This window comes from Sorex araneus, chromosome 6 (genome assembly GCF_027595985.1).
Source record: "Sorex araneus isolate mSorAra2 chromosome 6, mSorAra2.pri, whole genome shotgun sequence".
NCBI classification, from domain to species: domain Eukaryota; kingdom Metazoa; phylum Chordata; class Mammalia; order Eulipotyphla; family Soricidae; genus Sorex; species Sorex araneus.
Window position 1 is genome coordinate 96,973,340 of NC_073307.1, and position 126,484 is coordinate 97,099,823.

General features: G+C 59.5%; 6 protein-coding genes and 1 long non-coding RNA gene across 11 annotated transcripts in view; 4 read left to right on the plus strand and 3 right to left on the minus strand.

Moving 5' to 3' along the window:
• ZC3H7B (zinc finger CCCH-type containing 7B) overlaps nt 1-16,344 on the plus strand; it is a 43,170-nt gene extending 26,826 nt beyond the window's left edge. The window contains exons 11-24 of one of the 2 annotated variants that reach the window (XM_055141485.1): nt 191-249; nt 562-661; nt 1,516-1,677; nt 4,472-4,677; nt 5,274-5,374; nt 6,146-6,327; nt 7,637-7,722; nt 8,967-9,056; nt 12,124-12,257; nt 12,357-12,462; nt 12,579-12,687; nt 12,872-13,005; nt 13,127-13,290; nt 13,859-16,344. In XM_055141485.1, the coding sequence (XP_054997460.1) occupies nt 191-249; nt 562-661; nt 1,516-1,677; nt 4,472-4,677; nt 5,274-5,374; nt 6,146-6,327; nt 7,637-7,722; nt 8,967-9,056; nt 12,124-12,257; nt 12,357-12,462; nt 12,579-12,687; nt 12,872-13,005; nt 13,127-13,290; nt 13,859-14,111 (1,886 nt within the window). In that variant the 3' untranslated portion in view covers nt 14,112-16,344. The remainder of the gene's footprint in view (nt 1-190; nt 250-561; nt 662-1,515; nt 1,678-4,471; nt 4,678-5,273; nt 5,375-6,145; nt 6,328-7,636; nt 7,723-8,966; nt 9,057-12,123; nt 12,258-12,356; nt 12,463-12,578; nt 12,688-12,871; nt 13,006-13,126; nt 13,291-13,858) is intronic. The other variant, XM_055141486.1, reaches the window with a different exon arrangement.
• Nucleotides 16,345-20,211: 3,867 nt separating this feature from the next.
• On the plus strand, nt 20,212-42,564 carry TEF (TEF transcription factor, PAR bZIP family member). Of its 2 annotated transcripts, none has more exons than XM_004610538.3 (4): nt 20,212-20,477; nt 31,520-31,837; nt 39,095-39,315; nt 40,140-42,564. In XM_004610538.3, the coding sequence occupies exons 1-4, from the start codon at nt 20,375-20,377 to the stop codon at nt 40,353-40,355; spliced, it is 858 nt and encodes a 285-aa protein (XP_004610595.1). In that variant the 5' UTR covers nt 20,212-20,374; the 3' UTR covers nt 40,356-42,564. The 2 variants fall into 2 exon arrangements, with proteins under 2 accessions (XP_004610595.1, XP_004610594.1); XM_004610537.2 differs by lacking the exon at nt 20,212-20,477 and adding an exon at nt 27,851-28,114.
• Nucleotides 42,565-59,281: 16,717 nt separating this feature from the next.
• TOB2 (transducer of ERBB2, 2) lies at nt 59,282-67,288 on the minus strand. Its single transcript, XM_055143191.1, has 2 exons — nt 66,914-67,288; nt 59,282-62,399 (listed from the first exon to the last, which is right to left on the minus strand). The coding sequence occupies exon 2, from the start codon at nt 62,308-62,310 to the stop codon at nt 61,270-61,272; it is 1,041 nt and encodes a 346-aa protein (XP_054999166.1). The 5' UTR covers nt 62,311-62,399; nt 66,914-67,288; the 3' UTR covers nt 59,282-61,269.
• Nucleotides 66,679-116,078, plus strand: ACO2 (aconitase 2). Of its 2 annotated transcripts, none has more exons than XM_055143190.1 (18): nt 66,679-66,723; nt 105,053-105,189; nt 106,830-107,088; nt 108,371-108,463; nt 110,066-110,224; nt 110,332-110,482; nt 111,326-111,430; nt 112,543-112,634; nt 113,164-113,269; nt 113,480-113,637; nt 113,725-113,798; nt 113,981-114,092; nt 114,343-114,465; nt 114,590-114,745; nt 114,937-115,128; nt 115,211-115,343; nt 115,427-115,548; nt 115,669-116,078. In XM_055143190.1, the coding sequence occupies exons 1-18, from the start codon at nt 66,691-66,693 to the stop codon at nt 115,801-115,803; spliced, it is 2,340 nt and encodes a 779-aa protein (XP_054999165.1). In that variant the 5' UTR covers nt 66,679-66,690; the 3' UTR covers nt 115,804-116,078. The 2 variants fall into 2 exon arrangements, with proteins under 2 accessions (XP_054999165.1, XP_004610598.1); XM_004610541.3 differs by lacking the exon at nt 66,679-66,723 and adding an exon at nt 84,582-84,728.
• Nucleotides 67,993-74,355, plus strand: LOC129405780 (uncharacterized). Its single transcript, XR_008630770.1, has 3 exons — nt 67,993-68,376; nt 69,654-69,798; nt 72,420-74,355. It is a non-coding gene; the product is annotated as an uncharacterized LOC129405780 (long non-coding RNA).
• PHF5A (PHD finger protein 5A) lies at nt 74,496-84,231 on the minus strand. The gene is made up of 4 exons (XM_004610540.2): nt 84,103-84,231; nt 83,472-83,495; nt 82,488-82,654; nt 74,496-75,030 (listed from the first exon to the last, which is right to left on the minus strand). Exons 1-4 carry the CDS (start codon nt 84,152-84,154, stop codon nt 74,941-74,943), a joined length of 333 nt encoding a protein of 110 aa, XP_004610597.1. The 5' UTR covers nt 84,155-84,231; the 3' UTR covers nt 74,496-74,940.
• Nucleotides 116,079-116,371: 293 nt separating the features above from the next.
• POLR3H (RNA polymerase III subunit H) lies at nt 116,372-120,005 on the minus strand. Of its 2 annotated transcripts, XM_004610542.2 has the most exons (6): nt 119,598-119,993; nt 118,785-118,881; nt 118,379-118,465; nt 118,032-118,095; nt 116,879-117,077; nt 116,372-116,518 (listed from the first exon to the last, which is right to left on the minus strand). In XM_004610542.2, exons 1-6 carry the CDS (start codon nt 119,706-119,708, stop codon nt 116,465-116,467), a joined length of 612 nt encoding a protein of 203 aa, XP_004610599.1. In that variant the 5' UTR covers nt 119,709-119,993; the 3' UTR covers nt 116,372-116,464. The 2 variants fall into 2 exon arrangements, with proteins under 2 accessions (XP_004610599.1, XP_004610600.1); XM_004610543.2 differs by lacking the exon at nt 118,379-118,465 and having other exon boundaries at nt 119,598-120,005.
• Between the last annotated feature and the right edge of the window lie 6,479 nt (nt 120,006-126,484).

The following is a 126,484-nucleotide window of genomic DNA, read 5'->3' on the forward strand; positions in this document are numbered from 1 at the left end:
AGCAGGTGCAGCCCTGCAGGATGCAGGGAGACAGTGGGTGTCCCAGGCTGGGACACCTCTGTCCAGGGCAGAGAGGAAGGCACCGTGCCGGGAGGGGCTGGTGCATGTAGGCGGATTGAGTGGCATGAGCACACTGCCCTCGGAGGGTCCCTGTAGAGCAGGGCAGGTGACCCCATGTCTTCTCGTCCAGAGGAAACCAACTCCCAGGACCATCGGCCCCCGAGCACTACTCAGAAACCCGCGGCCTCGGTGAGTGACAGACCCCTGCTGCAGGTTCTGGAGGGTGGGGGGGGGCCCGTCTGGTTGCCTTTGTGTTGGGCTTCCACTCTAACAAAGGTCTTGGCCAAGGTCAGCCACCCACGCACCTACCCCGGGTCCCTGCTGATGTTCTGTGTCCCTGGATCAGGGTACAGGAAGTTCCCCAGATGGGAGGGCAGAGAACGACAGAGGCTTCTGGACCTCAAGTGTGCTTTGGGTCAGGAACCCGGGTGGTCTCCACGCTTAGTGCCCCAGTGGCTCAGCTGTCCCCCACCCCTACATGCCCACCTCTGCCTGTCTCAGCCGGAACCCTCCATGCCCAACACGGCTCTGCTCATCAAGAACCCCTTGGCGGCCACCCACGAGTTCAAGCAGGCCTGCCAGCTCTGCTACCCCAAAACAGGTAAGGGCGGCCCTCTCTGGGCAGGCGCCGAGAAGGAAAGGGTCCCCCGTGGGGGATGGGCTGGACCCCGAATCCCTCCTGTCTTGCCAGCAGCAAGGGCTGGGAGGCGGGAGGCAGGCTGGGAGCCAGACCGCAGGACGAGCAGGAGTTGGTACTCCCTGGGTTCGAGGCTTACTGGAGACGCTGGAGTTGATCCAGAACCAGGGGCAGAGGATTCTGGGAAATGTAGTTCTTGGGCTGCTGCACCCCAAATCCCAGGAGGTGGGGGAAGCAGTTGGGCACAGGAGCCTGTGTCTGGAGACAGTGCCCGGCACACCGGCATCCTTGCTGGACTCTAGGTCTTTCCACCACCAGAGGCCACAGTTTAGAGTTTTTAGGCAGGACTCGGGATGCGGGTGGTCCCTGGATTTCAGGCTCAGCCACCGAAGCCCTTTCTTTGTCCATGGGAGCACTACCAGGAGTGAGCCCTGCTGTCCAGGCCCGCGCTGGGCGGCGTCCCCCAAAGCCCTCTGGGAATGTGGGGGCGGTGTGGAGATGCTTCCCTGCGTGGCCCTCATGCTGCCCAGAGCTCCTGGCACTGCCCATGGGTGACAAGGGGCCTCCTAAAGACTCTGTCCTCCTGTCCTCTTTGAGGAGCTGTCCCTGCTGGGTCAGCGCATCTGAGAGGACCAGGGCACGGTGTCCATCTGTGGCCACTGGGGCCCATTGTCCTCCGGGCAGCCCAGAAAGGGCCTCAGGGAGGTGGGGGCCACGTCTCTGGGCAGTGGCAGGAGCTTTGCTGCCTGGGGGAGCAGGTCACCATCCTGTGCGCGTTCCAGTTCTGCCTCCGGGTCAGCTCCTGCCCCTTCCCGCAGGCCCCAGGGCAGGTGACTACACGTACCGAGAGGGCCTGGAGCACAAGTGTAAGCGGGACACCTTGCTGGGCCGGCTCCGCTCCGCCGCCGACCAGACCTGGAAGCGCATCCGGCCGCGGCCCACCAAGACCAGTTTCGTGGGCTCCTACTACCTGTGCAAAGGTGGGTGCGGCCCGGACCCCACTCCTGTGGCAGCCCTGAGCGGAGCTGCGCGGGGATTCCGGGGGGGCCCCCCTGTCCAGGAGGCCCTGCCCAGACTGGCTCCACGGTCCGTGGGTCATTCCCGCATTGCCTTTGGCCTTTGACCCCTGACAGGCCTGTGTCCTGGCGCTGGAGGGGGGTTTCCACTGGCACTACAGGGTCCCTGAGTTTGTGTGAGAGGACGTGGGGAGACCCCACAAAGGTGGTTAGAGCAGCACCAGTGAGGACCCGCTTGACACTGGCCCGTAACTCTCGTCATCCCGGAGCATGAGGGGGGCGTTGGGACGGGGCCTCTTTCGCTTTTGGGGCCACAGTGTTGGTGCCCAGGGGCTCCGCCAGCCACTGCCTGGAGGTCGCTTCCCCTGGTGCTCAGGGGACCAGGCGGTACCGGGGATTGAGTCTGGGCCTCCCTCGGACGAGGCACGTGCTCAGCCCGTCCAGCCATCTCTCAGGATGACCTTCTGGCTTTCGGGGTGCTTTCTGGGCTTGGGGGTGCTTTCTGGCAGTGCTGTGCATGTGACCCAGGGCCTCACGAGCACGTGGGTGGCACCATCAGCAGCTGTGTCTCCTGCCGGGCCCTGCCCTCTTTGCTGAGGTGTTGAGGTGTTGTCTTCCTGCCGGGGTAGTGCTTATGTTTTGGGGCTCACCCAACAGTGCTCAGAGGCCGTTCCCAGCTCTGTGCTCAGGAGTGGAGTCATTCCCAGTGGTGCTTAGGGGACTCCGCGGTGTTGGAAGTCTAACTAGGGCCTCCTGTGAGCAGTGCTTTTTGGGTCACACCTGACAATGCACAGGGGTCACTCCTGGCTCTGTGCTCAGGAATTACTCCTGGCGGTGCTCGGGGGACCCTATGGGATGCTGGGGATTGAACCTGGGTCAGCCGCATGCAAGGCAAACGCCCTCCCCGCTGTGCTATCACTCCAGCCCCTGTTTTTTTCACTGTCACTGTCATCCTGTCGCTCATTGATTTGCTCGAGCGGGCACCAGTAATGTCTCATTGTGAGATGTGTTGTTACTGTTTTTGGCATATCCCTAATTTTTTAATTTTTAAAAATTTTATTATTTGGATTTTTTCACTGAGTCACCGTGAGATAGAGCATTACAAGCTGTTCATGGTTGGGTTCAGTCATAGTGTTTTATTTATTTATTTATTTATTTTTTGGATTTTTACCAATATATTACTTTTATTTCAATGTTGACATAAAGTTCAGGATTTTTTCTACCATGTTTGTGACACAATGCACTTGATTCTTTTTTTTTTTAACCTTTTTTTTTTTTAATTTATTTATTTTTAATTAGAGAATCACCGTGAGGGTACAAGTCATAGTGTTTTAACACCTGTCCCTCCACAAGTATAATTTCCCAGCACCAATGTCCCCAATTTCCCTCCCACCCACCCCCATTTTTTTATTTTTTGGGGTGTCTGGTCACACCCAGCAGTATACAGGGTTAACTCCTGACTATTTTCAGGCTTTATTCCTGGTGGGGCTCAGGGGCCCTGTGGGGTGCCAGGGGTTGAATCTGGGTCGGCCACGTGCAAGGCAAGTGCCCCCCCACTGGACTCCAGCCCCAGTGCTCAGCCTCGTGGGTATCTCTCCGGCCTGGGCAGTTGGACCCAGCCTTCGGGTTCTCACAGCAAGTCTGCTGAGGACAGTGAGACTCTGGGAGGTGGCCCAGGCCCTGCCTGTGTCCCCTGGTGGCAGTGCCTCTCTGCAGCCTTTGTGGGTCAGAAGCTGGTATTGCCCAAGGCCCGAGGCGCCCCCCAGCCCCAGCCTTCCCCCCAATACTCCCCAGCCCTGAACCCGCGCAGGCTGGCCCGGTCTTGGGAAATCTCTCCTCGGACTCCCCCAGTCCGGGGTCAGCCCCCAGGATGTGGGCCCCTTTGGGGGAGACGAATGGGCCAACTTAGAGCAAGGCTGTGGGGGAGGAAGCCGATCCCCTCCCGGGGTGCAGAGTGAGGGATTTGTCACCTCACTTGATCCCCACCATGGCCCGGCCCGGCCACCAGCTCGTCATGCTCAGTGGCCATCCAGGCTCGAGCCCTGAGCCCTGCCTTGTCCCCACTGCGTGTTCGCAAACCCTCCTGCCACGCTGGCCGCACGCAGTAGGTACCCCCAGGGGTGATGGAACCCGGGAATGCCAGGCTGTGCAGATGAAGGGGTGGGGTCCCCCGCAGAGCCCCCCAACACTCAGAACAGAGCAGAGATGGGGCCCGGCCTGGGGTGAGCAGCTTTCCAGTTCCGCCGCCCATGGGCCGGAGCGAGAGTACAGCGGGTAGGCCTGGCACTCAGCCCAACCAGGTTCAACCTCTGCATCCCACATGGTCCCACGAGCCCACCAGGAGTGATTCCTAAGAGCCAGGACTAAACCCTGAGCACCGTTGGATGTTTCCCCAAAACAAAATCAAAAACCAATTCTGTTGTTCAGCCCCATGCAGGTTCCGAGGGTCTGTGGACCACCTGCCCGCACCCCTGGAGGGAGCTGGGCTGAGCAGGGCAGGGGGGCAGTGGGGCAGAGGACAGCAACGGGTAGCAGGGGGCTGTGGGGGGCAGCAGGGCAGCAGGACAGTGGGAAGCAGGGCAGCAGGAAGGGATGCAGTGAACAGGGGACAGCGGGGCAGGGGGCAGTGGGCTGCGGGCTTGGGGCAGGAGACAGTGGGCAGCAGGCAGGGAGCAGGGGGCAGCGGGCAGCAGGGCAGCGGGCAGCGGGGCCAGGCTGCCCTCCCGCCTGGCGGAACGTCGCTGTTGCCTCTTTGCAGACATGATTAACAAGCAGGACTGTAAGTACGGGGATAACTGCACCTTCGCCTACCATCAGGAGGAGATCGACGTGTGGACGGAGGAGCGCAAGGGCACCCTCAACCGCGACCTGCTCTTCGACCCGCTAGGGGGCGTCCAGCGCGGCAGCCTCACCATCGCCAAGCTCCTCAAGGAGCACCAGGGCATCTTCACCTTCCTCTGCGAGGTACCCGCCCGCCCGCCGGGAGAGTCAGGCTGGGGGGGGTCCTGTCCCCCTGAAGCCCACCCCACCCCCACGCCCCGGGCAGCCCCAGGGAGTAACCGACCGGGCACCCTCCCATCCACTGGGCTGGCTTTCACGCCCCGCTGCACCCCAGCCACCCCCTGCCCCCCTCGGCCCCCTGAGCTGCGGCCCTTCCGTCTGGGGCTCCCCTCGCCCTCCCACGCCCCTAGCTGCACACAGCCGATTGAGGGGCCCGCTCTGGGGGCCGTGAGCTCTGGAGCCCGGCTTCCGGCAGCTGACGCCCCGAGCTGTCCCACCATGGCTCATCTGTCTGACTCAGACCCCTCCAGGGGGCAGCGGCCGGGACTCGGGGTGCTCTTAGGCCCTCCGTGACTTTCTCGGGGAACCCCGAGGACACAGCAAGTGTGGTTACCTCCAGGTTTATAGTTGGGGAGACTGAGGCACAGGGTACACAGGGGTGACAGGGAGGGAGGTGGGAGAGGGAGAGCGGGAACGCGAGTGGGGGTGGGGGGCCAGTGTGAGCCCCCCCCCGGCCCTGCACGGGGTCCCGGCCCACACGTGCCCCCTCCCCCGGGCAGATCTGCTTTGACAGTAAGCCTCGGATCATCAGCAAAGGCACCAAGGACTCCCCGTCTGTGTGCTCCAACCTGGCCGCCAAGCACAGCTTCTACAGCAACAAGTGAGGGGGCAGCTAAGGGACGGGGCGGCACCACCCCCACCCCGGGCCCCACTGCAAGCCCCCTCCATGGGTACTCGATGGCCTCGGCTGCCCCGCGCGTTGGCAGGTCACAGCGGGGCTGGCATTGTCCGTGGCAGTGCTCTGACCGGCTGGGGCCTGGTGGGCCCGGCGTCCCCCGCTCCCTCGCTGCTGGACAGTGCCCCTGGGCTGCCCCTCCCCCTCCCATCTCCGCCTCAGTCCCTTGGGAGTGCATTGAGATTTCAGGCTGCAGAGGGCGCTCTTCGGGTTCCTCCTGCTCCAGAGCTGAGAGCAGTGACCCCCTGCCTCTCGGGGGTGGAGTGGGGGGGAGCAGCCGCAGCTGGGTTCAACCCCAGGCTGCAGGGCTGGAGCGATAGCACAGCCAGGAGGGCATTTGTCTTGCACGCGGCCGACCCGGGTTCGATTCCCAGCATCCCGTTTGGCCCCCTGAGCACCGCCAGGAGTGATTCCTGAGTGCAGAGCCAGGAGGAACCCCTGTGCATCGCCGGGTGTGACCCCCACAAAAAAAACAGTGGGGGATCCCCCCACGTCTGTGATCCAGTTCATGGGGCGGGAGAGGGCGGGAGAGAGCCAGCCGTTAGGGCGCTTGCCTTGCACCCCAGCGACCCCTGAGCATCCCTGGGTACCACCAGATGTGGCCCCCCCAAAAAAAATCAGGGCGGGATCGACCATGGAGAAACCCCTTCCCTCGGCTGACTGCTCCCCCTCCGACGGCCCCGCCCCGCCCCGAAGGTGCCTGGTGCACATCGTCCGCTCCACCTCCCTCAAGTACTCCAAGATCCGCCAGTTCCAGGAGCACTTCCAGTTCGACGTGTGCCGCCACGAGGTGCGCTACGGCTGCCTGCGGGAGGACAGCTGCCACTTCGCCCACAGCTTCATCGAGCTCAAAGTCTGGCTGCTGCAGCAGTATTCGGGTGCGCTGGGCCACCCTCCCCTCCCCCGACCCTCCCGCCCGGGCTGCGGCGTCCCGCACAGGGACCCGGAATCCCGCTCCGAGCCTTCGGGGCTGGTCACCCGCAGGCGGGTCCCGGGCACACACTGTCCCCCTCGGCAGTCATAGTTTAAACATCGATCGGCCTGAGGTTTTGGGGGGATGACGGGGGGAATCCAACCATCCGTGTCTTCTAAGATGACGAAAAGGGGCGACTTAACTGCTGAGGTGCCCCCTGCTGTGAGGATAGTAGAGCAGTACTGGGAGGGACCTAAGGTGGGGCATCCCGGGGGAGGTGACACATGAGCAGGCAAAGGAACGGCAAGGCTGGAAGCCGTGGGGCAGGAGCGGGCACAGTCCAGAGACCCTCAGCAGGGGCCCGGGAGCTCAGCGGAGGGGGCAGGGGACAGGCATGCCGTGCTGGGATCCACCCCGAGGCCCCAACCCACCGGACCTGGCCTTGGTGGTTTGGAAAGTCGCGCTGGTGCCAGAGGTGGGAGTGGCAGACGGCTCTGGGTCATGGGTAGAGGGGACAGGGGCATCAGGTGGACCAGACATGCAGGCTGAGATGAGGGTCCGGGCTGACGGCAAGGCATCTGGACGTGTGGGGTCGCCGTAACCTGAGGAGGTGAAGGTCATAGGATCATAGCAAGAGGGGCTTGGGGGGTGGGGAGTGGGATCCCCCTTAGGAGCTGCCGGCTGGGCCGTGGTGAGGTGCTGAGCAGATAGCCCGGGAGCAGGCAGGCCTGGAGACCCCCATGTGAGATCAGGGATGGGGAGAGGGTTCCGCACAGGGCAGGCAGGAGGAAGCCCCCTGAGGACAGCTGCTGGGGAGCAGGGGCCAGAGACCAAGGCTGGCGGCAGGGCAGGGAGAGGCGCTGGAGGGTGGGCTTTTCTCCTTGGAGACAGTCGGCGTGGGGGTGCTCTGCCTGCTGGGGTGGCAGAGCTGTGGCCCCGGGGGTTAGGCTGGGCGGGTAGAGGGACGAGCAGGCCGGAGGCCCCTCTGCAAGACGCACTTCCTCACCCCACCCTAGGTCGGAGAGCCGGGAGCCGTGCCCCGGGCCGGGGGTCCCTGTGCCCTCCACAGCTTTCTCTTCCTTCGCCTTCCTTTGGCCTGACCAGTGAATAAGCCCCTCAGAGGATGGGGCTTCCCCCACCCCTGCAGAGCCTGGCGGAAGCAGGACTCCCCAGCCTGGGCCTGCGGAGGGGTGCCGGGGGGTGGTGGGGGGCGCCTCCAGGCCCCAGCCTCGCTCCTTCCGGTGACATGCGCCCGTGTTCCCCCCCCCGTTCAGGCATGACCCACGAGGACATCGTTCAGGAGTCCAAGAAGTACTGGCAGCAGATGGAGGCGCACGCCGGGAAGGGCAGCAGCGGCGTGGTAAGCGCCAGGGCGCTGGACCCCCGCCAGGGCCACCCTCCCCTTTACCTGGCCAGGACTCTTAGGAGTATTAGGACAGTGTCGGGAGAGTGCAGATGTGAGGCCAGGAGGTGGCTCAAGGGGGCCCAGAGCTGGATCCCCACACCGCATGGGCCCCTGAGCACCGCCAGTTGTGCCGCTGGTGGTCTCCAAGCGCTGTGGGGGGGCCGCTGTACAAAAGGCTAATGGGACGGGCTGGAGCCACAGTGCAATGGGGGGTGGGGTGGCTTTTTCCTTGCCGCCAACCTGGGTTGGTTGGTTGGTTTTATTTGGGGGCCACACCCGGGGATGCTCAGGGGTTACTCCTGGCTCTGCACTCAGGAATTACTCCTCAAGGTGCTCAGGGGACCATATGGGATTCTGGGAATTGAACCCGGGTTGGCCGAGTGCAAGATAAGTGTCCGATCCGCCATACTATGGCTCCAGCCCCCTAACCGGGGTTTGATCCCTGGTACCACATAGAGTTCCCCAGGCACTGCCAGGAGTGAGCCCTACACACAGCTGGGTGTGGCCCAGAAACAAAACCCCCAAAACCAAAAACTATCATCTCTGTTCCCAGGGAACTTGCTCCCCACCCCCAGTTCTCAGCTGCCGGGCTGGGGCCAGTGTTTACCACCGAAGTGAAAAGGCTCAAAAACCACTAATCACGGGACTGGAGCGATAGCACAACGGGTAGGGCGTTTGCCTTGCACGCGGCCAACCCAGGTTTGAATCCCAGCATCCCATATGGTCCCCTGAGCACTGCCAGGAGTAATTCCTGAGTGCAGAGCCAGGAGTAACCCCTGTGCGTTGCCGGGTGTGACCAAAAATTAAAAAAAAAAACACTAATCAGGGGGCCAGAGAGATAGTACAGTGGGTAGGGCAGCTGGCCCAGGTTTGATGCTACATAGAGCCCCGCCAGGAACAATCCCTGAGCACCACAGGGTGTGGCCCCAAATCAAAAACAACAAAAAGGAAAAATAATAACCCCACTGATCAACTCTTCTGTTCACTGTTAATCAAGTAACCACACAAGTAAGTGGAATTTATCCCCTTGCCCTCCCCAAAGCCATAGGTGGTGCCGGATATTCCAGAGATTCAAACTCTCGAGCCTGGTGCTTTGTTTTGGAACAATATCCTGCTCACCCCCCAAAATTTATTTGAATATTACTGCCAGGAATAACTTAGAACACGTGGTCTCTTTTTTTTTTTTTGGTCACACCCAGCTGTGCACAGGGGTTACTCCTGGCTCTGCACTCATGAATTACTCCTGGCAGTGCTGGAGGACCATACGGGATGCTGGGAATCGAACTCAGGTTGGCCGCATGCAAGGCAAATGCCCTCCCCACTGTGCTATCGCTCCAGCCCCCCGAAGACATGGTTTCTTCATTAAATTTTTTTTTAATTTTGATGCATCACCGTGACAGTTATTTATTTTAATTGATTTCAGGCATTGAATGTTCCAACACCAACCCCTTCCCCCGTGTCTGTCCACTTTTCTCCACCACTGTCCCCCGTTTTCCTCCTGCCGCCAGCCTGCCCCCACGGCAGGCACTTTCCTTCAGCGCTGTGGTTTACCATCCTGTTACTGATGGGAACCACGGGCATCACTTTCCCTCCTTTCAGCGCCCAGTCCCCGTCCAGAGCCACCACTCCCTTCACTTGTCATTGTCATAGTGGCCCCTCCCTGACCCACAGCAGCAAACTTACCAGGAAGGTCCTGTTTTCCTGCCCTTCCTTTCTGCTGCCTTTGGGCATTAGTTAGTCCCCTACGTTGTTTCTTCCTTTCTTTTTTTTTTTTTATAATTTATTTATTTTTAATTAGAGAATCACCGTGAGGGTACAGTTACAGATTTATACACTTTTGTGCTTATACTTCCCTCATACAAAGTTCGGGAACCCATCCCTTCACCAGTGCCCATTCTCCACCACCCGTAAACCCGGCGTCCCTCCCACCCTCCCCACTCCCATCTCCCCCCCACCCCACCCTGCCACTGTGGCAGGGCATTCCCTTCTGTTCTCTCTCTCTAATTAGCTGTTGTGGTTTGCAATAAAGGTGTTGAGTGGCCGCTGTGTTCAGTCTCTAGCCCTCATTCAGCCCGCAACTCCTTTCCCCCACATGGCCTTCAACTACAATGTAGTTGGTGATCGCTTCTCTGAGTTGCCCTTTCCCCGGAACGTGAGGCCAGCCGAGAAGCCATGGGGTCAACCTCCTGGTACTTATTTCTACGGTTCTTGGGTATTAGTCTCCCACTCTGATATTCTATATACCATAGATGAGTGCAGTCTTTCTATGTCTGTCTCTCTCTTTCTGACTCATTTCACTCAGCATGAAACTTTTCATGCCCATCCACTTAACTACAAAATTCTTGACTTCCTTTTTTCTAACAGCTGCATAGTATTCCATTGTATAGATGTACCAAAGTTTCCTCAACCAGTCATCCGTTTTGGGGCATTCGGGTTTTTTCCAGATTCTGGCTATTGTAAACAGTGCTGCGATGAACATACATGTGCAGATGTTGTTTCGATTGTACTTTTTTGCCTCTCTGGGATATATTCCCAGCAGTGGTATTGCTGGGTCAAATGGGAGCTCAACCTCTAGTTTTCTGAGAGTCGTCCATACTGTTTTCCAAAAGGGCTGAACTAGCCGGCATTCCCACCAGCAGTGTAGAAGGGTCCCTTTCTCCCCACATCCTCTCCAACAGCGGTTGCTTTTGTTCTTTTGGATGTGTGCCAGTCTCTGGTGTGAGGTGGTATCTCATGGTTGTTTTGATCTGCATCTCTATGATGATTAGTGATGCAGAGCACTTTTTCATGTGCCTTTTGGCCATTCGTATTTCTTCCTTGGTAAAGTTTCTGTTCATTTCTTCGCCCCATTTTTTGATGGGGTTGGTCCTTTCTTTTTTTATAATAAACTTTTAGTTATTTATTTTAATGAATCACCATGAGCTACAGTTACAGACTTACAAACTTGCATGATTAGTTTCCATCATACAATGTTGCAGTACCCATTCCTCCGCCCTGCCCATTCTCCATCTCCATCACCAATGTTTCTAGTATCCCTCCTGCCACCCTCCCCTCACCTCCCCCCCCCCCTGTGGAAACACATTCTTTCTTTCTCTCTCCTTCTGAGTGTTATGGTTTGCCATATAGATACTAAGTACCCACCACCTACATTGTTTCTTAGGATGTTTCTTATAGGGGCCAGAGCAATCACACAACTGGTAGGGCTTTTGCCTTGCACACAGCCTACCGGAGTTCAATTCCCCGCATCCCATATGGTCCCCTGAGCACCTCCAGGAGTAATTCCTGAGTGCAGAGCCAGGAGTAACCCCTGTGTACAGCCGGGTATAACCCAAGAAGAAAAAAAAAAGATTTTACAATGTTTATATCCTAGATATGAGTGACATCACTCTTTTTTTTTAACCCTTTAAAGCATTCAGTAACATGGAATCTCTTCCCCTTTCTCTCCCCACCCCTAACGCTCTTCTGTAACCTTAGTTCTCAGTAACTACTAGTTTGTCTTTTGTTTGGTCTGTTCATAGATTTTTTTTGGGGGGGTGGGTTTGAGCAGTGCTCAGGAACTACTCCCAGCTCAAGGCACCTAGCAGAGCTTGGGGGACCAGAGGTGACTCTGGGGGTCAAACAGGTGATGGCTGTGTGCAGGGCAAGTTTATTAACTACTGTAAGTACCTCTCCTGCTCCTGTTTGTGGATTTAATATCCTTATCTCGCACACACAGGTAAAATTATCCAGTTCCAGCCTTTTTCTTTCATACCTATTTCATTTTGCACAATCCCTTGAACATTTTGTTGTACGTGGACCATATCGTCCTCTCTCCGTCTGTCCAGGGCACCCTGGGGCCTTCCACAGCTCAGCTTTTGTGGCCTCAGTAAACACTGGGGTGGCTCTGACACCTTAGATTCATGTTTTGGACCTTTTGGGTGGAACTGGGATGAAGTTAAAGATAATAGCTCTATCGTGTTTTGTTTTGGGGCCACACCAGGTGGTGCTCAGGATTTACTCCTGGAACTGTGCTCAGGGATCACTCCCAGCGATGCTCAGGGTTACTCATGGCTCTGCACTCAGGAATTACTCCTGGCGGTGCTCAGGGGACCATATGGGATGCTGGGAATCGAACCTGGATCGGCCACATGCAAGGCAAACGCCCTCCCCACTGTGCTCCAGCCCCAGTAGCTCTATCTTTAACTCCAGGAAGCTCCACAGCAATTTCCAAAAAGTACTTGGACCAATTGACATTTCCCTCATGCAGGTGGGGGTGGAGGGTGGCAAGGAGGGGTTAAGGTCGTGTGGTCAGTGCCAAGCGTCGTGCCACAAAGGCCCCAAAGAGCATGCATACAAGCTCCTCCTGCTTCCCCGCAGGGCACCCCGAGGACCCATGGGCCCAGCACCTTTGATCTGCAGATGAAGTTTGTGTGCGGCCAGTGCTGGCGGAACGGGCAGGTGGTGGAGCCTGACAAAGACCTCAAGTACTGCAGCGCCAAGGCCCGGCACTGGTGAGTGGGTGCCAGGAGGGGCCCAGCCAGCCCCGGGGGCCAGGAAGTGGGGCTGTCCACAGAGGAGCTGCCCTGACACCCACCCTCACTGTCCTGCAGCTGGACCAAGGAGCGGCGGGTCCTGCTGGTGATGTCCAAGGCCAAGAGGAAGTGGGTGTCAGTGAGGCCACTACCATCCATCCGAAACTTTCCACAGCAATACGACGTAAGCCCCAGGGGGGCTGGATGGGTGCACCTCTGGGGTGGGACCCAGGGTGACCCGAGAGGGCAGCCTGCCTGCAGGGCTGTGGGACTCAGCAGGTCCCCCTCACCGGCCCGCAGCTCTGTATCCACGCGCAGAACGGCCGCAAGTGCCAGTACGTGGGGAACTGCTCCTTCGCACACAGCCCGGAGGAGCGGGACATGTGGACGTTCATGAAGGAGAACAAGAGTGAGTGGGCAGGGCCTGGGTCCCTCCTCCATCCCCTGCCCAGGCTCTGCCCGAAGGGTCTTCTGTGGCGTCCAGGCCCTGATGCCCCCAAGGCCCCCAGACCCTCCTCACTCGCCTCCCAAGAGAATGCGATGAGGGCAGATGGCTGGAGACGCCCCTCACCGTGTGCTCCCTTCCCTGCCAGTCCTGGACATGCAGCAGACCTACGACATGTGGCTGAAAAAACACAACCCGGGGAAACCTGGGGAGGGGACCCCCATCAGCTCCCGGGAAGGGGAGAAGCAGATCCAGATGCCCACGGACTACGCTGACATCATGGTAAGGCCCCGCGAGAGAGCCAGAGCCCGGTGCCGGGGCGGTGGGCGGGGCCACGCCTCTCGGTGGTGGGGATGGGGAGGTCCCGCACTGCAGCGGGCACCCATGCCACCTGTGCCCCCAGATGGGCTACCACTGCTGGCTGTGCGGCAAGAACAGCAACAGCAAGAAGCAGTGGCAGCAGCACATCCAGTCGGAGAAGCACAAGGAGAAGGTGTTCACCTCGGACAGCGACACCAGCGGCTGGGCCTACCGCTTCCCCATGGGCGAGTTCCGCCTGTGCGACAGGTGTGGGGGGGCTACGCGGGCCACGCCCCTCCCGGCCTGAGTGGGAGGGACTCAGCCACACTGCCCCAACCCCAGCCTGGGTGGGGATACCTCCAGGCCACGCCCCTTTCAGCCCGCCGTCCTCAGGCCCTATGGGCAGGAGCACATCAAGGCCACGCCCTCCAGGCCTGCGGTGGGTGGGGCCATCCTCGCTCCCCGCCCCCCCAGGCTTGGGTAGGAGGGACTCAGCCCCAGTGCCCCAATCCCAGTCTGGGTGGGCGGGGATACCTTAAGGCCCCGCCCCTTACAGCCTGGCTGGGAGGGGCTCAGCCCTGGGCCCTACGCCCAGGCTATGTGGGCGGGGCATGCCAAGGCCACACCCTTCTGGCCCGCAGTGGGTGGGGCCATACTCGCTCCCGCCCTTCGGGGGCCTGGAGCTGGCCTGGGTGCTTGAAGGCTGGGTGACTGTGGCAAACCTTGGAGGTCAAGGGCGCAGGAATGAGCCCAGGCCCAGAGGGCTGGAGCTGGCCCTGGGAGAGGTGCGGGTGGGGAGGGCACGGGCAGTGAGCCCCGGGCTTCCCACCCGCAGGCTGCAGAAGGGCCGGGCCTGCCCAGACGGGGACAAGTGTCGCTGCGCCCACGGGCAGGAGGAGCTCAACGAGTGGCTGGACCGGCGCGAGGTGCTGAAGCAGAAGCTGGCCAAGGCCCGCAAGGACATGCTGCTGTGTCCGCGCGACGACGACTTCGGCAAATACAACTTCCTGCTGCAGGAGGACCACAGCCCTGTCGGCGCCGGTCTCGAGGCGCCCACGGCCGCCCCGGGCACCGGCTCCGGGGAGTAGGGCCAGGCCTCCACCACGGGTGACGACCTAGGGCCAGCGGGGGCAGTGAGCCTGGGGGCTGCTCTCACCACGCAGCCCCCCGGCTCCAGGGCTCCGTCCACCCTCTGACTGCCCAGCGCGCAGCCGCGGGTGCCCCATGGGCCTCGCCCCACTGCCACCCTGGGCCGCCCCTCCCGCCACCCACCCCACAGCTCTCCCGGCTGGGGGAGGGCCTGCCCCTCCAGCTCCAGCCTACAGCTTTAAATTCTGCCTGCTCCTCAAGGGGGCCCAACGCTCAGGGCGGGGAGCCTGGGGCCCCCATTTGAATCTGCAGCAGGAGGGCCCTTCACCCTGCCCCCATCCGGCCTCCCCGGATGCCGGAGTCCGGATGGGGGCAGACAGGGGGCAGGAGGCCCCAATTAGCTTTAAAATGCAGCCCCAGGAGGGAGCTGGGGACACTGTACCCTGTGGAGGCCTCAGTTTCCCCTCTGGTGGAAGGACGGGAGGGGCTGGGCTGGATGATCTTAGCGTTGCCCCCTCGAGAGCCCCGGGTCCCCTCCTTTGTGAATGTAGACCGAATGTAGAGTAGCTCCTCAGAGCCTTCCCAGACCACCCAGCTCCACCCCATCCCCATTCTGCAGAAGGGGAAACTGAGCCCCAGGAAGGTGGGGGTGCAGCTCACTGCACCAGGTAGCACCGGGCACGTCCATCAGGGCCAGGCCTCAGCTGGAGCCTCAGCAGGGGCGAAAGACTAAAGCAGAGGGCGCGGGGGTCCCAGACAGGCCCCTGCAGCAAGGCTTGTGGTAAGGTCAGCACCGGAGGCGTGGGAAGGGGTCCCTTCCCGCCGTGGTCACCCCTGCAAGGCGGTGAGGGACAGGGCACGTTGGAGTTGGGGTTCTGCTGGGGGGGGGGGGGCCGGGAGAGGCGGTGACGGAGGTGACGGAGAGGAAAGGTTGCATCCCAGCCGGGCTCGGCTCTGCCCCCCTTCCCGCCTAGGCCCAGAACAACTCAGACGCTGTCACAGTCCCTGGCCCCATTAGCTGTCAGGGACCCCAGCTGACCCCCATGAGCCCCAGCCTTGCCCCATCCCTCTCGTCTGCTGTGTCTGCGTGCACCCCCTCCTCTCCCTCCCGCCCCCGGGGTAGGCCCAGCCCCTCTGGTTCGCTAAGACATTCCAGAATGCCTCAACATCGGCCCAAGGTGTGGGGCCCCACCTGGAAGGAACCGGGGAGCAAGGCTAGCGTCTGGGGGTGAGCTGGAAAGGATGGCAGACCCCTTCCTTCCCCCCAGCAGGGATGTGCAGTGAGTGATGGTATGATATGGGCACAGGGCCACAGAGAGCCCCCCCATCTCTCGGGCCGCTGTCGTCCAACCTTTTCCCAATAATTGTGGCATGCATTCCTCCCCTCCCCCCCTGCGGAGTTGGGGTGCCAGTGGCGTGGCTGGAGGGGAGGAGAGACCACGCCAAAGGTGGGGCTCTGGCCATGAATGTGGCTGACACTTGTCTCCCCCGATCCGTGGTGTTGTGTCTCTCGTCAGCAGCCTCGTTCCTAGTGTGTATATATGTCGCCCCGTGATGCATATATACACAGGTATTAAATATATCGCTCTATATAATATTATATATGTGTGTGGTATCCAAGCAATCACTTCTAATGAGGGCTAAATATAAAGAATTGGGCCGGAAGATGCAGCTATCCTGGTGTAATTAAGGCGGGATGGTGGGGGAGGGGGAACTGAGAGGGAAGCAGAGGGGTGCAGTATACGGCAGCCCCTCAGCGTGCCTGGCCGGCGGGCTGCCCAGAGCAAGAGAGTGGTTGGTATTTGTCTGCCACCTGAGGTTCTCGGTGTATCCCCGTGCAGCAGCCTTGGGCCCGGGGCTCCTGCTCTGTGGCAGCCGCTCCCCCAGGCCCGGGCAGTGGGTGTGGTCAGGAAATATTTTGAGTGCTGAGACTGGGACACTGAGCGGAACCAGGCCTGTGCCTGTCCCCCCCGCTTCCGCAGTGAGGAAACAGGATGTCAGCATTGGGGGGCACCCGTGATGCGAGTGTCCCTGGGGGCAGAGTGTGGATGGCTGCATCTCTCCGCTGGGCAGTAATCAATTTCAAATGGTCTTTTTAAAATGTCTGTGGATTAAAAATTTACGAATACCACACTTTAATATTAAATATTCATAAGGTCTAGTATCTTGATAATAATGTAGATGTTTTAATAACAATTTTTGTCCTTCTTAAAATAAAATGAGAGAAACTTGCTTCCTTTAGCCTCTGTTCTAGAGCATGAACGCGTGCACTTTGCCGTCGGTCCACCAGGTGGCGCTCCTGTGCCTCCCTGCGGGCGGCTGGGCAGGCGGAGCAGAGGCCGTGTCACTGTGTAAACAGGGCAGCCAGCTGACCCCGGCTCTGACAGCACCTCGCTGGCAGGGACAAGCTGTGCTCTGCTCAAGTGGCCCAGTGGCACCCTGTGCTGGCCGGCGGCCTGGACCGGGGCCGGACAGCGGGTTCCAGAGTCCCCTGCTTTTGCTTCCAGGGCTGGCTGCGGGCCCTCTGGGGGTGTGGCTTTCCCAGCAAGGTGACAGGTAGTGCTTGGCCAGAGGTTAGGATCCCAAATGCAGTCTGGCCCCCAGAGACCCAGTCACCTGAGTCCAGGGCTCCTGCCCCTTCCCTGAGTCCAATCGCCAGCACCACAGGAAGAATGCCGTACGGGATTAGGAGAGATTTGGCTGGGGCTGGAGCCATAGCACAGCAGGGAGGGCGTTTGCCTTGCACGCAGCCAAGCCAGGTTCGGTTCCCAGCATCCCATAGGGTCCCCAGAGCACCGTCAGGAGTAATTCCTGAGTGCAGAGTCGGGAGTAACCCCTGTGTATCTCCGGTGTGACCCCCCCACACACACACACAAAGGAGAGTGTTGGCTGAGTGCTCAGGTGGGGCCTTGTGTCTGCCAGGCGGGAGGCTCCGTCTCGCTTCTCCGGGATTGCAGTGGTTATAGGTGATGGCGCGTCCCGTGGAAGGGGCCACACGTGGCGAAGACAAGCTCTCACCAGACGGCGTCGACCACAGTGTGGGGCAGGGAGACAGCTCACAGGGCTGGAGCTGGCACTGCATGTGGGTCCCTCACACCACACGGTCCCCTGCAGACCCCAATAGAAGCCCCCTCAAGAAAAAAAATACAGGGGCTGGAGCGATAGCACAGTGGGGAGGGCGTTTGCCTTGCACGCGGCCAACCCGGGTTCGATTCCCAGCATCCCATATGGTCCCCCAGCACTGCCAGGAGTAATTCCTGAGTGCAGAGCCAGGAGTAATCCCTGTGCGCTGCTGGGTGTGACCCAAAAAGAAAAAAAAAAGAAAAAAATACAGCAGCAGGGCACTTGCCTTACAGGCAGCTGAGCCGGGTTCAGTGCCTGGTCTCCCATATGGTCCCCTGAGCACCACCAGGTGTGGCCCACAAACCAAGAACAGACACAAGAACAAAATGAAGGCAAACTTCAGTATGAGGGCCACAGAAATAAAAAGTCCCAGGGTTGGGGAACCCTCTGCGCCAGGGACGCCGGAAGAAGTAATAATACTCGGCAGTGCTACATACTAACTTATGATAAGTAATGGCAGGTAAGGAAGCAGAGGACAGCCCTCAGCGCCGCACCACACCTGCTGTCCGCTTCTTAGCCCAGAGACACTGAGCCAGGGTCTGGGGCTCTGAGAAAGGAGCAGAAGAAAGATCAGATTCCCTGGGATCCGGGTGATGGGCAAACTCCTCCCACCTCTGACCTCCTGAGCACCCCAGCTCCACGGGGGAAAACCAACGTGGTGTGGTAACAGGTCTGTGCCCAAACAGCGGGAGAAAGACATGCCGGGCTTCGCTCTTAAAGCCTCAGGTGGGCATGATTAATCGTACTCAACCCCTGGGCCCCATGTGCCCGAGGAAGCATGACTTCCCTTGAATTCAGTCAGCCAGCTGACAGATCTCCATGGAGGACTGGAGGATGATGTGACAGGCACAATGGTACGAGGTGCTCCAGTGCTGGGGAAGGCGCCTCATCCAGGCTGGGGAGCAACGAAGGGCTCCCTGGAGGAGGTGACCTAGAAATCTGGCTTAAAATTTTTTTTTTTCTTTTTGGGTCATACCCGGCGATGCTCAGGGCTGACTCCTGGCTCTGCACTCAAGAATCACTCCTGGCGGTGCTCGGGGGACCCTATGGGATGCTGGGAATCGAACCCGGGATGGCCGCGTGCAAGGCAAATGCCCTACCCGCTGTGCTATCGCCCCAGCCCCTGGCTTAAAACTTTTTTTGGGGGCTGGGGCAATAGCACAGCGGGTAGGGCGTTTGCCTTGCACGCGGCCGACCCGGGTTCAAATCCCAGCATCCCATAGGGTCCCCCGAGCACCGCCAGGGGTAATTCCTGAGTGAAGAGCCAGGAGTAACCCCTGTGCATTGCCGGGTGTGACCCAAAAACCAAAAAAAAAAACCCTTTTTTGTATCCTTGCAATCTGGTTGTTTTTCCTTGGGGGTATTGCACACATATCTCCACGCCCCAGTATCCCCAAGACACTCATGGTCGGCAATTACCACTTTGTCCAGGGGCCAGAGCTGGCTCAAGCAGCACCCCTGGTTCTTGCACACAGACCCTCTCTGGTGGTGGGGCTGCTCCCTGCCTTCTCTGGGCATAGTTACAGGTCAGGTGGGGTGCCTGTCAGGGATGGGGGCAGCCCCGCCCCCTTCGAGATGACCCTTGAGGAATCGATCAGAGAATGTTTTCTGTGAGGGCCGCAGCTCAGGAGCCCTCCCTGGCGCTGCTGGGACCCTTGCCCTGTGATGTGGAGTTCTCACCCGAATCGACCGCATGTACCTACTCCTGAATTATCTCCCTGGCCCTTTTCATAATCTTTTTATTTTGTTTTTTGTTTTGTTTTTGGGTCACACCTGGCGATGCTCAGGGGTTACTCCTGGCTGTGCTCTCAGGAATCACTCCTGGCGGTGCTCGGGGGACCAAATTGGCAGTCAGGGATTGAACCCCGATCGACCACGTGCATGGCAAGCGCCCTACCTGCTTTACTATCGCTCCGGTCACTTCATATTTTTTTAAGTGGGAATTAATTTTTAACTAACAGGGAAAATAAAAGCACCAATTTCGGACAGATATTAGGGGGGAAGAGAAGGGTAACTCAAGGACACGTGAGCGGTTCTGGGGGAGGGGATGTGGTGCGGGAGGTAGGGGCAGGCCACACCCAGCTCGGCCCGTTTCTGATGGGGCGTCCAGTGCAGTGCTGGGCAGCCAGGAGGGACGGCGGGGATCGGGTCCATGTGCTGGACCCAGCTATCATTGCGTCCAGTGCCGGCTCTAGACTCTGACCTGTTCAGTACTCCAGACATTTGGAACGGAGCCCTGGCGAGCCACGTCACTGGCCCCAGCGCCCACCCGGGACAGGGCTGAAGTGAGGGCCAGATGCCCTGTGACCTGCGTGCCTGTGCTGACCCTGGCCTGCGGTGCCAGGGGACACACTGAGCCTTGGCCTCACACACAGTTAGTGGCTTGGGGACCACAGAGGTTTATGTCCTGGTGATAAAGCCAAGAGGGAACCAACAACAGCCGCGGGCCTGTGCTGTCCGCACCCTCGGGGGACCCAGGCAGCCGAAGTGACCGCCTCAGCTCGGCCCTCTTGTCTGACCGAGGTGCTCCAGCAGGGACTAAGCGGCTCTCCCTCTCCGAGCGTCTGCTGGACACCTGCTCAGCGCCTTCCCTGGGGACAGGCGTGGCCGCTCCCCCAGGCTCCAGGCAGACTCAAGTCCCAAGCGCCATCCCCGGCATGCCACTGGCCTCACGTGCGTGGCACCTGGCCGCTGTCCAGACCTGGCAGCCGGGGGGCCTCCCGGAGGGCCTGGGTGAGAGCTGGCACGGGCAGAGCCGCTGTGGGTGCGGGGCTCTGGGGTCCCCGCCTGGCTGCAGCCGCTCTCCCTGCACTGCCCTCACCTGGCCGCCAGGCTGTGGCTGGGCCCGGCCTGGCGGAGAACTTCCCTTGGCAAAGTTAGATAACAGGCTGGGCTCGGAGGCTGGCAGAGGATTGGCGCGACAGCTCCACGTGCTGGGGCTGGCGCGGGGCCAGGCAGCGGCAAGGGGAGGCCTGGCTGCAGCCAGAGCTGGGGGCGGACAGGCGGGCTGGGGCCAGCGCTGCCCATTGGCTGCCTCTGGCTCCCGCCCCGCCCGCCTCCAGAGCCTGCGGCTCCCGAGCCAGCTCCTGCCGCTCCGGCGGCTTCTCAACTCCCCGTGCAAGCGCCTCCCCACCGGGCCATGGCGAGCTGTGACCGGATTGGAGTGGCCCCCGCCATGGACATGCCTGAGGTCCTCAAGTCCCTGCTGGAGCACTCTCTGCCTTGGTCAGACAAGAGGACAGGTAGGAGCCGAGGCGGTCACTTTGGCTGGCTGCCCGGGTCCCCCGAGGGGTGGGGACAGCACGGGCACCGCATCTCCACACGAGGGAGGTTCCCCCGCGGTCTGCAGCCGGCCCCTTCCTGGGCAGGCGGGAGGGCTGGGGTGCAGCGAGGGGCGCGCAGGGGAGGAGGGGGCTGCTCCCCAGGCCCCCCCCCGCTGGAAAGCATGGCTCGCGTGCGGCCGCAGACAGGTGGGGGCTCACGTGGGGTCAGCTGGGGAGCGCCCTGCAGACGGCTAAGTTCCCGCCCTCCGTGTTGGGCACCCCGCGGGCAGTCCTCCCAGGCGTGCGTGTGCGAGCATGCGGGCGCTGAGTGCTGAGCCCGCACCGTGCAAGCTGTTATGTAACAGGACCACGGCTCCGATCCAGCCCCGTTCCTAGGATACCGCAGGCAAACAGGAAAGGGGGGGTGTGGATGAGGGGCAGAGCCTGCAGCCAGCTCCAGGTGTCCAGGTGTCCCCCCAAGTCCTGTCTGAGAAACCCCAGGACCCACATCATGTTGAGGGACAGTCCACTCTGAGCGCCCCCTCCACCCGGTGGGGGTCCCGTAGGACACACAGATGCCGACTGGGCAGGATTGGTGAGTCCACAGGGTCAGAGCACCCCACAAAGGCCGCACCTCTGTGGCCCCACCGCAGCCACCACTTTCCCATGCTTCGGACCGTTTCCAAAAATCCAAGTGTGTGGGGCCGGGCCGGTTCCTGCGGCGGAGCATGGCTTGCAGGCAGAAGGCCCGGGTTCCAGTACTGTACTGCGTAAGACCGGAGCACTGCCGGGCGCACCCCCCACTGCCAGATAGGGCCCAACACCCCGCCGCGCCCCAGTAAAGGTGACATATCCACCCGAGAAGCAAAACAGCTTGGTGTGGAGAGGGCGCAGACCGCTGAGCCTCGTTCCCGGGGGCTGTGAACAAGCCCTCCCAGAGTTCTGAGCGGCTCCTCGCCTATGCCCCCCGCCCCCCACTTCCCACAGGTGGGAGGAAGCCAGCAGAGCTGCTGGTTGCCCTGGAAACTGACCTGCCTCCCACCCCAGGCCTGCCGCAGAGGGGCTGGTTTCTCCCTGGGGGCTGGGACCCGTTAGGGCCCCTTCACCCCTCCTCCTCAGCCCCAGGCTACCCGGCGGAGTGTGAGACACGCCAGGTGCGGGCTCTCTTCCCTCTGCTTGTTCAGAGGCTCCCTGAGGGCCGACCTTGAGCCTCTCTCGCTCGCTGGCCCTGTACCCCTCTCCAGCCGAGCTGCCAGGCTCCAGCCTCTCTCGGTTCGTGGCACGGCAGTCTCCGAGTGACCCGTCCCTCTGGGCCACCAGCTGAATCAACTTTTCTGAACGCTGAGAAATTCATGTCAGGTGCATCGGCGTGTCCCCCCAGCCCCGCCTGCCTCGGCCCCTCCTCCCGAGGACGATCTTCCTAGAGGTGATTCCAGAGCGGGGAGGGGAGCCCCAGGTTCACTCTCCAGAACCGCAAGGCCCCTGAGCACAGTGTGGGGGACCCTCAAGCACCACTAGGCAGAGCCCCCCAAACTGCAAAGGCCCACCAAGGCGTGATTCTGTTCCAGACCCCCCAGTCGCCATCTCCCCCAGCTGCTGCAGAGACGCACTCTCTTCTCACACGACTGTTACTCCCTGCACGCCAGCCTGCCCTCCCCCCAGGGCCATGGTGTGTTTGGAGGCTGTGATCACTCAGGCCTCCTCAGGGGACATGCGGCGTGGTGGTGCCCAGAGGCTGCACAGGCCCCCTGTGAGATGTGGGCAGGGTGGCTCAGGGCAAATGGCTGCTGTGGACGCCATGGCTGGGTGGAAGGTCAGCAGAGGGAAAGGCTTTGCACACATGGCATGTCCATGCTGCTGGCCTGGTGACAAACAAGCAGCAGTGGCCCTCTGCTCCTGCCAGCGACATCCTGTATGCGACCGGACCCTCCCCTTCTCCTCGCCCTCCTTCCCCGGACAGCTCTGGCAGAGAACTGGGATGTTGCGAGTTCGGGTGAACACACAAGGGTCGCGTTTGGAAACGCATACGAGGCCGTCCCGGCCACGGGCCCATCCTGCTGCAGCCAGGTGGGCCCAAAAGGGGGCAGTGGGAGCAGGGGCCTGGCCATCCTAACGGCACTAGGCCAAGAAGGGGACTCAGGACAGTCCTGCTTTCCTGAACCTGGCCTCAGTGGAGGTCCACGTGGCCACTTCCACGCTGGCCTGGGGACCTAGCGCAAAACCCAAAAGCTGAGGTTGACTTCAGGATGCAAGAAGGTGGGCCTTCTGGCCCTGAGCAGCGGGCCCCTCTGGCTCTCAGGTATCCCCCCCAGGCAAGGAGGGTGTCCTAGAACTGGCTGCCCACCTCCAGTCAGAGAAATAACAGAAACTCCTCACCAGGAGTGTCCCCGGGGGTGCCCTGTCCATGCGGCTTGGCATCTTAGTGGGCCCGCCCGGGGCTGCGGTCTGAGCGGGTGCTGGATCCACTGAGGGACCTTCCGTGACCATCTCTGGAATGGCTTTGCATGGGGACCCCCACCTGCGAGAGACCGCGAAGCTGAGGTGCAGTGGGGAGGCCCATCCCTGCCTGCAGGATTCCCCGTCACCAGCCTCCGCTCAGAGCACGGAGGCCCCGAGTGGGCGTTCCAGTGAGGAGGGAGTGGCCCAGCGGCTGGGAGTCACACAGAGACCTCTCACTCCGGGGGACAGCCTGCAGAGAGGCCCTTTCAGAGCGGAGCAGGAGTTGGGGACAGGGAGCAAGGCTGCAGAGCCTTGGGGGGTCTGAGAGAAGAGGGAGACTGTCACCCCCGGCCTCCCCATTATTCTTAGAGAAGTGGCGAGTGGGAAGGAGGCATTCCCAGAGCACCCTGAGAAGGAGTAAGAGTAAGACCTCACTTCCACCGAGCACCAGGGCCAGGCACGGGAACTGCCGCCCCATCTGACAGTCGAGGCACAGAGAGGTCAGGGACCTGGTGCCATGTCACAGAGGGAGCCCCGCAGGAGTCAGACTCCGGTCCTGATGCCTCCGCCCTCACCCTGCTCCTCCAGCTGGGCTTCGGCAGAGAAAACGTAGCCGGTGGGCAGCGGCTGAGGTGGGCGCTTCTCCCGGGACGGGACCCGCTCCTCGTGCCATCCTGAGCCTGGGAGGGGCAGGTGCAGCCAAACAGGAAACAGGATTCCTGAGGCGCTGGAGAGACAGGCAGGAATTAGTGAAGAGCCTCCGCCCGCCACTTCTCCCCGCAGACACAGACCAGGGGCCCCTGTGAACACACCCAGGGACTGGGGCTCAATGTTAATCACGTCCCAGTGGATTTACTGGACTCGGGGCTGAAAGGTTTTGCGCTTTCTCCAACCAGTACCGCTTACAAATATTTACTGAGCGACTACCACCAGCAAGCGGGCGCGCTCCTGCGTCGGGGGCCGGCAAGGGCTGCAGGGAGCTGGGCTTCCTCGCCAGAGCTCAGCCCTCCCACCTGCCAGACCCGTGCCCGTTTCCCAGGAGGTCGGCAGAAATCACGGCCTGGCGCGGGGCAACGGCCTCCAGAAAAAGAACTGCTCCACGCAGCTCAACTGAGCTCAGTCTGGGAAGGGGTGTGAGGGGCCTTACATGCAGCCCACCCCGCTTTGCTTCCTGGCACCCCGTGGTCCCCCGAGCACTGCCAGGCGTGACCCGAGGGCACGGCTGGGAATAGCCCCTGAGAACCACTTGAGGGTGATCCAGAAACAAAGCCAAGTTTTGGGAGTTGGCTGGCCCGTTTCTGGAACGCCAAAGAAGAGTTTTAATCCAGCCCAGCCCCGGAACATGGGTGTTTCACAACCTGGTCTCTGAGGGGGCACATGCCCTTGAGCCCACCCATGCCCCATCTCCTGCCCCAACACAGCCCAAAGGGCAGGGGACAGGTGGAGGCAGGCGGGCGCTCGCTCCTCGCCGCCACTCCCAGGCAAGCACGTCCACGCCTGCTTCCGAGGAAAGGAACGGGGCTAAGGGAGCCCTTGTGTCAGTGCACCCCACATCTGCCTCCCCAGCCCGCAGGGGCAGCCACCCCAGGCCTCCACTTCCCTCGAGGACCTGCTGCTCTAAACAGCTATTACTAGGCAACATGGGGACCCGTTTCGTACCCCTGAGGACTTAACCACAGAACACAGATCTGGGGTTCAATTCTTCGCGGGTCTCGCAGACACGATGGACACCAGCTCACTCTCCCTCAAGGGCCCACGTCTCCCTTCCTAAAGGAACGGGCAAGGCTGTGCAGGGGTCTCTGCAGAGGGGCAGAGGAGCGCAGTGTGGTGGGTACCGTGGTGCTGGTGGGCAGCCGGGGCATGAAGCGAAGACGGCGCTTTCTGTCTTGCCCTGCCTTGGTGCTGTAGGAAGCTGCCAGCCAGAGCCCGCATGGCGCGAACCTCCCGGCTCCAAGTGGGCATGAGACAAGAACATGTTTGTGACACCCCTTACCCTGCAGCCCACCCGGCATGCCCCCATTGCTGCCGCCTGCCAGTAGCTGCTCCAGGCAACGTGATGAATGCAAATGGCGTTATCCCTTTTGGATTGCTGTCGCTTAAACATCTAAAAAAAAAATCTTTCTTTCTTACTCTATTTCTTCTGGGGGGTAGGGGACCTTCCAAGCAGTGCCCAGAGTTGGGGCCACTCCCAGCAATACTCAGCCAACCTGACCGGGTGGTTCAATGTTGGAGCTCAGTGGCGCTGGAGGGACACCAGACACCCTTGGCAGTGATGCGGGTGCGGGGGGACAGAAATGGGATGGCGCTCAGGTATTTGCATATGCAGAGCAGGTGGCCCCCCAGTCATCTCCGCAACCTCTCTCTTACTACACTTCAACTTTTCTCACCAAATGATAAAATTTCCAGTTATGCTTTTATCAATCCTCTCCTGCCTTGAGAATTCTTTTCCTCCCCACCGTGTCACATTGGCTGTGTGGCCACTGACTGTGACCTGGCCCGTCCCGCTGCTCCCAGCAGCCCCTTTTGAAAGGCTTCCTTCGTGTCCATGTCCCCGGCATGCCCTTCGAAACGTTTCTAAAGACCTCGTCACCTCTAAGGGACATCTTGGTCCAGCCACACACTGAATCGCCGCTGACCACAGCCAGCAGGCCAACGGCCAGCGAGCCACCAGATAGGGCCCCAGGCACGAGCCTGAGGGTGATGGAGCCGCCTAGCAGTGGATGTGTGTCTGACAGCGTGAGGGGGAGCAGGAAAACTGCCACTTGTGTCACCCCTGGCTTAGGGAACCCCCAGCAGCTAGATGCTCCCTTTCCCGACAAGGAGGCCTGGGGATGAGGGGTGGGTGGCTGCAGAAGGCCGAGGGGCACTGGGCCACTAGATGCTTAGCGAGGCCAGCGGACCCACCAGGTTGGAGGCTGGTCAAGGGCGCCCCTGCTCAAATGTCATTTCTCTGGGCGTCAGTCCCCATCGTCCTCCCAACGGGTACCCAGTCTGCGCACTGCAAAGGGGGGATCCGATTCAGGCTCCAGGAGGCTCCCCACCGCCTCCCCAAGCCCCTTCCAGCCCGCTGGGGGAGGGGTGTGTGTGTGTGTGTGTGTGTGTGTGTGTGTGTGTGTGTGTGTGTGTGTGTTCTGAGGGCCCCGGGTCTCCCTGGTGGTGTTAGCTGGACAACTTGAGCTGCTGAGTGTTGCCAGCCCGCACCTTCCGCCTCCCCAAGCCCCTTCCAGCCCGCTGGGGGAGGGTGTGTGTGTGTGTGTGTGTGTGTGCGCGCTGAGGGCTGGGGGAGGGTGTGTGTGTGTGTGTGTGTGTGTGCGCGCGCGCGCTGAGGGCTGGGGGAGGGTGTGTGTGTGTGTGTGCTGAGGGCTGGGGGAGGGTGTGTGTGTGTGTGTGTGTGTGTGCTGAGGGCCCCGGGTCTCCCTGGTGGTGTTAGCTGGACAACTTGAGCTGCTGAGTGTTGCCAGCCCGCACCTTCCATCCCCCAGGGGCACCCAGCGACTGCAGGGACAGAGATCAGCCAGGCAAAGTCCCTGCTGGCCCGGGAGGAGCCTGGGGCCCTGGGGTCCAAAGTACTGGGCACCGCTTAGCAGCTTCCCAAATGTTTCCACACGGGTTGGTGCCCGCCCTGCCCTTCCGCGTTTCCCTGGGGGCCTCCCCGAGTCGTTCCGGTCTTCACTGGTCGCCTGCGTTGTTTCGGGGCCCACCCGGTGGCGCGGGGGGTGGGGAGGAGCGCGGCATGTGCGCCGCCTCTGCCGAGCGGCCCCAGCTCCCAGAGCGGTTATATTTTAAGAAAGGGGGTGGTTCTCCTACAGAATGTTCCCTCGGTACCCCGCGGGAAGGAGTTGGTGGTTGTTTTTCTAGGAAAAGGAAGGGAGGGTCCTAGGAAGAAATCTCTCGGAGCTGCTCGGGACTCGGGGCCCGTCCGGCCCAACCCCGCGCCTTTCGAGGTCGCGAAAACAGGTTCCTGCGCACGCCCTGGACTTTCCCAAGGTCACGGGCCGGTGAGGGGGAGGGCAGAAGCGCGTCCCCCGGCCCGTCTCCCCCGCCGCGGGCCTCCGGGGTGCCGGCTCCGCGCTGTCCATCCGGCCGCCCGCCGCGGCAGCGGCAGCGACCGGGAACCCGACACCCACTTCAGCGCGGCCCGGCCCGCCCCGGCCGCCGGTCCCGCAGGGCTGGGCAGGTCGCCGTCCGCGGGCCTGCCCTCAGCCAACCTCTGGGTCCCCGGGGAGGCGGGGTGCGGGCGGGGCTCGGCTACGCGCGTCCCGGTCCCACGACCCGGGCCCCGGCCCGCCCCGCCGCTCCCCCGCACGTGCTGCGCCTCGTGCAGCGGCCCGGGCCCCGCCCCCGCCCGCCATTGGCTGCCCCGCGCCTCCTCCGCGGCCCCCGCCCCACGCGACTGGCCGGGGCTGCGGCTCCACGTGACCCGCGGGGGGGGCGGCGGAGCGGACGCTCTGATAGGCTGCCGCGGCCGGCCTGGCCGCTCCCAGCCCCGCCTCCCCGGACTGGCGCGTCGGGAAGGTGGCGAGATTGGGATGAGAAGGAAGGGCGAGCGGTCCCGGTGGTCTGGAAGGAGGGCAGGGGTCATGAAGCGGGAGGCGAAAGCGAAGCCGCTGGCCGAGGGGAAAGGGCTGCCGCCGAAGAGGGCCGGCGACGCGGATTCCTGCAGGCGCCAATCAGGTGACTCTGGGGCGGACGGGGCGGGGCCTGTGGCGTTGCTCCTCACCTGGCCCCGCACGTGTCGCGCTCACCCCTCCCGGGCCTCCCAGCCAATCCCGGCCGCCCCAGCAGGCCCGGCCAATCCGGAGCCGCGGTCTGGGGACGCTGGCCGGGCCTCATGAATAATTAATGCGCCCGAGCCTGTCCGCAGGCGGGGTGGGGATGGAGGGAGGCGGGGGCGCCGCTGGGCGCCTGCGCAGTAGCGGCCCGTGTCGGCGGCTGCGGCGGGTCGCGCGGCTCCGGCCCATCTCGGGGGGCGGGCGTGGGGAGGCGAGGCCTCGCTCGAGCGAGCGGAGCGCGGGGCACGATGTCCGACGCGGGCGGCGGGAAGAAGCCGCCTGTGGAGCCGCAGGCGGGGCCGGGGCCGGGCCCGGGGCGCGCAGCCGGGGAGAGGGGCCTGCCGGGCTCCTTCCCCCTGGTGCTGAAGAAGCTGATGGAGAACCCCCCGCGAGAGGCGCGCCTCGGTGAGGGGGGAGGGGTCAGCGCGCCGGGGGCGGGGCCGGGGCGGGGCCGGAGGGCGGGGCCTGGGGCGGAGGTCAGGGCGGCTGGGCCGGCCGCTGGAAGGGAGGGCGCGTGGGGGGTGTGCGGGGCGAGGGCGGGAGGGGGTGTCGGTGCGGAGGGTCGCCCCCACGACGTGTTCGGGGCTGCCGGTGAGGCCGATGGGGGGTGGGGGCCCTCCGGTGGGGGCCGGCGGCTCCTGGGGCTGCTGCTGTGTGGAAGGCCAGTTCGTGGGCCCCGCCCTGGACCCACCCACCGCCTCTGCGGCTTCTGGAACGGGGAATCTGCGTTTTGGGGGAGCGCCCCATCCCCGCGATTCCAGGGCCCGGCCAAGTTCGGGGAGCGCCGATGCGCTGTAGCAATCGCGGCTTGTTTGTGCTGGTGGCCTTTCTCCGTACTGGGAGGGGGACACCCCGCCCCGGCTCCTGTGCCCGCTGGAAGGGGGCTGCTGCCCGGCTGGGGGCGGGGCTCGGGCAGGACCGCGAAGCCCCTCGCACCCCCCTGAGCTCCTCTGACACCCGGGGCCGCCTGGGGTGGGCGGGAGGCCTCTGAGGGCTCTAATCCTGACTGTCGGGGGCTCATCCTAAACTTGGGGCCCAGTGGCTGTGTTAACCCTCCCCCGCCCCCAATCTGGGCCGCGGGGAGCAGCAGGAGGGCGGCCCACTGGGGGGATGTAGGTGCATGGGAACGTGTTTCCTCTGGATCGTTGCATTTCCCAAACCCTCCTTGGCTTCGCCCTCCGGGGAGGAAGAGGCCCTCTGTGCTTTCCCTGACTTGGGGAGTTAATTTTCTTCCTTAGAAATGCCATTTCTCGTCCCTTCCCGCGTGTGTTCTGAGGCTCCCGTCCCCGTGGCTGCCAGTGTTGGTTTATTAATAGCGCCGGCACGTCAGGTGAGGCCAGGCTCTCCGCTTGTTTGTTCCTAAGGTAATGCTTCCTTCCCAGTCTGCGCTGAGGTGCACCCGGGCAGGTGTGCACATCTGGCGTGTTCCTGTTGGGTCTGCCCAAACGGCAGCCGCCCTCCGCGGCGACTCTCCCCTGGCCTTGCACAGAGCCCACAGCACCTGCACATGGTCGTGTTGTATTTAGTCCTTCTAGGAGACTCCTTCAGGGCCTTCTCCCCACTTCCCAGATGAGGAAAGCTGAGGTCTCAGGTGAGGATGCGCCGTCAAGGTCACGTAGAGAGTCTGACACCTCTGCCTGCTGCTCTTTGATGTATCAGTGGCCACCCCTGCGGCTAGTTTCTGTGGCGACCTTGATGGGTCCTGGCCTCTGGGGTCTCTTCATTCTTCTAAAAACTCTCATCAGGGGCCAAAGAGGTAGTACAGGGAAGAGGCACTTTCGCTGCATGTGACTGACCCCCCCTTCAATCCTGGGCAACATGTGGGGTTCCTAGAGCGCCGCCAGGAGTAGCCCCAGAGCACAGCCAGTTATGGCCCAAACTGCCCCCCCAAAAAAAAATAGAGAAAAAAAACAATTAGTAATATTTGATTGTTTACACCAGGCAAAATCTGGAACTTAGTGATCGGGTTTTTTTTGTTGTTTTTTTTGGATCACATCTGGAAGTGGTACCCCTAGTTCTGTGCTCAGGGGCCATGTGATGCTGGGGATGGAAACCAGGTCAGCCATGTGCAAGGCAAGCGCTCTCCCACTGTCCTGTCCCTCCAGCCCAGAGCTTAGTTAGGGCCCTTCCCTATGGCTGTTTTTCTCTGTCTCTGCGCTCCTGCCTTTTCTGATCCCCAAGTGGCTGAACCCAACATAGATTATTTCTTTCTTGGTTTTGGGCCAAACCCAGCCGTCCTTAGGGCTGACTCCTGGTTCCGTGCTTAGGATCACTCCTGGTCGGCTGTGGGGATCATAGGGGATGCCAGGCATCAGCCATGTGCAAGGCAAATGCATCCCCACTGTACTATTGCTCGGATCCCATGGACCATTTCTGGCACGTGGAGACAAGGGGCTGAGCCATAGTACAGCAGGTAGGCGCTTGCCTTGCACGTGGCCGACCCTGGTTCAATCCCCAGCACCCCCTATGGTCCCCCGAGCATCGCCAGGTGTGGCCCAAAAGCTGAAAGTACAACAAAAGACAAGGCAGGATTTGAGGGGAGGAGACCAGGGAGGCCGGGTGGTCCCTGCACCCAGTGAAACCTGGCTTGCTTACATTTTATTTTATTTTTTAATTTTTTTTGCTTTTTGGGTCACACCTGGCGATGCACAGGGGTTACTCCTGGCTTATGCACTCAGGAATCACTCCTGCGGTGCTCAGGGGACCATATGGGATGCTGGGAATCGAACCCGGGTTGGCCTCGTACAAGGCAAACGCCCTACCCGCTGTGCTATCGCTCCAGCCCCACATTTCATTTGATTTTAAACCAATGCCCGGGACAAGAAGCAGTTGTCAGAATTTGAGTTAATTTTTATTTGAAGCCACGAACAAGTTGTGTGTGTGTCAGAATCTTTATAACTCACTGGGTGTGTCCGTTACCGGCGCTGCTGGACCGCAGTGTGGCGGCCGTGGCCTGGGAGTCCACGCGTGAATGGTTTAGTTCCAACATAATCACATTTGATTTTGCTTTTTCACTTTAAATTCCAGAGTTCAAAGTTGTCTCTCTCAATTTTGAAAAGCCATTATGAACGTGTCACAATTTTTTTCTCCTGCTTCTCTGATTAGCCTCCCTGTCACTTTGATTTCCTTCCAACCTCGTCACATTTCTCTCTTGTCCTTTTTTTTCTTAATTTTCTCTTTCTCGAATAATCATGTGCCTGTTAATTTCTTTTTTGGACTCAGGCAGTCAGGGGATGCGGACCCCCTGACTGATTTAGTTTTGCTGTGAATGGGGGGGGGGGGGGCGCAGGCTCTTTCTTTCCCCTCCGCCCTCTCTCCTGCCTGCTGCCTGGTGTTGAGGGACCGGTTGTCTGCAGAGGGTCCCCGAGAGCCAGCCCCCGGCCTCGCCCACTCAGTGGGCACCCGGAGTCTGCAGGCCCGGTCCTCTGGTCAGTGGGCACTTGCCTCCGGGGGACATGGGTGCGCGCTTAGGCCAGGGTTCCATGACAACATCTGACAATACTTTGAGCTGTTGTCGCAGTGGAGGACACCGAGGCTCCACGGGGTTCAGCAACAATGACTGAATCCACTGTCCCCGCCTGCGGGATACGGGCTGGGAGTCAGGCCCCAGGCTGGGGCACACGGGACGGGGTCCCAGACTGAGCCCTTCCCCAGGTCACCTCACTGCCCGTGCTGGGCTGGCCCGTCTGCGGGGCTGGTGGTGAGAAGGCGGAGCGGTTGGGGACCCTGCATGCTACAGACGAGGGGCCCTCGGCCTAGGTCAGCTTGGCACCGGGCGGGTAGCGGCTCATCACGATTCTGTATCTGCAGATAAAGAAAAGGGGAAGGAGAAGCTGGAGGAAGACGAGGCGGCGGCGGCCAGCACCATGGCGGTGTCGGCGTCGCTCATGCCGCCCATCTGGGACAAGACCATCCCGTACGACGGCGAGTCCTTCCACCTGGAGTACATGGACCTGGACGAGTTCCTGCTGGAGAACGGCATCCCCGCCAGCCCCACACACCTGGCCCAGAACCTGCTGCTGCCCGTGGCCGAGCTGGAGGGGAAGGAGTCGGCCAGCTCTTCCGCCGCGTCCCCGCCCTCCTCCTCCACCGCCGTCTTTCAGCCCTCGGAAACCGTGTCCAGCACAGGTTGGTGCCGCTGGGCAGGACCAGAGAAGTTCACTCCCCACCGGGGGCAGCTCTGTGGGGCCCCAGCAGGGGACTTCCTGCAGGAACCCTCAGTCCCTGTCATCCCCCCACTCTTTGACAGTTCCCTGAGAAAGGGGTTAAAAGAGAAGTCACCGCCTGTGGCGAGGGGTGGGCTGCGGAGCGGGAGGCCCCCCCAGGCTCTGCTCGGGCGAGCCCGGCTGCCTTCCTCCCGGCTTGCTCATGGCTTACGGGGAGCGTGGAGCAGTGCTGCTTAGGGGGTGTCGTTGGCCACTCTGTCGAGGTGTCCGCATGTCACCCTCAAGGCAGGTGGAGATGAGGCACAGAGACGTTAGGACTCAGCTGGGTCCCGTGGCGGGCAGGGTTTGGGGACCCCCAGACTGTGGTGCCTGACTCTAGGGACGGTCTCCAGAGAACCATGGGGTTGACGGCCTGGGGGCTTCCTCCTCTCCTGCGCCTCCTCGCCTCCCTCTGGGGGTTAGTGCTTTTCTTTCCCCTTGGGTGTGAGCGCACAGAGGCAGTGTGGCCCCTGTTTTGGGGGTTCAGCAGATCACCCTGCAGGCTCAGAGCTTAGAGGCCTGTGGCCGGGAGCCCCTTGAGCTTCTGTGGAACCCAGGAAGCAGAGTAGAAGTACGGAACACCGATGTCCAAGGAATTCTCGTGCTCTATTTTTAGTATTTTGGAAAATACCCAGATACACAAAAGAGACAATAAATGAACATTTGTTGAAAAAAAAATTGTTTGAGCAACAGTACAGTAGGTAGGGTGTTTGCCTTGCACATGACAGACAGGGTTCGTTACCCGCCATTTCATAGGGTCCTCTGCACACCACCAGGAGTGATTCCTGAGTGTAGAGCCAGGATTAACCCCTGAGCGTTGCCGGATGTGGCCCCAAAACCAAAAATAAATGCACTGTAGCACTGTCGTCCCGTTGCTCATCAATTTGCTCGAGTGGGCACCAGTAACGTCTCCACTGTGAGACTTGTTACTGTTTTTGGCATATCGAATACGCCATGGGGAGATTGCCAGGCTCTGCCATGTGGGCAGGATACTCTCGGTAGCTTGCCCGGCTCTCCGAGAGGGACGGAATGACGGAATTGAACCCGGGTCGGCTGTGTGCAAGGCAAATGCCTTACTCACTGTGCAATTCTCCAATCCAGTGGCCCCAAACCAAAAATAAATAAAATGAACATTTGTGTAACCGCTCCTCAGCGTTCATAATTTTGTTTGGTGATGGGACCCAGGGCCTCACATCTGCAGAAGGCGCATGGGGCGGCCGGGCCACTCCACGCCCCAGTTTCCCTCGTTCATGTGCCAGTGCTCAGGCTGCTACTGGCTTTATGATGTGGAGAGTCACTTCTGGCTGTGCACGTGGTGCCCAGGATCGAACTCGGGTGAGCCACATGCAAGGCAACCCTCCCACCCCTTTATCGCCTCCCCCGCCCTGTTTCTGTCCTTAGTGAATCCTCATGCAGTGGCATTCAGAAGCATTTGTGTCACAAGTGTAAAGCTCCGAGACATGGCGCCAGGGAGATAGTCCAGGGCTTCGGGCACAGGGCCTTGGATGCCACTGTCTCCCCTTCCCAGCACCACACATGGCCCCAACGTGCCATCAGCAGTGATCCCAGAGGGTAGAGCTAGGAAGGAGGACGCCCTGAGTACAGCCAGGTGTGGCCCAAAACCAAACAAACTAACCACAAAACTCAGTGACCTCAGGCACTCGCCCATGAAACTGCCACCTGAAATCAGGATCTGGAGCAGTTTTAGTGCCCGTTGGGACCCTCTCAGAGTGCTCTCAGAGGTATTTGCTATTCTTATTTCCATCACAAGGGTTGGTTCCTTTTGCTGGCAATTGAAAACTCTGAAATGGGGTTATATATATATACCCGTTTTGTTTCTATCTTACGTTGTTATTTTTGGTTTCATAGTTTTCTTTTTTTGGGGGGAGTCACACCCAGCGATGCACAGAGGTTACTCCTGGCTCATGCGCTCAGGAATTACTCCTGGTGGTGCTCAGGGGACCATATGGGATGCTGGGAATCGAACCCAGGTCAGCTGCGTGCAAGGCAAATGCCCTCCCCACTGTGCTATTGCTCCAGCCCCGTTTTCTTTCCTCTCTGCTTTTGAGGTCACACCCAGCAATGCTCAGGGGTTACTCCGGCTCTGCACTCAGGAATTACTCCTGGCGTTACCTGGGGGACCACGTGGGATGCTGGGGATTGAACCCAGGTTGGCTGTGTGCAAAGCAAAACACCCCCCCTCCCCCCGCTGTACTATGACTCTGGCCCATCTTTTCATAGTTTTCTGATTTTTGTGATACACATTCAAATTCTGGGTATCAGAATCCCACATTTATGAAACATGCTATGGAACACATCTGTGCCCAGGTGAATTAAGGTTTATATTGGAAAATGCTGGGTTGATGAGAATTGGGGCAGGGCGGGGCCACACTCAGCAGGGCTCAAGGCTTACTCCTGGCTCAGGGATCATTGCTGGCGGGGCTCAGGGGACTAATATGTGGTACAGGGTTAGACCCTGAATCAGGTGTGTGCAAGGCGAGCACCTTACCCACAGTACTCTCACTCCAGTTCCTGATAATAAGTTTCACGTGACTAGGAATAATACTTTTTCTGACAGATGATCAATTAATATAAATACTAAAATTAATGGGCTGGAGTGATAGCACAGCGGGTAGGGCGTTTGCCTTGCATGCGGCCGACCTGGGTTTGATTCCCAGCATCCCATATGGTCCCCTGAGCACTTCCAGGGGTAATTCCTGAGTGCAGAGCCAGGAGTAACTCCTGTGCATTGCCGGGTGTGACCCAAAAAGAAAAAAAGAATTAATATGTTTTATTAAAGACCTGATGGGGGGGCCAGAGCGATAGCACAGCGGGTAAGGCGTTTGCCTTGCATGCGGCCGACCCGGGTTCGATCCCCGGCATCCCATATGGTCCTCCAAGCATCGCCAGGAGTAATTCCTGAGTGCAAAGCCAGGAGTAAGCCCTGAGCATCGCTGGGTGTGACCCAAAAAGCAGAAAAAAAAAAAAAAAGACCTGATGGGAGGGAAAGAGGGCTTATGGCCAGAGGTGTCTGGCGGTGGTCAAGCAGGTGCTTTGCGTATATGAGCCCCAGGGTCTGATTCCCAGTACCACACACTAAGGTCATGTTTTTGTTCATTTGGGGCCACCCTCAGCATTTTTCATGGGCGGCTCATGGCTCAGTGCTTGAAGTGCCTCCAGTGGTACTCAAGGGACCATGCGGTGCCAGGGATAAAACCTGTGTCTCCCGCTCGCAGCACGTGGGCTACACCCCCAAAAAGGATATCGATAACTAATTGTAGGAAGAAAAGCAGAATTATTTTTCTGCTGGTGCCACAGGTCAGTATCGGGTTTTATTGAGACAGACTGTGGCCTAGAGCTGAGCCTCCGCCCGGTCAGACAGACAGTGCCCTAGTGCCAACCCCGGTCAGACAGACGGTGCCCTAGACGGTGCCCTAGTGCCGAGCCCTGGTCAGACAGACAGACGGTGCCCTAGTGCCATGCCAGGCCCACCCAGTCCAGTATTCTCATTTCAGTTAGTTTTTTGTTTTTTTTTTTTGCTTTTTGGGTCACACCTGGCGATGCACAGGGGTTACTTCTGGCTCTGCACTCAGGAATTACCCCTGGCGGTGCTCAGGGGACCATATGGGATGCTGGGATTTGAACCCGGGTCGGCCGAGTGCAAGGCAAACGCCCTACCCGCTGTGCTATATCTCCAGCCCCCATCATTTCAGTTAGTTTTGGCCCTTTGTTTTGGAGCCTCATTCAGGGGTACTCGGGGACCGAGCCAGCTAGATTCTCTGGGGACAGTTTTGTGGCCAAAAGAACCCAGGCCTTTCGCACGCAGAGTCCCAGCCCGTTAAACTGTGTCTCCATCCCTTGATTCCTTTAGTGGAAAGGACATAAATGGGGCACGTGATCGTACAGCAGGGAGGGCGCTTGCCTTGCACACAGTACCAGGGTTTGGTCCCTGGTACCTGTATGGTCCCCTGAGCATGCCAGGAGTGACCCCTGAGCACAGCCAGATATGCCCTGAGCTCAGCTGGATGATACAGAAAAAATTTTAAAAAATTAAAAAAGAAAAAACAAACATATAGAGAGCAAGTATTATTTTTATGTCTGTAGTCTCTCCTCTGCTTTGTTTGTAGAATCATCCGTGATGGTTTTTTTGTTGTTGTGGTTTTGGTTTTGGTTTTGATTTTGGGCCACACCTGCTCTGCCTAGGGCTTACTCCTGGTTCTGCACTCAGGGACCATCCTGGAGGTGCTCAGGGAGCCATATGGGATGCCGGGTTTCGAACTAGGTCAGCTGCATTCCAGACCCCGTGCTGTGGCTCTGCCTTTATCCCTGGTGTTGTGTTTGGCAGTAGTTTGTCATTGAGAAGTGTCATCCATGGTGCAGGCATATCCCAATAACCTGTTCCACAGTTGGTGGGCGGTTGAAGGGCTTCTAGTTTAGGATTAGCCTGGCACTGCCATGAGCATTTGTGGGTTTGCCTTGGAATAAATATATGGCTGCGTATTTTGTTTGGAGGTCACACTAGTGGGGCTCAGGATTACTCGGTGCTCAGGGGAACATGTGGGGTGCTGGGAATTAAGTCTGCATCAGCCACAGGCAAGACAGGTCTCTTCTCTGTTGCAGTGTCTCTCTGGCCCCCGTGGCTGCTCGTGTGTTGGGCATTTGGGGGTTCGCACACTGCAGAAGTGGGGTTACCAGACAGGTGTCCGCTCAGCTGTTGCACCAAACAGTGTGTGGCGTGGTCATGGTCAGGGCAGGGAGAGGCCTCAAAAGATGGGGTGCGTGCTTTGCAGTCTGAAGCTCCGCGTTTAATCCCCAGCACCACATGGTCCCCGAGAACTGCCAGGAGTGACCCCTGAGCACCACCAGGTATGACCCCAAAGCGAAAGAACAGCACAGAATAAAGCAGTTATCGTTCCTGGTCCCCATGGCAGCCTCCGTGTTTCTTTTTTTCTTTGCTTTTTGGGTCACACCCAGCGATGTTCAGGGGTTACTCCTGGATTTGCACTCAGGAATTGCTCCTGGCAGTGCTTGGGGAACCATATGGGATGCCAGGGATCGAGGGCCGCGTGCAAGGCAAACGCCCTCCCCGCTGTGCTATCGCTCCGGCCCCGGCAGCCTCCGTGTTTCAGGTGAGACCCCTCAGTGGTCCTGATAGTCTCGGTAGATTCCTGGCTTTTCCTTCTCCCCAGAGCACACGCAGGTCTTAGAGTCCGTTGCTGGACTTTGCTCACGGAGCTCTCTGCACTGGGAAGGGGGCGCCCCCGGAATCCTTCCCTCGGACCCCCCTTTTTGGGTGCTCTTCAGAAGCTGTCCCCTTTACTCCTGGCTCCCCCTTGTCCTGTCCCTGAAATGTGGCCACGTCTTGGCATCTGGCTCTTCGAGGCAGCCGTCTCCCCGGAGTGGCATTTTCCCGTGTTGGGGTCTCTTGTCTGTCTTGGGGGTGTAGCGTGTGGCGGTTCCAGCGTCCCTTAGGCACCTCGCTGGTCCCTCATTGGCTGCCCCGTCCCCAGCCCCCTTGTAGCTAACCCCTGAGTAGGACCCGGTTCTGTGCGAGATTCAGTTCACCCCAGGTCGGATCATGCCGCACCCCTAAGGCAGTGTCCGTCTCGTTCTTTGTTGATCTTTGGTTTGGGGCCCCTTTCTGTGGTCCTCGGGGTGGGGGCTGCTCCCAGCTATGTGTCAGGGCGTACCCTGGTCACACTCGGGGCACCGTGCCCTACTGAGGGCAAACCCAGGCCTCCTGCGTCCGGAGCATGGGCTCAGCCCGACGACTCTCCCTCCCCAGCTCGAGGCATTTGAGCCCCCCCATCTTTTTTGGGGGGTTCGGGAGGGACCGTCCGGTGTGTCAGAGCTTGGCAGCTCTTTGGCTGCTCCGTTGAGAAGCCAGCGGGAGTCTCCCCCACCTTGGCACCCCAGAGGCGCCGTGGAGCGGACTCGGGTGTTGGGGAGCATCGCTATGGGGCGGAGGCCCTCCGCGCGCCTTTCTGGAACTTGCCGTTACTCTGGCCCTTCCACTCACCCCCGGCAGCCTTCACCGTCCCTTGGGCATACAGGTGTCCGTACTGGGCAGTCCTTCTCCCGATGACTCCCCGTCCCCTCCGTCCCCTGTCTTCGTGGTGGCTGCCGCTGTGCCGCCTGGGATTTGCCCCAGCTGTTGGCCTGCTGGGGGCGTGGCCCCGGGCTGTGGTGCTCTCACAGTGGGGGGGGGCACGCCTGAGACGGGCCCTTGTCTCGGCATCGGGGATCCCGGGGCAGTGCTGCCGGCGTCATGCTCAGTGCTGTGCGCCAGGGCCCGCGTGCAGACCCGGCCTCCCGCCTCCCACTCGGAGAACGTTGCAGGCCAGCGAGACTTCTTCCGTGGTTTGTTCACGGCTTCCGGTGTGCCAGGGCATGCCTGTCGCAGAGCAGGTGCCCAGCAGTGCCTTACTGTCCGGGTCACGGCCCCGAGGCGCCAGTGGGTGAGTGGGACAGAGTCAAATGGCGTTTTTATGTGTGTCTGTTTCAGAGCCACACCTCGTGCTCAGAGTCTGCTCCTGTCCCAGTGCTCGGAGGTCGCTCCCGCACACAAACTCTGTGCCCAGTCTGCGGCGCTGGCCCCGTCCTGCACATGGTTCGGTAGATTCTAACCACGTGTGTGTGGGGGTCTCGGCTCCGTGCAGCCGGCCCCGGTGGAGGACGAGACTCCGATTTTAGTCCCTCTGCTGAGCACAGGGGGCGGCGGCGGGCAACCCGCATGGCCCTGAGCCTCGGTTTCCCTCGACATCGCCCTTCCGCCTGTCACGAGGCTGGGTGTGCACAGGCGTCGGTGCGGCCCGCAGAATGCAGAAGTGGAAGCGTTTATTACTGCACGTGGGGCCCTAGCCCCGTCAAGGTCACAGGGAGATTCAGCTGTTTTTCAGGACTTGAGAACTCAGAGCCACGCGCAGTTAAGGGTGTCAGGGCTTTTGCTTAACGTCGGGCGGCGGTGGAGACGGTTGGAAAATCCTCTCCTCCCGGGGCGGCCTCTGTATCCGTTCGTGTTGCCAGAGCCACGCGTGCCAGTCTGACCTGGCACCTGCCCGGGCTCTGCTCCCTCCCAGTGGGGGAGCCTGTGGCCCTCGAGCTTCGGCAGGTGCCGGGCCCTGCCACGAGTCCCCCGTGTCCTGTGAGCTCCCTTAGGACCCCTGCCTCTGTCTTTCAGAATCCTCGGTGGAAAAGGAGAGGGAGACCCCCAGTCCCATCGACCCCAACTGCGTGGAGGTGGACGTGAACTTCAACCCCGACCCCGCAGACCTGGTCCTGTCCAGTGTGCCAGGCGGGGAGCTGTTCAACCCGCGGAAGCACAAGTTCGCCGAGGAGGACCTGAAGCCCCAGCCCATGATCAAGAAGGCCAAGAAGGTCTTCGTTCCCGACGAGCAGAAGGTAGGGGAGGCTGAGAGAGGGGGCCCCGGGGTACGCCGTCCCCCCCGGCTCTCGCCGGCCAGGCCCCCTCTGAAGGACGGAGAGCTTCGTGTGTTTCCACGCCCCGGGGGGAGGCGGGCGAGCGCAGGTGGGTTTCAGCGTTTTCCCTTCCTCACCTCGGAAAGCTCCCGGCAAGGACTCCACGTCCCGCTCGGGTCAGGCAGACCCGGGTTCAGGCCCCACTTTGGCGCACAGACCTCCCCACGCCCAGCTCTCGGTGCAGACTGGAGCCACCAGCCCGGCCTGTCCAGAGGCCGCTGAGGCTTTAATGGGGACGAGGACGGAGCAGGCGCCTGGCGCGGTTCCAGACTGTCAGTGGCAGCTCCCGGCCTCGTGGCGTCCTCAGCCCTTACCCCCAGCGCACCAGACACGGGAGGTTCAGGGCCGAGAGCCCACTGGGCGGAGCCCGGGGACACCTCCTCCTGCAGGACACCCTGTCCCGGGATTGATCCTTCGGGACGGAGCCAGGAGTGGTCCCTCATTCCACCAGGTGACTTAGGGGACAGAGAGGCGCGCAGTCAGACGCAGCTTGGCAGAGGGGCTCTTGGCGTGCTTGTGTGAGGCCCTGGGTTCAGTCCCCAGCGCTGCAGAGAGAGTGACAGAGAGCTGGCCCGCCCCAGGGTGCATGCAGGGGTGCAGACGGGCTCGTGGGTCCGTCTCCAGAAAGGCCCTCTGCCCTCCGCAGCCCCCCGTCCTGCCCTCCTTGCGGGGTTCTGGCCGAGTCCCGAGAAACGTGGGGCTCTTCTCCGGGGAAACGGAGACCCACGGAAGGACGCTTCCCACAGGATGAAAAGTACTGGACGAGACGCAAGAAGAACAACGTGGCTGCCAAACGGTCCCGGGATGCCCGACGCCTGAAGGAGAACCAGATCACCATCCGGGCGGCCTTCCTGGAGAAGGAGAACACGGCCCTGCGGACGGAGGTGGCCGAGCTGCGCAAGGAGGTGGGCAAGTGCAAGACCATCGTGTCCAAGTACGAGACCAAGTACGGGCCCTTGTAACCGCGTGCCCTGCCCGGGCGCCACTGCCCGCTCCTCAGCCTGCTGGGGGCTCCCTGACCCCACCCGCGTGTGGAGACTTCGGACACTTCCCGGGCAGCTGGCGGGGCCCTGCGCCAGGAGCGTTCATGTTCAAGCTTCATTGTCACGCGGCCGTGGGCCTTGAGAGCGCCGTGGCGTCTCCTCCCGGCGGGCCCTGCTGAGCCAGGCGGGACCTCGAGCTCGGCTGCCTGGCTCCATCCCTCCGTCCTGGGCAGCCGCCTGGCGTCACAGAACGAGCCCTGAAGGCTGCGGCCCGCTCGTCTTCTCAGGGAGCAGGGCATGTGTCCTCGGGGGCTCCTAGGCCTCCCCAGAAAGTCTCTGAGAGAAACATCCACTTTTGAGAGACACCCCCGTCCTTCCTTCCGCCGGGTCTGGCAGGAGCAGGTGGGAGCCTGCAGGGGCACCAGGCGTGGGCCGCGTTCACCCCCTGCCCCCGGCTCTGACGTGCTCGTCTGCTGTGGGAGAGAGACCCTGCAGCCTGGCTCTGAGCCCCGGTCCCCAGCACAGGGACCCTTTCCTCGCCCCTCGGTCCCCGGGGACGGGGCCTCCAGGCCTGCTGTTCCTTTGCACGCAGCCATCGGCCCAGATCGCGGACCGACCGCGCACCCCCGCCCCGGAGCCCAGGCTGCGCCTTCCTGCATGGAACCCACTGCCTCCACGCGCGGCCCCTCCCCCAGCCTGGCGGCCCCTGGAACACTACCCTGACGGCAGGCCCCTCCGTCGGGCCGGGAGCTGTGGCCTCTCCAAGCTGCTCCTTCCTCCGGGGGGGCCCCGGGAGATGCGCCGAGGTGAGCCCTTGCGCCCCGGCCGCATGTACATACTCGCTCAGGGCTACGGCTGTGGTGAGGACCGTCCCGGGGCCGGGCCCCTTTGGGCAGGCCACTGGCCTTGTGGCATGCGTGGTCCTGGGCCCGAAGGACTTTGCTGACAGATGTTAAGGTGGGGGGGTGGGGCCCTCCCGGCGCCGCCCTGGGGACCTGCACACCTGTCTCTGGGCAACTGACAAGGGTCCCCTCTGGCGCCTGACGAACTGTGGTTCTGTACAAACCACGCACACACTTTCTCTTGGGTAACCACATCCGGCATGTCAGTGTCCGCCCGGCGCCCCCTCCCTCGGCCAGCAGCTTCCCGGGGGTCTCTCGCGGTGTTCCTGGGAGGGCCACTCCCACCTCAAAGCGCTTCCTGTTCCGTGGCCAGGAATTGTCTGGTTTGTGTTTTTTTTTTTTTCAGTTTCACTCTTTCAAGCCTAGAAACGAGTCTCCCTGTGGCGCCTCCCTGGGCACTGCGCCGGGACAGTGGCCCTCGGGCTCTCCGTTTTGTCCCCTCCCGGCGGTGAGCGTCTGGTTCCTTCCCAGAGTGCTGGCATGAACAGAGTGGCCCTGGGCGCGGGGGCCGTCGCCGTCCCTCCCTTCCGGCCAGTCCCCGGGCCCGTTGGGTTTCTGTCCTGGACTGGGGAGTCCCCCGGACGTCCTCGTGGGCCCTGTCCATCTCGGGGCCAGTAGCCAAAGACAGAGCTCCCGTGCTCGGCCCTCTGCTGTCCCTTGCGGAGCACCGAGGCGAGAAGAAGAGCAAAGGGCTTCGCGGGGCTCCTCCCTCGGCGCCTGGCAGCCTCCCGGCCTCCGCGATCAGACCAGTCGCGAACGGCCTGGACGGCGGCGGGCATTCCCGCCCGCGTGGCTGGGGAGAGGCGTCCGCATTCACCGCCGTCGGGGCCCGGCCGGCAGGGGGAGGGCACTGGGCAGAGACCCTACGGTAGCTGAGGTGGCCCGGGTCGGGCACAAGGGCTGGAGGCAGCCCTGGGAGGCTGCTTCCTGGCCGGCGTTGGCAGCGGTCCAGGGTTCCGGGGACTCGGGGCCCCCGTGTTCCTTTGACATCTGTTCATTAAGTGCAATAACTTTTTCTAGAAAATGGCACAGATGACTTCCAGGTGGACGTAGCTGTCGGGCGCGGGGCTGCAGAACACCACTTGGTTTTATTTTTCTAGGTGCATGTGATGCTCGAGTGTGCGGGGGCCCCCGCAGTCCCCCGGGCGAGGGCGAGGCGAGTGCAGCCCGTTGGCCTTAGTGCGTGTGCGTGTGCGAGTGTGTCCCGGCGGTGGGCCTGAGCGGCGCGCAGGAGGGGAGCTGGGAGTGCGTCCTTTTCAGAATAAAGCGATATTTTGAGACGAGAACTGCAGGCTTGTCGTTTCTGCCCTGCCCCTGCCTGTGGGCCAGGCAGCCCCTGGGCTGCCCGAGTCCGAGGGCCTCAGTGTCCTCACCCCCTGAGTAATCTCTCCCTCGCAGGACATGGAAGCCGGAAGCAGTTGGAACTAATGAAAGTGGCGACTGGGGGCTGGAGCGACAGCACAGCGGGGAGGGCGTTTGCCTTGCACGCAGCCACGCCAGGTTCGATCCCCAGCATCCCACAGGGCCCCCTGAGCACCGCCAGGAGTGATTCCTGAGTGCAGAGCCAGGAGTGACCCCTGTGCATCGCCGGGTATGACCCAAAAAGCAAAAAAGTGGTGACTGGCAGTAGTGATGGCTCCTGGGCGAGCGCCTGCCCAGACCTTCGAGGCTGGGTATCCCTTGGCCTCCCGGGCTGCCCTGCACCCCGAGAGTTGGCGGCCCGCGGCAGGACATGGCCCTCCCTTGCCGGCACCCTGCGACTGTGCCAGGCCGCCCAGCTGGCAGCTCCTGACATCAGTTCATCCGGGAGCGCTGCCAGCCAGAGATGGGGTGGGCGGAAAGACGCTGGGAAACAGGCCCCCGGTTCCCCAGCTCCAGCAGGCACCCGGCACTGCACCCCACACCCCGGGGGTGACCCCGGGACAGAGCCTGGACTCAAGTCTCCTGGCCAAGGGCCGGCACTGCCCCTCCGCCTCTGAGGCTGGTGGCAGTCAGCAGGGGAGCCGGGACTGACGGTGTCCTGCCGGGGGCAGGGGGCGGCCAACGTTTGTCCCACACCACCCGGGAGTGAGGACCTTCACGCCAGCCATCCCGAGACCTCCTGCCGCACGCTCTGGGTCTCCTCAGGGCCTGGGGTGCCCCGTCCCCCCTTTCCTGCCTCTCAGCATGCCTCCCTGTGGCATCAGAGGTTTTCTTGGGCCACACCTGGCGGTGCCCAGGGTTTGACTGTTCAGGGGTCACTCCTGCTGGGCTCGAGGACCACCGTCTCGCAGCTCCCGCCTGGTAACACAGTGAGATGCCACTTGTATGAGGCTTCCTCGTGGCGGTGCCGGCGGGGCCTGGAGCGGACTCGGGCCTTCCTGCAGTTCCAGAGCCGCACGCAGGCACCGAGGTGGCGGTCCCGGGCCGGAAGACAGGGAGGCTGGGCGGGCCCGGAGGTGGCGCCCGCACGCAGGACAGAGCTGGGCAGACGTGGGAACTGGGGTTCCCAGCATGGTGGTGCCCAGCGCGAGGACAGCTCTGGCAGCCACGGCCAGGCCTTGTTCCGGACACCGCCAAGCCCTGAGCTCACACTGGGGTTTCCCCAGCAAGATCTCGGGGTGATGTGAACCCCACCCAACAGCTCCTGAGAGCCGGAGGTGCGGGGCAGCTGTGGGGTGGGGAAGGGGCTCGGGCCACACAGCACTGGGCTCTGCCTGATGGAGCGGGCGACCCCCGGCCCAGGAGACTTCTGGGCCCATCTACGGCCTTGACTCCCTCTCGTTTCCTGCTCTCCGTGTCCTGGTGGAGCCGGGAGCACGGGTCAGCGGGGGCACGGCCCCTCGCATCATACCCTGGGTTCCGTGACTGGCCCCTGCGCCTCACGAGGGCCCTGGAGCCGGCACCACCTTCTCAGCCCTGACACGGGGTGGGGAATGGCTTCAGGGAGGGAGGGGGCTCTCGGGCCCGCAGAGGAGCACTGTAGGGTGGGCCCTGGGGTCGCGCTGGGCTCGAGCCCGAAGCTCAAGTCCCCTTGTGTTGGGTAACCAGGTGGGCTTCTTTCACTCCTAAGGGCCTTGTCGTCCAACCTCTCTGACGCAGGGCTGGGTGACGGCACAGCGGGGAGGGCACTGCCGGAAGGGGAGATGGGGAGACGGGGGACCCCGGCACCTGGGGCCAGTGAGGGTATCGGAGGAGGGACGGAGGCAGCTTGGTCTCTGGAAGGCACTTCTGCTTCCACATCTGCGCCCCCCCAACACGGTTGGGCCACCTGCGAGGGTCCCCTCTCCCGCCTCAGCCTTCCTCGTGCCCACAGACCCGCGGGACAGTCTCCCAGCCCCAAACTGCAAACGCCAAAGCGCCTGGCCCCTCAGGCCGCCTGTCCAGCGTCACAGAAGTGAGCTCCACAGGTGACTGCCCACGCGCCCCCCCACCCCCCGCTCAAGGTCACCCCTCAAGGTCATCGGTGGCATTGCCCCCTCCTGGTGTCATGGCCTTGCCCCGCCCCTGCCCCTGCTCTCACACCTTCCTGAGACCCTGCCCAGGCGGCTCTGTCAGCTGTCCTCCCCAAAGCCCGCCTTAAGGCTGCCGGCATGTGGCAGCCTCAGGCATGACCCCTGGGCTTGCATGATCCCCCCCAGCCACCCCTGGGGGTGACCCGAGCTCTGTCCCTCAGAAGCAAAATAAAAGATGATGGGGCTAGAGAGGCTGGAGCGATAGCACAGTGGGTAGGGCGTTTGCCTTGCACTCGGCCTACCCAAGTTCGATTCCCAGCATCCCATCTGGTCCCCCAGCACTGCCAGGAGTAATTCCTGAGTGCAGAGCCAGGAGTAACCCCTGTGCACTGCTGGGTGTGACCCAAAAAGCAAAAAAAAAAAAAAAAAAAAAAAAGATGAGGCTAGAGATAGGACAGTAAGTAAGGCGCTTGCCTTGCACGCAGCTGACCTTGGTTCGATCCCCAGCACCCCATAGGGCTCCCTGAAGCTTCCAGGAGTGATCCCTGAGCACAGAACTAGGGGCAGCCCTGAGCACCACCTGAAACAAACCAACTAAAAAATATGCTTGTCAGGACAGATCACACAGCAGGTAGCGCACCTGCCTGGCGCATGCCGGCCCGGAGTCGAGTCCCGGCAATGTGTTGTAATTTTGGATTTATGCTGGTGGAGTTTGGGTCACACTGGATGGTTCTCGCAATGTGGTGCTCCGGACTGAGTCCCGGCGGGGCCCGCCTTTGGCACCTCCTCTGCAACCCCCCCCTTTTTTTTTTTTTTTTTTTTGCTTTTTGGGTCACACTCAGCAATGCACAGGGCTTACTCCTGGCTCTGCACTCAGGAATTACTCCTGGCGTTGCTCAGGGGATCATATGGGATGCTGGGAATCGATCCCGGGTCAGTGGCGTGCAAGGCGAATGCCCTCCCCGCTGTGCTATCGCTCCAGCCCTGCACCCCTTTTTGATCAGCAACTCCTTTTATTATCTCATTTCGGCTCTAGGGACAAACTGGTCACCTCAGACGTGGGGCGTGTGTTCTCCATCCCTAGTGTTTCCGTTTTGTTTTCTTCGTTGTGCGTTTTTTTACCTCTGGCCATCCCCACATCCCCACAGGGTCTCGGAGCTCCTCCCAGCTCAGTGCTTGGGATGGAACCTGGCGTTTCCACTTGCAAATCCTGGACCCCCTGAGCTTGCTCTCAGCTCTCCTGTATGGTTTCGTCTTTTTTTTTTTTTTTTTCATGTTACAATAGTTACTTTATTTCAAACATTGTCAATAAATGCTGAAAATAAAAAATTAAGTTTATTTTAGACTCCATAAAAGAAATGATTCGGGGGGCTGAAGCAATAGCACAGCGGGTAGGGCATTTGCCTTGCACGCGGCCAACCCTGGTTCCATCCTTGGCATCCCATATGGTCCTCCAAGCATTGCCAGGAGTGATTCCGGAGTGCAGAGCCAGGAGTAACCCCTGAGCATCTCTGGGTGTGACCTAAAAAGCAAAAAAAAAAAAAGAAAGACAAAAAGAAAAAAAAATAATTTGGGTATACAGTAAAATTTTGTCAGCATTTAAACATTTCAGTGATTTTTAAAAGTTCTAGGGGCCGGAGCGATAGCACAGCGGGTAGGGCGTTTGCCTTGCATGCGGCCGACCCCAGTTCGATCCCCGGCATCCCATATGGTCCCCCAAGCACCGCCAGGGGTGATTCCTGAGTGCAGAGCCAGGAGTAACCCCTGAGCGTCGCTGGGTGTGACCCAAAAAGCAAAATAAATAAATAAAAGTTCTAAACAGGGGCTGGAGCAATAGCACAGCGGGTAGGGCATCTGCCTTGCACGGGGTCGGCCCGGGTTCGATTCCCAGCATCCCATATGGTCCCCTGAGAACCGCCAGGGGTAATTCCTGAGTGCAGAGCCAGGAGTAACCCCTGTGCATCGCCAGGTGTGACCCAAAAAAAAGCAAATAAATAAATAAATAAATAAATAAAAAGTTCTAAACATTTTGGGCTGGAATGATAGTACAGCGGGTACGTTTGCCTTGTACGCGTCCGGGGTTTGATTCCCAGCATCTCATGTTGTCCCCTGAGCACTGCCAGGAGTAATTCCTGAGTGCAAAGCCAGGAGTAATCCCTGTGCATTGCCGGGTGTGACTCAAAAAGAAAAAAACAATTCTAAACATTTTATTCTTTTAAATTTTCTCAATATGCCTTTATGATGGTGCCATTATATTTTTATCATCTTTTTTATTTTTTTTTAATTGCCGTGAGGTAGAGCATGATGAAGCTGTTTATGATTGGGTTTCAGTCATACGATGCTGTTCCTATCGTTTTGTTATCTGTTGCTTTTGTCTGTGTGCTCGATCCTGGCTCTGCACTCAGGGACCTTCCCTAGCGGTGCTGGGGGCCCGCATGGGGTGCCGGGGATCCTACCCGGGCCCCCAAGTCCCATGTTGCTGTACCTCACCCTGGCCGCTGATTGTTGTTTTCTCGCTGCAGCCTTTGCTTACTCTTCGGGCTCCTTCTCCCATGAGGAGCATGCCTGCCACACGCCTGCCAACCATACTTGGTTTCTCTGCAGGGCCAAGCCCCTGAGCACAGCTGCAAAGATCAGGCTGGGGCCTTGCCAGCCATTCCCTCCTCCTCCTCCACTCCCCCAGACACACAGTCTGAGGCCATTGCAGCTGCTGTCCGCCTGCCTGGGATTAGCCCATAGTAGCTGCTCACTTAGTAGAAGAGCTTAGACTCTGGCAGGACCAGGGCCAGTGAGGCAGTAGCGCCATGTTACCAGCAGGTGGCACTGCGGACACGTCGCTGGGCGCAGACCTAGGGGCCAGGCCACAGATCTGTCAGCAAAGGAAGCTTCTGGGGCCTCCTGTACCAGGCTGCGCTTGGAGCACCAGGCACCAGGGCGGCTGTGTGCCCACGGGGGCCAGGACGGGAAAGAGGGTGGCTTCACCCCTTGCTGCACCACCAGGCTCTTTCTGCAGAAGGACGAGCCGGGCTCAGTGGTCAGCGAGGAGCCAGGAGGAGGGTCTGGGGAGGCCTCAGCTCGGAACCTGCCTCTGGGACCTGAGTTCCTGCCCCACCTCCCGCGCTCCTCGGACCTGCCACAAGCTGGAGATTTCTCGTCTGTCTTCAGGGAATAAAAACGTGAGCAAGGAGGGCCCGAGTGACAGCATGGCAGGAAGGGCACTCGCTTTGCACTTGGCCAACTCGGCATCCCAGGTGGTCCCCCGAGCCCACCAGGAGTGACTCCTGGGGGCTGGAGCGATAGCACCGCGGGTAGGGCATTTGTCTTGCACGTGGCCGACCCGGGTTCGATCCCTGGCATCCCATATTGTCCCCCAAGCACCACCAAGAATAATTCCTGAGTGCAGAGCCAGGAGTAACCCCTGAGCATCGCTGGGTGTGACCCAAAAAGCAAAAAAAAAAAAAAAAAAAAAAAGGAGTGACTCCTGAGTGCAGAGCCAGGAAGAGCCCCTGAGCATCGCCAAGTGTGACCCAAAAACTAATCCCCCTCCCCCTACCAAAAAAAAAAGCAAAGAGCTGGAGCGATAGCACAGCGGGGAGGGCATTTGCCTTGAACGCGACTAACCCGATTTTGATTCCCAGCATCCCATATGTTCCCCTGAGCACCGCCAGGAGTAATTCCTGAGTGCAGAGCCAGGAGTGATTCCGGAGCATTGCTGGGTGTGACCCAAAAAGCAAAAAAAAAAACAAAAAAAAAACAAGTACTCTTGGGGCTGGAGCAATAGCACAGCGGGTAGGGCGTTTGCCTTGCACGAGGCCGACCTGGGTTCGATTCCCAGCATCCCATATGGTCCCCCGAGCACTGCCAGGAGTAATTCCTGAGTGCAGAGCCAGGAGTAACCCCTGTGCATTGCCGGGTGTGACCCCCCCCCAAAAAAAAGCAACCAAGTGCTCTCTCAAGGGCACAAGTCATTCTCCCTCCTGCCGGCCCAGTCAAGTGAGATGGAACTTCTGGGGGCTGAGGGGAGCACTCACCAGCCCCCCAGTTTCCCCTGCAGAGTCAGCCTGGCACTGTCCCTTGTCAAGTGAAGGGTAGTAGGGGACGGGGAGCTGGCACAGCGGGGAAGGCGCTTGCCTGGCACTCGGTTGGTGGTTGACCCAGGCAGGGCCCACCAGGTCCCGCCAGGATGAGGAGTAAGCCCTGGGCCCCACGGTGGGGGTGGGGGGGAACAGAAAAGGGAGGGAAGGGGCAGCTGTCCACGTGGGACGGGGCTAAGTGTGGAACGTCCAGCCCCTGTGCAGACATGCTCGGCGATCAGCCGCTGGACAGCTGACACCGCTTCTCAGTCCTGCCTTCATTCACATCAGCTTCCGGGGCGACTCCCAGGCCCAGCTGGGGGGTTCCTGCTGTCCCTGGCGCCGTGTCACCCCCTGCTGGGGCGGAGGCTGGCGGCCCCTCACCTGGCCTGTGTGTGCGTGTGTGGGAGCGAGCCGGGACTCAGCTGGGATGGCGGGGCAGGGCGCGGGGCGGGAGGGGGGGGCCTGGCCTGTGTGTTTAAAAATAAATCCTGTCTGAGCGCTGCCTGGAGTCAGACAGGGCTCCTGGGGCCTGGTGACATCACCAGGCACAGGATGTCCTTGGCAGGGGCTGGAGTGGCAGAGGGACGTGGCGGGGGGGGAGGGGGCGTGCTGAGTGGTCCTCTTGCACCTGTGTGCCGTGAGGGCTGGGGGGAACAGAGCAAGGCCAGGGGCGCCTCCCCTCGCGCTGCTGGGGAACATTCCACTTGCAGCTGAGAAAATGGAGGGTCCTGACGGGCCTCCAGGGAGCTGAGTCTTGGCAGACTCTCAGGTGGGGTTCTGGGGGGCTGAATGGGCACAGCTGGGGGGGGCGGGCAGAGGAGAGAGAAGACCTAGAGGGGGGGCGGGCACTGTGCTTGCTCTCTCTGAGCAGACGGGGCGTTTCCTGCCCAGCCACCAGCACCAGGCAGCGCCCCACGCCCTAGTGCTGGCCCAGTTCACAGATGAGAAAACTGAGGCCCAGGAAGGCCAAGGTAGCCAGTGAATCCAGGCCTTATGCCAGCAGGGGTACAGTGGCCTGGCCGACTGTTCCCAGGGCAGCAGCTTCAGGTCTGGCTAAGGTGTGTGTGGGGCTGCCCGTTCCCGAGCCCCCGCAGTGGGATGGGGGGAACAGACTGAGTGAAGCCTCCACCCCTGCTTGTTGGGGTGTCCCTCTGGCTCTGTGCTCTCCTCTGCTCCCCAGGACTCAGGGCAGAGTCGGGGCCCCTGGCTATTTCGGGCCTCACAGTTGAACTAGCTGTTCCCGGAGCGCCCCTCCCCCCCGGGGGCTGGTCACCGGCCCGCCGGCCCCGCCGGCCTCTGCCCTTTCGGACCGGGTGGCGGTGCCCGCCTTTCCCGACCAGACCCCCCATTTTCTAGGGCGGGCATTCTGACCTCCCTCTCCGCAGTGAGCAGCAAGATAAAGGAAGAATTGGGGTGCTGGGGGTCCTTCTTCGCCAGGGTCTCTGCCGTGCCCCACCCGGAGCTTGCCAGTGAGGACGAGGCCCCCTCTGCATCCGACTCAGCCATGCCTCCGGCGCCCCCTGCTCGCCCCAGGTGCACCCCAACCTGTGGCTGCCCCCTGATGCATCCACACGCCTTTGAAGCCTGGGGCGGGGGTGGGTTTCAAATGCCAGGTCCCAGGCCCAGGGAACCCTGGAACCAGCATGACCAGTGGCCTCCCGAGGCTCTGGGGGCTGCCTCTGCCCTTCCTGCCTCCATTCCAGGGGCCGGGCAGCCAGGCCATCGAGGGGCTGCCCGGTTGGCGGGGCCCCCAGCATCCCGCGGGGGCCGCACAGGTGTGGGGTGCGCGCACGCAGTGGGGGTGGGAGACGTGCGATATAAATAGTGCCAGGCCCGCAGCTGAAGTAAGCGCCAGCGACGGGGACCCCAGAGGGGGAAGGGGGGCACCCCATCCAGGTGCTCTAAGGTCCCCGAGACCTTGGGGGAGCACTGAGAGGAGGAGGAGAGGGGAGGAGGCGAGGGGAGCTGAGGGGGGGCCGTGTGACAAGGGACTCTGGGGCGGGATCCTGCATATTGCGGGGCGCCCTCCAGGGGGCAGCCCTGAGCAGGAGTCCCCCAGCCCAGCCCAGCCCAGCTGGGCCGGGCGCCGCTCTGCCTCCACGTCCTCACATGCAGGACTGGGGGGACTGTGCTGCTGTCCCCAAGAAGGGAGCTGCCCCTCGCAGTGCCCACCCCCCTCCTCCAGGCCCCTCCTCACGCCCATGCTCCTTCCGGAAAGGAAACGGCAGGGCACACCCCCAGCCTCCCTCTGACACCGCAGACCCTGTTCCTCTCCTTGCCTGGGGCGCTCCAGAGCCCCCCCCCAGAGGGGGGAACCATCACACCCCTTCCCCACATTGGGCCCAGGCCCCCTGTGATCTTAAATGTGTGTGTGTGTGGGGGGGAACCACACCTGACAGTGCTTGGAGACACTTCCGGCTCTGTTCTGGGTGGGGGACTCTCTCCGCAGTGCTCAGGGAGGGCACGAATCATATGCCCAGCCCAGACTGTAAATTCCTGGCTTTATCCCGCTCTCCCCACCACCAGCAGTGCTCAGAGGCTTAGTGCTCCCAGGGGATCACGCAGTACCTGGGAGTGAACCTGGGTTCCAGCATACAACACGTGTGCCGCAGCCCTGACGCTGCCTCCCTGGCCCGACTCTGCAATTCTGGCTGTTTTTTATTTTGTTTTGCTTGGGGGCCACCCTCGGAGGTGCTCAGGCTTACTCTTGGCTCTGAGGTCAGAGGTTACATCTGATTGAAGCCAGGTCAGCCTCCCCGCTGCCCTCTCTCTCCAGCCCCTGACCTGGAATTCTGGAGTCAGGCGGTGAACCCCGCCCAGGGCTGGCCCCACGCCCTCTCCCCTCTGGGGCAGCCAGCACCCCCTCGCCCTGCCGAGTTCCCTTCTGGGGCGTCTGCCTATAAATGTGGTGCTCGGTGTCCTGGGTTTGTTTCTGGGCCTCAGGCGCTGTACTCGGGGCTCAGTCTCCCAGGGGTCACCTCCAGCATGCTTGTGGGCCCGGGGGGGGGGTTGTGCCGGGATCCAACCTGGGTGGGCTGGGACGGCAAGTGCTCTCCGTGCTGTCCCTGAAACGTGGGCCTCATGCTGAAAGGGAGCCCCAGGCCCTGCTCCCAATGGAGGCCAGCCGAGTCCCAGAGGGCGGCTCTTCCCTGCCCCCCCTGGCCCAGTGCTCTGCCTGCCAGGCAGGTGGGCGGTGCCCCGCCGGGCCACTCAGCAGCCCCGCTGACCTGGCCTTTGCCCAGGAGCACGTGGCCTGGAAGCAGGCCCTGGGCCTCGGGAGCCCTGCCCAGTGGGACACCTGTGCCGTTCTCAGCCACCCCTCATTGAGGACCCCACGCCCCCACCGAACACCTCGCAAAAGCAGACTGAAGTGAGGGCAAGCTGCGGAATACGATGGAAACCTCAGTTTCTTTATCTGCAAAATGGGGTGACACCCCAGTCCCTGGGAGGATGAGATGCCAGGTCACTCCTGGGGTGGGGGGTGCCTCGGGGGGCTGTGACCGCTGAGCAGCTGAGGTGAGAACTACTGTCCTTTCACGGGAGAAAACAGAGGTGAACCAGACGCTTGAGGCGGAGGGATTTCCTGGGACTCAGCACTTACAGGGAGAGCGGGCTGCTGTCCTACTCGGGCCACACACCTCGTAGGTGACAGCCACGTCCAAAGTCTGCATCCTGGGCTGGAGACCGAGTGCGACCTGTTGCCTCAGTCCAGAGTCCATGAGCGAGGGAGTGAATGCATGAGTCAGTGAACTAGTGAATGACTGAGTGGATGAGTGATGAAGAAGTAAATGCATGACTGAGGGAAACTGTGTATGCATGAATGAATAAGTGGGTGAGTGAATAAATGAGTGAACAAGTGAATGCATGAAGAGGGAATGGATAAATGAGTGAATAAATGAGTGAACGAGTGAATGCATGAATGAGGGAATGGATAAATGTGTGAATAAATGAGTGAATGAATGATTGAGTGGATAAGTCAGTGAATGGATAAGTCAGTGAATAAATGAATGAATAAATGAGTGAATGAATAGATGAGTGAGTGAATGGATGGACAAGGTAGTGAATGGACAAGGATGAGTGAGTGAGTGAATGAATGAATGGATGGATGAATGAGTGAATGGATGGGTGGATGAGTGAGTGAATGTATGAGAGTATGAATGAATGAGTGAATGAGTGAATGAATGAGTGAATGGGTGAATGGGTCAGTGCAGGCACTCCTGCCCTGGGGCCACCCCAAGCCTGGTGAGTTTGTTCCTCCTGTTGCAGCTCAGGAGCTGGGGCGGGGGCCACTGGGGCAGGGGTCACTCCACTTCTCGTGCTCTTTCCTTCCCTCTTGCTTTGAGGAGTCACAGGCTTTGCCCAGGGGTCACAATCCCAGCCCCGTGCTTGCAGCGGCGGCTCTGGACCCCCCCCCCACGTGCTGTGCTCTTGGTCCTCTTCCTTCCCGGTGGCGGAAGGGGACGCGGCCTGAGGGCTGCAGAGAGGCCGGGGAGGTAAGGTTCGGGCCCGGGACCCCCGAAACCCAGACCCCTGCTCCTGTGTCCTGCCCCAAGTCCGCCCCACGCTTCCCAGGCTCCGAAGGCCAAAGAAATCAGAACTCAGTTTTCAGGCCACCGAGTTTCTGGAAGGGGGTGACCTCCCGGCTGGTCAGAAGCGGCACCTGGCTCTCCTTGGGGGCCGCGGGTACCCAGTGCTCTCCTGGCCGGGTGGCAGGCCAGGTGAGAGGCAGGAGGCTTGGCCGAGGCGGGGCCCCTCTGTCCGCTCGGCAGGCTGCCCGTGCCGGTGGCCAGCCACTGTTCCCTGTCCGCCAGCCAAGCTGTGGCGCGGTCCAGGACATTGTGTCCAGAGAGAGGGCCAAGAGGGCCCCCCGAGGTGGCCGCTGACCTGGCCCGCCCCTCTGGGCCGTGAGCCAGGCCGGCCTGTCCTGGCCCCGTCCCGAGCAAGCAGGAGGTTGGAGCCTCCCCGGAAGCAGGCCAGCGCCTCTCCGTGAGAGCCCGACTCAGGGGGTGCCCCCTGCCCCAGCCCCCCGTCCTGGGACGCTTCCTGTGACTCTTACTGCGTCCAGCCATGCTCCGAGTGGCCCGTGTCCTTGCTCTGGGCCTGTGCGTCCTGCCTGACCCCAGTGCCTGCGAACCCCAGGGCTGTGGGGACCACCGGGGCTGAGTGCAGCCGACCTCCCCAGTGCTCAAGGAGGAACCCGGGCTGCAGAGAGAGAGCTGAGGGGGGACGCCCTGGGCAGCAGGGGTGTGGGCAGAGACTGAGGAGGGCGGCCTCAGGAGAGGGGGCCCGCCACAGGCCACCCCTGCGGTGCCGGGGGGGCCACTGTCCATCTGCTGACACACTTGGTGCCTCCCTGGCCTCCGATTCTTGGTCAGCTGGACCAGTGGGTGGGTGTGAGGGCCCAGCGCGAGGTGCCACTCAGGCCCTGCAGCGTCAGGATACCTGGGCCGCCTGCCAGGGGGTTGTGCCCGTGGGACCCACACACAGAGCTCGGACACGCCCAGATGAGCTCCGGGGATCATGAACTTAATGCTGGGGGGTCCCACAGAGCTGCCTCGATTAGGCTGCACCGGCGGACGCGCAACTTCTCTTGGGGCCAGCGCGACGGTCCAGCAGGGTGGGCGTTTGCCTTGCACGCAGCCAACCCGGGTTCGATCCTCAGCATCCCCGTGATTCCCCCAATACTGCCAGGAGTGAGTGCTGAGTGCAGAGCCGTGTGTAATCCCTGAGCATTGCCGGGTGTGACCCGAAAAGAAAAAAACACCAACCCGTGCCTCCTGCCTGTATGGCAGCTAAGTTGTTTGTTTTTGTTTTTGTTTTTGTGTTTGCTTTTTGGGTCACACCCAGCGGTGCACAGGGGTTACTCCTGGCTCATGCACTCAGGAATTATTCCTGGCGGTGCTGGGGAGACCATATGGGATGCCAGGGATCGAACCCGGGTCGGCTGAGTGCAAGGCAAACACCCTACCCGCTGTGCTATCGCTCCGGCCCTGGCAGCTGAGTTTTTGTGGTTTTTTTTGGGAGGCCACAGCTGAAGGTGCTTAGGGCTTTGCTCGTGGCTGTGCTCAGGGACCACTCCTGGTGGTCTAAGGGTGCCAGGGAACAGACCTGAGTCAGCACCTCGCCGTCCTGTCCTCTGGGCCCAAGGCGGCATTTGAGACCACTGAGCCCTGCCTGTTACCCCATAGGATAGCTTTTGACATATTCTACACCTGGCAATTCCACCATCCTGACATATTCCACCATCCTGGCAATCAAAATAATGAATATATTCCATATTTCCCATGATTTCCCTTGCCCCCTTGGGAGCCCCTTCTGTCTGAATTTTTGAGAATACTCTAGAAGCAAATCCCAACAGTATGTAGTTTGAGGTCTAGCGTGTGACATGCGCCATAGTTTGCCTCTCTTCACTGGTGAATACTTCCCCATGGAGGGGAGACCCTGGAGTCTTCACCCCACCCCCCACGTACACACACCCCAAGTTCATTGGGTTTTCAGTCTGTGACTAACAAAAGCCCTCCGAACATCCGCGCACCCCTCTTTGTACTGACAGTGATTTGTTTCTTCTGGACCAGCCGTTGGGTCTGGTGATGCCTTGGCTGCCTTGGGGAGATATTTCCCTGTATCACTGTCATCCTGTTGCTCATCGATTTGCTCAAGCGGGCACCAGTAACGTCTCCATTGTGAGGCTTGTGGTTACTGTTTTTGGCATATTGAATACGCCATGGATAGCTTGCCAGGCTCTGCCGTGCAGGTGAGATACTCTCAGCAGCTAGCCGGGCTCTTAACTTATATATTTTTTCTAGTTTTGGGTCACACCCGGTGAGGCACAGAGGTTACTCTTGGCTTTGCATTCAGGAATTACTCCTGGCGGTGCTCAGGGGACCCTATGGGATGCTGGGAATCGAACCCAGGTCGGCTGCGAGCAGGGCAAACACCTACCCGCTGTGCTATTATTGCTCCAGCCCCATACTTAACTTTCAAGGTGACTGGATCTGTGGTCTGCTCCCCAGTCGTCTCTGAAAGCTACGACTTCCTCCACACCCTCCTGAACTCTTGCCCCCTCAGACTTCTCCTTGGCTCTTTGTGGGGGTTGGAGGCAGGGGCCTCGCCCCTGTGAGGGAAGGGCTCTACCTCCAGGCACCTTCCCAGCCCTCTCCAAACTTCCACCTTGGTAGGGGCTGTTTGACACTGGAAGGTTCTTCTTCCGGGATGCCAGAGACAAGAGCCTTTATCCGCAAGCTTGCAAATACTTCCTCCCCGTCTGTCACTTGTCTTTCTATTCTGGAGGCTGAGAGAAGCCTTTTGTTTCCTTTTATCAAGTTCTGATTCTTCTTTTTGTCTTTGACCTGTAGGTCCTTCTCTTTCTTATACTTCCTCTCACACAGCCCCTCTCAGAGCCATCTGGGCCCATCTGGGCCACGCAGGAGTGGGGGAGTGGGGGAGGCCTGTGAGTGAAGCACTCGCCCCGCCCGGTCTCGGGTCCACTTTTTCCTTTGTTCGGTTTTGGGCCAGCTCAGTGGAGCTCAGGCCTTACTCCTGGGCTTGGGGTTCGCTCCTGGCGGTGCTTGAGGACCGTCTGTGGTCCCCAGGACTGAATCCAAGTTGGCTGTGTACAAGTGGCTTAAGGGGCTGAACTAAGTCTCTGGTCCTTCACATGAGCAGGAAACCCACCGGCCCAGGCAGAAGGGAGCCTAGGGAGCTTCCTCCACAGTGCCTGAGCCTCGGCCACCCACCCACACCCACCCCTGCACTGGGGGGTCACACCCGGTGATGCACAGGGGTTACTCCTGGCTCTGCACTCAGGAATTACTCCTGGCGGTGCTCGGGGGACCATATGGGATGCTGGGATTTGAACCTGGGTCGGCCGAGTGCAAGGCAGACGCCCTCCCCGCTGTGCTATTGCTCCAGCCCCAGCACTGGCCTTTCTTCTTTTTTCACTTTTCTTCTTCTTCTTTTTTTTTTTTTTGCTTTTGGGGTCACACCCAGCGATGCTCAGGGGTTACTCCTGGCTCTGCACTCAGGAATTACTCCTGGAGGTGCTCGGGGGACCCTATGGGATGCCAGATCGGCCCTCCCCGCTGTGCTATTGCTCCAGCCCCCCGTGCTGGCCTTTCTAGGGGGACACCACGCTGGCCCTTGGGTCCAGAAAGAAGGGGCTGGCTGATTTCTCTCCCTCCTCTCCACTGCTGATCTGATGAGGGATCTAGTCATTCCGACTGAAAGCCACTTGGGAGGGGCCCCTCTCCTCCCCCCCAGGCTAACGGGCCAGTTGACGTTGGGGATGGGACCCAGTCAGGCGAAAGGGGACTGTCTGCCGCAGGCCCGGTGGTTCCCTCCTGCCCGGACTGAGTCTGGCGCGTGCCTGTTGAGTGGGAACGGGGGTCTGTGCGGGTACAGCCAGCCCGACGCGAGCTCAGCTGGGCCAGGCCACTGCCCCTGCCCGCACATCCCTGAGGATTCTCTCGGGGTGCTGAATTGGCAGCCACAGGGTCCCACCCGGGCTCAGCCCCCCACGTTCCTCCCCAGCTGGGAAGGGGGGCCAGGCACAGGGTTCTCCAGCACCCGCACAGGCTCGGGGGACGGTGGAGACAGGGCTGTGGGTCCCAAGGTAGGTCCAATGGCTAGTGAGGGCCTGGCCCCGCTGACCTTCACTGTACAAATGGGCCCGGTGTCAAGAGCAATGGTTTTTTTTTTTTTTTTTTTTTGCTTTTTGGGTCACATCTGGCGATGCTCAGGGGTTACTCCTATCTGCACTCAGGAATCACTCCTGGCGGTGCTCGGGAGGACCATATGGGACTCCAGGGATTGAACTTGGGTAGGCAAATGCCCTCCTTGCTGTACTATTACTCTGGCCCCAAGGAGGGTTTGAGGGGACACAGAACCCGTTTTTGTTTTTTTTTTTCTTTTTGGGTCACAGCCGGCGATGCTCAGGGATTACTCTTGGCTCTGCTCTCGGGAATTACTTCTGGCAGTGCTCAGGGGACCCTATGGATGCTGGGAATCGAACCCGGGTCGGCCACGTGCAAGGCAAACGCACTACCCGCTGTGCTATCGCTCCAGCCCCGAACCTGCTCGTTTGCTGGTGTTTTCCTCAAAGACAAATCCAGAGCTTCAGTAGGTTCCTGTTTCCTGGGGGCTTGGAGACCCCCAGAGGCTCCCAGTCTGTCCCCAGGCCCCGCCCAGGTGGAACGCGGCCAACCGGGCCAGACCTGGGGAAAGGAGGAGGGAACAGCAGGGCTGAGGGTGGCGGGTGCTGACTCCGTGACACGGAGGCCTGGAGCGGGGTGCCCCACTGCCATGACTCACGGGGCCGCCACCTGCTTTCCAGGGAGACGCTCCCAGGTTTCGGGGCAAACACGGGGAGAAGAGGCGCAAGAGCTGCCCGCCCGGGCCGGCCTCTTGCCCACCGGCTGCCGCAGTTGTGCCGGGAGGCGCCCGGGCTGGGCCAGCAGGTGGCCTTTGAGGATTCACAGTAATGGCCTTGATGTTGAACCCAGATGCAGTTTCAGAGCAGCCGCTGTGCTCAGCGTTTTCATGAGGACCGTCAGCCTTTCTTCTCCGCTGCTGCTTCCTTTGGGGTCTTGGGGGCTGCGCCCTTAGCTGGGGCCCTGCCAGCCCACCAGGCAGCACCTGCGAGGAAGGCCTCACTCTGAGCCTGTCCCCGTCCCTTCACTGACGGGCGGGGAAGGTGGCCCCAGCCCGGCTGCCCTCCCGGCCCCTGGCCCAGCTGCGGGTACCTACTCTGGCTGCCTCTACCAAGATGGAGCGACCAGGGCCACACCGTGTGCTCCTCAAGGGACCGTGGCACCAGGAGCTGAACCAGGGCCTGGCACGCAGAGGGCAAGGGTTCCACAATCTGAGCCCCAGTGGCCTTTTTTTTTTTCCGGGTCACCCCCAGATTTAGGAATTAGGCCTGGTAGCGCTCGGGGGACCCTATGGGATGCCGGGGAATTGAACCCGGGTCGGCTGAGTACAAGGCAAATGCCCTCCCCGCTGTGCTATGGCTCCGGCTCCTGGGCGTGTGCAGGGCCCCGGGGAAGCGGGCAGCCCGGGCCCGGGCACGGGCAGGAGTGGGGAAAACATGGCTGCCGTGGGGCGGACGCCCACCAGGCCGGGCCGGGGGCTCCTGGACCCCCACAGGCTGGGAATGTGGGCCGGGAACTGGCCTTGCAGGGAGTGGGGCCACAGGCCTCCGCCTGGTCCCTTCCGCAGCAGCAGTGGTCACAGGTCACCCTAAGCATGGCCGCAGCTTCTTGGCACCCTGGTTTCAAGGTCACACTGTCCTCCTGACTTGGGGCTTCCCAAAGGGGGCAGGGGCTCGCTGTCCCGGCACCCGGGGTGTCTCCGGAGTGGGCTCCAAGCGTTGTGTCTGTCAAGGAGGGGTGAGAAGTGCCCCCTGGTACACCCATTCAGGGCCCAGAGGCGAAGGGGGGTCCCGGGTCTCCCCCGGGAGGCGGCCCCAAGAACACGCAGCCCAGCCCGAGCAGGGAGACTATTATATATCATGCTTTTAATACAAACTTAAAAAAATCTGGAACAATATAAACTGTACAGATTTGATCAATCTTTTTGTTCTGTTTTTAAACTATGTCTCTAAACACACCAATGTCCCATTCCGAAATATTGCACGACATCCTGAGTACGAAACACTCGGTAATATTCTTCCGGCACTAAAGAAAAGCAGCTCATGAGCTGACCCCCCCGACCCCCGTTCTCCTCTGCATGGCGCCTCTCGGGGAGCCTCCCCCCGTCTCGGGGGCCAGGCCAGAGCCCCCAGCTCACGGCACTGAGAATTCATCCCTCTGAACTAAAATGTCCATTCTTCACGAATGCCACCCCTTGCATTTGTTCCCGGGAAAGCGGGTGGGGAGAAGGAGAAAAGGTTTCGAGTCTCCTCTTTTTTTATTTTAAAGTTTGTTTTTCCTGAAAAAATATCTTACTCTCCACTTTTTAAGAAAAAATCTCGAAAGAAAAAAAATTACTTCTTTTACGTTAGAAATATACATATATTATATATACTTCTTACATTTTACAAATGTAGCAAATTATTCAATACAAACAGACACCAAAAAATGTAAAAAAGAAACAAAAAAAAGAAAGTCTTCCTACGAAACCAGGTAAATTAGTGCAGATTCTCCTGTTTTCTTAAAAAATAAAATCGAAGCAAAAATGCCTAGATTTGAGTCGAGACAGACTGAACCCAGCCCCAGAGCCCAGACGCTCCTCAAGAGTTTTCTCCGTATTTCGGCATCTCGGGGCTGGTACCGGCGCTCAGGAGGGGGCTGTAAGGGGCTGGAGGGGGGGGGCATAAGGCAGCATCCAGCCTGCCCCGAGCAGCTGCCTGGGCCTGAGGCCTGGGTGGGATGAGGCTGGGGTGGGTGCCGAGAAGCCAGGACGATGCCCCGCTGACGGAGGGAGGTAGGGCTGGCTCCCCTGGCAAGGCTGGCAGTGCCCATCTGGGTGGGACCCACCGCCACAGCAGCTGCCCACGTGGGACGTGCCAAGGGCTTTGATACCTTCCAGTGGAGGAGGGGCGGATGCCACAGGCACGCCAGCCCCTCGCGCCCAAGGCCCAGTGTGCCAGCCGGGGCGGCGACAGGGGCTAGGGGTGCCGAGTTCTCAAGCAGACAGGGACGTTCACATATCTACACCCCGGGGACCCACTGTCCCAACTGGTGCTTCAGACTCTGCCAGCTCGAGTGTGGCCCCCAAACACCCCGGGGCTAAGTGTGGGGCCTTCTCTTAGCATCTGAGGCTGTGTCAGCCCCTGCCACCTTCCCGCTCCACTTTTTGGTCAAAAACAAACAAGTGCACCAGCTCCCTCTGCCGGGGGGCCCCATGACCCACCAGTCCAGCCCCCGACCTCAGACACAAAGAATCTCTTGCTAGACTCGGAGTCGCAGCCAGGGGCCAATTTCACATGGCTTGGAATCCTTTAAAACAGGACAGCAAACCAACTGTGGGTGCACACACACACATACACGCACACGCGCACACACGCGCCAGTCACACCCAGCCCCGACCTCAGGCCCGGGAGAAGGGGCCGCAGGAGGGTGGGCAGAGATGAAGGGCGCCCTCAGGAGACCCCGGCATGAGCTTAGAGGCGGGACTCCGGGCCTGAGCGGAGTGGGTGCGGGCGGCAGGCCTGGAAGGGGCCTGCTGAGGTTGGACGGCTAAGGATGGGGCAGAGGCAGTGACACAGGGCAGCGCTCCCGTCCCTGGGGAGATGGGGGGGTTGGCGCATGCATCAGCCCCGCCCGCCCTCGGCACAGGCAGCCACTAACCAGCGATGCCGAAAGCTACACGGAGAAAAGGAAGAACAGAAATCTAAACCTGAATCAACCAAATGCGAGGCCTCGGGCAGGACACCCGCGGCAGGGGTGGGGGGGAGGTGGGAGATCTCTTTGTGACTCTTTCTTCTGCTCTTTCGGGCCTCGCCCCTCCTCTCCTGTGGTCTTGGGGGCCGCGGGGCCGCCGGTCAGTTGGCCAGCACGACGGGCTGGAAGGGCTGGCTGGGGTACTGCATGGTGCTCAGGTTGTAGCTGAGGCCCTCCACGAAGGGCGACTTCTCCAGGAACAGGCTGCCCGAGCTGCCCCCCAACACCTGGGCCACATCGAAGCTGCCGCTGGTGCCGCTGCTGCCGCCAGGCCCCGTCCCGCTGCTGCCCCCAAAGGGGGCCGGGCTGCCCCCCGGGCCGTCGGCGCCGTCGAAGAAAAGGCTGGGCGAGCTGCCGCCGCTGTACACGAACTCCTTGGCGTTGGGCGAGAGCTGGGACTGCGGGGCGGGCGCGGGCGCGATGAAGTTCAGCGAGTGCACGGACAGGGAGGCGCCCTTGTGCTTCAGCAGGTTGCCCGTCGGGGAGCGGGCCAGGCGCGGCTGCTGCTGCGGGGGCTGCTGGCCGCCCACCCCGCCGCCGCCCCCGCCCGCCGCCCCGCCCCCTTTCTTCATCTTGGTGGAGCCGAACTTGGTGGCGGCGAAGGAGGCCGTGGTGAAGGTGATGGGCTGCGCGGAGCGCGGGATGAAGGTGGGGCTGGGGGACTGGCCGAAGGCCGGCGACGGCGAGTTGGACAGGGAGCTGTCCTGGCTGCCGATGGGCACGAAGACCTGGGCCTCGGGGTTGAAGCTGCTCTTCATCTCCTTGTCCAGCTCCACGGCCGCCCCGCCCTCGCCGGCGTCCAGGTACAGCACCTTCACGGTGCCCTTCTCCCCGATCTGGTACGACACCTCGAAAGGGTCGATCCAGACGCTCAGCTCCTCGGGCACGTTGGCCCGCACGTCCTCCACGGCCAGGCCGCTGCGCCTGGCGGCCAGCTCCACCACGGGGTCCACCAGCTCCCCGATGTGGACACAGCGGAAGCCGGAGCCCTTCAGCGGCCGGTGCGGGTACCAGTGGCCTTCGTATTTCTTCTTCAGGAGCCGCTCCAGCTCCTCCCCGAACAGGTCTGCCCGGCGCCGGGGCAGCTTGTTGTATAAGTAGGAGATGATGAAGTTGAGGGCGACCTTGATCTCCAGCTGCATGGTCCGGCCCCACGAGGAGTCAGCTCAGGGCTCGGGCCGAGGGCAAGGGCGGGAGGTGTTCAGTGGACAGCCTTGGGCTCCAGGTGGCTCTGCGAAACGAGAAAGGGCAGCATGAGTGGCCAGACAGAGAGAGGTCAGACAGGAAGGCCCACAGGGGACGGGAGTCTGGTGGCCCCGACCGGCCCCCACAGGGGCGTGAGGTTCTCAGGGAGCCGATGAGACGCTCGTAGTGTCCCAGGACGCCAGCTGCCTCCCACGGTACCTGGCTGCTAGCAGGCGCCTGAAAAGGTCAGCTACTATTTTCAAGTCATTCCAAAGAAACTGGGGTGCTCAGGTCCCCACCGTTCTGAGAAGTCACTGTATGAGTGACTCCCGGATACCAAGCCCCACCTGCGCTGCAGCAGGGAACGGCTCTGGCGAACTTGTCTCTGCAGTGACCTGGCCGGAGCCCCGGCTGAGGACTGGGTTTAACTCTTGAGTTTTCCTCCTTCGATGGGAAGCTAGAGGTCACTCAATAGGAAGTGGCCCAGTCTAACTTTGCAGTGGGGGCTCGGACTCTGGTGACATCCATTTGTCACCCCCCTGCCCCCGCTGGCTCTGGTTTGCAGAGCTGACTGTCCTCGAGAGCGCCTGTCCCACCCAGAGGCCCCCCAGAAAGGAGACAAGAGCATGAGCCCAGCAGCCAAGACGGCTCCCAGCCAGCTGCGGGGCGACACCCCCGTGAAGGGGCAGAGAAGGCATTTTCCATCATCCTCTCCACCCCAGCAGCTGGGGACCCATCACCCCCTGGCTCCCTGGGACTGTCTGACCACCTGCCCCTGGCGCTGGCCCCAATTTATCAAGTGTCTGCAGATCCCCGGGGAGGAGGCGGCCCAAGATCAACACGCAGGCTGTTATTTTGGGATTCTCTCCCAGCCAGAGCCCACAGAGGTCAAAAAGGTTTATTCCCGAGCTCTAGGCCAGCCTCATGTCTCAGGAAGATGATCGTGAGCTCTGCGAGCCAGTGACCCTGCCCGTCCCACTGGCTCTCAAAGGACAGCGCGTGCGGGGACAGGGGAAAGCTGAGAGCGGACGCTGGCAGGGGCCACAGAGCCTGACCACAAGTGGCCCAGGTCAAGCCAAGGGCCCCCGTCTTGGTGTGGCGCCGTTTCCGAGTCCAGGAAAGAGCAGCCAGAGGCAAGCTCTAGGTTTGAGGGCCCAGTGGTGGGAAAAGCTGCCCCCGTCACATCCCGTCACCCTCAGGGGGCGTTTCTCGGGGCTCAGGCCAGACTGATGTGCGGGGCCCATGTAGGCTGCAGTCTTTGAGGTCCGAGCGGGCAGTGAACACAGTTCCTAAGGATGGCGTCTCCCATGCCCTCCCGAGGGGGCTGCTCGAGACTCAGGAGCGGGCCCAGAGCGACTGTAGCGGGGAGGGCGTTGGCTTTGCACGCGGCCAACCTAGGTTTGATCCCCAGCATCCCATATGGTCCCCTGCACCTGGCTGAAGTAATTCCTGGGTGCAGGGCCAGGAGCCTGCCGGGCGTGGCCCGAAAAGCCAAACAAAAACAGAGAAGAATAGCACAGACTAACCTCCCAGTTACTCCGACGTTTACTCCTGGTACCCGCGGGGTTGGGGGGCAAAGGGCACTCCTGCCCAGGCCTGAGGACTCCGAGGCCTTCCCATGCCTGCTCACCCTCGGGTGCACGATTCCCTTCCAGTCAGCCTGCCTTGGGCATGCCCTGGGACGGGGGCTCCCCTCCAGCCACACGCCCACTGGTACCCGGTGATGCTGTCCAAGGACAAGGAAGTGGATAATGCCACCTTCGCCTCTTTAATTGGAGAACAGGCCAGGCCAGATGGCTGCGGGGTGGGACCTCGCAAAAATGCCAGACAACCAGAATGAGATTTTCTGCTCTATCAGCTCAGGCTCTAATTTGGCCTTCAAGAAGCTTATGAAATGGAGGATTAAAGCACAGTTTAGTCTTTAACTAAAGGCAGGCGTGACCGTTCGGATGGGTTTGCTCATTCTTTTAAGGCTCTGGGCAGAACGGAGAGCTTCTGTGTAAACTATCCAATGCGGCAAAGACGAGAATGCTTAAAAATAACTACCCCTCACTGAAAGGAATCAGAAGAGTCTGAGCTAGCAAAGGACTTGGCCATCCTTTCCACCTCTGGGTCAGGTGACAAACACAAAAAACCCATGTTTTTAACAAGAGCAAAATCTACCTTCTGACAATCAAAAAGTTGCAAGTAATGAATCCGGATTCTATCCTGTTTCACTTTAGAGTTTACCCTGCTTGGCTTGTTTACTAGTTAATCCTGAACTTGGGTCCCTTGCAAGGGACTTGTATCTTAACAGAATGACGGAAAGGGGAAAAGGAAGGCGGTGTGGAGCCCTGGGCCCGCAACGGGTAATGCAGACTTCGGGCATCTGCGGACAGAAAGTGCGAAGGGGTGCTGTTAAGGAGGACATCCATCACCCACCGCAACACCAGTTCGCGGCGTTGACACTCGGTCACCCCACATTCGGGCAGTCAAGGAGGAAGGGGAGGGGGCCCTCAGTCTTATCGAGGCTAGTGTGGCACCCCGGTAGGGCTGAGAGCGGGTCCCTGGGGTCCCCTGGCCAGCCCTACCCCGCCCATGGACCCAGAAGGGTAAGTGTGGTGGAGACTTCAAGGACTTCTGCCCACCCACTGCACTTCCGCACCCGAAGTCTCCCACTCTCCCGCAAACAGGGGCTGTGCGAGCCCAGCTCTGACGACAGGGCTCCTTGAGAGTCATGGGGTCCTCTGAAGCCCCAAGGATAAGCGGACTCCGTGGAGGTGGGTGGAAAGGGGGGGGGGCGGCGCCGCGCACGGCACTCTGGGAACTGCAGTCCTCCCAAGCCCCAGGTGGGGGCCGGGGCGAGTGACCCACTTTCCTCGCGCACTACATTTCCCTGCATGCACTGCGAAGGCTCGGACGGGAACTGCGCAGGCCCGGGAAGGAGCCGGGCCGCGGGCCGGAGCGGCGAGGAAAAGTTTCCGATGCACATGCGCGCTGGGGCGGAGGCCCCCCCCCACCGCCTACCGCCTAATCCATTTTATAGCGGGGGGGGGGGGGGGGCCCTCCCCCCCCAGGGCCTACTCGCCGTGGAGGCCCACCCCACCGGCTTGTGAACGAGGCTCAACTTTTCTGCCCCTTCCCTTCCGCCGCTCCCAGAACTGTGGAATGAGGGAGCCGCGTCCTGGAGTTCTTTCCGGGCGAAGGATGCAGGCTGGGGTGGGAAAGGTCGCACCCCGCCCTGTCCGCACCCGGGCCGGGCGCTGCGGTGGGGGAGGAGGGAGGAGTGGGGGGGGCTGCCCTTTGCAACTTGCAGCCCGGTGGGCTCCCGCCCCCGATCAGGCGTTCAGCCCCGTTCCCCGGGCAGAGAACCTCCTCCCCTCCTCCCCCCCCCACGCCCCGGGGAAGCTGCGGGGACGCCCGGGCCACCTGCGCCAGGCCCGACGCCAGCAGAGCCCCAGCCTCACCCCGGGGCGCCCGATCCCAGCCCGGGTAACCCGAGCCGAGCCGGCCCGCGACCGAACGGAGAAAGGCGCGCGGGCAGGGCAGGGCAGGGCGGGCGCAACATCTGACACCTGGGCATCGCCGCCGCCGCCGCCGCCGCTCGGGATGGTCGGGGGGCGGAACTCCCGGGCCGAGGGACCCCGTTCTCTGGCCAGGAGGAAAGGTCGGTTGGCTAGTGAGCAGGCACGGAGCCCCCCCCCCCAACCCGCACCCCTAGAGTTCAAAGCCCGCCTTGGTGGTGGGGGGGGCGCGGGGCAGCCGCTCCTCCTCTCCGGCTCGCTCCTTCTCCTCCCTGTCCGGTCAAGGGCACAGTCCATCCTCTGGACCCGAGGGCGAGCGCTGGGCGTGCGTGCGTGCGTGCGGGGCTGGAGCGGGGTGCCCTCGCTCGCAGGCGGGGTTCGGGGCACTCTTTCCCGCCCAGTTACTCCTGAAAGCGCTCAAGCTAAAATGGTGAATTCCGGCTCGGCGCCCGGAGGACAGTCGCCGCCGACCCGTCCAAAAGGCGGGGTGTCCACCCGCCCTGCCTCGGGCTCCCAGAACCAGAAATCAACCCGATTAATTATTACCACCACCCCTTCCCCACTCTCGGGAGAAGCAGCAGCAGCAGCAGCAGAACAAGGCCTTGATTTCCCCTTCCTCTGATTTATTTAACGGGTGCAAGTTCTGTGTTTGTGTGTGTGTGTGTGTGTGTGTGTGTGTGTGTGTGTGTGTGTGTTTGGAGGTGGTGCGGGGGGGGGGAGAAGGAAAAAAAAAATCTATCGCGTCTCTAGGAGACGAAGCAGAGAGGGACGAGAGAGAGGCGGCGGAGGGAAGAAATGCACCGCACCTAGGAGGGGGCCGCACTTGGAAAAGAGATGATGGGGTGCTCCAGGCTGAGTGTGAGCACGGTAGGGAAACGGGGAGCTCCAGAGAGAGGAAGGTCGAAGGGGAGAGGAAAATGCTGCCGAGCCCGGGATGGGGTGGCGGGGGGAGATGGCAACGTGGAGCGTCCAGCAAAAGTGAAGGGCGGGAGGGGGCAGGCATCGGAGCTGTCGGGTCCCGGGGCGCCCCTCTCCAGCCCGGAGCCCCCCCACTCACTCGGTGTCGGCGGCGGCGGGGCGGTCTGCCGGCCGCGGCGCGGCTTCTCCCTCCAGAGTGGTCCGGGGCTCGGGCCGGGGGTCGGGGAGTCCTCTCCTCCGTGGAGGGCTGGGTGCGGGGCGAGCCGGGGGGACGGGTGGGCGCTGCCTCGAATTCTCCGCTTTCTGGAGCTCGGGCTGGCGGCGGCGGCGGCGGCGGCGGGGGGGACCGCGAGGAGGGCGGCTCGTGTCGCCGGGCGGGCGGTGCTGCTCTTCTGGCCGCGACGACGCGCACCGTCCCGCAGCCCGGCCCGAAGTGAGCAAAGTCAATGAAAAGTTTCACCCTTAGCAACCCTGCGCACGGATCCCGCTTCCCCACCCCTGCGCGCTGCGTCCCTCCGCCCCGCGGGCCGGGGCGGGGCCGGGCCGGGACTACTTCCACGCCGCCCGCCGCTTAACCCCTCGCGCCGCGCGGGCCCCGCGAGGCGGCCGGGCCCCCCGCCGGCCCGCCGCGCCCCTGCCCCGCGAACCTCTCTGAAAGCGTGCTGGGAGCGTCAGGTGCCTGCGCCCCCGAAACTCACTGTAGACGTGGGAGGGGGTGCGTGGAGGTCGCGGGGAGCGGCCCTTCGGCCCAGCAGCGCCCCCTGCTCGGACGCTCGCTCTATCTGGGCCCCCACCCCGCCCTGACCCCCCCCCCCCGACGGCTCGGAGCGCCCCAGTTTCGCTCACTTCGCGGGTAGTTGGGGGCAAGAGGGGGTTCCCCGGGGACGGCGCGAAGCGTTTCGGACTTTGATCGATTCGGGGCGGCCCGAGGTCTCGGAGCGCCTCGGGCCCCCTTTGGGGGGCCTCTGCGACGCGGGCGCCAGCGCGAGGGGCACAGAGGGGCCGCGGGCCCGGGAGCTGAACCCGCCAGCGCCCCGTTCCCTCGCGGCGGGGAAAGGGCCCGCGTGGGCTCCGCGCAGGCGCGCGGGCGCGGCCTGTCAGCAGACGCCCCCGTTCCTTCTCCCGGGACGGCGACCCCCGTCGGGCGCTCGGGGAAACCGTATTCCTCCTAGTAGCGGCGCCCGCCCTAGCCAAAGGCGCCGGGCTCGCGCTCGGGACCGCGCCGCTGGCGGCCGGGCTCGCCGAACCCGGGGCGGGGCGTGCCAGGCCCGAGCGCTCCCTCCACTCCGCACCCCTCGGCCTCTGAGCCGGCCGCGAAGTTGGGGGTTGGGAGGGCAGGTTGGAGGGCAATGCCCGGGTGAGGTCAGGCGGACTGGACTGCCAGGTGGCGATGCCCGGGGCGCCCGGGAGCTGGCACCTAGTCTTCTCCCGTCTCTTGAGTCGTTCGTTTTTCCAATTCCCTCCCCGTCTTCGACCTTTATTCTCATTCGAGACGGTTCCAGCCCAACGGCAGCCTCCGAACCCACGTGGGGTGGCGAGATCCGAAAGTTTCCAGCTACAATCGGTTTGCTTGCACCCCTACCCCCAGCCTGCGCCTCCCTGGTCGGTTTATTTATTTATTTATTTTTTTATTTTTGGCAAGGGCAAAGAGCAACGAACGGTAGCGGAGGGGCTTAATGCGCATTCCTCGGCTCCGGGAGTCACGCTGAATTGGAGGGCAAACTCCAGAGAGCCCGGAGGGCCCGACCCACCCCGCCCCCGCCCCGCCCCCGCTTCGGCTTCAACTCCTGGGGTTCCTCCAGGGACTACTTGCCTCGTGCGTCAGCGGGCGGCACCGCGTCACCAGCACGCCCCCTCGTCCTTACCCCTGCCTCCCCTCCCCTCCCCTCCCCTCCCCTCCCCTCCCCTCCCCTCCTGCCCGCGCGCGCGCGTGCTCCCGCCCGGCGCGCTCCAGCCGCCGGAGCTCCGACCCACGCGAAGGGTTTCGGAACATCCAGGAGCTAAAAATATATCCGGCGGGTTAGCAACAGCCTCGCCATTGGCCCGAGCGCGGGGAGCGGCGACACCTGATTGGGTTTTCGGTCCAACCGCTAAGGACTAAGGACGGGGGCCGAGGGCCAAAGAGCCGGGGGGCCCAGCGGGGAAGGGGGTGGTGGTTGCGTTTGCGCACTGGGTCGTTGGGCTGTGCAAGGGATGCTGGTATTTGTGGTCATTTTTATTCGAGACAGCCATGGACAGAGGATTGGGAATCCTACCCAGCCCTGCCGACTTAGCAAATCTGTTAAGCGTGCTTTCTTACCAAACCTGGGGGTTAAACGTGATACTGTATGTAAGGCCCGTCTCAAGTAGTAGCTGTGCTTAAAGGGAGCCGTTCTGGCCCCGTGGCATTCTACACTGCCCCTGCCGAGTTCCTTGAGCGTTTCCCCGAGAAGAAACCTCTCAGGGGCGCCTGGCGGGTTACTCAGTGGTAGATGCAGACGTTGAATATATGAGGCCCGGGATTCTATGCCCCCGCACCTAGTTTCCTGAGCCGGCTTGATGGCTGAGCTGAAATGAATACTCAGGGTGTGCCCTGCAAGGGGGGTGGGGGTGTGTGTTTCATCCTTGAATTCCGTGAAGGCTGAGGGCGGGCCACTGGGCGCTATGCTCCGAACTCCTCACTTTCCTCCCAGTGTCCACACCTGCCCAGAGCAGTATCAAACAAAATGGAGCAATGCAGCCTCCCTGGCAAAGGGGAGAGCTCTGGGAGAGGGTGAGCATATAAATAGGAAAAGGTAAAATGGGGGCGGGGGTAATCGCCCTTCCTAATTGCTGTCTTCATTTATCATGTGATGAGAGGGATGTTTTTCCCTTGCTCAACCCGTGATTTCATCTTGCAGAGGGCTTAATTGTGAAGCCGAATGTGGGCTCAAGCATCCCCAGTCTCCTCCCACCTCGAATAATCACATGTTGAAAGGCACACACGGGTGTTTGCAGCTTCGGGAGCAAAGCTGCAGAGGAGGGAGACGGCGCGGACCGTCTGGGGTAAGCAAGTCAGGCCAGATGTTTGGCTGCCCTGACCAGTCAGGCTGGTCATAATTAACCCCAATTAACTCGAGGGGATGAATGAACTCTTATACATACTTGCCAGGATGAGAAATTTTGCTTTTTATAAAGCTCTCCAGGTAAATAGTTCCTCAGTTTGACTCTTGGGCTGCCCCGCTCCTGCAGGGCCGGAACAGAGCCAGAGAGATGTGGTGGTGGTGGGGGGGGGCTGGGCCCTGACAGCCAATGATTTGTTGTTTACTCACCTCGCTGGGAAATGAATCAAATCAACAAGGCAAATGAGCAAACCTGCCTATTGTTGAGACACTAACAACCGCAGCTTTGGAAGAAGGCGCCGTATCCGCCAGAGTGGCAGCTGACGGGCCACTTGGGGAACTGAGTCACTGGAGTTCCTATTTCAGGCCTTACAGCTTTTTCCACGCCTGATGCCTTTTCGCCACAGAATAGTATGAGCAAGCGCTGGCGGAAAGCCCTGAGATCCGCGATGTGATGGGGTTTGAGTTTTTGGTCTTCGCTCCTTCAGGAGTGCTCACTGTGGCCTAAGCGTCACAGCGCTCAGTGGTTTCACGAGCCAAAGAACAGTCTAACCCCTACGACTCTTTCCCGTGTATGTTATGGCTTCCAGCTGTAATAGAGCTACAGGTCAGAAGAGACGATGGATACAGTCTCCCTGAAATTTAGCTCCCTTTAATTCCCTGGGGAGTTTTCTTCACTTAGAAGCTTCTAACCGGCAGGCCAAGGACCACATTTCGTGGATGTCATGGCTTGGCATACAAGGACACACTAAACATTCTAAAGTGAGCTGATGGCATTTAAAAACAGGGACAGAGAGAGTGCAGCGGGTAGGGTATGTGCCTTGCACATGCCAGCCTGGGTCCGGTCACCAGCAATCTCATACGGTCCCGAGCCTGCCAGGAGTGATTCCCGAGTGTGGCACAGCCAGGAGTAACCAGTTGTGGCCGGATGTGGCCACAAAACAAACACAAAAAAAATGACATTATACCAAAATTTGATTTGGGGGTCATACCTAGAAATTCTGGGGGACCAGTCCATGTGATGCTGGGACTCCGAGTTCCCACACGTACAGCACATGATCTAGTTCTTTCAGCCATCGCTTCAGTCCCCAAATACATCAATTTGTCACTTGTCCTGAATTCAAGACTTTGCTAACTTCAAGCTAGCAGTTCAGTTGTCAGGACCGTCCTCCTGAGGGCCACTGCCGGCCGCTTCCCTTCCCCAGCACTCCCCGAGGGATGATGAAGGCCACAATTTGTCACGACTGGGCTGTGCACATACGCCTCTTCCCAATCCGATCACTCAGCCAGATTCCTGAGCGATGCTCCCTTTCCAGTTCAGTGTCATAAGGCATCGCAGCTGCCTACTGTGTGCGTGCAGTGAAGGGAGAAGCAGAATCTGGGGGTCTTGTCATGCAGCTAGCCCACTATTTTAGAATGTCTTGGATGCTTTAGAATGAAATAAAATGAAAACTAGAGGGCAGTCCACAAAACAAGTATTTCACAAAGCCTGTTTCCGTTGTCCATTAGGCACAACAAATCAAGACTCATTGCTTTCCCCTGCAGTGTTGGGGTTCAAACCCCCCAGTTTCACTCCTGCAAGGAAACTTTTCTACTGCTGAATTTTATCGGGCCTTTCCCCCAAAGTAGGGGCACCTCTGGTAATACTCTAGGGGCCACGTGGCAATGGGGACTAGACTCAGGGTCTTGCACACGCTAAGTGTGTACTCCACCACTTGAGGTATTTCGTTAGCCCCATGACCTTTGAGTTCAGAACATCTGGAAGCATCCGAGCTCAGGCCCTCAGGAGCAAGCTGTCGGCCAGGTGACAGGAGGTAGAGGGGCATTTCAAGCGAAAGGTACAGAGCCGAGAAGGCAGGGAGTATTCAAGGAATGTGCCTTCAACTGCCAGGCCAGTAAAGAAAGACCCAAGTGTGAGGGTAGGAAGCAGGATGGGACGGCTTAGCGAGCCCTCAGTGCCGTGGTTTATGCATTTAGCCATAAGGTGTGTGTGTGTGGGGGGGCTTAAGGGACACCGTCTACAAAGGACCTTCCTGAGAAAATCCAAACATTTACAAGATGAAATGTTTTGGAGTCATACGCGGCAGCGTACAGGGCTTACTCCTAGCTCTGTGCTCAGGGAGCATTCCTGGCGGTGCCAAGGATTGAGCCTGCGTTAGCTTCGTCAAGGCCAAGCACGTTACCTGCCGTACCTCCTCCGGCCCTTCAGTCCTGACACCAAGAAGGAAACCCTTCGACTTCTCATGACTATTTCTTCTTTTGGGGGGGGCCCACACCAGGTGCTGGGGTTTTGCTCAGGGGTCCACGGCAAGCCAGGCAAGGCCCGTCACTCCTGTCCCAGCTCCCAGCCCCTCAGGTGATGTGAAGGCTTCCATTGTACTGTATTCTGGGCCGGGGCAAATAAACCAGGACAGATTACGAAATTAGGTGACAGAGGAGAGTTCAGTGGAAGTCACTGGGCTGAGGCCGGCCTTGTGTGGCTGCTGGTCACACACACTGTGGTGGGGGCTCGCCCTTGAAGAGTCTCCTGGGAATAATCTTCAGTTCCCTCACTTGACCTTTCAGAAGCCTGGAGTTGGGACGGAGGTGGATCTTGCTGAGACTAAGGAGTAACCTCTAAAAGCAGTCGCAGATGAAAATGTTATGTGAAGCGAGTGGCTGATAAGTAAATGAATAAAACTGAACTGGGGGTGGCTGGAGCAAACACAGGCTGCCCGGGAGCCCCAGGCCTGGTCCCTGCAGTCCCACCAGAAGTGACTCCGGTGTGCCGAGTTGGGAGGAGCCGCCAAACAAAGCCAAACAGAAGGAGAAAAGACATCCTCGTGTCTTCTTGCAACCCCCCTGCCCCCCAAATAAACCCAAAACCCATCACACTGTTGCCCTCAATGGAAGTGTGACTCAGGAGCGGGCAGCACTGCTGAGTCTGGCTCTGCTGGAAAAGGGAAACTATGGAATTCACACATATTCATTTATAGTCTAAAAATGACACGGTCTCTGTACAACCCCTGCAGAACCCGCGACGAGCTCTTAGCGCTCCTTGGATGCACTGCCCTGTTCAGATGCTTCTCCACTAGTGTCCTCTCCTGGACCCAGCCCTTGGTCCTGCATAGCCTTAAATCCCTATTATCAAAAACAAAAACAAAACAAAAAAAACCACCTCTATCATCTGCTTCTCTTGCCTTTATTCATTTTGGGGCCACACTTTGTGGTGTTTAGGGCTCAGTCCTGGGGGGCTTGGGGGGGGCCATACATGGTGCCAGGGATGGAACCTAGGCTGGCCGTGTGCACTGCTCTCCGGCCGCCCCGTCACTGCAGTACTACTCTCTGCAGGGCAGAACTGACTGTCCCACTGTCAGGGACCACAGCTCAGCAGGTTTCAGTCACCACCAAATGTCATCAAGAAAACGCTTCAAGGCACGTTGGGGGGGGCCCTGAATAAGGGGGGGCTAGTTCCCAGTGGGGGTCTGGAGACTGGCTGAGGAGGGCTCAGCAGAGCAGAAGGAAGGATCTGAGAGCAGGATTAGAGGCTGGGGCAGGGCTGGCAGGCGGAAGAGGAGCCCCAGGCTCCGGAGTGGGGGCGAGGGACGGGGAAGCCCCCAGGGTCATCTCTCCTGCTCCAACTAGGCCAAGTTCCCCTCCTCTGTGCTGGGGGAGGCTTATCCGGAACTGCTTGGTGAGGTCTCGCTCGGTTCCCGGAAGGCAGATTCTATCTCGGCCCAGGGCAGACGCCACCCTTTGCTGACCCAGACGGGAAGCCCAGACTCATCTCTCCCTGGCTCCGGTACCAAGTCACTCTGGAACCTCATGTCAGACCCCTGGGCTCTGCTGGGCTTGTCACCTTTCCAGATAATGTGTCGGAGCCTCAGTGAGGGACATCGCAGATGGCGAGTGTTCTCCCCAGTGACACGACCCTGGAGTGCGCACAAACGGGAGTTTGGTGAGTCCGGGTTTGGCCTTAATCTGGTCATTTTCTTAAAATGGGAACCATCCTTACTAGAAGAATACTTATTTTTAACTGGGGGGGTGGGAAAGGGGCACCCCTGTGCTTTGGACTCCTCCTGGCGATGCTTGGAGGCCCATATGAAATGCCGAGTGGGCCGTGGTCAAGGCAAATGCCCTGCAGATGTCCTCCCCGCTGTACTATCGCTCTGGCCCCCTCCGCGGTTCAGTTTTATGAAACAAACAAGTTCAGTCCTTCTCATTATCAATTTGAGTATTTTGTCTCATTACTTTAAACTCTCCTATTCCAAACTGAGATGCGGGTCAGAGATTTGTCCCTAAGGCCAGGCACTTGCCTTGCATGTGGCCGCGTTGGCAACAACCCTGGTTCAATTCCTGGCACTGCATACAGTCGGCTGAGCACTGCCAGGGGTCACTGCTGGGCACAGGATCAGGAACAACCCCTGAGCACTGCAGGACACGGCCCCAAGGTGCCCCCCGCAAAAAATACTAGACAGGAAGAGTTATATTTCCAGAAATGACCTCGCTTTACCTCCAATCAAAGGCATGTGCAGTTCTGAATTCCTTCCAGTAGTAGTAAGAGAACAGGTGCCTGAAGAATCCCTCCACCTCCTTGAATCACAGATTCCTGGCTGACTGGAATGAATTCCTACCCCTCCATCAGGACAGTGATGACGACCAGAAAGGAAACACCCACTTTATTAATCCAACAGCGAGGAGGTTCCCAGCGTCTCGGGGTGAGCAGACGGCTCTGCGTGGCGTGCAGACTCGAGGCCCCAGCGGGTTCACCCGTGAGAGCTGCCAAGGGAGCACATCCTCACTGGGGGGCTGGGGTGGGGGGGGGCTCATTGCCGCCCCCTCAAACCGAAGGCATCAACCCTGAGTGTGCGCTGGTCTTAGGGGCTCGTGGTGCCAGAGCGATCCTCGCCCCGCCCCCGTTCCAGAAAAGCCCACACTCATGTGTGCCGAGTGTGGGGCGCGCAATCCTGAGGACGGAGGGGCCAGGCGCCTGGGTACGGACAGGCGATTCCGGGGACACGCTGGCTCACCCCCTCTCTGTTGGCAACGGTGGGCGTCGTCCTGGCAGCTGCACCAGCTGGGCGGGGGGAGGGAGGGGGCCCACCTATCACCTCTTCTTGAAGCCGTATTTTTTGCGTTCGTAGAAGAGATCCGTCTTGGAACTCCCCAAATTGACAATCTTTGGGCAACCGTCTCTCTGGAAAACAGGACAGAGAAATTATAAGAAATTTTCTGAGTCTGAATTAGGAGGGACTGGAGAGAAAAGTTACCTTTAATGACTTCTTTCTGTTCTGGAGTGCCCCACTTATGCGCAGTGCCAGGGCCTGAGTCTGGGCTGGCCACGCGCAAGCCAAGGGCCTTAATCCCTGCACTGATTCTTTCTCCAGTCCTGAACCAGATATGAAAATAAATTATTTCTTTGGTTTGTCTTGCGGCCACCCCTGGCTGTGTGTGTGGCGCTGTGCAGGCGCCTTACCCCTGTACTGTTCGAGGCTCAGGACCTCCTCGAGGCACGCTTGATTTTTTGTTCTGGGGCCACACCCGGTGGTTATCAAGGATGGCTCCTGGTGGGCTCACGGGGGACTATGTGTAAGGAAACGCCCGACCGGCTGCATTATGGCTCCGCCCCAATCATGCGGCCTCTGGGGGCCCCGTGCACGTCCACTCTGGTCCCCTGCGCATATGAGCTCGAGAGCCCTCAGTGGGCAGCTGTGCTCTGCAGAATGACAGAAAGGCCACGGACACTTTCTCCTACTGGATAGAACCTTGACAGAACTGGGGCTGGGTGAGGATGGCCCCACACTACCCCTGTGCGTCTCTGGCGACTCCCCCCAACAGTGCTCTCTGCGGAGGCTGCTGTTGGAGAAGCGGGGTGATGGCGCGCACCCACAGTGACCTCACTCCTCCACTGGAAAGTGCGCCACGCCTAACTGGCACTGCGAGCTTCTAGAAGACAGGCCCCGTGCTCGGCCCTGTGAGCCCTTGTCTGAAGCAGGGTGTGCTGGGGGAGCAAGCCCGGGACCCCGCCTCGCCGAGCTCCCCAAGGAGCGTTCAAACCCTAACTGAAGTCCTGGCACGAATGCGGAACCAGCATCCTCGCAGGCCCGAGTGCTGCAGAGAGCTGTGACCGCTTGTGGAACCGCGGGCAAGTCACTTCCTGGACATACACGCCAGACCAGGAGACCAGGGGGTGGATCAGGCCAGAGTTTCAGATGGAGCCCTGGGGAGGGCAGCGAGGGGCCCCAGGACAGGGCCCAGTCCCGGTGCCAACTTACTAACCCCTCTTTACCTTTATTGTTGGTTTTGGGGCCACACGAGCAGTGCCTGAGGATTACTCCTGGCTCTGCACTCAGGAATCTCTCCTGGTGGGTTCAGGGGACCAAATGGGATGCGGGGATTGAATCTGGACCCGCCGCAGGCGAGGCAAATACCCTACCCGCTATATTCTCTGCCACCTCCCTTTTTCTGAGGGGGGAGGAGCACCCAGCAATGCTCAGGGATCACTCCTGGTGGTGCTGGGGGCAACAGGAGGTGCGAGGGATTCAGACTGGGGTTGACTGTCTGCAAGGCAAGACCTCACCTTACCTCCTGTACTCTCCGGCCTTTCTAAGTCACATGTCAAACTATGACAATGTTAGAACCTCCTCAGAGTCTAACAGCAAATAAACAAGCTTGGCGCCAGGCCTGGCATTCGGTCACCCTTCAGCGTGCTAGAGTAACTGGGCCTGAGAGTTCGTGCAATGGGCTGGGGCACAAGCTCTGCACGCAGGAGGCCAGCTCCATCCCTGGCAAACGGTCCTCAGCCCGGCTGGGAACAACCCCGCCAGGTGGCACGTGTGGTCCCTAAACCCAACACCAGCCTGCACCATGGCACGTGCAGTCTCCCTGCTGGCCTCCTGCTGGGGTCAGCTGCAGCCCCGAACAGTCCACCGGAAACAGTGGGGCTTTCTCAAGTAAGGAGGGTGTTTCAGGGGGCCCAGGTGCTGGCCCTGTGTGGTCGCCCCCGGTTCAAATCCCCAGCCAGGCTGCCTGCGGTGCTCCAAGCACTGCCTGGGGTCATTCCTGAGCAGCACCATGACTAGCCGCTGGACAGCGCCCCCTGCCCCCCACTGAGAGAACAGAGCTTCCTAACCCCCAGCGAGCCCAACACAAACAGCGACACACCTCACTCAGCACGGCTCAGAGGACAGGGACAGCGACAGAGGCTAAAGCACAGTGAGCCACACACACAGTGGACACCACCTGTAAGAACGTCGGAGGGACAGAGACAGGGGCGCTGGCCTTGTACACGGTAGACCCAGGTTTGGTTCCTGACACCCTATATAGTCTCCTGAGTCTGCCAAAGGTGATCCCTGATCGCAGAGCCAGGAATGGGCACAGCCAGGTGTGATCCCAAATAAAAAGTAGAAAAAAAAAAAAACCACGAATATTACTATTGCAAACTTCTTACCTAAACTATAGTAACACACAGATCCAGTATAGTTAAAATTGTTCTGTTCATGTAGTTATTCTTGGTAGTCTGTTGCCAACTAAAGGAACAAGGAACCTTGATCACAGACATGCATGTACAGGAGAAACCAGTATCCACAGGGCCTGATACGATCTGTGGCTCCAGGAATCCACTGGGGCTCCTGGAACACTTCCTCTGAGTATTTGGGGGGCGGGGGAGGATCCCCTGTAAATTTAGAAACTAGGATTCCATCTATTTCATTTTTTAACGCTGGAAACCCAGTGCACCCCCTACCCTCTTGCGCAGTCCCCTGTCCCCACTCCCAGGGTGCCCAGCCTTGCCAGAGCTGCAGGGCTGAGGGGCAGATCAGGAAGACGGGGGTCTGGGGGGACTCGGAGGAGCAGGGGCAGCACTGGAGAGCTGGAGGGGATTGATTGCTTTTGTTTCTTGGAACACACCTGGCCGTGCCCCGAGGGCTCACTCCTGGGGAGCGTGGAGGACTAATTGGGGTCCCCAGGTCCGAACACGGTCTGCTACACGCCAGGCAACCAGCAGTACTGCTGTGCCAGCCCTGCAGAGGCCACTGACACACCCCTGCAAACGTCTGCCAAGCGTGGCAGCTCCAAGAGCATCTTCCTGTCCTAGAGTCCGTGCGGGCTGAAGCGGGCTTGCCGTGAGTGCTCAGGGTCCATGTCCTACAGCCCCTTCATGTCTAAGAGTCCCCACAAGTTAACAACTGCCTGTTTCCAGGCTCCTAAATAACGCCAGGGGCACCGAGGCTTTTGCATCTCTCTCCTGAGGAGGAATCAGTTTTATTTCTAGGGCAAGAAAAAAAAAATTATCTTGAACCAGAGATGACTCTCAAGAAACATTTAAAAAACCCAAAAACCCAACACCAGAGAACAGCATACCAAAGGGAATGTGTGTCAACCTGAAATGCCGCGAAAGACAACTGAAAACCTGAGAGCAGAAGACCACCAGGACTAAAGACGGTTCCCAGACCTCCTGTTCTTATAAACGATGACAGAAGTGAGTGGGTGACCTGCTTTAGTAACAGCACCTGGGAACTTTTTTTTGGGGGGCGGGGTAGGGAGGGGCTTTGGTATGCTCAGTCATCACTCCTGACGGGCAGGAGGACCATACGGAGTGCTGGAGATCAAGTCAAGGTCGGCTGCAAGCAAGGCAAGTATTCTTCCTGCAGCACTGCCAGCCGCAGCCCCAGAACCATCTCCCCCTCAACAAAAGGCACATACTGGCAACATACAGGTGGCCAGCAGCCAAGTCAAGACTTGGCCATAGGGGTCCAGAGACAGTACAGTGGGTAAGGCCGTGCACACTATCTGGAATCTCCTATGCTCCCCCATCATTACCAGTAGTGATTCTTAAGTGCAAAGCCAGGGGTAGTCCCCTCCCCCCAAATCCCACTAAACACAAGACTTGACTATGGCCCCCTAACATGGCTTCCCAGAACCCAGCATCCCCATGGTGAGTTAGAGTTGAAGGGAACGCTAACTTCCTCAAGGAACCTTGCAGAGTGCCCAATCTTTTGCTTCTACTAACTGCTGTGTGTGCTTAAGAGAATGACAAAAATAGTAGGAGATGGTGAGGCCCGGCCTGGCCGTCCTGCAGAATGAGAGACCTGAGTTAAACCACACACCCTAAAAGGGGCGGAACACCTTCACTGGTCCAGTTCACCAGCACCCGACTCCTGAGGATTCTCCGAATTTTCGCCTTGGGGAGAATATGGGGGTGGGTGGGCAATAATGAAGAAACATTGAAAAACATGAGACAGAGGCACATTTCGGTCACTGATCTGCCACTTAACTATCATGTCACCGAGGGCCGAGCTGCTTCCCATCTCCAAGCCTGTCTCGTCTTCCGTATCGCACAGAGACAGGGCAATGCTCGTAACTGCTGTTTGGGGAAGGGCGCAGAGCCAGCCGGCTCCACCCCTAGCACCCCATATGGCCCCTGAGCCCTACCAGGAGTGATCCCTGGCACCACCGGATGTGCCCCCTCAAACAAACAAAAACCCAAAGCAAGGGGCTGGAGCGATAGCACAGCGGGTAGGGCGTTTGCCTTGCACGCGGCCAACCCGGGTTCTAATCCCAGCATCCTATATGGTCCCCTGAGCACTACCAGGAGTAATTCCTGAGTGAAGAGCCAGGAGTAACCCCTGTGCATCGCCGGGTGTGACCCAAAAACAAAACAAAACAAAACAAAAAACTCAAAGCAAAGTGTAGCTGTTTTTCTTCTGTTTTTCTTGTTATTTTTTGCCAGGCTTCGGGAGGTGTTCTGGGGGCCCCAGGGCGCGGGGCTGAGCCCTGGCCTTCTGCATACTTAGTCTGCACCTCGGTCAAGCTCTTTCTGTTGCTTTGCTGTTTTTAGTTGGGAAACTTAAGGAAAATGTTCAATGGAAGCAGCAAAGGGACACAAAAGGTTAAGGGTAGTCCAGAGGACTTGAAACTACCAATCAGTGCGCTGAGGGCAATGCCCAGTTATTATCCAACTTCTGAATTGTCTAGAGGCTTTGAGAGACTCTAAGTGGGAACATCCGCTTACTGCGCCGGGTCCCTTGTAAATCATGAAAGCCGGGGGCGGGAGGGGCCAGAGCTGGGGGTGCGGGGGGCGGCTGCAGAGGCAAGAGCCCAGGCCCTTATCGTCACGTCTGCAAGGCTGAGAGGCTGGATCATGTCTCTGGAGTCTTTGTGTTCCTTGGAAACTCTCGCTGGGTAAATGTGAGACCAGCTGTCATCTCAAATATCCTTAGAACATTCCTACGGAAACGTGATGTAGAGGAAATGACATCTAGACCAGCTCTGAAGAGACAGAATGAGGTCCAAGGATCCCAAGGTTATCAGATCACAGGCACATGGAGACCCATCACACAGTCATTAACATTAAGCACCCTCTGATCCCAAGCTGCCGCCAGATAGGAACTCAACCTATAACCACGCAAACGTTTAGAAAATGCTCTTGGGGCTGGAGAGAGAGAGAGAGAGAGAGTACGGTGGGTAGGGCACTTGTCTTGCTTACCACAGCCCCGGGTCTGAACCCTGTCACCCCATATAGTTCTCGGAGCCCGCCAGGAGTAATTCTTGAGTGCAGAGCCAGGAGTAATCTCTGAGTACTGCTGGGTGTGACCCAAAAAAACAAACTAAAAAAAGAACTGAAGGTGCCGGAGCAATAGTGCAGTGGGTAGGACACTTTCCTTGCACGAGGCCAACCCAGGTTCAATCGCCAGCATCCCATATGGTCCCCTGAGCACCACCAGGAGTATCACTACCAGAGTGTGTCCCAAAAACTAAATAAAAGGGGAAATATTTTTTAAAAAAACTGAACGCTTTCTCTTCACTGCTAGAAACTTATCAGTTTCACTGCTTCTATGTTACCTTAGTTACCAAAACCCACCCAGTACCAGACCCAAGGATGGAATCATACTGATGACATAGGGAGCATCAAACACATGGGACACGCTTCCACTACAGACCAAGAAACCAGGAACAGGGAAACAGGAGAAGAAATGCACAAACCAAGGTCTTTTTTTTTTTTTTTTTGGACACTGGTAGTACTCAGGGATCACGCCTGGCTGGGCTCAGTGACCACATGCGATGCTGGGGATCAAACCTGGGCAGGCTGTACACAAGGCAAGTGCTTACTTGCTGTACTACAGCTCCACTCCCCAAGGCCCCCTGGAGAGCTATCAGGGGAAACACGATGGTCAACGTAAATTGGGAGTTTAGGGAAGGAGAGCGTTCAAATTGTTCAAATCAATGGCAATTGTTTTTGATACCCATGACCTCATCTCCCTAGAGAGCAGCCTCGGAGAAAGATCTCAGGCCTGACACGTTCCACTCATGCAGGAAGACAGGCTGCCAATGGCAGAAGCTTGAGGTGGTCGAGTTTCCACACACAGCCACACCCCATCAATGGGACTCAGGAAAGGACAACAGGAGGGGCCACAGAGACAGTCCAGCTTCCTTACGTGCCCAGGAGGGACACCCAGCACTCCCTGATTCCAAGCCCCAGGAATGATCTCTGAGCGCAGGGCCAGGAGCAAGCGCTCAACACAGTGGGTGTGGCCCCCCAAAAGACAAAACAGGATGGGGGGGTCCCCCCGGCGCCTCAGTGGTTGTGCACGTGCATGACACCCCGGCTCAAGCCAGAACACACAGTACAAGGATACAAACAGCAGAGCAGGGAAACCATGAGGCTTTGTCAGATGGTCTGGGACTGCCACTCAGAAGCTGGGCGATACTGGGGAACGCAGAGATCAACACTCTATTTAATGAAGTTAAACACAAAGACAACGTAACCCCTCCAGAAGGCTGCTCACGGAACTCAGAATTACGTCCATTTTGCTATGCCTCAGATTAGGTAAGCAGAGCCCTACACTAGCCCGCAGACTGTAGGCCACGTTTCCTTTGATGGCGTCCTAAGAAGAAAGTAAGTCAATGGCCAGAGACAGTATAACAGGCAGGCACTTTGCTTGTGTGCAGCTGACCTCGGTTCAATCCCCAGCACCCGAGACTGTTTCCTAGTACAGAACCAGGAGTAAGCCGAGTACCGCTGGTGTGAACCACCCCACCCTCTGCCCTTAATATAAAGAACAACAGGCAAACCTTCCTTTTGCATATCTGCAAGCCCCCTGTGCCAACACACGGCTCAACCTGTGCAAACTAACCAGCACACCGTGTCCAGGAGCAGTAAGTTCTAAAATACAACCACCATCACCATAAATAGCAAACACACCAAAGGCATTTTTGGGCAACTTTCAATTCAAATATTACCACAGCTACCCCAACTGCGTGAAGCGAGACGTTCTGGGTGGCCATAATAAACCATGCACTTTAAGTGCAGGATGTTGGTTCTAAAAAAAAAAAAAAAATAGACACCAAAGGAACAGAGAGGGTTCCCCAACTTAGTGCTCTTGCATTTCTGCCCTTGTTGCCAAAGTGCACTCAGAGAATGTAAAGAAAGGATAACCTGGAGAATGAGCTAAATGTAGGGCCGCAGAGGGCAACATTTTACAAACTAAAAGGAGGAGGGCTCTGGAGACATCATACAGGTTAAGGCGCTTGGCTTGCACATGGCCAACCCTGATCCCACCCCCGGCACCACATATGGTCCCTCTGGCACTGAGCACCAGCAGGTGAGGAGCCCCCAGTAAACAAGGTGGGCTGGAACTCTCAGCTGACACTCACATCCTTCTCCTGGATGGTGCACTCCTTACAGTAGTAGGCATCTGAGACGCCAGGGCCTCCGCAGATGACACAGCGCCCTTGGTAAGAGCCGTAATTACACTCATCACAGATGCGCACTAAGGTGCAGGGACGCACGTAGGAGTCACAGATCACACACTTGCCATCACCTGAAAGAAAGAATGAAATGATGATGAGGTGCAGATACCTCCTCAGTGTCGCTCACGGCAGGGGGAACTACAATGGTCTCCTCTGGCATGCCACAGATGGAGCCCAGGCCCACACACATGGAAGGCATGTGCTCTGCCACCCAGCCACATCCTGCTCACTAGTCGTTTTGGGGGGGTCAGGGGAGGGGCCTTAGACCACACCCCACAGGCTATTCCTCTGTTTAGCTCTTTATTTTGCGTAGGGCATCGTGAAGTGCTGGAGACCAATCCGTGGGAGCCAATATGAGGCAAGTGATTTACCCTGTGGACTCCCTCTGGCATTCCCATTAGACTTCTGGGCCATCTACTTTGGTGTCACCAAACTTGACTCATCTAGTCCACTTCACTCCCCAAATAATATGGGATCAACTAACCGGAAAGCTTAGAACAGCTCCTGGCTACTGACCCACATGTGTAATTACTCTGGAAACACTGGGAAGTATCAAACTACTTCCGGAACAAAGCTAGAAGTTTCCTCTAAATCTAAACACACTGCCACACACGTGTATGGAGGGATACAAAGACGTGCTCAAGGGGTGGAGAACAGGCCTCGCACATGCCAAGCCCTGGGCTAGATCTCCCACGCGGGGCCCCAAAACCCCACTCTAAGCAGTGCTGTAAAACAAAACAGAAATCGCAAACTGGAATGGGGTGCTGAGGGGCGCTCATGGCGGGGGCCTGGCACTGTGTCCACATGCCTCCTGGCCCATCTACTCAATGCCCTTCCGCTGGCTCCACTTGGACGAGCGGCGTGTTTGGAAGGGTGTGCTCCACTCACATTTTTCACACAGTCTTCCAATGGCTGCAAGATTCGAAACGGTAGAGAACCATTAGTCCTAAGGTTTCGACAGAATTGATTCCTGAGCTCCGGGTGGGGGTCAGAAGCAAGAGGCTGCAGCGACCCCGGGAGGAGGGGGGACGGGGGGAGTCCCACGAGGAAACCACGATCCCAACCAAACCCGTCCGTTCTTTTGGATTTGGGAACAAACTCGGTGATGCTCAGGGCTCAACGCCTGGCCGCGCTGGGCACTCAGTCCCGGCGGGGCTCCTAGGACTGTATGTGGTGTCAGGGACAGAAGCCCGGCAGGCTGCGTGCGAGGTTTAGCGCCTAGCGCCCTGCTTTCTCTTGGGCGCCCACGCGTTCTAGAACCCCTCCCCAACCCTGAGTCAAGTCTCCCCAGACCTGACCCGGCCGCCCGCCTCCCGCTCCGGCTCACGGGCCCCGCCCTCTTTTCAAGTTACAAACCCGCGCGCCGCAACCCGCCCCACGAGGCGGGAAACGGGGCACGACTATGGCAACACCCGAAGGAAGAGTTGGAGGGGAACGTGGCGACTCCTCGCCACCCGCCCACCCCCAGCCCCTAATTCCACCTCCAGCCAAACAGCCCGAGGACAGGAAACAGTCTCACCGACACCGGCCTGCTTGCGGCAAAAGATCAAGTCCGGATGATGTTTAGCCATCCCTCCCGCTCGCGCAGGCCAGCGGAAGCTCTATGAACTTCCGTCCGACCTTTAACCCCCATCGTTCCTGCCCCCTTTCCCCCGTGATTGGCCCTCTGGGTTTCCATCAACTTTTACTCTCTCGCACTAAACCCCGTTCGCTCTCGCGAGAGCAATGTCCTGCGGTTCCCAAGACAAATTTTACGAGTTACTAGGGGAAGTAGGTCCTGGCAGGTGCAGGAAATTAAAAAAATACATATGTACACACACACGTCTTTTCCAGATCTTGGTGGAAGAAACAACTGAAAAATTCACTTCAAGAAATCTTCATGCTCGGTGTTTACTGTCGCAAGGGTTTTTTGGGGCCGCTCTTTGCTCTCGCACCGCCACTCGGCTCGCGGGAGCTCCGCCCACAGCGCTCAGGGCCCTGGCGCCGGTGGAGGCTCCGCCCCCCCGCCGTGACACGCCGCACCTCGGGCCCCGCCCCCGCGCCTGGAGGCTTTAAATGCTCCGTGTGGAACGTCACTTTCACGCGACCTAATCTTTGTCAGTGCACAAAATGGCGCCTTACAGCCTGCTGGTGACCCGGTTGCAGGTGAGCGGACTCAGGGCCCTCTGGGTTCACGGGGGCGGGGTGCCTCCTGCTGTGCCTGCGGCTGTGGGCGAGGCGAGGCCAGGTGAGGCGGATCCGACCTGCGGCCAAGTTTTCGTCGACCTGCCGCGGCCCAAAGCCCGCGCCCGCGCCTCTGGGGCCCGAGGTCAAGGCGTCCCCGTCTCCGTCCGCCCCGCGGCTGCGTGCCCGCCCCGCGGGCTGCGAGGGTCCGTGCAGCAGCGGCCGGGGGGGCGAGTGGAGGCTCCTCATTTCCCCTTCTCGAGGGTCGAGCGCCTTTCCCGCCGGGGTTCTCTTCCTCAAGGTGAAGACAAGGTGACTGGGGGGCGCGGCCGGCGTGGAGCCGTTAGGCCCCGGGCCCGAAGGCCGCGCTTATCTCTCAGCACCCGCCGCCCGCCGGACAGCTGCAGCCGCGGCCGCTGGGCCCGGGCTGCAGAGAAACAGCTCGTCCCCCGTGATCGGCCCCGGGGCGCCCTGTGGGGCCGTGTAGGCAGCCGAGAGGCCGAGGGGGGCACCCCGCAGAGTAAAGGATAACGGGACCCCGGTACCCGTGGCCTCTCGCCTGGACGTGGGACGGCGAGCGCGCCCCGATTCCTGGTCATCTCCTCGCGGGGTTCGCGGGACCGTCCGGCGGGGTCGTGATTCCCACCCGCGGGCGGGGGAGTTGCGGGAAAGTGGGTGAAAGTTCTCGCCGTCCGGATGTCGCCGCAGTGCTCCGGCGGAGCCTCTGCCCCGCTCCCGGCCGAGCGCGTCGGTGTCATCCGGCCCTCCCTGAACTCTGATCCGGGCCGTGGGAGCTGACACTTGTGTTTGTGCGAGCCGCACGTGGAGTACTAGGACCGTTAGCGGGTGGGAGGGTTGTGTCTCGACTATTTGACCTTGACTCTCCTGTTAATGAATCATCTAGAAAATTGACTCTGACTGCCAGGTGATTCCCCCCCAGCCCCCCCCCCCCACGGCTAACTTGATAACTCTAGGCAGGGTTATCTAGGCAGCCTTTTCTTCATAAAGGCTCAATGTCATGTGTATATTTTGTGATTAAAATTTTTTACTGGGGGGCGGCACACCTGTTTGTGCTTATTTCTGGCTCTCCTCTTAGGGATCACTCCAGTCAGGGGACCCATCAGGGCATCCATTCTCAGAAGTCAGCTGTCTGCAAGGCGAGCGCCCGACCACTCTCTTTACTATCGAGCCCCTGTCAGGTTATTAAAAATAATAACTTTGTTATTAAAAATGCAAACCAACATTTGTAGACGTTCTCTAAACCCTCTTCTCTTGACTTTTGGAACCTACTTTGAATCAAGGGGTGCAACTTTGATTAAGAAATTTCAAAATTTAAGTGCTGTACTAGGGAAAGGTTAAGAAAAAAAAACTAGCTTAAGTTTTTTAAGAGAACCACATTGCCTAAATTTAAGTCATACATCTTAGAGTGAAGTTCATATTTTGAAATATTCTGTTTTGCAAGGTGGTTAGATAGTACAGCAGGTAGGATGCTTGCCTTGCACATGACCAACCCGGGTTCAGTCCCCAGCACCCCAATTGGTCCCCTGTCCCCACCAGGAGTGTCCTTGAGCACACAGCCAGGGTTAAGCCCTGAGCACTACCTGTTGTAGCCTCTTCACCCCCAAAAAAAGACTGTGTGCAGAGACATGAAATTTGTCCTAACATTGCCTTCGAGTCATTTGATTTGGTAGGTTAGTATGTGGAAAGGGTTGTTTCTTCTTGACCTTGCTCTCATGGTAGAGCAAAGTCAGACAGTATTGTTAGATTTTTTTTTTTTTTTTTTTTTTGCTTTTTGATGCAGGCAACCCCGGCAGTGCTCAGGGGTTATTCCTGGCTTTGCACTCAGGAATAACTCCTAGCAGTGCACGGGGGACCATAGAGGATGCAGGGGATCAAACCCCGGTTGGCTGTGTGCAAGGCAAGCACCCTCCCCACTGTACTATTGCTCTGGCTCCAGGTTATTTGATTATTTGATCCCAGATTTATTCAGTTAGGGAGGGATGGCTAATATTAGCATTTTTGCACTAAGAAATATCTTGGAAAGCATGTGCTATGGACAGAAAGATCTGGGTCAGAGTTCATGCCTTGCTCGGGTCTGTGACCTTGAGCAAGTTATTTGAGTTCTGATTTCCTCATCTCCAGTGGGGACAATCCTCATTGACATTTATTGACTACTTTGTAATTCGCTTTTACTCAGACCGTGAGGATAAGTACAGAGTGAGGAGAAAGTGGGGCATCCTTACTTACAATCGTCAGTTGGCCATTCTCCCCTTTCACAGATGAACAGTCCAAGATGTAAGGGCGTGGGTGAATCCCGATGGCAGAGTCGGGATTTTACAATCCAGATCTCCTTTGTTCATTCAGCCAAGAAGATGAATGATACTGTATGACATAGCTTCCCAGTCTGTCAGACACCATGGGCAGCTGACCCTGTCCTCTGGAACCTCAGAGTCCTCTCCTTTGTGACGAGTGACATTGGAGAAGTGATGGGACTGTCTTTGTTGTCATGCCCACAGAATTCTGTCCGTGCATTCCTTTACTCCTACCTCATTCACACACGCACAGGTACCCTCTTAGTGCTTTGTCTGCAAGGAGAAGCACGGGACAGTCATGTTCTCATGGAGTTTCATCAGGTAGATTTTTTTTTGGGGGTGGTGGTGTGAGTTGGGCCACACCCCTCAGTGCTCAGGAGCTACTTCTGGCAGTACTCAGGGAACTATAAATAGTGCTGGGTATTGAACTGGGCTTGTCCTCATGTAAACAAGCACCTTAACCCCTGCTACTGTCTTTCTGGCCCTTCAATAAATTCTGATGGGTTCTTCCTCAGAGAATGTCAGAGAGGCCAAAATATTTTTAGTCAGAATGTTTTTTTTTGTCCCTTGACTGGATCAGAGGTGAGGTGGATAATGGAATGATGGCAGTTACTGCTTCCATTGAAAGTGGGTAACATCTATCTCACAGTGAGCTAAGGGAACCTGTAGGACCTATCTTATAGACAGAAACAATAAGACAAAAAGCAGGGCTGGAGTGATAATACAGTGGGTAGCACTCTTACCTTGCACACGGCTGACCCGTGTTGAATCCCTGGCATCCCACATAGTAGTCTCTTGAGCAACTCCCCAAAATAGGGGAACTAGAGGGATAGTACAGCAGCTAAAGCACTTGCCTTGTACACAGCCAACCTAGGTTTGATTTCCAACACCCCGTACAGCCCCCGCCAGGAATGACTAACTGAGCACAGACCCAGGAGTAAGTCCTGAACATCACTGGGCTTGCCCACCCCCCAAAAAAATCAAGAAAGAAAGAAAAAAAAACAATTAGAGACAGAACAGTGCAGTGATTAGGTACGTACTTTCCCTTTTGTTAATGCAATATCAATATATATGAGTGCTGCCTAAGATACTAATAGTACAGCTGACTTATTTAATAGTCATTGAATAGCTGCAGAGTATTTAGAATCAGCCTGCACCAAGTGCTATTGAAGTAAATGAAATGGACTTGCCTAGGGTCGACTGCTGACTTTTGTAGCTATGATTTGAATCTCTGTCTCCTGAGGTCCTGACACCCCCAGTGCCCACTTCCCTTCGGCATCCTGACTTGGCCTGTCACCCAGGGTTCCTCCATGCTCCATATTCTGAGGACAGTGCCTTTTTTTTTGGGGGGGGGGGGTGTTACACCTGGTGATGCACAGGGCTTAATCCTGGCTCTGCACTCTGGAATTACTCCTGGCGGTTCTCAGGGGACCATATGGGATGCTGGGAATCAAACCTGGGTCAGCCGCGTGCAAGGCAAACGCCCTACCCACTGTGCTATTGCTTAACCCCCGACAGTGCTTTTTAAGTTAAAAGTTGTTCCTGTTTGACAGTACATGTCAACAGGTGATAATTAAAAATGAAGAAAATGTGATTTTGGGGGCCGGGGGCTAGGGAGGTGGCCACACGCAGCAGTGCTCAGGGCTTACTCCTGGCTCGATACTCAGGAATCTCTCCTAGTGGGTTCAGGGGACCCTATGGTTTGACCCAACCATGGCAGGGATCAAACCCAGGTTGACCATGTGCAAGGCAAATGCCTTATCTGCTGTACTAACCCTGAAAATGGTGCCATTTTTGATAAGTCCCGTGTACACAGAGTGTCAATATGAACAGAAATATGAGCGGGTGGGCAGTGCAGAGTCAGTTCTCGGGGTTTTGATTTTCCCCTAAGGCACTTGGCTGCTGAGTTCTCAGGCGACCTTGGGGAAGTCATGTAACTGTTGGCCGTCTGAGTGCAGGTTGGACTACGAAGCATGGTGGATGGGGCCAGAGAGATAGGGCAGAGGTTAAAGCTTTTGCCTTGCATGTGACTGACCATTAGCTCCCTGGCACCACATATGGTCCCTTGAGCACCTCCAGGAGTGAGCACAGAGCCAGGAGTAAGCTTTGAGAACTGTCAGGTATAGCCCCTCCCAACCAAAAAATAAATATTACAAAGTGCTCTGTGAGAAGTCTTGGGGCTGAAGAGATGGTAAAGGGGCTAAAGGTGCTTTCCTGGATATGAGAAGTAGACGTAGCCCCTGAGCACCCCTGGTGTGACCTAACTCCTCACACCCTTTTTTGTTTTTTTGGCCCACATTGGTGGTGTTTAGGACTTGCTCCTGGCTGTGCGCCCAAGGATCAGCCCTGGTGGCCTGGGGGGAACCATATGTGGTACCGGGGATTAAACCCAGGTTGGCTACATGCAAGGCAAGTGCCCTCCCCACTCTACTATTGCTCCAGCCTCTCAAATTTTGCTTTCAATTGTGCAACATCAGTCTGTTGGCCTGTTGACTCCGGGTCTGGACACGATCAACTATTGATTTGGATTGAGTGAGTGAATGAAAGACGAATGAGTTAACACACCTCCTCAAAGTTGGGAATTTGGACAGAGGGAGTAGAATCACCACTATGAAGACGAGGGAAGTGCGTGTTGCCATTGACTCAGTTGTCCCTAAAATAGTTATTGAAAACTGAAGATAGCCTGGCACTGTTCTAAACTCTGGGAGCATGACAGTGAACTAGAAAGTGGCGTGTCGGGGCCGGAGAGATAGTCCATTTACCTTCCATGCTGCCAAACTGGGTTCTATCCCTGGCATCCCATAGGGTCCCCGAGCCCTGCCCAGAGTCAGCCCTGAGCACAGTGGGGTATGGCCCCAAAACAAAAAAGTAGGAACTCATATTGTGGTTCTAGGGAGACAGGAAATTAACAAATAGGGCTGGGTAGTACAGCGGGTAGGGCGTTTGTTTGCCTTGCATGCGGCCAACCCGGGTTCGATTCCCGAATCCTATATGGTCTCCCAAGCACCAGCAGGCATTCATTCCTGAGTGTAGAGGCAGGAGTAAACTTCAGCATCGCCGGGTGTGACCCCAAAAAAGCAAAAAACAAAAATAGGAAATGAACAGACCCATCGAGCTGCTGGGTGCTCTGGGACTTAGCAAATAGGCTGTGGTTGAGAAAGTAGGGAGTAGCCATGGCACCGCTGGGAAAGGGGACAAGGGTGTAGGTGACATTTGAGTTAAGACTATTAAAAGGCGGCCCTTCAGCCTTGGGGAGGGGAGACAGGAAGCGGGGCCTGAGCCCTGCCGGCGAGGACTGGAAGTGAGGTCACTTGGCTGAGCTGCGGGAGAGATGACAGGCTGAGCAGGGAGTGGCGGCCTGGGCATAGAGCGTGGGTTTCACTTTGTGTGTGAAAACTTGTCAGGAGTATTAGACAGAGGGGACCGGGCCCTGAATTATGCCTGGAAAAAATTGTCCAAGCTGCTGCATTGATGATGAGCCACAGAAAGGCAAGTGAGGGTGCAGGTAACTCAGTGCCAACAAATGCCGTGACTTTGTTGTTGTTTTGTTTGTTGGGTCACATCTGGCGATGCTCAGGGGTTGGTTACTCCTGGCTTGGCATTCAGGAATCACTCCTGATGGGTTCTGGAGACCATATGAGATTCTGGGAATTGAACCCGGGTCCGCTGTTTGTAAGGCAAGTGCCCTACCCGATGTACTGTGGCTTTGGCCCCCATTGACCCCATGATTTTTGGATGTGTGACACCATCCTGCGCATCCAGTAGTTTCCAGTTGGGATCCTTCGGGATCCCAGCAGTTCCTTTGGGATCCCTGGCACCATCACAGCAAAGTGACCCTTGTCACTGCGACAGCTACAGGGAATGGTGGGGGTGGGGGAGGAAGAGGAGCCAGGGAGACTGTGGGTGCTGTTAGAAGGGCTCAGGGGGTAGTGACGGTGTCTGGGTCAAGGTTCTGAGTTCTCCCTGAGCTCCCGCCAGGCAGGCCCGTGTCCTCACCCCTCTGTCGTGCCCGCAGCGGGCCCGAGCCTTTGGCTGTGTCCCGGTGCTCGGTGGGAGGCCGAGGGCTTCCCAGAGGCCAGCCAGGGGAGAGTTTCAAGTGAGAGCTGGTGCATTAGGCAGAGGAAGGAGGGAGCAGCTTTAATGTTTCAGGAGCGTGCGGAGACTTCCTCTGCGAGCGAGCGAGCGAGCGAGCGCTGCTGTGGGTTCAGCCGGCCTCAGCCTTCTCTCACCTCAGGCTACACCCTGGAATGGGGCCGTTAATAAGGGGGCTGCGGGTTTAATGATGTCTGCCAAGTTCTTTATCCTCTTGTGCGCTATAAAACTTTGTAAACAGGGCCAGAGGGTAGCTTTTCTGTAGAGGGCGTGCCTCTGTGTCTGAGCTCCATCCCCAGTAGTGCCTGCCCCCCCAGATTCTGGGTTTGGTGAATGTGTGTGTGTGTGTGTGTGTGTGTGTGTGTGTGTGCGCGCGTGTGTGCGTGTGTGCGCGTGCGCGCGCGAAGAGAGAGAGAGAGAGAGATTTGGAGGGGCGGTGTGCCACACCCAGAGGTGCTCAGGGCTTACTCCTGGCTTTGTGCTTAGGGATCCCTCCTGGCAGGGCTCAGGGGGCTATATGGGATGCCAGGGATCGAACCCAAGTCAGCCACATGCTGTACCTGCTGTCCTGTCACCCCAGACCCTCTGAATAGTTTCTGATGTTATTTGGAAGCGGGACCCGTTTAGGGATTGGGGCTGTGGGTGGAACTGCAGGCACTTGCCTTGCATGTGTGAGGCCCTTCAAACCCACACTGGCTCTCGGGAGATTGCTTGTTCCTTCTGTCCCTTATCCTGCGCACTCTGCCCCGCCCCCCGGAGTCCTTCAGGAAACTCCCCGTGCTGTTTGGGGGCAGCAGTGAGTGTGAAGGGCAGCGCTGGGGAAACGTGCGCTCAAATTGTGTTCCCGGTACGTTCATCTCTTAGTAGGAAAGTCCTGGCGGCAGAGATTGGGACATTTTCAGATGGCTGTTTTCATCTTTGAAAGGGCTCTCAGGGCTGGAGCAGGGGGACAGGACCAGCCCACCCGCCCCATACTTCGCGGACTTTGACATTGCCGGGCCGGCTTGCCAGCCGTGCCCTGCTGCCCGTGCCCGGCAGCCCTCAGTGTGGCCTGCCTGCCGGCTGCACACTGACACACCTGAGGTCACAGAGGTCCTGAGCGCTGAGGACTCGGACAGAGGAGCCCGGGCTGCCACTAGACTCTTGCCCCATGCCGGTCCCAGGGGCACAAGCGGTTATAGGGGCCACAGTTCATCTGGCTCTGTGCCCCGTGCGGATGTTTGTCTTTTGGGGTGTGGTTGCCTCCTGCCCCGAATACCAGAAAGCTCCAGGGGCGGTGGCTAGAGGTGTGGGTCTCCTCGGGGACAGCATGGTGCCCGGCCACACTGTGGGGCTGCCTCTGGCGAACAGAGCAGAGCTCCTGATCTGCATGCAGGTCTCGGGGAGGCCTTGCCACCCCCACTGCCGCCAGCGGCATCCCCTGAAAGCACCCCCACACAGCTACGCTTTTCAGAGCCCGTTTGTAGGCTGAGATTCAAGCCTCTGAGAAGGACCGCTTCACTTTTGTGCTTGCCAGTTGCTTAGCAACCCAGGCTTCCTGCCAGGAGGAAAGGAACCTGCTAGGGGCAGCTCCCCCAGGGGCCACATGTCACACACAGTCCTGGGCAGGAAGAACCAGCAGCTGCTTGCTAAGGGCTGCTGGCTGAGGGTCGTGGTCAGGAGCCGGGGGTCTCCCCTACCGAGGCAGATGTTAGGGTCATCTGTTGGTGACAGGGACTGTATGAGTTCCCCGTGGTGTCAGGTGCCAAATTAGGAGTCCCCCGAATTCGGATTCTGCCCTTGAGTCAGCAGCCTGTTTGGGGTCCCCCCACATGGCTCAGGGGTTGCCTTGGGAGGTTGCCCTCGTGCGGTCTGGGCGACACAAGCTCCATATCTGACCTTCAGGGGCAGAGCTGGTAGAGAGATGAGGCCTTCACAGATGCTTTCGGGTCTGCCGTGTCCTGGCCCCCTCGAGAGTGCTCTGGGTCTTCAGTGGCTGGGCAGGGAGTAGAGCCCAGAGTGAGAGCAGCCTGGTGCCTCCCTTTCCCCGCTGCCCGCCAGGAGCCCAGCTGGATGCTTTCAGATATTTCTCCCCTAAGGAATGGAAGACGCTCAAAAGCTGTGCTTCTCCAGCCTGCCCGCCAGAGTCAGTGGTGGAACTTAGTATTCCACACTTTTCCCTCTGTGTTTCCAAGCAGTCCGTTCTTCTTCTGATCCTCTCAACACTTCTACTCCTCCCCCTGCTTTCCATAAGAGGACACAGGGCCATAGGGAAGTAAAGAATCTTGTCTAAGGTCACGGCAAGGCAAGCTGAGGTCCCTCAGAAGGCAGGTGCCCGGCTTAGCGTGGGTGCCCTTTCCATGACTTGGCATGGGCCTTGGAGGGTTGCCACGGGTCAGCGGCTCGTGGCTTCTGTCTCTCACTGGACAATTGGCTCAAGAGACCAGGCCGCCTCCGGAACCCCCGTGGGCCACTCAGCCCCCACCCCCACCCCAGCTCGGCTTACTCTGTTTGCTGGTGTCGATGGCACGTGGTTCCCTAAAGCAGCGCTGGAACCCATTACACTGCAGGTACGAGGTCACACTGGCCCTGCTGGGCTGGCCGCCTGCCCAGGAGTGTGTCGACGCCTTTGATTTGAACTCTTCTCTCGGTATGGGGGAAGAGGGCACAGCATGTCTGACCTTGGTGTGGCAGGAAGGTCAGAGTCCCAGTATGCTTGTGATCTGCCGCGGGTGGACCCCTTCCCCGTGGACTGGCAGAGAGGACCCAGCACAACTCCCAGAGGCACTTGGGGACAGATGGTAAGTTCTGCCTTTGTCCATTTCACTGCCAAGTACTTCTTGAGTTTCTGTGTATCAGACATTGCTCTGGGCCTTGGGTATACACAGAGAGCGGATAGATAGATAGATGGGTTTCCTGTCCTCACGGGGCTTACTATGGTGTTTATTTTCTCTGAGTCCTTTCTCTTTCCTCTTTTTGAGTCACACCAGAAACCAGGGTTTACTCTTGGCTCTGTGCTCAGGGATCACTCTGGCATTCTGGTGGGATTCAGGACTCCATCTGCAGTGGCAATTTGAACGGAGCCAGCTGTGTGCAGAGCAGACAGACACCTTTCCCGCAATACCGTCGCTCCAGCTCTTTCTCTTCTCTTTTCAACAAGGGTCTCCTTGACTCTTAACCATCCTGTGGATAAGAAAAGGCTTAAATAAAACAACACAAGCTTTGCCCTGACTCCAGCCCTGGAATCTATTGATTGGTCTGTCTCAGGCCTGCAGAAGCAATAGCCAGTGTGAATGGTCCAGTAATACTTGAGGCTTTCTGGAAGAGAGGGAGCTAAAGAGATACCCTGCTTTGGGGCTGCCTCTGTCCTACCTTGATCCTTTTGTTTCTGAGAAAGTGGGAGGTGAGGAGTGCGTGCGAGTAGCTCTTCTGGGTAAGACCCTGTGTTTACCCGAGGGCCTGAGCTTGGGCTCCCAACGCAAATGTTCCCGTTTCCTCCTAAACATCTGGACTGGCCCTATGGGTGATTGTGGGAATGTCTCTGCCCCAGGACCAGGAGGAACTGAGCACGAGTATGTTTTACTTTTAGACTTAGGAGGTAAGAGCGGAACCTCAGAATTAACAGTTTAGAGTAGGCCCACTTTGATCCATCCCCTTCTCTAATACCATGTGGGGGCCAGGGGAGTCCAGCGGGCAAGGTGCTGCCAACCTGGGTTTGATCCCCGGTACCACATACGGTACCCTGAACAGAGAGCCAGGAGTAAGCCCGGAGCACTCCTGGGTGTGGCCTAAAAACCAAAAATGTGGGTGGCCTGGGTTTAATCCTGGCACTGCAGGGTCCCCCAGCTCTCTGGAAAGTGACCCTTGAGCACCCTGCCAGGAGTAGCCCTTGAGCACTGCTAGATGTGGCCCTAAACAGACAAATAGGAATGATACCAATTTGGATTGTGCATTTCCCAGTCACTGTGTTCAGCAAAAGACTCAGTAATACTTGTTTTTAGGGTAAGTTAAATTTTCTTTCTGTTTTGGGACCCCACCAGTGGTGCTGGGAAAGGGGGGGACTCCTGGGAGTGTGGGGTGCTGGGGCTCAGAAGCGCCTCCTCCAGCCCTCTCAGCTTGGCCTCCCTTTTTTACTTCTGGGGGAAGCAGAGAAGCTACATATTGCCACACAGACATGTAGGGCTTCTATGGACCGGGGCCACACACAGGCAAGCATGCATTCTGCCGCTGAGCTACAGCCTGGGCCCACAATTTCTGACGTTTGTTTCCGTGGTAATTATCCATTGTGGAAAGCTGGAAATGCAGAGGTATAAAGAATATCATGAAGATTACCTGTAATTATTCATAATACTGCATCATTATCCAGGAATAAGTACTGTTAACATTTTGGAGTGTTTTCCAAAATTTTAAAAACTTTATACTTCATTCAGGTTAAAAACATGGACAATAGAATGAGAACTTTCTTTTTTTTCATTTTGGGTCACACCCATCGATGCACAGAGGTGACTCCTGGCTCATGCACTCAGGAATTATTCCTGATGGTGCTCGGGGGACCATATGGGATGTTGGGAATTGAACCCAGGGTGGACCGCATGCAAGACAGATGCCCTACTCACTATGCTATCGCTCCAGCCCCTAGAATGAAAACATTCTTAAAAATATTTTAGTTATATTGACAAAGCTGGAATCCTCTATCTTTTTTTTAAATCCGTTTCTGTTTGATTCGCTTCCTTCTCTAGGAGTGCCAGATCAATTGGCTATGTCCCCTTTTAGTTACATGTGTTACACATGTATGACACAGGATGCTGAAGCAGTGTCTTGTGCATTTGCCTATAAGAAAGAATCTTGAGGGGGCTGGAGCGATAGCACAGCGGGTAGGGTGTTTGCCTTGCACGCGGCCGACCCAGGTTCGATTCCCAGCATCCCATATGGTCCCCCAGCACTGCCAGGAGTGATTCCTGAGTGCAGAGCCAGGAGTCACCCCTGTGTACTGCTGTGTGTGACCCAAAAAGCAAAAAAAAAAAAAAAGAATCATGAAGATTTTTTTTGGGGGGTCACACCCGGCAATGCTCAGGGGTGACTCCTGGCTCTGCACTCAGGAATTACCCCTGGTGGTGCTCAGGGACCATATGGGATGCTGGGAATTGAACCCGGCCCCGTGCAAGGCAAACACCCTACCCACTGTGCTATCTCTCCAGCCACTTGAAGATTTTTTTTCTAAGGTGTTTCATGATATTCCAGAGAATGGATATAGTAATGCAATTTAAAAAATAAAAAGAGGACTGAAGAGATAGTGTAACAGGTAAGGCTCTTGCTTTGCATGCAGCTGGCCTGGGTTCCATCCTCAGTACCCCGTGTAGTCCCCTGAGCACCACCAGGGGTGATTCCAGAGTGCAGAGCCAGGAATAGCCCTGAGTATGGCTGGATGTCACCCCCCTCAAAAGAACTCTTAGGTGGTTTCTAATTTAAAATGGTGGTGGCGGGGGGAGGCTGGAGCAATAGCACTGCGGGTATGGCATTTGCCTTGCATGCAGCCAACCTGGGTTCAATTCCCAGCATCCCATATGGTCCCCTGAGCACCAGCAGGGGTGATTCCTGAGCGCAGAGCCAGGAGTAATGTGCATTGCCGGGTGTGACCCAAAAAAAAAAATAAAACGTTGGTGGGGGGCAGGGTTGCTCTTTACATCCTTGCTTGGGCCTCTAGGGGCCAGCCGGTGATACTTGTCCCTGTCGTGCGGGTTTATGGGTCAGAGCATAGAGCGCACCTATGCTGCTCAGGGAGCCATGGAGTCAGGGATCGGAGCCGGGACCTCGTGTGCGCCCCTTGGAGCTCCCCATCACAGCAAGGATTCTGGCACCCTTGCTGTGTTAGGGCACGCAGGGGCCGGGAGCGAGCTCTGTGCTTCCTTCCAGCAGCTACTGGCGCTCCCCCTCAGACTTCGCACACCCCCTGGTCGCAGACGGAAGATGAGATTTCCCACCGAGCACTGCTGCCCGCAGTCTCTCTTGTCAATGTTTAAAACTTTCTGTCTGTGATTTTTGTGTAATGGAAGAAACATTCATGTTCTTTAGAAGAACCTGCCTTCGTTCTTTTGCTTTTTTAGCATCTGAATAGACTATGTGAGTTGTAGAAAATAGCGTGGGTGGTACTTTGAGAAAATGCTGTTTCTTTAAAAATAATGTTTCTGATTCCAAAATTGATGCATGTACTGTACTAGAAGTTCAAAATTAGAAGTAGCAGGGCTGAGTACATAGTACAGTGGGTGGGGCGCTTGCCCTGCTGTACGATTAGTCCTGATTTGATCCTCTGGCACTCCATATAATCCCCCGAAGCCCCTCCAGAAGTAACCTCTGTGTGTAGAGACAGGGGTAAGCCCTGAGCAGTGCCAGGTGTGGCCAAAAAAAATGGATGCGGACGGCACCCTAGTATCTACTGTGGGTGGATGGGTTTCACATGTCGAGTCATACCTGGCAGTGTCCAGAGGTTCCTCCTGGCTCTGCACTCAGGAATTTTTTTGGGGGGGGTTCACACCCAGAGATGCACAGGGGTTACTCCTGGCTCCACTCAGGAATTGCCCCTGGCGGTGCTCAGGGGACCATATGGGATGCTGGGATTTGAACCTGGGTTGGCGGAGTGCAAGGCAAACGCCCTATCCGCTGTGCTATTGCTCCAACCCCTGCACTCAGGAATTACTCCTGCAGTGCTCGGGGACCGTATGGGATGCCAGGGATTGAACCCAGGTTGGCCACTTGCAAGGCAAGTACCCTCCACACTGTGCTGTGGCTCCGGCTCCTAGGTCCGTTTCACATGGACTTTGGACTTCGCTTGGTGCCTATTGCAGTCACCTGTCTGAAGTGTCACGGGATGCCTGGGGTGTGGGGGGGTTCCTGGTAAGCTACAGAGTTGTCATTTTCATGTGTCATCTAAATGTGCCCCGTGAAATATGGCCTACTCCTTGGGGTTTGTTTTGGGGGCCACACTGATGTTTCAGGACTACTCCCTACTCAGTGCTTGAGGGGACCACAGTGCTTGTGGGGCCAGGGGTTGGACCCGGTCTCCCCATGCTCTGAACTCTCCCCCTCTTAACTGCCCTCTTAAAGGAGCACAGGCTGTGGGGTTGGAGCAATAGCACAGCGGGTAGGGCGTTTGCCTTGCACGTGACTGACCACCCGGGTTCGATTCCCAGCATCCCATATGGTCTCCTGAGCACCGCCAGGAGTAACCCTTGTGCATTGTGTGGCTCAAAAAGCAAAAAAAAAAAAAAGGCGCACAGGCTGCCTGTGGATTTACATAATAATGGCTATTATCAGGGCCAGGAGATAGACTACAGTGGTTAGGGCAAGTGCTAGGCATGAACCACATGATACCTCAAGCATCCCCCGGTACAGCCCTGAAGGCCCCCCACCCAGCACCCTTGGTTTGTGACCAACCCCCTAAGCTCACTTGGCCCCCCTCCCCCCGTGCCTTCCCCTTTTTGTTGCTGTTGTGATGACAGGGGTTGCACACGCCAGTGGCTCTTCTCCCGGGGGTGTACACGCTTGGTGTGAGACTTGCACATGTGCTCCTCTGCACAGGTCATCCGAACTCTGGTCACAGTGCTCACTTGGGATCATGCACTTGAGTTGCTCTCAGACATCTGGCTGCAGTGCACTGGATAGAGTACTTGGTTGTTTTGTTGGGGGCCACGCCTGTCTCTGCTCAGAGACCACTCCTGGCAGTGCTGGGGGGGGCCATACAGAATGTCGGGGATTGAACTGGGATCATTTCCTGGCAAAGCAAGTGCCCCAACGCCTGCACTGTCTCTCTGACCCTGTCACGCAGTTGGTTGGGTGATGAGGGAAGGTATTTGGGATTCCGAAGACCATTGACCCCCAGGAATTGTGCTTGGTACAGGTTGGCTTGGATTCACAGCCCCGCACGTGCAGTCAGGGCTGCTGCTGAGCTATCCTGAGGCCCTTTTTTTTTTCTTTTATATTCTTTAAGATTTTGCATGTTTGTTTGGCCGAGACAGAGATAATACAGTGGGTAAGGTACTTGCTTTGCATGCGGCCGGCCCAGGGTCAATTCCTGGCACCATGTATGGTCCCCTGAACCCCTCTAGCAGTACACCCTGAGCATTGCTGTGTGACAATCCCCCCCATTCCCCGAATAGATAACATTTTTATTTGGGGGCCAGTGATGTAGCTGAGAGCTACATCATGAATCCCCAGACCTGCACAAGAAAAAAATGTTATCCAGTAACTTTTTTGGGGAGGGTGAAGGGTCACACTGGTGCTGGGGGGGAAACCACTCTCGGACTAGGAAAGTGTCTCCTCTGAGCTCCTCCCGGAGTCCGTGACCTGGAGTTCAAAAGCCCGAAGGAAGGAGGAGGAGATACCGCCCTGGGTGCCTGGGAGCTGGGCCACGGCACCAGTGGGTCCCCCCTCCAGCTCCGTCTAGCTGTGCCAGCCCGTCTAGAGCGCTGTTGGACTTTGGGACATTGTCCAGCCAGTGTTTGGGTGTTGCTGAGCCGTCTCTGCCGAGGGTGCAGTGCACTTGGACACCTCCCACCCAACCCTGCAAGCACGTACATTCTACGGGAGCCACTAGTTTTCTCTGGCCTTTGTGTGAGGGACAGTACAGTGAGCTGGGCACTTGCCCTGCAGGCGGCTGACTCAGGTTCAGTTCCCAGCACCCTCCCCTGGGCCTGCCAGGGGTGGTCCCTGAGCACAGAGCCAGAAGTAGCCCTCATCATCAGTGGGTGTGCCCCCGATCCCCCAAAAAAGAAAAAGTAGATCTTGAGTGCCGGACTGAGATATCTGCCCTGTCCCTGAACCTTGGACCTAGCACGTCCACTGGCGCCTGTGACCCCACTACCCTTCTCCCCACCCCCCACCCCTTTCTTGCTCCCATGTTTGTCTCATCCTGCCAGATGCGGATCCTGAGGGTGGAGACGGCGGCAGGGCGGGAATGATGCCCCTTCCCCACCCAGTGGCTTCCCTGCCGCAGCCTGTGTGCCCGTCCACGCTGGCGCCCACAGCATATCATTTGCCCCGTGAGTGTCCAGAAAGCTGTGAGTCATACGCTGATAATGTGTTTTCCACTGGCCAGATCAGACCCCCCTGGAGCTGTGTGCCAGCCCCACCGGGACTGGAAGGGGTTTGGAAAATGAGTGCAGGTTGTGTCTGAGGCTCGGGCGCACCCGTGGGTACCGGAGGGTGAGTGAAAGCTGTGGCCACGCCAGAGGGGCCAGAGCCCGGGCAGAGAGAAATTCTGACTTGGCTGCCCTTTGCTCTGGGCCTGTGGAGGCAAGGTCAGAGATCCTTCACAGATAGCCCGGGAGAATGGGGAACGCCCCTCTCCTGGTTCCCACACCTGACTCTGAGAGGAGTCTGGTCATCTTTAACCCCCAGCTTGGCGATTCTGGTCAAGCCAGCCGGCAGGCCTAAGAGAGGAAGTTCCATGGTTTATTCGTGGTGTCTGGGGACAGGCCTCGTACATGCAAGGCAAGTGCTGCCTCGCTGCGCTCTGTCTCTGGTCCTGTCTGGTCGCAGCAGGTAGGAGTTGACAGACCACAGGAGCACTGGATAGGGGAGCATTGGGACCCAGGCCACAGAGGCAAGATGGTGACGGGGAACCCGAGAGCTAAACATCTGGGTCAGAAAAACTGTAGTGGGAAATGAGAGAGAATTTTTTTTTTTTTTTTTTTTTTTTTTTGCTTTTTGGGTCACACCCGGCGATGCACAGGGGTCACTCCTGGCTCTGCACTCAGGAATCACCTCTGGCGTGCTCAGGGGACCATATGGGATGCTGGGAATCAAACCCAGGTCGGCCGCGTGCAAGGCAAACGCCCTACCCGCTGTGCTATTGCTCCAGCCCCCTGAGAGAGAACTTTTGCTTTCTCTTTGAAGGAAGGGCTGAAGTAAGATGTCGCAAATTCTAACTTTACTAGCATAACTAGTTGGGAAGTTGCATTTCTGGAAGATGGAAGGAGGAAAGGTGGGTCGTGTATGCGGCAGGTGTTTGATGTAGCTGATGCTGCACCTTTTCCATTTTATAGAAATGGCAAAGTACAGGCCAACATAGCGACAGAACTAGGGACCTCCTAGAGGATTTCACTGTCGCCCAAACCTCAAGCAGAAAGTGACCCATGGGGTAGGCGCACTGGCTGTGTGGCTTTGAGTGGGAGATTGGCCTGTGTGAGGGCAGAAATACAGTGTCCTGCTTTCCAGATGCAAACATCTGGCAGTCTGCTCCCAGCCATAGAAGAGCATCTTGGTTCCCTCCCCAGCACCCTGAACACCACTGGGAGTGACTTTCAAACACAGAGCACCGAGTAACCCCAAACTCTTTCTGAATGGGGTGCACACACACACACACACACACACACACACACACACACACACACACACACACACACACACACACACACACACACATTGGGTGCTCACTGTGTCCAAGGCGGGGAGACCTTGTCCACGTGGCGTGCCTGTCCTTGGCCTCAGTCTGTCGGTGCGCTGTCCCTACCGTATAGTGCCCGACTTTTCCCAGGGCACAGGGCGAGGTTTCAGCCTCCCACAGTGCTCGGGACGGCCAGAGCAGTGAAGCACGCTGCTGAGTTCTCACGGGCAGGCTCAGAGTTTTCGGTCGAGTTTAGTGGGAACAGCTGTGGCTCGGCTCGTGTTGGCCCTGCAGGCTCCCTGAGCACACAGGCCTGGCCCGGTGCTGCAGAATGTTAGAACGCTGCTGGCAGGCGGCGTGACTTGTTCAGAGAGCCTGGGAATGCCGTGCCTATCCCATGTTGCAAACACGACACTGGCCAGTCAGGACAGAGGGGCTGACGGCAGGCAGAAAGTGATGGCAAAGTGACCTGCAGTTGACATGGAGCCCTGTCCACAGGGCAAGTACATCCGGGCTTCAGCGAGGTGGCCCCCAGGGTTGTGTCTGGGCTGAGGGCCCTGCCTGAGGCTGGTGATAGCCTTAAAACAAAGGAAGTGACAATCCCTTTGCCCTCAGCACAAGGCCTGGCCTGATTGCTGCAGAATTTGGCCACGTGCCTCGTAAAGGGACACCCCACAGCTGCCCTCGGCCCAGGGAGGCAGGTATAGAAGAGGACAGTGAGGGGCCCCCTCAGCCCGTGGGCACTGAGCCTGCCTCACACATACGAGGCAGGTGCTCTGCCACGGAGCCATGTCCCTGGCATGTTGGTGCTTTTTTCTGTGTTTGGGGGCCATACCTGGTAGGCCCAGGGGCCCATATGGGATGCCGAGATCAATCCTGGGTCCGCCGTGTGCAGGGCAAGCTCCCCACCCCCTGTGCAATCTCTCTGACCCCAGTTTTGTGCGCTTTGAACCCCCGTCCTGAGGGAGGGTATTCTCCAGCTGGGAGCAGCCCGGCCGAGGGCAAGGGCGAGTGCTCTGAACTAGGCAGCGCATGGGTCAGGCAGGGCAGTGCGCCGTCATAGGGTGCATACCTTAGGGACTTCCCTGACGCGCCTGGGCAACGGCCGGCGAGCGGGTCAGTCTGGCTGGAGTCGGCGCCCCTCGCCAGTCCCGCCAGCAACTTGTTTCCTCTTCTGGCAAACAGCCACTGTGGGGCCCACTTCTGGGTGGCTGCGGGGATGGCCAAAGGCCGCCCCTGCTCAGCACATTCCTTTGCCCCTTTTCCCAGTGTGAGTGGCCTCACCTGGCTTGTCACTCAAGGGCCCCTGCGGTGCCAGGGCCAGTCGACAACACAGGCACTTTCCAGCCCTTTGGACTGTCCCCAGGCCCATTAATATCTTTCCGCCTCGCCTGAAGGTGTTGATAAGTCTCGAGATGCCTCATTGCTGCCCTGCTCTTGGGGAACTCGGCATTTTCTTTCTTCTACCCTGTAATTATGAATTGTTTTGCCCACTGGGCTAGATCCTAGATATCATTTCTATTTTTGGCTTTGGGGACACCCCTGGCCGTGCTTGGGGGCTCCTCACAGCTCTCCACTTGGGTGTTGCTCCCGGCACTCCTGAGCATTGAACCTGATTCTTCAACATGCAAAACATGGACTCCAGGGCCAGAGCGACAGTACAGGGGGGACGCATGTGGCTGTCCTGGCTTCCACCCTCAGCATCTCATGGTCCCCGAGCACCACCAGGAATAATTCCTGGGCGCAGAGCCAGAAGTAAGCCCTGAACATTGAAGGGTGTGACCCCAAAACTAAACAAAACCAAAAATCATGCCCTCCGGTTCATTGAGCTACTCTCTGAACTGGAGTAGCCCTGATAGGTATTATTTCTAGGAGAGTGAAATTTAGAGCAGCTAATTTACCAAAAAAAAGAATCAGGGGCTGGAGGGATAGCACAGCGGGTAGGGTGTTTGCCTTGCACACGGCCAACCCGGGTTTGATTCCCAGCATCCCATATGGACCCCTGTGCATCGCCGGGTGTGACCTAAAAAAGCAAAAAAAAAAAAAGAATCAGATCTGTCTAGAGAAGCGGGAAAGACGTTGGCGACACGCGGCTAAATGGCAGAGCAGGTCCCAGAACAGCCCGTCTCGTGCCCCCCCCGGGCTGAAGGAGCGGCCGAATGGACGCTTGTGAGCACACGCGCTAATAATAGGAGCTGCCGGCCCGTCGTGTCATCCCTGCTCCTCACCTTCGTGACGTCCAGGACACGGCCAGGCTCCCCGGCCCAGCGGCACTGACCTTTCCGTGCTGGTGACCAGTGTGCTGCTCTTTGCTGGGGACAGGTGGCGAGGATGGGGTGAGGGAGCCAGGGCAGGCACTGTTCCTACCGGGGTCCGCGCCGTGTGCCTGCCAGGCCTGAGGTTTCAGGCTTTGGTTTCGAGGTCCGGAGCCAGGAAAAAGGCTGGGCGGGCGGCGGGTAGAGTTGAATGGAAGAGCCCAGGCCCCCTGGCTGGCCACTGCGGGGAGTGGCCCTGGGTCCCCGGAGCACTGCCAGGTGTGGCCTCGATCCCTTAAAGGCTTGCAGTGAGTGGTTCATAGACCCTGTTATAACAGTTGCTTTTCTCCTGCTGTCCTGGCCGCGGGCCTGCGCCATTTCCTTCCCTCCGGGTCCCCAAGGCTACAGTTGGGGAGCATGTTGGCCGGTTGTTCCGGAGGGACAGTGCCATGGGCTGGGCCCACAGCAGCATCCTCGGCGGAGGGGCAGTGTGGGGACATACCATGAAAAGGACACAGGCTGCAGTGCGGAACTGCCCCCGAGACTGTGTGCCAGCACTCCCTCCACCTCAGGAGAAAGGAGGGCGTTTCTAACGAAGGGAGTGTCGTGGGCGAGCCCGCGCCTGAGTGCCTGGCAAGGTACATCAGCTGAAAAGAAGGAAAGAAAAGACGGTTTCTCAGAAAGGACCGAGACAGGCCTGAGCGGGCGCTCACAGCTGGCACGCTGGGCTGGTCTTGGCAGGAGAGGCCTCCCTGGCCCTGCTGAAGTGTCCTCTGCATCGTGTCCGTCCTTCCCCCCGTCAGTCAGCGTGATCAGGCCACCATCTGTTTGTGCCCTCGTTACAGGCAGCCCAGAGAATGCTGAGACCCCTTCCCCCGTTGGGACTCTGGGCCTCCCTCCCCCACAAGGGCGCTGGGCCGCCTCCTCCCCTGAGGAGGCAGCTGGAACACCTTTCACTTCTGTCCTTTGCTCTGGGCCAGGCCTGGCGGTGCTCTGGGGCTGCCCAGCTCTGTGCTCGGCGGTGGCCACTGCTGGTTCTCGGAGCCTGGGGCCTGCTGCTCGCGGAGCCTGTGCCTGCCCTGTCCAGCTCTCCCGCCTGCCCTGGGCACCGGCTCCCCTGCGGGTTTCTCTTTTGATCCAAGGCCCTGTGGCGTATGCACAGCTGCAGCCGGCCAGAGCCCAGCTCCCAAGGAGCTGCCCGTGTCTTCTTCCCCACTCAGATGCGCTCAGCTGTCCGGCGGGTGCCCTGGAACCCCACTGATGGTCCTGCTGTTTGTTTGCCCGCAGAAAGCCCTGGGGGTGCGGCAGTACCATGTGGCCTCCGTCCTGTGCCAGAAGGCCAAGGTGGCCATGAGCCACTTCGAGCCCAACGAGTACATCCGCTACGACCTGCTGGAGAAGAACATCAACATCGTCCGCAAACGGTAAGGGGTCCTTGGGGGGCACAGCCAGGCTCAGGGGTCCCGAGACCCGCCGAGGGGTGGCATCCAGGTGAGGTGCCTGCCGTTGTCTGACAGCAGGTGATGGTCAAGATCAGGAGTTTCAGGGGGTGTTTCATTTTGTCTGGTTTGGGGGCACGGTCTGTATTTCTCAGGGTCGACTCCAGACTCCTCTGCTTGGGGTCACTTCCAGCAGTGCCCGGGGGACAGTGGTGCCAACTTGGGACACCCGCGTGTCGGGCATTTGCTCAGCCCCTGGCGTGTGTGTCTGGCCTTCGGTATTAACATTACAAGTGTGATCAGCAGGGCCAGAGAGAGCGGACTGGGGGAGGCTGTACCCTTGTGGGCAGCCAGCCTGACTTGGGGTCGAGGATTACATGCAGGCAAGCAGGTTACCCAGAAAGTCACTCTCGCCATGACACCCCCACCCCAGCACACAAGACGGGAAGATGTGTGGCCACAGAACTCCCCCACCTGGCCTGGCCATGGCAGAGGGGACCTGATTCTACTCCCCGGGGAGCTGGGTCTCTGTCACGTCAGAAGCAGAAGGACAGAGGGATGCATCCGTGGGCCATCCACAACTCAGGAGATGCCATACAGGCTTGTCCTGCAGCGATTGTTATAGTGGGGTCTTTCTCACCTCCTCTGGGAGAGGTCACCCACGGCCAGTGCTCGGGCTTTCTCCTGGCTGTCAGGATCACTCCTGTTGGGGGCTGGGGGCGCCCTCTGTGGTGCTGGGGGGTCAGACCTGGGTGGACTGCGTGTGAGCCAAGTGCCTCCGGCCCTGGAGTCGCTCTCGGCCTGTTTCCCCATGGTGTCAGGCAGCCGGGCCTTCCGAGGGGGCGCCACTCCCCATCTCCCGAGGCCCAGAGAGTGCGGCGACTGCCCACTCGGCCACTCCCGGCCCAGAGCTGCTTTTACTCCAGCATCTCCCAGCGAACCTCTGCGCCTGGGCCCCAGAGCCAGCACCATCGGGCACTCTCCGGGTCAGGCTGCGGGCCGACCTGAGTACCAACAGTCCCACTGGTGGGCAGCAGCCGGGGGCATCAGCCCTCCCCCCAAGGGCCAGGCTGGGGATTTGCCGTTTGGGCCCTGGGAGGCAGGAAGGGACGGCCCGTCGGGAGATAGATATAGAGTCTGGGAAGGGGCCGAGCAGAAGCTGGAGACTGTGCTTGGGTTTCTCTTCTGCAGAGCTGCCTTCGTGCAGGGTGAGGGAGAGGGAGGCCCGAGACCCCGGCGCGGATGGTGGGAGGGGCGCGCTTCTGGGTCCTGGTGGCGTGGCTGAGGGGATGGCATGGACAGGAAGTCAGGATCCGAGGGGAGACCCCAGCTCGTTGACTGACAAGGCGCACTGAAGAGCAGGCGACGGGATGGACACAGGAAGATGCTTCTCGGATCCGGCCTTAGGGTGCTGGGAACGTCATGCCCATCACGCCGTGTTCTGTCCAACGGGCCGGGAGCAAGCGCGCAGAAAGCACTGAGCCTGCCTCCCGCCTGGCCCTGTCACTCACTCGTTCTTCGAGTCACCTCGCAGCCCCTCCTCCGTGCTGGTGCTGTGCGGGGTCCCCTCCCCCTGGCCTGCTGTGGGTGCCATGTCACAGACGGGCTGTCCTCCCTGTGTCCAGGTTGAACCGGCCTCTGACCCTCTCGGAGAAGATCGTGTACGGGCACCTGGATGACCCGGCCAACCAGGAGATCGAGCGGGGCAAGACCTATCTGCGGCTGCGGCCCGACCGCGTGGCCATGCAGGACGCCACGGCGCAGATGGCCATGCTGCAGTTCATCAGCAGCGGGCTGCCCAAGGTGGCCGTGCCATCCACCATCCACTGCGACCACCTGATCGAGGCCCAGGTGGGCGGCGAGAAGGACCTGCGTCGGGCCAAGGTGAGCACGCGCCACGCGGCAGTTCTGCCCTCCTGGGTGGCCGCCCCCTCACTGAGCGCCAGTGACCAGAGAGAAGAGGCAGAGCCTGCCCCTCGTCCTCCCGTCCCTCACCTGCTTCACTGGCAGGTTCCTTCAGAGCTATCAGTTGCCCTGCAGAGGCCCGTGAGAAGTGACCCTTTTCCATCACCCACGCGTGCCCACTTGCACGCTCATTCCACCGCCCAGCACCAGCCCAGAAGCAGGGGAGCTGTGGCTGTGTGCAGGCCGGAGGCAGCATGCGCGTGTGGTCCGGCCCCCCTCTGTCTCCTCCACCCCCAAGGGGGCGCCGCTTTGTGCCAGCTGGGCAGCTGGTCTCCCGGCACCAGCCCCACCCTCCCCACTGCTTCCCTGGCATGGGCTCCCGCCTTGGGGGCCATTGGCAGAAGCTGAATGCTGGCAGGAACGGCCAGCTGGGCACAGGGGCAGGGCACGCCATGGCAGGGATCCGGCTCCCAGGGTCACCACAGCCCACTGGGCCTCTCGACGCATGGGAAAAGCTCAGGGCGCCTTTCCCACCGCCGCCCCCGACTCCTGGCTGCTCTGGCCGCACCCCCACCCGCCCGGGAATGACCTCCCCCTACTGGCGGTTTCCATGTCAGCACAGTGCAGGGGCTCCCAGTGCCAGGCCGGCCCTCAGACGACCGCCCCCTGCAGACTCGGCAGCAGCCTGAGGCCCAGTCAGGGCCTCCTGTATGAGCCTGAGTGAAATGCTCTGCACCGTGGGAGGTGCCAGGGTCCTGCCCTTCCGGTCTTAGCCTGTTTGAGGGTCTAGGGCGTGTGTGCACGTGCGAAAGTCTGGGGGGGGGGTGTACATTGAGGTTCTGGGGTGTGTGTGTGCATACATTGAGGGTCTGGGGCGTGTGTGTGTGTACATCGAGAGTCTGGGGCGTGTGCTTGCGTGTGAGGGTCTCGGGCTGTGTGCATGCAAGCAGGGGTGCATAGCTCTTTCCGTTTGGGTTTTCCGTGAACGTGGCCGGGGATCCCAGGGGCAGCTCAGATGGAGCCCCAGTGGGACTGGGCTGCCCTCGCCATCCCCCAGCTCCTAGGACGGACGGCTCCTCTCCCCTAACGCTGGATCCCAAGGAGCCCCGGGCAGGGGTTGTCCGCTGCTCCCAGGCCCTGCCCCAGCGCCCCCGGGACTGTGTGTTCTGAGCCCAGGGAGGGGGGAGGGCCGGGCGCAGCTTACTGGCAGCCCCAGATCCCAGCAGGGCACTCACGCTCCCGGATGGATTTGTCTCCCCAGGACATAAACCAGGAAGTGTATAACTTCCTAGCAACTGCTGGTGCCAAGTACGGCGTGGGCTTCTGGAAGCCCGGCTCCGGGATCATTCACCAGGTGAGGCTGGGCCAGCCGGGCTGCGGGGCAGCCTGAGGGGACCGAGGGGGACCAAGGGGGCCACGTCTGGAGTGAGCCGCCGCAGGGACTGCGCTGCGGGTGGGATGCTGACAGGCAGCGAGTGCGCCCTCCGCAGCTGCACCCGGCCCCCGGGCCCCAAGACAGTGACTGAGCACTGTGGGGTGCCCCCTGCTGGGGCGGGAGCCGCCCTGGGCTCCGGGCAGGCCTGAGTCAGGCCGTAACCGGCTCTGAAACATGAGCCCTGCCCTTTTGGGCCATCGCTGTGCCAGGAGGGAGGTGCCGCCTGCAGGAAGCCGGGATCAGTGCGGGCCTGGGAGCCAGGGAGCTGGCCTTGGCCGTCGCATGAAGGACACTCCATCTGCGGGTGCTCCCTTCCCCCTCAGGACACAGGCCCGGGCCTCTGGGCAGCTCCGTGCCCTCTGGGGCTGTGCTGGTGGCTCGTACCCACTCGGCCTAGCCTGGGAGCGGTCCCTGGCCAGCCCCTTGTCAGGCCATTCGTGGCTCTGATCGCCCTGCCGCCTTCCCATGCCTGGCCTCATGCACTCTGAGGAACCCCGAACACCATGTCGCTTCCCAGCCCCCTCAGGTGCTCTGTGGGGACAAGCACGGAGGCAGGTTTGTTCCTCTCGAGCTCCAAAGAAGTGGGGGGGGGTGGTCTGGGGGACAGTGGGCGGAACTGCCAGTTTTCCTCTCGGGATGAGACCCCCCGAAATACCCCCTCAGCCACGTCCAGCCTCTGCCGAGACCAGGCCACAGCCAGCTTCTTGGCGGCTTTCTGCCATCCTCGGGCCTCCCTTTTGGACAGGGACTGTGCCCGTGGCCAGTGACTCCTGCCCATGCTGCGCCCTCGGGGACGCCCTCCCGAGGCCGGTGTCGGCTGCTTGGTGTGCAGGTGGCTGTGGTGTGGTCGCAGCCAGCCATGCTTCCATCCTTCCTCACGCTGCATTCCCGGGGTCAGGCCCCTCACCCGTGTCTGCTGTAAGGCGCCAGGCGGAGGCCCTGTGTGGGTGAGGGTCCAGCCTGTCTGTTCCCTTCTGATCCCACTGCCCCCCTCCCCCCATCCACGTGTGGGAGCACCCCAGAGGAGCAGACGGAGGATCTTGCTATAAACTAGAAATACACGTGGCCTTGCCTGCGTCCGAGTCGCCTTGGATCCCGGGAGCGAGCACCCCTGTCCCTACTCTGACAGATGAGGAAGTGGCACATCAGAGAGGACAGGTGGCCGACCCCCATGGGGACTCCAGCTGTCCCCACGGTGTCCTGCAGTGCGCCTGCCCCAGAGGCTGGCCATCGGGGCGGGCACCCAGGAAGGACTGGCAGCCTGGCAGGGTGTCATCTGTGCTCCCCTGGGCCCGGTCATGAAAAAACTGTCCCCATGGAAGCCTGACAGCCTGCTGGGCCTGCCTGTCCTCGCACCCCACTTCATCCTGCCCTCCCCAAATCCAGCCTGGGGACACACAGACATTTCCTACTGTGCCCCAGGAAGGAGGTCTAGGCCCACACGGGCACTCACAGGCCTTGGGTACTGCACGCCACCCCGTCAGTCTCCTCTGAGGGCTGGACCTTCTCTCCCTGTTTCAGATCATTCTGGAAAACTATGCCTACCCTGGGGTTCTTCTCATCGGCACGGATTCCCACACTCCCAACGGTGGTGGCCTGGGCGCCATCTGCATCGGGGTGGGGGGTGCTGACGCTGTGGACGTGATGGCTGGCATCCCCTGGGAGCTGAAGTGCCCCAAGGTAAGGCTGGGGGCGTCGGGGAGACAGGGTCCCAGAGGGCGAGGGGCTCAGGAGAGGGGCCATCCCGGGGTCTGGGTCATCGCGTCTCACCTGGCCTGTTCGCGCAGGTGATCGGCGTGAAGCTGACGGGCACACTCTCCGGCTGGACCTCCCCCAAGGACGTGATCCTCAAGGTGGCGGGAATCCTCACCGTGAAAGGGGGCACTGGCGCCATTGTGGAGTACCATGGGCCTGGCGTCGACTCCATCTCGTGCACTGGTGAGGACGGGGCACGAGGCCCTCGGCGTGCAGGGGCTGTCGCCGAGCAGTGGGAGCCGTGATGCTCCTCCCTCCCCTCCGTCCCTCCGTCTGTCTGGCCAGCTGGGGGTTGGGACAGTCACTTGCAGGTTGCGGGGGGTCATCTGTCTGTTTCTTGACTCAGTGGAGATGTCGGTCCCCGAGGAGGGCAGGGCCAAGCCGGCTAGAGCCCGGCCTGGGCACTAGGCCGCTGGCAGAGCCGAGAATCCCAGGACGAGGCCGTGGCTGGGGGTGGGGCCAGGGCCAGGGTTCCCATCTCGGCACCCCGTTCCCACATTGCCCCGCCGGTTCTCCCTCATTTCCCTGGACCCCCCGTTAGTCTTGCTGGTCATGTATGAGTGCCCTCCCCTCTTCAGAGGCCTCACAACAGCCTCAGAGGTGCCTCAGTTGTCTTATCGCACTCCACCAAGCTAAGCTGGCTTAGGGCCCGCTCCTCCAGGTAGCCCTCCTGTGTGGACAGCCATGGCCCAGCAGTGCCTCGAGACCGGTGTCCCAATCAGAAAGGCTGTCTTAAAGCCTCGCCAGGCCTGGGGTACAGACAGGGTCCCTTCCAGTCTTCTGGGAAATCCGAGCTCTCGTGCACCCAGACAAGCCCGGGATGCCAGCGCCTGCATTTGCTCTGTGGCGTGACCTTGGGTCTGCAAAGGTCACAGTGACCGCCGGGCACCCTGGCCAGACCAGCCTTCTTCGGCGTATGGCGGCCGCCCGGCCAGCTGAGCCAGGCAGCCAGAGCCTGAGCTGGAACTGCTTCTAGGAGCGACTCCCGACACCAGCCGCCCTCCCTTATGGGCTGTTTCTCCACAGGCATGGCCACGATCTGCAACATGGGCGCGGAGATCGGGGCGACCACCTCAGTGTTCCCCTACAACCACAGAATGAAGAAATACCTGAACAAGACGGGCCGGACAGGTGAGCTGGCGGCAGGGCAGTGAGAACGGAAGGGACTGAGTGCACCAGTGTGCAAAGCTCCCCAAACCGTCAGGCCGTGCGTGATCCTGTCCCTCATGGGGGCCTCACCCGTGAGCACATCCGCCGCCCCCCCCCCAGCCTGGCCTGCTCCCTGGAGCCCCCTAGAGAAAGCCGCAGGCATGGCCTGGAGATCAGAATTGACTGTTTCCAGTGTTGGGGCCCTATCTGACAGTGCTCAGGGGTTCCTCCTGGCTCTGCCCTCAGGAATGACTCCCGGTGGGGCGCGGGGGACCATATGGGTTGCCGGGGACCCAATCAGGGTTGGCTGTGTGCGTGACAAGTGCCCTCCCCGCCGTACTATCTGTCCAGCCCAGTGACCTGGGTAGTTTCTGTAGCTTATCCTGCCCTATCCTCTCCAGGGAAGAACATTTATAGCTGGAAACGCTTTCCCCACTTGTCCCCACAACTTCCTGAGGTTCTCGTTGGCTTTAAAGCTCAGAGGCGCAAAGGGAGCCTGGAGGCAGCTCACTGGGCTCTGAGGAGAGGAGGCTGACTGGGGTGGCATCGGCGGGGGGGGGGGGGTCTAGGCAGACTCGGGCCATTGGTTAACAAGCTCTGAGCACATGGAGGCCCTAGAAGGTAACTTCTGCTTCTTCACAGCCCAGCTCTTCTGCCTCCAGGAAGCCTTCCTGGACTCCAGAGTTCAGTCTCATGTACCTTTGTCTGTCTCTGTAACCTCCAGCTCACTGTGAGCCCCTTCCTGAGAGCACAAGGCCCTTGAGGCAGCCAGTGTCCTGTGCTGTTGGCTTTGGCCCTGTTTGTCCAGTCAGTGCCCAGAGCCTGGCATCTGTTTGGGGCTGGAGCAATAGCACAGCAGGGAGGATGCTTCCCTTGCACGTAGGTGACCCCAGTTTGATCCCCAGCACCCCATCTGGTCCACGATCCCTGTCAGGAGTGACCCCGAGTGCAGAGCCAGGAGTAAGCCCTGAGCACTGCCAGGAGCAGCCCCCAACACACATGAGCAGCCCAGCGCTGGGCAGGCTCCGGGCGTCTGGTGCGGGTGCTGGGGAAAGCCTGGGTCTGCTTCATGGGTCTCCGTCCCCCGTGTGCAGACATCGCCAATCTAGCCGACGAGTATAAGGAGCACCTGGTGCCTGACCCCGGCTGCCAGTACGACCAGCTGATCGAAATCAACCTCAACGAGGTGAGGAAAGGAAGCGATCGGGGCTCTCAGGATCAGCGGGACCGCCCAGGGAGGCTCCGGGCTCTGTCCCTGCCCAGGGGGGCGGCAGCAGGATGGCTGGAAGGGGAGACGGGAGGCACCCACGGCCCGGGACTCGAGCTGCTCCTTTGGGCTCCACCTTGCCATGCAAGAAGCGGAAGTTGTGCCCTGCAGTTTGCTTGTCAGGAGTCGGGCGGGCCCAGGCCCCGGCTGCCGTATGCGAGAGCCTGCTCACCCGACGGGGCGGCCTGGCGAGAGCAGCGGAGTAGCGGCCGCTTCAGGTCCACCGCCTAAGCGGAGGGACCCCGGCAAGTCACTCCCAGGCCCCCGGGCCCTGGGAATCAGTGCAGCGACAGGGACCCAGCACTTCACTAAGTGCTTTCATTTGTCAGCACTTTTTTGTCGTGGGAAGCATTTGGTCCAGTAGGGGATAATGCCCCGGGGCCTGCCCCTGGCTGGGGGCCTCTCTGCCCTCTGGAACCTCTGTCCCCTCTCTCTGCTTTCCGTCCAGCTGAAACCGCACATCAACGGGCCCTTCACCCCTGACCTGGCCCACCCCGTGGCCGACGTGGGCAAGGTGGCAGAGAAGGAAGGCTGGCCCCTGGACATCCGGGTGGGTGAGTGCTTCCGCGCCCACTGGAAGGAACACAGACTGGAAGTGCAGACGCCTGTCCCAGCGCACCCCGGCTCTCAGGGTCTGGTCCCTCTCTGACCCAGACTGGCCATGCCATCACTCCTGGTCCCCCCCGGTGGCGGGGTGATGCCCTTTCCTAGCGGGCCAGCTGTGGGCCCCCTGGCCTGAGCCGCCCCACCCCCTCCTGGCCCAGGTCTGATCGGCAGCTGCACCAACTCCAGCTACGAGGACATGGGGCGCTCAGCAGCGGTGGCCAAGCAGGCCCTGGCCCACGGGCTCAAGTGCAAGTCCCAGTTCACCATCACGCCGGGCTCTGAGCAGATCCGGGCCACCATCGAGCGGGACGGCTATGTGAGTGCCTGTGCGGCAGGACTTCGGGGCAGGGCCGCCTCCCCAGTAGCCGGCGACCCCCTCTGACGCCCCGTGTCGCCCTCACAGGCGCAGATCCTGAGGGATGTGGGCGGCGTCGTCCTGGCCAACGCCTGTGGCCCCTGCATCGGCCAGTGGGACAGGTAAGAGGGTTTGAGGACAGCCTTGGTGGCCGGGTGGGACTGGCCTTGATGAGCCCCAGGCAGCTCTGGGGACACTGGCAGGAGAGGACGCATCGGGGACGGGCAACGGGGTCACCCCAGGCCGGGCTTGTACCACGGGCCCACCTGGCCTCCCCCTGACCCTGTGCCCTGTCCACCGGTAGGAAGGACATCAAGAAGGGGGAGAAGAACACCATCGTCACCTCCTACAACAGGAACTTCACCGGCCGCAATGACGCCAACCCTGAGACCCACGCCTTCGTCACCTCCCCCGAGGTAAGGCCCTTTGCACAGCCGCCTGCTGGTGCTGTACTCGCAGGCGCAGTGCTCCCCACTCGGGGCACAGACTGTCCTGTGGCACCCAACAGCTCGCTCTGGGTCTTTCCAGTGAGTGACAACCAGGCGACATGGTGGGCCTCTCCGCCTCCCTGCTCTGAGCACTGGGAGCTTCGCAGGTGCCTTCCCCACTGGGGGGAACCAGGGCCTTTCTTGGGGCTGACCGGCCCTCTGGTCACTCCTCTTCCAGATTGTCACAGCCCTGGCCATTGCTGGCACCCTCAAGTTTAACCCAGAAACCGACTTCCTGACGGGCAAGGACGGCAAGAAGTTCAAGCTGGAGGCGCCAGATGCAGACGAGCTGCCCCGGGCGGTGAGGGGCCCTGGGGGGACCGTGGGCGGGACTGAGCAGCGCCCCGGCCAGCCGCCCTGCGGTGCGGGCCCGTGCGTGCGGCCACCAAGGCCTCCGTGCCCAACACAGCCGCTTCCCACTGCAGGATTTCGACCCTGGCCAGGACACCTACCAGCACCCCCCCAAGGACAGCAGCGGGCAGCGGGTGGACGTGAGCCCCACCAGCCAGCGCCTGCAGCTCCTGGAGCCCTTCGACAAGTGGGACGGCAAAGACCTGGAGGACCTGCAGATCCTCATCAAGGTGGGCGCGGGCACGGGGCGCACAGGGTCACGCTGGGCCCCGGGAACTAGGGCAGTGCTGCTCAGGTTGTGCTCCCACAAGCAGCCCGTGCCCAGCCCTTGGACGGTGACTGGCTCGGCTGCATGGCCAGCCCCCAGGCCACACGGCTAAGGGTCCCTCCCTTTGTTCCCCTCCCTGGTTCGGCTCGCCAGGTCAAAGGGAAATGCACCACTGACCACATCTCTGCGGCCGGGCCCTGGCTCAAGTTCCGAGGCCACCTGGACAACATCTCCAACAACCTGCTCATCGGCGCCATCAACATCGAGAACGGCAAGGCCAACTCAGTGCGCAACGCCATCACGCAGGAGTTCGGCCCCGTCCCTGATACTGCCCGTTACTACAAGGTGGGTCCCAGCGGCGGGTCTGCGGGGAGCCTGTGGGGCCTGAGCGCCGAGCCCCAGAGCCTCACCCGTGCCGGCCCCGCAGAAACAAGGCATCCGATGGGTGGTGGTCGGAGATGAAAACTACGGCGAGGGCTCGAGCCGGGAGCACGCGGCGCTGGAGCCGCGCCACCTGGGCGGCCGGGCCATCATCACCAAGAGCTTCGCCCGGATCCACGGTGAGCTGCAGCCCGGCCTCCCCCAGGCCCCCCGGCGGCTCCCAGAGGCCCCCGGGCTGTGAACTGCCCCCTCTGCCTTCCAGAAACCAACCTCAAGAAGCAGGGTCTGCTGCCCCTCACCTTCGCTGACCCCGCCGACTACAACAAGATCCACCCCGTGGACAAGCTGACCATCCAGGGCCTCAAGGACTTCGCTCCCGGCAAGGTGAGGGGCCGGGGGGCACCTTCGTCCCAGTGGGGGGGGGACCCTAACGGCTCAGGGGGCAACGGCCCCCACGCCCCGCGGGGTGAGGCCGGCTCAGTTCTCAGCCCCTGCGCCCTCCAGCCCCTGCAGTGCATCATCAAGCACCCCAACGGGACACAGGAGACCATCCTGCTCAACCACACCTTCAATGAGACCCAGATCGAGTGGTTCCGCGCAGGCAGCGCGCTCAACAGGATGAAGGAGCTGCAGCAGTAAGGGCGGCCCGGCCCGCTCTCAGCCAGGCGTCCTGCGCTCCGCCCCAGCCACGGGGCGGCCCACGGTCGGGGGTTCCGAGAAGAACAAGAACGCGGCAGCCCCGCCCACCGACTCGGTTCCAGTCTTCAGCAGCTCCACGTGCAACTATTTATTTTTGATGACAAGACCCCCACATTTCTCGAGTTCTCTCCTGCCTGATCATTTCACTCAGGGCCGAAGGACTTTAGAGACCCCTTCGCCCTTGCAAGGAAAATAAGAATCAAACATCCACTGACTGCCATGTCTGTGCCGTGTGTGCCTCGCCTGGGGTGCGGGGAGGCAGCCACAACGGGGTAGCAGGCACGCTCCTCTCCCTGGCCATCGAGTCAGCCCCCAAGCCTGAACGTGGAACTCTGACAGGCTGGCCCCCCGCTGTCGCCCCCTCACCTCCGGGAGCTGCCCAGCCCGACAAAGCTCCGCCTTTTGGGGGGTGGGTTTTCTCCACAGATGCTTGGGGTGAGGGGAGTCCCACTGCCCAGCTGGAGTGACCCCATGTCCTTAGACGCGATGGTGGCCGCGGAGACAGAGGTGGTGCCACAGGCACTGGTGTCCTTGTTTATTAAATGTGCTTTCAGAGGCAGTCCGGGGGGCAGGCGGGGGGCGCCCGTGGCCTGGCCAGCTGCTAACTGCTCGTCCACCAGGAGAGAAGGCCCAGGCCTGGCTCACTAATGGACGCCTGTGAGGGGCGAGAAGCAGCGTGGCTCAGCTGTGGGCAGGGGCCAGCTGGACACACAGCAGAGGGGCCTCCCTGGGGTGCCCAGCCAGCTTGCCTCCAGGACATGCAGGAGACCCTGAGCCCCCTGGGTGTCTAACAAGCATCTGCCCCAGATGCATGACTGGGCCCCCCATTATCCCAGACCACCCAAAGCAGGTCCCTAAAATCCCGCTTCATCCTGCGTCCCTGCCTGCTCCAGCCCCAGTGGTTTCCCGTCTACTGGGGGGCTCCCCGGGCCCACGTGGGGCTCACACCCTAGTCTCCTGGGGAAAAGGGGTGTCGAGGAGGAACCCCGTCAGCAGCACGGCTCTCGGGTCTTACCAGCAGGGTGTAAGGGGCCTCCTTCTTCAGCTCCTCGCTGGACGCGGCGGCCTCAGCCGAGCTGGGCCCTGTGGGAGACGTGTCCACAAAGCTCTCGTCCACCACCCGGAAGCGGATCTCCTCGCCAGTGTCCATGTACAGGTCGTGCGCGCCCTCCTCCGTCTCATACTCCCACACCCACACCTGCTCCGCCTCATCACTGGGCGCCCAGGGTCAAGGAAACGGGTGGGCAAAGGAGAGGCGCGGGCTCCTGCCCGGCACGGCTCGCGCCACACACCACAGGCGCAGTCACAGAAAAAGCAGGGCCGGCGGCAGCGTGGGCCGGTAGGCAGGCTGGGGACTCCACGTCACTGCCACATTCACACGTGGATGTGCAAGAAAACACACCACCCCCGCCGTATTTTCACACGTCCTCACAACACACAAGCCCACATACCACCAACATCACATACAACCCCCCCACAATACACATACCACACAAACATCACATACCACACATGTACCCCCCACCATATGCAGTGCCCCCCCACCCCCCAGGACCCCCTTAAGGGAAGGAATGGCCATACCCCAGCTCCTGGAGCCTGTTCCCTGTGGGGTCCGCTCACATGTCCCCTCCAGCCTCACCCCACCCAAGGTGACAGGAAGTCCGTCAGCCCTGAGCCAAAGCTGTTACCAAGCTCTGGGCACTGTCCCCCCCCCCGAAGGACACGCCTGGGTCTGGGGGGTGGGGGAGAGGAAGTGAGCACCAGGTTTCCTGACGAGTCCTGGGATCACAGGCCCATCCCCACTGTGGGAAGCAGCTCCCCCCAGGACGCCCCTGGAATCCTCCCTCTCCTCTGCAGAGCACTGTGGGGACGGGGACGACAGGACGGGTCTCTCCCAGGGAGGACCCTGGGAAACAGGCCACCCCAGGGCAGCAGGCCCTGTGACTAATCCCGCAGATCAGCCAATGCTGCCACCTGGAAGGCCCAGGCAGTGACTGGGTGAAGTGACTGGCACGGCTCTCCCCCATCGGGTGCCAGCCACAGGGTCCAGCTGGCCAGCGGCAGGAGCGCGGGCGTCAGACCCCAGGCTCTCAGGGCGGCCCAGGACTCAGGAACCTTCCTGGGCGAGCCTGGTGTCCCCGCAGGCCCACAGAACCTCAGGAGGATACAACTTGGCCGGCTGCTGCAGCGACTCTGGCGGGATGAGAATGTCGTCGAAGAAGCCGAGAGAGACTGCAGAGTGGGGGTGACCACGGGTGACCACACGAGCGCCCTCGGCGGCCCAGCCCTCACCCAGGGGCCGCCCTGCCCCCAGCCTGGGGCAGACCCTGCACCTGCCATAACCCGCCGAGGCCTGGAGTCTCGAAGGTGGTGGCCCTTGGACCAAAGCTGGAGCTGAGTGTTCCCCTCATTTACAAGCTCCTCCCACGTGGGCACTTCCCTTTCTCTGACCCTCAGCTGGTGTCCGGTCATACACAGAGACCAAGGACACACCCCCGGACCCCAACCCTCCTACCGTGCACGCCCTCCGGGCTGCAGCCTTTGATCTTCCCGATGAGGACCTCATCCAAGAAAGGGTGGAAAACCACGTAGCGGAAGTGCACTGGGTGGGCGGCAGACGGGAGGGCAGGTGAGGGGCTGCCCCGGCTCCTGCATGGGGGCCCCGTCCCCAGGAGAGGCCTGGAGCCAGGGCTGCCCACAGTTTGAGCCCCGGTCCCAGGCCATCGGGTGACCCCCAGGCACCTCCCTCTTCGTCCAAAAGACGGGAAGCAGCAGGAGAAGCAAGTGGGGCCTGAGATGTCCCGGTGTTCCGGGGCTGCCCCAGCTGCTTCCCACTACCCGCCTTAACGGGGCCCCAATTGCGAGGGGCCCCCAGAGGACTGTGCCCGTCCCCCCACCGAGCCCAGGGAGCAGGCACCCACCTTTGGTGTGCGAGGCGCCATCGCCTGGGAACACATAGGCGTCCTCCAGCTTGGTGATGTCGAACAGGCAGATGCACAGCCCCACGTTGTAGACGACCTGGGCGGCCCGACAGGCCTGTCACCCCCAACCCTCCTCGCTCGGCAGCCCCCCACCCCTGGGCTGTCTCCGGAGGCCCATCTACACTGCAGAACAAGGGGCACATCTTGGGAGAGAAAGGGACTTCAGGGAACCAGATGGACCCACCAGAGCGACCACCAAGTGGAAATCAGAGCTCAGGGCTGTAAGAAGACAGAATGGCTGGCCCCGTGGGGGGTGGGGGGGCACAGCCACAGAGAGTGGGACTAGAGCCTGGCCCCAGCCCGCACTGCAGACGTCCGTCCTAGACCCTCTAAGTACCAGGAAGCCCCAGAGTGGGCTTCAGCCACCTGGCTAGGGCGCTGTAGCCTCTCATGGGTGACCCCAAGTGGAGAGCACTTCTACCATTTCAGACCTACCTTTTATTTATTTTGGGGGGTAAGGGGAAGGGGCGTCCCTGGCAGTGCTGGGGACACCAGGATTGCCCTGGGGGCGCCCGGAAGCCCTGCATAAGGGACAGAACTGGGGTCCCAGCACTTCCTCATCGGCACCTCTGGCCCAAACCAAGTTCCTTTTGGTTCCCCCAAATTCACCGTGACGCCGCCCTCCAGGCAAGGGGCTTGGAACTGAGTTCGGAGCCCCTAAGCTCCTCGCCCACGGCCAAGGTCTGGCAGGTCCAAGGCCACGCGGCGGGCAGTGCCGGGTGCCAGGGCCGCCCGCGCCCCCACGGCCGGTACCTTATTCGCCAACTTCTTGTTCAGCTCCTCGGCGATGGAGTCATTGAGTTTCCTCTCAAACTGCCACGGGGGGATCCGCACCGTGTCCACCATCTCCACCAGGACGAACATCCTGCAGCGGATTCTGGGACCTGCGCTAACTGGGGGTCACAAGCGCGGAGCCCCGCCACGCCCGACACTCAGGCCGCCAGTGGCAGGGCGCGGGAGGGCCTGGAGAGCCCGGCGCGGAGCATGCTCCGCCACTGCCGAGGGCGAGGAGGAAGGCTCGGCCCGCGGGGGGTGCGCGCCGCGGCCGCGCGAGTCCGCGCCGCCCGGCCACGAGCCCCACGCGCCGCTACCGACCGCTCCGCGGCGCTTCCGCGACTCCAAATCCCGTCGCTTCCGGAGAACCGGCCAATAGGAAGCCGTCCTCGCCCTGGAGGGGCGGGGCTCCCTACGGCTCCTGCGCGGGGGCGGGGCGTGAGGGGCGGGGTTTCATGGGGCAGGATATCCTTCTGCCGCCCAATCAGATCTGTCATTCCTCCGAACGCGTTTTCTGGTTGCTAGGCGACCTCCCTGCCATCCCAGCCCGGTGCTCCTGGCCTGTGCTGTCCTCTGCCGTCCTCGTCCCCTTCACTGCAGCGGGAGTGGTTGCGCAACAACGCAAACACATGCGGTGTGGGTTCAAGCTCCGCCTTGCATGCGGCTGTCGCTGCCCCAACCCGGGTTCGAAACTGGCAGCGCGTATGAGCACCACCAGGAGTCATTTCTGAACTCAGAGCCTGGAGTAGCGCCCTAAACACTGCTGAGTCTGGCACAAAATTCTGAATAAATTAATAAAAAATAAATGAAAGTTCTTCTCGGGTGTTCGAACATTGTATGAGGGAAACACAAGCACGAAAATGTGTAAATCTGTAACTGTACCCTCACTCATTATTAATTTAAAAAAATAAATAAATTTAATAAATTTTTTTTTAAAAAGGGGCCGGAGCGATAGCACAGCGGGTAGGGCGTTTGCCTTGCACGCGGCCGACCCGGGTTCTATCCCCGGCATCCCATATGGTCCCCCAAGCACTTCCAGGAGTAATTCCTGAGTGCAAAGCGAGGAGTAACCCCTGAGCATCGCTGGGTGTGACCCCAAAAAGCAAAAATAAATAAATAAATAAATAAATAAAAAGTTCTCTCCAGGGCCGAGAGAATAGCATATGCTTTGTAGGCCAGCGGCCTGGGTTTCATCCCTTATATGTGCTTGGTCCCCTGACCCCCCGAGCACTGAACACCCAAGTACGCCCACTCAAGGTCAGCTCAGAGTAGAGAGAAGAGCCTGATGCTGTCACGAACTTACTTGTATTTCAGCTGAGAAGCGGAGGGGGCATGGAGCGAAGGAGAGAGAGGTGGAGAGAGGGAGAGACAGACTATGTGTTTCTGGGGATTAAATTCAGGGCTTTGTACTCTATCCCAAGCCTTATTTCAGCTGATTTCTAAGGAAAAATGAAGACTGATGAGACTGACAATCAATATAAAAATAATACTTAGGAGCTGGAGCGTTAGTACAGCTTTGCATGTATCCAACTGGGGCTCAATTCCCATGTGGTTCCCTGAGCACTGCCAGGAGTAATTCCTGAGCACAGAGCCAGGAGTAAGCCCTGAGCATCAACCAGGTGTGACCCAAAAAACAAAAAAAAATCACTGTATCACTGTCATCCCGTTGTTCATTGATTTACTCGAACGGGCGCCAGTAACATCTCCATTCGTCCCAGCCTTGAGATTTTAGCAGCCTCTCCTTACTCGTCTTTCCCAGCGATTGGAGGTTTCTTACAGGGTCAGGGGAATGAGACCTGTTATTGTTACTGTTTTTGGCATATTGAATACACCACAGGGAGCTTGCCAGGCTCTGTTTTTTTTGGGTGTTTTTTTTTTTAATTTTAGTTCTCACCAAAAAGCAAAAGCAAAAAAAAATATTGCTCAGGTCAGAGCCACAGTATAATGAGTCGGGCACTTGCCTTGCACACAGCCAACCCAGGTTCAATGCCCAGCATGCATATGGTCGCCATATGCCCACCAGGAACAACCCTAAGCACAGAGTCAATTATCAGCTCGGAGCACTGTTGGGTATGGTCCCAAAACAAAACAAAACAAAAATTGCTCAATGAAGAACACATACAGGATGAGCTAATATGGGGCTGAAGAGATAGTGTGGTAGGTAGGGCACCTGCCTTGAACACAGCTGAGCCGGATTCAATCTCCAGCAACACATATGTACCCCCTACGCCCCACCCACCCACCCACAAGCCCCAGGAAGAGTGATCCCTAAACACAGAGCCAGGGATAATCCCTGAGCACCACTGGGTGTGTCCCCTCCACTAAAAAAAAAAAAAAAAAATGTCAACCTACAGACACTTCAGCTAACTTCCCTTTCCCTTTACTATTTTTCCATTTATATTAAAAAAGTTTAGGGGCCGGAGCAATAGCACAGCGGGTAGGGCGTTTGCCTTGCACGCGGCTGACCCGGGTTCGATCCCCGGCATCCCATATGGTCCCCCAAGCACTTCCAGGAGTAATTCCTGAGTGCAAAGCCAGGAGTAACCCCTGAGCATCACTGGGTGTGACCCAAAAAGCAAAAAAAAAAAAGTTTACCCCCTCTGGAATGGGACTCATTCTGTAAGGTCTTAGCAGAGGCTTGAGGCAGAAGAGTCTCAATCTCCACAGAAGGAGGGATTCGCTGTGTTTGCAGCTTTAGGCTGAATGCTTCTGGCAGCAATTCTTGCCCATGAGCATCAACCAGGTGTGACCCAAAAAGCAAAAAATAATAATAATTTTTACCCCCACTACCGTGGTGTAAGGGAAAAGCTATCATAATCATTCATTGTTTTCCTTACATCACTTATTGCATGAGCTTTTTGCCTCTAGAGACCTTAAGTAAGGGGACTACCAGACTGAGTGGCAGAGCCAGGGCTAGGACTGGGCTGTGCCACCCAGGCACTGGTCCATAGAAGGCTACAACAGGCAAGTGACACAGTGACACATCTATAGAGGATGGAAAGGGACCGGGGTGGACGCCAAAGGCAGGGAGGAAGTAGCCTGCAGAAGAGGAGGCCTGGGCAAGGCTAGTCTCCACAGAGAGCGGCTGGACAGAGGCCAGAGGCCTGGTGGGGGGGCGGGGAGGTCTTAGCCATAGGGTCCCCCTGGGGAGGAATATGGGCGGAGCCCAAGCTCCAGGATTCCCACCAGTGGCTGGGAACTTTCAGGAGGTGGGAAACTGGAGGAGGGCCAGACTTCTTTGGGGGGAGGGGTGGGGAGCACGGGGCCGGCATTAGAGTCCACCCCGGTGGGTTCCCAGGCGCCCGGGACGGCATTCAGCTCCCAGACGGCAGCGGGCATTGGTTGGCACGGCTGGCTTTGCCCCTGGGTAAGCCGGGCACCAGGCCCCTTTCCTGCGGTCCACAGAGGATGGCAGCGGTTTACAAAAACACAGACAACTTCCTCCTCAAGCCAGCCCAGGCCCGGGGCAGACCCTGCACGTCCGGTCCGGGGCGCGGGGCCTGGCACCCCTTCAGGGCTTGGAAATAAGGGTTATTTGAATGAACCAAAGAAAGGGAGAGTAAGTGCTCAGAGGAATCATTGTCAGAGAGGGGGAGAAATGGGGCGGGAAAGGAAGTAGGGGGGCGGGGTGAGGGCGGGGAGTTCCCACGCTGCTGGGCGCCTCGGGCCACACAGCCTGACCCTCAGGCGTCCCTCAGGGGAGTAACACTGATCGGGCTCCACAGTGGCTGGTGACGATGGTCGGTCTTGGCAGGTGATTGACAGGGATAAGCAGGGAAAGTTTTACTGTCGTTTGATTTTAGGCCTCCCCAGCAGTGCTTGGGGGCCCCAGAGCCACTCCTCGACTTTCCAGCAGTCACCCCGGCAATGGGCAGGCGCCCAGGTGGTGGCAGGGCCCAATTTAGGGCCTCAAGCACTCCGGGCCTCCAGCAGTCGGAGCTGACCCGCAGCGCCCCTTCCTGAACCCCTGTTACTGCAGCCCGGCTGGGGCCCGGCCCAGGGCTTCCACATGCCAGGCCACGCTAGGCCGCTGACCCTGCTCTGATTTAGCTCAATAGTGTGGCTGGGGCTGGAGCAATAGCAGAGCAGGGAGGGCGTTTGCACGCGGCCGACCCGGGTTCGATTCCCAGCATTTCAGAGTCCCCTGAGCACCTCCAGGAGTAATTCCTGAGTGCAGAGCCAGGAGGAACCCTTGTGTATCTCCGGGTGTGACCCAAAAAGCAAAAAATAAAATAAAATAAAATAGTATGACTTAGGACCGGTGGCACCAGTGTGCCAGGGATGGAACTGGGGTCACCGTGTGTAGATCATGCGCTCACCCCGCCAAACTAGGGGTCCTGCCACTGTCTTTTGACTTTCGGCCCCTTCAAGTCCCTCTGTTGACATGGTTTAGCAACCAGGGCTCACACACACACACGCAGACACACACACTCACAACACACACTCATGCATGTATGCACACACATATTCATGCACACATGCACAGGCACACGCTCATGCGTGTCCACTCTTCTGCTGCGGCCCCAGAGCGCGGCCTTGCTTGCCTGCTCCTTCGGGGCTCCCCGGGCACTCAGCTCCGTGAGCAAGGCGCCGAGCACGGGCCGAGGGTGCGCCGAGCTCCGGCCTTGCACTGGCACCACAGGGGCGTCAGGGCCGCCCTGGAGGTGGTCAGGGGTGTGTGTGGTGCCAGGGAGCAAACCAGCATCTCAATCATGCCAGGCTTGCACCCTAGGCCCTGTGCCACCTCCCCTGCCCTCAAGTGCATTTGTGCAGTGCTCACACATACACGCCTCGGGGTTGTGCTCCTGGCCCCAGTGCTCAAATACCTTTTTAGTGACGCCGTTGCCAGGGTCGCACCCTGAACTGCAGAGCTCAACCACGCCGGGCTGTGGGGTGCCAGACACTCATCAGTGCCGGGATCTCAAACACAGCTGCCAGGCTCCGCAGAGGGGCCGGCATTATTCATGCTGAGGGCATGTGGTGACCCCAGGTTTCAGACTCACGACCTCACACCTGCAAGGCAGGTTGCTTAGCTCCTGACCCATCATCCCCCGGTCCAAAGGGGGCACATTTGGAAGAAAACCCCCTTGGCAACCTCTGAGGTTTCGGGTTATAGAAAAACATTACATATTCTAAAGTGAACAAAATTTGGGGGCCAGGAACATAGCTTCAAGGGTTGAACACACTCAGCATGCTTGAGACCCCCAGTTCCATTCCTGACACCACAAGGCCCACTCCAGCACCGCTGGATGTGTCCTAGTGACCCCTGCAAGTACCCTACCCCCATCACTGGGCCTAAGCAGCAAATACAGAGCCCAAGGCCTCAGGCCCACAAGCCCAGCAGTGGATTGCTGAAGTGGGGTCCCAGGAAGGCACCCCTGGAAGGCCCCCACCCAAAACAGTGTGGGTGCTGGAATGGTAGCACAGGAGTAAGGTACACTTCTGACCTTGCACATGTCTGACCCGGATTCAATCCCTGCCGCCCAGTAGGTCCCCTGAACCCCGCCAAGAGTAATCTCTGAGCACAGAGGCAGGAGTAAACTCTGAGCACTGCCGGGTGTGGCCCAAAAGAAAGAAAGAGAAAGAGAAAGAGGAAGGAAGGTAGGAAGGAAGGAAGGAAGGAAGGAAGGAAGGAAGGAAGGAAGGAAAGAAGGAAGGAAGGAAGGAAGGAAGGAAGGAAGGAAGGAAGGAAGGAAGGAAGGAAGGAGAGAGGGAGGGAGGGAGGGAGGGAGGGAGAAAGAAAGGGAGGGAGGGAAGGAAGGAAGGAGGGAAGGAAGGAAGGAAGGAAGGAAGGAAGGAAGGAAGGAAGGAAGGAAGGAAGGAAGGAAGGAAGGAAGGAAGGAAGGAAGAAGGAAGAAATGAAGGAAGGAAGGGAGAGAGGGAGGGAGGGAGGGAGGGAGGGAGGGAGGAAAGAAAGAAGGGAAGGAAAAAGGAAGGAGGGAGAAAAGGAAGGAGGGAAGGAAGGAAGGAGGGAGGAAGGGAGGAAGGAAGGAAGGAAGGAAGAAAGGAAGGAAGGAAGGAAAGGAAAGGAAAGGAAAGGAAAGGAAAAAAGGAAGGAGGGAGAAAAGGAAGGAGGGAAGGAAGGAGGGAGGAAGGGAGGAAGGAAGGAAGGCAGGAAGGAAGGAAGGAAGGAAGGAAGGAAGGAAGGAAGAAGAAATGAAGGAAACAAGAGAGGGAGGGAGGGAGGGAGGAAGGAAGGAAGGAAGGAAGGAAGGAAGGAAGGAAGGAAGGAAGGAAGGAAGGAAGAAGAAATGAAGGAAACAAGGGAGGGAGGGAGGGAGGGAGGGAGGAAGGAAGGAAGGAAGGAAGGAAGGAAGGAAGGAAGGAAGGAAGGAAGGAAGAAAGGAAGGAAGGGAGGAAGGAGGGAGGGAGGGAGGGAAGGAAGGGAGGAAGGAAGAAAGGAAGGAAGGAAGGAGTGAGGGAGGGAGGGAAGGAAGGGAGGGGAGGAAGGAAGGAAGGAAGGAAGGAAGGAAGGAAGGAAGGAAGGAAGGAAGGAAGGAAGGAAGGAAGGAGAGAGGGAGGGAGGGAGGGAGAAAGAAAGGGAGGGAGGGAAGGAAGGAAGGAGGGAAGGAAGGAAGGAAGGAAGGAAGGAAGGAAGGAAGGAAGGAAGGAAGGAAGGAAGGAAGGAAGGAAGAAGGAAGAAATGAAGGAAGGGAGGGAGGGAGGGAGGAAGGAAGGAAGGAAGGAAAGAAGGAAGGAAGGAAGAAGGGAAGGAAGGAAAGAAGGGAAGGAAAAAAGGAAGGAGGGAGAAAAGGAAGGAGGGAAGGAAGGAAGGAGGGAGGAAGGAAGGAAGGAAGGAAGGAAGGAAGGAAGGAAGGAAGGAAGGAAGGAAGGGAGGGAGGAGAGGAAGGAAGGAAGGAAGGGAA

Bases quoted from the DNA above. Each gene is read 5' to 3' on its own strand.
- TEF (XM_004610537.2), top strand. From the start codon at position 27,958: ATGTCCGACGCGGGCGGCGGGAAGAAGCCGCCTGTGGAGCCGCAGGCG. The intron at 28,115-31,519 runs GTGAGGGGGGAG...CTGTATCTGCAG, and splicing joins CCCGCGAGAGGCGCGCCTCG to ATAAAGAAAAGGGGAAGGAG. The intron at 31,838-39,094 runs GTTGGTGCCGCT...TCTGTCTTTCAG, and splicing joins GGAAACCGTGTCCAGCACAG to AATCCTCGGTGGAAAAGGAG.
- TOB2 (XM_055143191.1), bottom strand. From the start codon at position 62,310: ATGCAGCTGGAGATCAAGGTCGCCCTCAACTTCATCATCTCCTACTTA.
- PHF5A (XM_004610540.2), bottom strand. From the start codon at position 84,154: ATGGCTAAACATCATCCGGACTTGATCTTTTGCCGCAAGCAGGCCGGT. The intron at 83,496-84,102 runs GTGAGACTGTTT...CGAATCTTGCAG, and splicing joins CCGCAAGCAGGCCGGTGTCG to CCATTGGAAGACTGTGTGAA. The intron at 82,655-83,471 runs GTGAGTGGAGCA...TCTTTCTTTCAG, and splicing joins TGGAAGACTGTGTGAAAAAT to GTGATGGCAAGTGTGTGATC.
- ACO2 (XM_004610541.3), top strand. From the start codon at position 84,693: ATGGCGCCTTACAGCCTGCTGGTGACCCGGTTGCAG. The intron at 113,270-113,479 runs GTGAGTGCTTCC...CTCCTGGCCCAG, and splicing joins GCCCCTGGACATCCGGGTGG to GTCTGATCGGCAGCTGCACC. The intron at 115,344-115,426 runs GTGAGCTGCAGC...TCTGCCTTCCAG, and splicing joins GAGCTTCGCCCGGATCCACG to AAACCAACCTCAAGAAGCAG.
- POLR3H (XM_004610542.2), bottom strand. From the start codon at position 119,708: ATGTTCGTCCTGGTGGAGATGGTGGACACGGTGCGGATCCCCCCGTGG. The intron at 118,882-119,597 runs GTACCGGCCGTG...CGGGCCGCCCAG, and splicing joins ACAAGAAGTTGGCGAATAAG to GTCGTCTACAACGTGGGGCT. The intron at 117,078-118,031 runs GTATCCTCCTGA...CTGGGCGCCCAG, and splicing joins CTGCAGCAGCCGGCCAAGTT to TGATGAGGCGGAGCAGGTGT.